Source organism: Coptis chinensis, chromosome 2, assembly GCF_015680905.1.
Source record: "Coptis chinensis isolate HL-2020 chromosome 2, ASM1568090v1, whole genome shotgun sequence".
NCBI classification, from domain to species: domain Eukaryota; kingdom Viridiplantae; phylum Streptophyta; class Magnoliopsida; order Ranunculales; family Ranunculaceae; genus Coptis; species Coptis chinensis.
The window spans coordinates 89,082,671-89,226,849 of NC_141457.1; the positions used below are offsets into that span (position 1 = coordinate 89,082,671).

The 144,179-nt window shown below is 37.0% G+C and overlaps 10 protein-coding genes, 2 long non-coding RNA genes and 4 pseudogenes across 20 annotated transcripts; 6 read left to right on the top strand and 10 right to left on the bottom strand.

Annotated features, from left to right (window-relative positions):
• Positions 1 to 40,655: 40,655 nt before the first annotated feature.
• On the bottom strand, positions 40,656 to 41,297 carry LOC147518723 (indole-3-pyruvate monooxygenase YUCCA2 pseudogene; annotated as a pseudogene).
• A 1,074-nt stretch (positions 41,298 to 42,371) lies between these two features.
• On the top strand, positions 42,372 to 44,186 carry LOC147518724 (uncharacterized). Its single transcript, XM_086590488.1, has 3 exons — positions 42,372 to 42,447; positions 42,858 to 43,348; positions 43,442 to 44,186. Exon 2 carries the CDS (start codon positions 42,860 to 42,862, stop codon positions 43,337 to 43,339), a length of 480 nt encoding a protein of 159 aa, XP_086446614.1. The 5' UTR covers positions 42,372 to 42,447; positions 42,858 to 42,859; the 3' UTR covers positions 43,340 to 43,348; positions 43,442 to 44,186.
• Positions 44,187 to 51,916: 7,730 nt separating this feature from the next.
• DOT4 (Pentatricopeptide repeat (PPR) superfamily protein) lies at positions 51,917 to 62,258 on the top strand. Its single transcript, XM_086590485.1, has 2 exons — positions 51,917 to 54,827; positions 58,437 to 62,258. Exon 1 carries the CDS (start codon positions 52,094 to 52,096, stop codon positions 54,704 to 54,706), a length of 2,613 nt encoding a protein of 870 aa, XP_086446611.1. The 5' UTR covers positions 51,917 to 52,093; the 3' UTR covers positions 54,707 to 54,827; positions 58,437 to 62,258.
• LOC147518726 (G-type lectin S-receptor-like serine/threonine-protein kinase SD2-5) lies at positions 55,320 to 55,778 on the bottom strand. Its single transcript, XM_086593993.1, has one exon. The coding sequence runs from the start codon at positions 55,776 to 55,778 to the stop codon at positions 55,320 to 55,322; it is 459 nt and encodes a 152-aa protein (XP_086450119.1).
• Positions 56,598 to 57,200, top strand: LOC147518727 (uncharacterized). Its single transcript, XM_086593994.1, has one exon. The coding sequence runs from the start codon at positions 56,598 to 56,600 to the stop codon at positions 57,198 to 57,200; it is 603 nt and encodes a 200-aa protein (XP_086450120.1).
• On the bottom strand, positions 59,489 to 62,125 carry LOC147518728 (G-type lectin S-receptor-like serine/threonine-protein kinase SD2-5). The gene has a single exon (XM_086590486.1). The coding sequence runs from the start codon at positions 62,123 to 62,125 to the stop codon at positions 59,630 to 59,632; it is 2,496 nt and encodes an 831-aa protein (XP_086446612.1). The 3' UTR covers positions 59,489 to 59,629.
• A 3,732-nt stretch (positions 62,259 to 65,990) lies between the features above and the next one.
• LOC147518729 (uncharacterized) lies at positions 65,991 to 70,735 on the bottom strand. The gene is made up of 11 exons (XM_086590487.1): positions 70,412 to 70,735; positions 69,454 to 69,597; positions 69,191 to 69,324; positions 68,552 to 68,757; positions 68,100 to 68,381; positions 67,954 to 68,012; positions 67,825 to 67,861; positions 67,605 to 67,676; positions 67,334 to 67,484; positions 67,039 to 67,182; positions 65,991 to 66,691 (listed from the first exon to the last, which is right to left on the bottom strand). The coding sequence occupies exons 2-11, from the start codon at positions 69,587 to 69,589 to the stop codon at positions 66,269 to 66,271; spliced, it is 1,644 nt and encodes a 547-aa protein (XP_086446613.1). The 5' UTR covers positions 69,590 to 69,597; positions 70,412 to 70,735; the 3' UTR covers positions 65,991 to 66,268.
• A 144-nt stretch (positions 70,736 to 70,879) lies between these two features.
• Positions 70,880 to 72,753, bottom strand: LOC147518730 (putative E3 ubiquitin-protein ligase ARI7 pseudogene; annotated as a pseudogene).
• A 355-nt stretch (positions 72,754 to 73,108) lies between these two features.
• LOC147518731 (uncharacterized) lies at positions 73,109 to 74,664 on the top strand. 2 transcript variants are annotated; one of them, XR_015214113.1, is made up of 4 exons: positions 73,109 to 73,186; positions 73,773 to 73,850; positions 74,280 to 74,326; positions 74,470 to 74,664. It is a non-coding gene; the product is annotated as an uncharacterized LOC147518731 (long non-coding RNA). The 2 variants fall into 2 exon arrangements; XR_015214112.1 differs by having other exon boundaries at positions 73,773 to 74,326.
• Positions 74,665 to 79,747: 5,083 nt separating this feature from the next.
• LOC147518732 (uncharacterized) lies at positions 79,748 to 82,119 on the top strand (annotated as a pseudogene). Its single transcript, XR_015211871.1, has one exon. The product of XR_015211871.1 is annotated as an uncharacterized LOC147518732 (transcript).
• A 16,666-nt stretch (positions 82,120 to 98,785) lies between these two features.
• LOC147518733 (subtilisin-like protease SBT1.4 pseudogene) lies at positions 98,786 to 101,351 on the bottom strand (annotated as a pseudogene). The gene has a single exon (XR_015211872.1). The product of XR_015211872.1 is annotated as a subtilisin-like protease SBT1.4 pseudogene (transcript).
• Positions 101,352 to 113,529: 12,178 nt separating this feature from the next.
• LOC147518734 (uncharacterized) lies at positions 113,530 to 114,254 on the top strand. The gene is made up of 2 exons (XR_015214114.1): positions 113,530 to 113,634; positions 113,702 to 114,254. It is a non-coding gene; the product is annotated as an uncharacterized LOC147518734 (long non-coding RNA).
• A 4,166-nt stretch (positions 114,255 to 118,420) lies between these two features.
• LOC147518735 (cellulose synthase A catalytic subunit 8 [UDP-forming]-like) lies at positions 118,421 to 133,921 on the bottom strand. Its single transcript, XM_086593995.1, has 24 exons — positions 133,759 to 133,921; positions 133,590 to 133,686; positions 133,452 to 133,513; positions 133,289 to 133,345; positions 132,826 to 132,885; positions 132,403 to 132,459; positions 132,169 to 132,211; positions 131,667 to 131,744; positions 131,015 to 131,345; positions 130,794 to 130,944; positions 130,108 to 130,188; positions 124,353 to 124,563; positions 123,892 to 123,968; positions 123,670 to 123,721; positions 123,428 to 123,572; positions 122,400 to 122,666; positions 121,853 to 122,198; positions 121,564 to 121,701; positions 121,165 to 121,290; positions 120,861 to 121,073; positions 120,526 to 120,775; positions 120,215 to 120,414; positions 119,535 to 119,888; positions 118,421 to 119,353 (listed from the first exon to the last, which is right to left on the bottom strand). Exons 1-24 carry the CDS (start codon positions 133,852 to 133,854, stop codon positions 118,766 to 118,768), a joined length of 4,080 nt encoding a protein of 1,359 aa, XP_086450121.1. The 5' UTR covers positions 133,855 to 133,921; the 3' UTR covers positions 118,421 to 118,765.
• Positions 124,932 to 129,330, bottom strand: LOC147518736 (Tetratricopeptide repeat (TPR)-like superfamily protein). The gene is made up of 4 exons (XM_086590490.1): positions 129,056 to 129,330; positions 128,676 to 128,770; positions 128,541 to 128,608; positions 124,932 to 128,060 (listed from the first exon to the last, which is right to left on the bottom strand). Exons 3-4 carry the CDS (start codon positions 128,563 to 128,565, stop codon positions 125,389 to 125,391), a joined length of 2,697 nt encoding a protein of 898 aa, XP_086446616.1. The 5' UTR covers positions 128,566 to 128,608; positions 128,676 to 128,770; positions 129,056 to 129,330; the 3' UTR covers positions 124,932 to 125,388.
• Positions 133,922 to 136,446: 2,525 nt separating the features above from the next.
• Positions 136,447 to 141,717, bottom strand: LOC147518737 (putative transcriptional regulator SLK3). 6 transcript variants are annotated; one of them, XM_086590496.1, is made up of 5 exons: positions 139,282 to 141,717; positions 138,764 to 138,826; positions 137,830 to 137,992; positions 137,601 to 137,680; positions 136,447 to 137,537 (listed from the first exon to the last, which is right to left on the bottom strand). In XM_086590496.1, the coding sequence occupies exon 5, from the start codon at positions 137,484 to 137,486 to the stop codon at positions 136,734 to 136,736; it is 753 nt and encodes a 250-aa protein (XP_086446622.1). In that variant the 5' UTR covers positions 137,487 to 137,537; positions 137,601 to 137,680; positions 137,830 to 137,992; positions 138,764 to 138,826; positions 139,282 to 141,717; the 3' UTR covers positions 136,447 to 136,733. The 6 variants fall into 6 exon arrangements, with proteins under 6 accessions (XP_086446622.1, XP_086446621.1, XP_086446617.1 ...); XM_086590495.1 differs by having other exon boundaries at positions 137,819 to 137,992; XM_086590491.1 differs by having other exon boundaries at positions 136,447 to 137,680; positions 137,819 to 137,992; positions 139,282 to 140,722; positions 141,297 to 141,716.
• Positions 141,718 to 142,805: 1,088 nt separating this feature from the next.
• LOC147518738 (uncharacterized) lies at positions 142,806 to 144,040 on the bottom strand. The gene is made up of 3 exons (XM_086594805.1): positions 143,661 to 144,040; positions 143,452 to 143,571; positions 142,806 to 143,202 (listed from the first exon to the last, which is right to left on the bottom strand). The coding sequence occupies exons 1-3, from the start codon at positions 143,910 to 143,912 to the stop codon at positions 143,122 to 143,124; spliced, it is 453 nt and encodes a 150-aa protein (XP_086450931.1). The 5' UTR covers positions 143,913 to 144,040; the 3' UTR covers positions 142,806 to 143,121.
• Positions 144,041 to 144,179: the final 139 nt, after the last annotated feature.

Here is a 144,179-nt window from a genome sequence, read left to right on the forward strand (position 1 = left end):
AGTGCCTAATCCTAAGTCAACAAACACCGCCTTTGAAATAAACAATATTCACTGTAATAGTAATATAAACCAAGGGGACCTACAGACAGTCACTACCTTTCGTTCAGGGAGAGTAGTTGATAACAAAGTGACTATGTTTATAGATCGCCTGCAAACGGAAGATGAAAATGAAACTATACCGAATACTGTCATAGAAACTGAAGACCCTACAACTGTAGAAGTTCCAGTCCAACCACAACCAAGAGGTACAACCTTACTAAATACCACCATAGAAATTGATGATCCTACACCTGTAAAAGTTCCAATATGGACACCTAGATGGAAAACGGCTAAAAATAACACAAAGACTAATAATACTTTTGAATCTTATGCTAAATATAGAGATAAACCACTGTATCCCCAGAGATTAGTTGTGTCTAAAAAGGACAAGAATTTTGATGAGATTAGAGAAGTATTTAAAAATCTGACTATAAACCTACCTTTTCTAGATGCTATAAAAAGTATACCTGGACTCGCTAAGTTTCTAAAAGAGTTGTGCACCAAGAAGAGGAAAACCAACATACCCAATGAAGCCTTCTTAACTGAACAATATCCCTCTTTATCTTAACATAACGGAATTGTTAAGTACAAGAACCACCGGTAGATCCTATCAGACAATGCACCTTAGGTGATACCTTCATAACAACTGCATTATTAGACCTGGGAGCGAGTGTTAACTTACTCCCTTTTTATTTATATAAACAACTAGGTCTAACAAAACTTCAACTAACCAAAATGACTTTGCAGTTAGCCGATCGTTCTATTAAGTATCCCAAGGGTATAGTTGAAAACATTCTCGTTAAAGTTCAGGATTTTTACTATCCAGCCGGCTTTGTTATTCTCGACACAGAAGTTGCTCATGATTCCATTCCCATCATCTTAGGGCGTCCTTTCTTGGCAACCGCCAATGTCCAACTAAATTGTCGGGATGGCTCAATGACTCTTTCTTTTGGAAATCATTCTGTGGAAGTTAACATGTTTAGACAAAAGCAAGGACAACTAGGTTTGCCTGTAGAAGGAGAAGTGATAAAAGCCCAAAACTGTAGTTTTAACCCCTTAATAATACTACGTTTAGACTAATTATGTGAGTAATAAATAAGAGTTAATGCTAATTACGTGCTTTTATGTATTTCAGGCAAGGAACTCAATTATGTACAGAAATGTGTCACTTTGGTGATATAAAGGAGCAAAGGGTTGGTTGCTAAGAAGTTCTGTGATAAAGGCCAAGATTCAAGGAGACAAAGCTTTTATGAAGCCCGGTCAAAAGCTGAAAAATCAACACGGGCAAAAACAATGCACAAGTCAGAAAAACTTCTGAAGACCATATCTTTGGACTCTGGCCTCAGATTTGGGCCTACCTTATGTCAAAATGACCGGATCGGAAAGAGCTTTCCAATGGTCCAAGCCTTGACCTAATCAGAGGAGCAGAAGTGAACGAAAAGTCTGCTGAATTCATAGCTAGCTGAAACAGGCTCTGTGGACTGAAAAAATTGGGCTTTGGGCTCGATTTTTCGGCCCAAAATATGAGACCTCAGCCCATGCACGAAATTGTGGATCTAGTCTCCTTCTTTACATAAAACAAAACTTAGCTCTGAAGAAAGAGATAGTTAGATAGCTTAGAATAGAAAGTAGCCATTAAAATAGCTTGTAGATCTAGTTTTTGAATTCAATTAGTTAAATTAATTAGTTTCATTCCTTGTTTTAGATTAATTCTTTGAATCATTGTTCTTCATTGATTAGATAAATAAAATAGTTTATTCTTGTTCATTTCGATTTTGTCATTTAAATTTGTAGATCTAATTTCAATTCTTGTTGTTATTCAATTCTTAGTTATTAATTAGATTTGAAGTATTGTTTAATCAAAATTAGTAAAGTTCAAATCTTTATATTATGTCTAGTGTTAATTCAATGGGAAATGATAGCTTGATGAATCAAGGCTAAACCTCCATTAGAGGGGTTGAAGAAGCCTTGATGAAACTTGATCTTTGTTAACTTAGAAATCATCGTGAAAGTTTATTCCATTCTAGAAGGTCGTTGATTCGTCATGAGAATAGGTGGATGACCTCACATGTTAGTTATTAATTGGTAGAGATATCATGTATAATTAGGGATTAGAATTACCATTTTGATATGCGAAGCATTGCAATTTGGATCACGATGAGTCTTTGTTAGTTGATTAAGTCGAGTTAAGGTGGATTCAATTTCCTTTAATTCTTTATCTAGATTCAAACCCTTAGCATCCTGTCATTTCGTTATTCGTATCTTGTTATTTGAATTCATATCGTAGTATAAATTCCCTCGTAAATCTCTCATTGACTTTGGATAGACCATCAATTATAGAAAATTTCAATGCTAAAGGACTAGGAGTGGAACGAATCTTCTATTCCAACTCTACGTCAATAGATTCGAGAGTAGAAAACAAATATCTTTGATAAGTCTAGTAACAGTTCATTTTATAGTTTTACTTGCGTTTAGAGTTTCATCGCTTTATTTGTGAGTAAAACTATCTTTTTACGTTTATCAAATGGTGTCGCTGCCATCTTAGTATTCTTTAGTATTGTTTTCTTTAGAATTGATAGTTTTTCAAAGTCTCATAACCCACCCACCCTTGTTTGGATTCTCACTGTGGTTGTCTGTTTCAGCTTTGCAAGTTTCCACAAAAATTACTTTCGAGGCGTGACCTAATACAGGGCAAACCAAAGTGGAGCGCACCACCTGCGCAAACGCTGGAACCCACCTTTGGCCGAAGCCACACCTGCGCTACTACCAAGGCCAACTTGGAGCCACACACCGCTCACGCTGGAATTCCAACTTTTACCTGAGTGCGACTTGCGCCCTACCAAGTCCAACGTGGAGTGCCACCTGCGCTTACACGCCTGGAATCCTAACTTTTGCCTGGAAGCGACTGCGCCCTGCTGGAAGCCTATTCTCGCTTGCGTACCATTCTATGCTGAAACGCTTTCGATTTCCACAAGTTTGTTTCGAACTTCTATTTCTTCAAAGTTTTCAGTGTTCTAACTTGTTATATACACTGAGCACGCGTAAACAAGACGCTATTCATAGGCGAAGCAAGGAGGCTTTCAGGTACTCTTTTCTTCCACACCTCGTATCTTCTGTTAGAGGTTCATACTAGCATATCAGGATTGTTTGGAGTGTTGTTGTGTTTCATTAAGATTGGTCTTAGCCTTGCATGAGATTAAGGTCAGGCCGAAGAAAAACACCTAACGTAATTAACCGACAACGGCAACAAACAAGCCTTTCTAGTATACCACTCACTACACCTCTAGCTAGCATACCACACACATCACCTGAAGTAATGGCTGAAGAAAGAGAGTCTCCTCTCTCTGACTTTTACAAAGCCTTGAACGATAGCCCCAAATCTTGTATCGTTCTATCAGACCCAGTAGGGGATTTCCGAATCCCCCCAAATATATTTAATTTGTTACCTATTTTTCATGGGTTAGACCATGAAAAGCCCTATCAGCACATGCGTAGGATTGACCAAGTCCTTACTACATTCCACCATCCTACGGTAGGTGCTGAACAAATTAAACAGAGGGTATTTTCCTTCACTTTAGCCGATAAGGCAGTGTCTTGGTTAACTGCCCAAGCGCCTAATTCTGTGGACTCGTGGGCTACACTTGTTCAACTATTCATGGAACATTTTTACCCACCACTAAAGACCGATGAAATGCTTTCCAAGATTCATTTCTTTCAACAAAATGCTCATGAATCATTTTCAAAGGCTTGGAATCGTTTCACCGATCTACTTATAGAGTGTCCACATCATAACCTCACGAAAGACACGTTAGTTCGTGCCTTTTTCAAGGGACTTCTACACCACCATAAAGAAGACCTTGACATAATGAATGTGGGTAGTTTCTTAAGTAAAAGAGCCTCAGAGGCTTATAAATTTTTAAAAGATCAGACTAAGCGTAATAATAACTTGGGGGATAGTGACGATATCTCCCTTGGCCGCTAGTTTTCTACAAATGCAAAAAAGTCGCCGGTATGTTTGAGATGAAACCCGATCCGGAACTTAAAAATTTAATCCAATCTCTAACTAAAAAGGTAGAGGCTATTTCTATTCAACAAATGCCTATCACCATTATGAATGTCAACTCTAATCCATGTAATTTCTGTTTGAGTCCAGAGCATCCCGACTCCTATTGTCCTTTCGCCTATGAGCAACAACAGTCACAACAAGATAATGTTTGCTCGATTAATAGTTTTCCTATTCCTAACGCCCCTTAGAGACAACATCCCAACTTCAGTTGGAGAAATAATCAACAAGTAACACCTCCAAGGTTTAATAATCAAAATGTTATGCAAGCAAAAAATTATAACAACCAAACTCAACCACGACAAGGACAAGGTCAGGGTAATTATAATTATAACAACCAAGCTCAACCATGACAAGGTCAAGCATAAGGTAAGGGTAATTATAATAATTATAATGCTAATAGAGGTATCCTTCTGGTAAATAATAACTACCAAAATCCACCCATTAATAATCAACGTGACATAGTTCCTGTCACACAACCTAAAGCTAACACTCTTCCACAACCGGATCGGTTCAATACCTTTATGCAATCTCAACAACAGATTTTAACAGCCATCCAACTTTTCTTACAACAGTTAGCTCAAGAGAAAGTGCAACCCAAAGGTGTGTTTCAAGGACAAGCAATAACTAATCCTAAAACAACAAACACCGCCTTTGAGGTAAATGGTAATACTAGTACGGGAAATGAAAACGCAGGTGAGCTAAATGTCATCTCCACTCTCCGTTCTGGGAGAGTGGTTGATAACAAAGTAACTATGCCTATAGTTACCACACTAGTTGTCCCTACACCGGAGATTGTACTAGATACTGTAATAGAAATTGAAGAGCCTACCCCTGTAGAGGTACCAGTTAAACCACAACCAAAGAAACAAAAAGCCAAGGTTAAACATCCTGTTGATCATTATGCTAAATATAGAGAAAAACCACCATTTCCCCAGAGATTAGCAATGTTAACTAAGGATATGAATTTTGATGAGATTAGGGAAGTCTTCAAAAATCTAACGATAAACCTTCCTTTTCTTGAAGCGATAAAAAAGTTACCTCACCACGCTAAATTTCTTAAAGAGTTGTGCACTACTAGGCGTAAGACAAATATTCCTAAAGATACCTTTTTAACTGAACAATTTCCAACTTTAATGGAACACAATGGAATCATTAAGTACAAGGACCCTGGTCGTCCTACTGTACAATGCACCTTAGGAGATTCCCACACGACGACCGCTTTACTAGACCTGGGGGCGAGTGTTAACTTACTCCCGTATTATCTATACAAATAAATAGGTCTACAAGAGATGCAACCTACTAAAATGACGTTGCAATTAGCGGATCGATCAATTAAATACCCTAAAGGTGTGGTTGAAAATATACTTGTTAAGGTCCAAGATTTCTACTATCCTGCTGATTTTGTTATCCTCGACGATACAGGAAATTAAGCTAACGACTCGTTCATCATTTTAGGCGTCCTTCTTAGCGACTGCCAACGCGCTTATAAACTGCCGCAATGGGTTGATGTCCTTGTCTTTTGGCCATCTTTCGGTTGAGATAAATGTTTTTAAACTAATGAAATAGTTACCAGATTCGTCTATAGATGGAGAGGTTAGCATGATCGAGAGCTTAGCTTAAAATTACTTTAATAACACGTTTCCAGAAAACCATATGCATAAATTCCTTTCTTTTGAAAGTTCAGATTTTGTCGATGACTCCTACATAAAGGAAGTCAACACCATCTTCGAGTCTACACAAATTGTAGACCCTTCGGTTGCTCCATATACAGAGTTTGAAGAGCTGCTGCCTACGCAAGTATTCATTACTCAAGATGAGGATCCTCCAGAAGCATTTATCAATATTCCTTCCACCCAGGTGCTTAAACTTCTTCCTCCTAACTTAAAGTATATTCAACTTGATCCAAATGGTAGTCATCCGGTAATTATATCTTCTCTGTTATCTAAGGAGGAAGAGACACGGTTAACCAGGCTGATTAGGGAACATCGTTCTACAATTGGTTGGTCCCTAGCCAACATTAAGGGAATTGACCCTAATGTGTGCACTCATCGTATCCATTTAGAGGATAACGCAAAGACTTTCTGCGAACCTCAACGTCGTTTAAACCCTGCCATGAAAGAAGTGGTCAGGGAAGAAGTCTTACAGTTACTTGATGCGGGTATCATATACCCAATCTCTGATAGCGAATGGGTTAGTCCCATTCATGTAGTTCCAAAGAAATCAGGGATTACCATGGTACGTAATGCCAAGGGTGAATATGTTGCCACGCATGGTCCTATAAAATGGAGGATTTGTATTGATTACAGACGCTTAAATGATATGACACGAAAGGGTCATTTTCCTTTACCCTTTATAGATCAGATGCTTGAACGTCTAGCTGGTCATGCTTTTTATTGCTTTTTGGATGGCTACTCTGGCTATTTTCAAATTATTATTGATATTGATGACCAAGAAAAGACTACCTTCACATGTCCCTTTAGAACATACGCCTATAAATGAATGCCATTTGGCCTTTGTAATGCTTCTGGTACCTTCCAGCGGTGTATGCTTCATATATTTAGTGACATGGTAGAGCGTTTCATGGAAGTGTTCATGGACGATTTTTCCATCTATGGAGACTCTTTCCTTTGAATGCCCGTCTAACCCGGCCTAAAGTTTTAACGCGATGTGAAGAGAAGAGTCTCGTTTTAAATTGGCAAAAATGTCACTTCATGGTGAAAAAAGGCATAGTACTAGGTCACATCGTATCTAGTGATGGCATCGAAGTAGATAAGGCCAAACTAGATAAGATAGCGACTCTACCTATACCACGGACTGTCCGTGATATTAGAGCCTTTCTAGGCCATGCAAGTTTTTATAAGCGTTTTATCAAATATATTTTGAAAATAGCTAGACCCTTAACTAATCTGCTTTTAATGGAGGTCATCTTTGATTTTAATTTTAACTGTAAACAAGCTTTTGAAACTTTGAAAGCCGCCTTAAGTTTTGCACCCATTATACAACCTCCCGATTGGTCTAAACCTTTCGAACTCATGTGTGATGCTAGTGATTATGTAGTTGGTGTTGTCTTGGGACAGAAACAAGATAATAAATCCACCGTTATTTATTATGCTAGTAAAACTCTAAACGATGCTCAAAGGAATTATACAACTACTGAAAAAGAATTCTTAGCTGTCGTTTATGCTTTAGATAAGTTTTGTCCTTATTTGGTTGGTTCTAAGACTCTAGTTTACACGGACCATGCAGCCCTTTAGTACCTTCGTAAAAGAAGGATGATAAGCGAGGGTTGATCCGATGGATTCTTCTCCTACAAGAATTCACATTAGAAATAAAGGACAAAGCGAGGGTCGAAAACGTGGTTGCCGACCACTTATATCTAGACTTACAAATGACGATGATAGTGATTATGACTCCATACTGGACTCTTTTCCGGATGAACATCTTTATGCTATATTTTCTGCACCATAGTATGCTGACATCGTGAATTATTTAGCATCTGATATTATTCCTTATGACTGGTCAAGAAATGAACATAAGAAGTTTTTGGCAGAGTTAAGTTATACTACTGGGATGAGCCCTACCTTTTTAAGTATTGTGCGGATCAGATTATTCGTCGTTGTATTCCCCAGTGGGAATATAATGAGGTACTCTCCTTCTACCATGAAAAAGAGTGTGGTGGCCATTTCAGTGGTATGAAAACAGCTGCTAAAATTCTACAATGTGGGTTTTATTGGCCTACTCTCTTTAAAGATGCCCAAGTGCATTGCAAGGCGTGCATTCGTTGCCAACAACTTGGGTAAATCACGAAGCATAATATGATTTCATTGAATCTAATCATGGTGGTAGAAATTTTTGACGTATGGGGTATTGATTTCATGGGTCCCTTTCCAGTTTCCCACAGTTTCATTTATATTCTAGTTGCCGTGGACTACGTGTCTAAATGGATAGAGGCCATAGCTTGTCGTAGCAATGACCATAAGAAAGTTGTGTTTTTCGTAAAAGAGTATATTTTCTATCGATTTGGCATTCCCAAGGCCATCATTATTGATGGAGGAACACATTTTTGCAACAAAGTTGTTGCATCACTAGTAAAGAAGTATGGAGTTACACATAAGGTAGCAACTCCGTATCATCCACAAACTAGCGGACAAGTAGAAGTTTCTAATAGGGAAGTCAAAAAGATCTTAGAAACAATTGTAAATCCTGATAGGAAAGACTGGTCGAAGCGTCTATCTGATGCCTTATGGGTGTATAGGACTGCTTTCAAAACTCCTATAGGTATGTCTCCCTTTAGACTTGTATTTGGGAAGCCTTGTCATTTGCCCATTGAATTGGAGCACTATGCTATGTGGGCTATAAAAAGCCTTAACTTCAATTTTGATGAGGCGGGTGTCAAGCGCAAGTTGCAATTGAATGAGCTTGAAGAAATCCATAGTGACTCTTATGATCTCGCAAAAGATTATAAAACTAACATGAAACATGTTCATGATAAGCAAATCTTGCGCAAAGAGTTTGTGGTAGGTCAAAAGGTCTTACTGTACAATTCTCGTCTACATATTTTTCCAGGGAAATTAAAAACCCGTTGGTCTGGTCCTTTTTTGGTTACTGAAGTCACCCCTTACGGGGCAATCACCTTGGTAAATCCCAAGGATAACAGTATATTTCAAGTTAATGGCCAACGGTTGAAACATTTTCACGAGCTATTGTCTCCTAATGTAGAGGAAGTCTTTTTACAGGACCCTGTCTATGAGGACTGACCTTTTTCATTGGTGTACTTTCTTTCATTTCCATATATTTGTAAGTGCACCATTCAGGTAATCAGGCCTTCCCTATGGAGTGTGTGGCTGTAAGTACCGGATCCTAAGTCCACGGTTAACATAATTCACCTTTTCCACTCTTGCATGTTTTCTCGGTTTTTTAGTCATGTTCCTATGTGATGTGAATTATGCATTTATTGCCTTCTTATTTTTCTTATATTAAATTTTATTCATAAAAAAATAACAATAAAAAATTGTTAAAATCACAAAAATAGTAAGTTAAGAAGTCTCGGGAATCTGACTTTAAAAGACCCACTTTTTAAAACAAATTTTCTAAACTCGTTGTCTAAAATTTGTTTGGGGGTGGGATGTTCGGTTTCCATCCTGGATTGTTCAACTGTCCATTTGTGTTGTTTAGGCCGTTTAATCGTATTCCGATCCAGGTTGACATTTTCTATTAAGTTAGATTTCATTCGTTCGCATAACTTACGTCATGCACGCACTTAGAGGCGTTTTCCATCTTCTTATATGTCACCCACGGTCAAAATAGAGTGTTTTATGGATCGTTAGATTGGAACCTCTCTCTTGATCATTTCCATACCTCATTCGCAAAAATTGGCCCGGTAACGAAGCGGCAATTTAAGTTTGAAGTTGCGCGAAATATCGAAAAACAAAAATTGGAAAATCAAGTGGGCTTGGGCCCAACCTCGCGCGCACGTGCAGCACACGTGCGTCTCCTTCTTCCACCAACAGTCGTGTTCCATTCTTAAAATCGCCATTACCAAACAACAAAGCTTCAAAAACCTAACCTAAATATAAAAAAAATAAGAAACCTAAATACACCCACGCCCAAAGTTAAAACCCACCCCAAATCTCCTCATAACTACAACCACCACCACCTCCACCAACTTAAACAACCAAAAACCACCAAAAATTCAAAAATTTCGACTGCCACCACCACCACCACCACCACCACCGCGCCTCCTGCCATTATTTTTAGTTATGGTGTTTCAAAACAAGTCCCCCTACCTTATTCAAACCCACACATCTTATAAAAACTCCAATGGCTCAAAGACGTCGGATATTGCCGGAGCACGCTTTTACTGCCGACCACTTCGCGCCGTTTTACGGTAACGAGATGGTTAGGAAAGACTGGAGTGGTTTGTGGTACTCGACAGATGATTTTTACCACAAAGATTTGGTCCGAAAGTTTTATAGGACGAGGGAGTTGAATGGGAATCGAATTTTTGTTAAGGTGGCTGAGAGGAGGAGAGAGGTTACTACTGGGTTGTTGGCTGAGATTTTAGGCATTCCACCTAGACACCATCTCGATGCCACATTACAGGATTCCCAGTTTACTGCTGTAGAACCTTTGATGAACGCGACTGTTACGAAAGGGAACTACAATGCGAGCTCGCATTGTGTTCGCCAGTCGTCTCCCCGAACCAACCAGTTGGTTGTAGCTTAGTGGATTGGTAGGAATGTCATAGGGAAGGAGAAAGTCAGCGATATCGGTCTAAACTGCCTTCACGTTCTATGGATACTCCAGGAGCAGAAGTATGAGTTATGTATTTTGGAGTTTTTGCATAACATGATTATGAGAGTTGGAAAGAGTATTGCACATCTCCCTGTTTTGATAACGAAGATCATGATAACCTTGAGAATGACTCCGAGGTCTGATAGGATTTTCCTGAAGGAGCACCAAAATCATCATATTTATACAGAGTGTATCCAGAGAGTTTGGTGGTTGCCTGAAGAGAGGGTAGTCGAGGAGACTGACTCGGAGGATGAGGATGACACGGCATGTTTTGATGTCGATGCCTTGGACGAGGTGTAGGTCGGATCACGAAACGCATGGCTGTGATTCACCGTGGCATCGTTCTCTCAATACTATTTGTGAAGACCTCTGAACTTCGGCGGGCTACCATGCATCATAACCGAGACTTCGTTCCCGCGAGGATGAGTGGGGAACAGGCGAGGGGGCGAGATGGAAGCCCGACTCGGTTCGAGAGCGACATGCTTGCACGCTTCCCACCCCAGGGGGTTCTTTTTTGAGGAGCAATCGTGAGGCACGAGCGTCGTCACCACAAGACGGATGGCTCTGGCCCATCGGAAGCCCAAGGGCCATCTGCTTCTCGAGCGCATTCTACTACTAGCAGCGAGTGGTTTAGGGATCTAATGAGTTGATTTGTTTTATTGTATTTGTTTTATTTAGAAATGCGGATGTAAAAAGATTAGTTCAGTAATTAAATTTGAATTTGGTTGTCGTATGTTATTTGAATTCAATTTTAATATAAGTTGGTTAATTTCGAATTATGCGTTGTTTTTATCATTAATCCCACCTTCCCGAATTGTTTGGGGGTGGTATTATTTAGCCTAGCATAATTCGTTATATGATCATCTATTTTAAGATGTTGTTTTGGAGTGAGGGTTGAGAATATTGCCAATATGGGCATTACTATAAATAGATATTGTGTTAGGATGAAATCTCGATAAATTAGGCAGTATCTAACCTAAATTCAACCTAAAAGATATTAGGTTTGTTTTGGAATAGAGAATATGGGTTGTTTCCGTTTTCGGTTTTGAAAATTTTATTATTTCCGGCAATTGCCTTAAAACTTTTTGTTAACTTCCCGATTCGTTTTAGCAACTTAAATCCTATAAAAACTGCATTCATTCTACACTCACAACCCCAACTACATCTCGCATTCATCTCTCACGTTTCATTCCCACTTTACCTTATTTTTCCTTCGCGACTTCGCCTCCATTAGCTCCCGAAGCGCATCTCGCTGGGAAGCCACCACCCCTCAAAGATCGAGAGAAATTCTACCACGAAAGCGACTGCGCCCTCTCCATCATAAACCTGAGCGCCAACTACGCCCAAAACACTGGAATTCCAGTTTTCATCCTGAGCACACCACGCGCCCATCCCAGGCTAAAAGTGAGCACACCCTGCGCCCAAGTGCCTGGAATTTGAAACTCAACATAGCTCACCCGCGCCCATCCCAGGCATACCTTGAGCGCACCTGCGCCCTGACCCCGATGGGCACCAAAAAATTCAAGTTTTCCAAGGGTTGTTCCAGGATAGTTGCAGCTGTTCTAGAGAGTAGTTTTGTGATGACTTCTCCTATAGTAATACCGGAGCAGTCTTTCAAACACTTGTTGGGGAGCGTGTCTTATGGACATTGGTTCTACGAGAGGATCATGCAGTTCGGATGGAGGCATCTTTTGGTAAGTGAAGATGACTCGTATTCACCTAAGCTTACATAATTTTTCTATAATAATGTTAAGTTCTATTGTAACCAGGATGGAGAACAAGAATTCTCTGTCACGGTTGATGACACACCCCTAGAATTCAATAAAGTATGTGGTAGCATTAGTTTCAGGAATACCAATACCTGATCCTATTCACACGTGGGGATATATGACCGATAATTCATACCTCTATGATTATACATATTTCCATAAGTATTATGGGGGAGGGGTATTTCGTATAATGGACCAAGGGTGTTACAACATAGCCCTTGGTAGCCTGTCCCTAAATGTAGGCACCACCATGTTATTCATCCTGATGAATATTCTAGAGGAGTGGCAGTTTACTTCTGCAAATAGTACCGCTGGTGACGTTTTCCTTGCTTTGGCTGAAGGATGTCACCGATATGACATTCCCCGAGTATTAGTGGCTAGTCTTAAGAGATCCCAAATCTTGCGACATAAGTATCTTCTTATGCCTATTTTGGTTTGCCGCATCATTCTCAGTTGTCTACCTGAATTATGTACCCAGTTCACGGATTGGAAAAGGGTTGAAGTCATGAGATCCACCAATTGGGTGGTTCGCTCATTTCGAGTAATGACTTGACCGGGATGGCAGGTGCAACCTCATTTGGTTGCTCCTTACACCCCATCAGACATAGTAACACTAGACAGGTTAGCACAAGTTGACGACACACGGCGGCAGGCTTGGCAAGTTATCATGGCATGGCAGGATGCGAAGGAACCTCAACTCTTTGAAAAGGGAAATGAGGAGGACAATGATTAAGTGGGAGTGCAGGTAAGTTTTATTTCAGTTAGTGTCTGCTTATGTCCCAAGCAAATTTGTTTCTCATTAACCCCATTACGGGTGGAACTCTTATAGAGTTGCGTCAGTTTTCTTTTCTATATTAGTATGTTATAACCTTGTTTTGCAGATGTTCCAGAATTTCATGTGTTTCAATACTATTTTCCTACCCTCTTTATTTAAAATACTTTGAGGACAAAGCATGCTTCTTGTTTTTGGATAGAAACACGCGTGTAATTAAGGCATCTATTAGGATATAGATATGTATAATATGCACTTGTTTTCTAGCTAAAAAAAATTCAAAATTTTTTAAAAATATAAATAAAAAGTATGTTATACACTTAGGAACATTGGTATTGTTTTCTTTCTCTATGCTCTCAATAATCTAGAAGTCTCACGTAGCTTTTGCATTAGAATAGTTTTTAGAAACTTAGGCTAATATGTAGGTAATAATCCTTGCATCTATCTATAAATATGTTACATGAGTATCTATGATTGTTGGCAGTAAGTTTCTGAAATCTATGCTAGAGTACTTATTCTACAAATCCTGTGGTATGAGTGAAACATTTGAGAAATGACACAAGGGAGAAGTAAAATCAGGATAGAGAAATCACACGTCCACTTGCTTGATCATTATACCATATCCTAAGCGAGAATTTAGGCCCTCTTTGGATCGATATAGCCAGAAATTCCAACCTATGAATTATTTTCCGCTAGTCGCCCCTCTGAACCTTTCTTTAGCCTTTCATAAACCACAAATCCTTTACCCTGTTACAAAACAAAACAAAAGAAAAAAAAAAATCAACCTACCCAATTCTTTGAATAAGTTTGAGAATAGAGATGAAGAATAGAAAAGAGAATAACCTTTGAAATCAAGAATTTGTTAGTCGCTTCAGAAGAGAAAAGTAAGTTTCCATCCAAATAAAAAAAAATAAAAATAAAATAAAGAGTTAGAACTCCAAAAATAGAATCAATGAGTCAAAAGCTAAAGAAAAAGAAATATATATATATATATATATATATGGCTAAGGATGGAAACAAAGTGTAGAAGCAACAGTAAATAATAAGGTTTTCTCTAATTACATAATATGAAGACTCTATTATCTCAGACTTGTTCTTTTTGAATATCCATTTTCTTCCTTCTTAAAACCATCTCCTAATCCCCGCAACACTTAATAAAGACCTCTAGCTAAAATTAGGAATAGGTTAGTGTGACAGTAAGTGGCAGATGTGTTTGATCGACTCCAGCTTTCTTGTGTGTCATTAACTTTGTAAGATAAAGTGTGCCCACTGCACACTGGAGTAGCGAAACTTGAGCGGAAAAATCAGAGTGGTTTTTGTCTTGACATTTATGTGAGGACCTACTTAAGGACGCTATTCCGAGTTTTCATAAACGGACCTGCTAGTTCATCTCATAGTATTACTCATTGTAAATATGTTTATTCATAGATGATAGATTATTATGCATATATTAGGTTAGGTCTCAACTTGATTATTCTGTATTCATTTGCTAAGTGAGATGTATAGATAATTGAGACATAGATAAGGAAACAATAGTTTTATTTATGAGTCATTGTAGTATAGATGAAGTTTGTGAGTACCTTCACTGGAAAACTCTCACGAGGCTATAACTCGTCCACTAGGGAATTCCTAGTGGTTTAAGGCCATGTTGCATATGGTCAATGCAATCGCACTCGTCGAAACGAGATTAGCTAGAACTCCATTTTTGGTCACTTATGCTAATTTCTCATATTTGCTTGAGGACAAGCAAAATGCTGTTTGGGGGTGGTTTGATAAGAGCCCAAAACTGTAGTTTTAACCCCTTAATAATACTACTTTTAGACCAATTATACGAGTAATAAATAAGAGTTAATGCTAATTACGTGCTTTTATGTATTTCAGGCATAGAACTCAATTATGTGTAGAAATGTGTCACTTTGGCAATATAAAGGAGCAAAGGGTTGGTTGCTAAGAAGTTCTGTGATAAAGGCGAAGATTCAAGGAGACAAAGCCTTTATGATGCCCGGTCAAAAGCTGAAAAGTCAACGACGCGCGAAAATTACAACAAGTCGTGAGAACTTCGAAGACCATATCTTTAGACTCAGGCCTCGGATTTGGGCCTACCTTACGTCAAAACGACCGGATTGGAAAGAGATTTTCAATGGTCCATGCCTTGGCCTAATCAGAGTAGCAGAAGTGGATGAAAAGTCTGCTGAAGTCAAAGCCAGCTGGAACGGGCTCTGTGGACTGAAGAAATTGGGCTTTGGGCTCGATTTTCCGGACCAAAACATGAGACCTCAACCCATGCACGAAATTGTGGATCTGGTCTCCTTCTTTACATAAAACAAAACTTAGCTCTGAAGAAAGAGATAGTTAGATAGCTTAGAATAGAAAGTAGCCATTAAAATAGCTTGTAGATCTAGTTTTTGAATTCAATTAGTTAAATTAATTAGTTTCATTCCTTGTTTTAGATTAATTCTTTGAATCATTGTTCTTCATTGATTAGATAAATAAAATAGTTTATTCTTGTTCATTTGGATTTTGTCATTTAAATTTGTAGATCTAATTTCAATTCTTGTTGTTATTTAATTCTTAGTTATTAATTAGATTTGAAGTATTGTTTAATCAAAATTAGTAAAGTTCAAATCTTTATATTATGTCTAGTGTTAATTCAATGGGAAATGATAGCTTGATGAATCAAGACTAAACCTCCATTAGAGGGGTTGAAGAAGCCTTGATGAAACTTGATCTTTGTTAACTTAGAAATTGTCGTGAGAATTTATTCCACTCTAGAAGGTCGTTGATTCGCCATGAGAATGGGTAGACGACCTCACATGCTAGTTATTAATTGGTAGAGATGTCATGTATAATTAGGGATTAGAATTACCATTTTGATATGCGAAGCATTGCAATTTGGATCACGACGAGTCTTTGTTAGTTGATTAAGTCGAGTTAAAGTGGATTCAATTCCCTTTAATTCTTTATCTAGATTCAAACCCTTAACATCCTGTCATTTCGTTATTCATATCTTGTTATTTGAATTCATATCGTAGTATAAATTCCCTAGTAAATCTCTCATTGACTTTGGATAGACCATCAATTGTAGAAAACTTGAATGCTAAAGGACTAGAAGTGGAACGAATCTTCTATTCCAACTCTACGTCAATAGATTCGAGAGTAGAAAACAAATATCTTTGATAAGTCTAGTAACAGTTCAGTTTATAGTTTTACTTGCGTTTAGAGTTTCATCGCTTTATTTGTGACTAAAACTATCTTTTTACGTTCATCAAGAAGTGAAGTCCATTTAGAGTTTTGTACCTCACATTAGTGCGGCTGACGCTTTAGTCCCCACACTAGTAGATACCCCTCTTATGGAAGAAGACAAGGATCACAATTTCTACTCCCTAGACGTAGATAATATCGAGAAAGATTTCCTTCGACTCTTTTGCAACCCTTCTTTTCCACCTCGCGAGTCCCCTCCTATTGACATCCATTCATCTATTGACGCCATGACGGAAGAAGAATTTTTCACCTTCTATCCCAGTGATTCTTCTTACCCACCTATTAAGGAATGTCTTGCATATCTCAAGGCCTCTGATGATATAAAACTAAGAACACTAGTTGAGCATCATTCACCAACCTCACATCCTAATGTCACTCATTCACCTTCCATCACGAATGTTCCTCGCCCTCTACCTTTTCAAAGAACCATTGAGTTTGTACTTGACCTTCTTGTTTCTCCTATTCTTCATGACTTTCTAAACCCATCTAGTGAAGAAGTAACACCCAAGGACAAGGCACCTGACACTTTTTCATTTTTTCCATTCGTTTATTCTCAAAATTATCCACATCCCACGTATCTACCACAACCATCCATTTTCTCAAGTTCATTCACTTGGCATCCCTTTCATAGGAGGATAAAGAAGAAACTGTATGCTCGATTAGGTTCTAGATCTATCAAGCTTCGCTCTCATTCCACTAAACCACGTCATAGAAAATCTTGGTACTTAATTTTGTTTGATGGTGCTTTCCATGTTAACTATTTATGAAAAGATCTACAATTATTTAGATTATTGATATATGGTAAACTGCATATTAATACATATATATTACATTAAGTTTAGGGAATCTGACTTTAAAATACCCAAGTTTTTATACAATACCACCTTTCTGGAGTATAGGCCAAACAAAAATTTTCAAACTTAAAAAGAGTTTTCCAATTTTGTTTGGGGGTGGCATATTTTGGTATTTCATTTCAAAACGTTTTGCCACCCATTGTCTGTTATGTTTACTCCAATTTAGTTAGTACGTAACAATTTAATTGTGTTTCATGTTATCATATCATCTTTTATAATATTTCTGTTACAGATACTGCCAATTTTTGCCACGTTTCTATGGTAAATTCTTTCCTTATCTCTTTACACTTTGAGGACAAAGCGTTCGATTGTTTGGGGGTGGGATAGAAACATTTGCAAAAATTAGGCTCTTTAAAGATATAAAGTACACACTTTTCTTTATAAAATATTAAAAATCATAGATATTGTTTATACTAGGCGCTTAGTGATAATAGTATTGTTCCTTTCTCTATGATGATATTAGTTAGGGGTGTGCAAAAATCCGATAAAACCGACAAAACCGACCAACCCGAACTGAAACGTGCCATTCGGTTCGGTTATCCACATAATAACGGTTCAATTCAGTTTCAAATATAGCAAAACCGAATATGTCGGTTCAGTCCTCGGTTAATATTTGTGATAACCGATAATAACTGACCCAACCCGCCACCTATTAATACATTAGAATATTTACACTCAATTTAAAGTAAAAGTAGATCTTGATTAGATTATTCTTTTTTTAAATCAAATGAGCTGGTGGTCCCTTCTCATTGACCAAAACGTCTCCAGTATTTTATAAAGAGTTCGTCTACCCCGAGGATATCCTCATAGGGACGACATCCGATACCGTTGGATCCGAGATCCAACGGTCCGAAAATCAAAAACAAATTCACATTCTCTCTCTTCCTTTTTGTTTTTGATTTTCGGACCGTTGGATCTCGGATCCAACGGTATTGGCACACTCATCCCTATAGGGATATCCTCGGGGTAGCCCAAATCAAAATAAATCAAGTGGTGGGCTGCTGGTCCCTTTGTCATTTTTATCCAAACCCATATTACTATTAAACCAACACCACACATGCACACCATTACAAACACAAACAAAGAAACAAACAATTGAAACAAAACAGACATTTAAACCATTTAATCTAAACAATCCCTAGGATCTGTACCCATTATCACTATCAATTTTCATCCCTAAAATTAAGCTTTCGTTACTTTCTTAGCAGTAGGAGATTTAATAAATTTGGGCTATTTTGGTTTCACAGCAACATCCTTCTTACTCGTCTTCACAGGTGTCCCAACTTTCTTCACCTTCTTCTCAGTAACAGCAGGAACATAAGCCATTGCCTTTGAAACAGCCCACTTTTTTGCAGGTTCTGCTGCTTTGACATTAAGCTTTGAAGCAACCTTGTATTTCTTACTTTCTTAGCAGCATCAGATAACTTGAATGAAGTTTTAACCTTGACTAGTAGCATCAGACAACTTCTTGAAATTTGCTAGTAGAACTTCTCTTGTTTCTCTTCCTCGGTTAAACTGTAAGATAGTCGGTTTGGATCGGGTATCGATTTGGTGGGAAATTGGTCGGGTCGATTTTAGTTCGGTTAAGTCATGGGCAATGGTTCGGTTCGGTTACTGCCATACATAAACCGACATGGTCGGTTTGGTGGTCGGTTTTTATCCAAACCCGACCCGAACTGACCCATGCACACCCCTAATATTAGTCTAGAAATCTCACGTAGTACTTGAATTAGGATTTAATTTTTGAAACTTAGATTAATATATAGGTAATAATCATTGCATCTTTTCACGAACATCTTGCATGAGCATCTTTGATTGTACTTGGCAGTATTTTTCTGAGACCTAGGTTAGAGTACTTAATCATATCCTGTCAGCATCTAGCCTAAAAGCCTCATAAGAGTGAAATATCTGAGTGATGACACAAGGGAGAAGTAAATTCCGAGTAGAGAAATCACACATCCACTTGCTTGACCACCATACCATATCCTAAGCGATAATTTAGGCCCTCTTTGGATCGATATAGCCAGAAATTCACACATATATGAAATTTATTATCCGTTAGTCGCCCCATTGAGCCTTTCATTAGCCTTTTCACAAACAAAAAATCATTTACCCAATAAAACAAAATAAAAAAATAAAATCAGTCTACCTATCTGGATAAGTATGAGAAATAGGATGAGTGAAGAAAAGAGAAGAGAAAAACCTGTGAAAACAAAAATTAGTTAGTTGCTTCAGAAAAGAAAAATGAAAGAAAGTTTCCATCCAAAGAAAAGAAAAATAAAATAAGATAAAAACTCCAAAAATATAATAAAATGAGTCAAAAAGACGAAATAAAAAGGACAAGCATGGAAACAAAGTGTAGAAGCAAAAGAATAAGATTTTCTCTAATTACATAATATGAAGACCCTATTTTCTCAGACTTGTCTTTTTGAATATCCATTTCCTTCCTTCTTTAACCAACACCTACGCCCCGTATCACCTAATAAAGACCTCTAGCTCAATTAGAAATAGGTTGGTGTGATAGTAAGTGGTAGATGTGTTTGATCGACCTCGGCTTTTTTGGATTGTCATTGAGATTGTGAGGAAACGTGTGCCCACTGTACACTGGAGTTAGCAAACTTGAGTGGAAAAATCAAAGTGTTATATGTTTTGACACATTCCTTGTGAGAACCTACTTGGGCACGCTACCCAAAAGTTTCATAAACGGACATGCCATTGCATTTCATATCATAGTTCATTGTATAGTTGTTTGTCTTAAGAGGATTTGATTATTGTGCATGTATTAGTTTAAGTTTTAGAATGATCATCCTTATTTAAATACTAGTGAGATGTATAGATTCTGAGATAAAATTAGGGAACAATTACTGTTATTTCTTAGTTGTTGTAGTATAAATGAAGTTTGTGAGTACTTTCTCTAGAAAACTCTCATGAGGCTATAACTCGTCCACTAGGAAATTCTTAGTGGTTTAAGGCCTTATTGCATATGGTCAATGCAGTCGCACTCAGCGAAACGAGACTAGTTAAAAATACATTTTTGGCCACTTATTTTAATTTCACATATTTGCTTGAGGCATAGCTAGTAATTCGCCGAATTATTCACGAATTATTCGCGAATTATAAGGTTTGGCGAATAAAACGAATAATTCGGCGAATTTTTGAATGATACGGTTTAATTAGCGAATTGGTTGGGTCGGGCTTATAATTGCGAATTATTATTCGCTAATTATTCACTTAATTATAAGGTTTGGCGAATAAAATGACATTTGTATTATTTTTTCATGAATAAAATTGTAAAAATAAAAATAAAAACGCGTTATATACTTATATATCAAAATTTTAAATGTAAAATATATAGCCAATTTTAAAGAAATATATTAAGATTATACCCGTTTAAAACACGTATATCGTATTTTTACTGTTAGCGTTTTATTGGACCGAATATTTAAAAGTATTATTGTTGAAAATTTCGAATCTTAGGCGAATAATTGACGTACCGAACTTTTGCCGTCCACGAATTTACTAGCTATGGCTTGAGGACAAGCAAAATGCTGGTTGGGGGTGGTTTGATAAGAGCCCAAAACTGTAGTTTAAACCCTTTAATAGTATTTCTATTTAACCAATTATATTATTAATAATATAGGTTTATCACTAATTACGTGCTTTTGAGTATTTCAGGCTTCGAAGTTAAACAAATGTAAATTCGTTACTAATTAGGCGCTAAAAAGAGCTAAAGTGATTGCTATGAAAGTTCTATGAAGAAAGCCCAAGTTTCATGAAAAAAAAAATCCTTAAAAAGCCCAAGTCAAAGTTGTTAAGTGAAAGTCAAACCGGATTAGAAAGCTGAAGAAAAGTCAACAGAACTTCAAAAGGCCATATCTTTAGACTCAGACCTCGGATTTGGGCCCATTTTATATCAAAATGACTGGCTCAGAAAGCTCTTTTCAGTGGTCCAAACTTTGACTCGATCATAGTAGTATAAATTGGTGAAAACTCGCGCTACAATAATATGACCAAAATTGGAAGTCTTGGATTCAACAAATTGGGTTTTGGACTTGATTTATGGGTCCATAACCTAGCCTAAAAGCCCATTCACGAAATTGTAAACCTAACCCTCTCCTATATAAAGAGGGTTAAGGTAAAACAAAACTTGACTACTCTCCTCTTTGTTTAATTAAATTAACTCTCTCTCTCTCTCTCTCTCTCTCTCTCTCTCTCTCTCTCTCTCTCTCTCTCTCTCTCTCCATTTTAGCCTAGCCACCATTACTTCAATCCAATTCAAGTTATTATTATGACTTTTTTTTTCTTGCTTTAGTTTAATTAATCCAATTATATTATGTTAATCCCTCCCATTAGAGTGAGTGATTATGAAGCCTAATGAGAAATAGATTGCTTAGTATAATTATTTAATTGTGTATGTATTTAAATGAGTTTAGGTTATTGTATGACTTTCAAAATAAGTATATAGTAAATTAAACTAGGGATTATTATAATTAAGTCGAGAGGCTTGGTTGTAATAATCCTACATGCTAGTAATAATAAATATAGAGATGTAGGTTGTTGCTAGGGATGATAGAGATTGAGGCTTTAGGTTGAATCAGTGCGTAAAAATCTAAATATGATCTCTTTTCAATGAATAATTTGATTCTTGCATGAAACTAGTTATTAGGTGGATTGATTACTCTTCTCTATAACTTTCTCTTCCATCAAAACCCTATTTTTATTAGTTTAGTTAATTTAGATTTATTTGAATCCATAGTATAATCGTAAAATAGAAATCTCTCAACATAACATTACTCTCACCATTGTTTCTTTGTGTTTAATTAATTGGATTCTATTTAGTCTTGATAGATTAAGAGTGGAACGAATCCTGACTCTCTATATTGTATAATGAATTGAGAGTATGAATATTGATCTAAGCACTTGTTTATGTGATTGATTATTTGTGTTTACGCATAGATAGTTAGTTTAAATATATTTGTCATTATCAGGACCCCACAAGTCAATATGCAACATATGTAGAGGAGTACAACTCTTGGAGAATGAAATAGAGAAAGGTAGTTTATGACTCTTCCCTAATTGACAATCATTACAAAAAGAAGTAGATTTGATGCTATGTTGTACAATCAACTTATTTCTACTTAGAACTTGATGTAGGACAGATGAAGAGGGATGTCCTAGTCTTTGATGCCATATGGAGAAGGATGCTTTATTGATGAAGATGACTGAAGGTGTGGATGATGAAGTAGATGAGTTGTAGTTAAATGAAAAAGGATAAAGACCCTTCTCACATTTCCCTTGGAAAATAATCATCTGGGTTGCATTGTCTTTTATAGTGAAACCATGAGAATGAAAGGTAAGAGAGCAATTATTATCAATGACAAATTTGTGTACATACAATAGATTGTGAGTCATTTGTGGTACATACAAGATGTTTTTCATAGTAAAGCTTGAAGATGAATTAGTAGGATAAAATATTGATGAACCAGTGTTAAGTATGTTCAAACCTTGGTCATTTCCCACTAGAACTTTGTCCTTTCCTTTGTAAGATGCATGAGATCCAATATTAGAGATATTATGAGTAATATGATGTGAAGCTCTTGTGTCTGCGTACCAACTTGGACTTGAAGCATTGAAGTGATGTTGAGAAGTAAAGTTGGCAGTTGGAAATCCAGAGTTCTGCTAACTTGAGAATGCTTCAGAAGGAAAGCTTGTGTTCTAATAACTTGAGGTTGTAGGAAAAGTTGAAAATTATGCAAATTTAGCAGTAAGAAATCCTGAGTTATAGTTGCTTGAGGAAGAAAATTTTGCATTTGAATATCCTTGATGTTGATTGTTGAAAAAGCCATAAGATGAACCAGCATAGTTGTTAAGGTCATGATTGAAACCATAGTGATTCATATCACCATTTCCAGTAGTAGTTTGATCATAACCAAAATTCTGATCATAGCCAGCAGTATTTTGATCAAAGACAGCAGTATTTTGATCAAAGCCACCAGTATTCTAATCATATCCACTCATATTTGGATCATAGTTTGAAGTATTTTGATCATAACCACAGTTAGCATCATCAGAAGTATATGAAAGTGTTGCATAATCATGAATATTAGCTAACATAGCTAATTTAGCTGGTGGGATCTTTCCTGTATATGCATGACTTATGCGATGATGACAATCTATGGCTAGATGTCCAATTTTTCCATATACTTGACAAACTGGCCTATTCCCTTGATTGTGATAGATTATTTGAGTAGGATTTCCTCTAAAATTGAAGTTTCTATTTGATCCCTTATAAGAGTTTGCATTGTTAAAGTTCCCTTTGTTATATTAAGAAGAGCTAACATTTGGATTTCCTCTATATTTCCCTCTATTCCCTCTGAAAGACCCATAGTTGTTTCTATTGAACTGATAATTACTTATAAGAACCATTCTGTGGCATGTAATCTCTTGTTGTAGCAAATGCATGAGAGTTAACATCAGAAGCTTGAGTATTGTGTGTTTATTCTACTGAAAGTTCTTCACTCAATAACAAACCATGTAGCTCATCTAAGTTAACTTGTTATTGCCTTACACGAATAGAAGTAACAAACGATTTGTATTCATTTGTAAGACCCTTGAGCATATGAAATACCAAATCTGTATCATTAACTGGTGAGCCAGCAACAGCTAATGAATCTGCAATTTGCTTGATGTTTTGCATATATGAAGCAATACTCAAATTTCCTTTCTTCTGACTTTGTAACTTTGTCTTGAGTTGCATAACTTGAGCAGTTGATATGGTTGCAAAACGTTTCTCTAATGTTGTCCATAACTTATAAGCAGATGAGATTCCAACAACATAAGGTAACACCTCTATTGACAATGTCGCATTCATCCAAATAAGTAATGTTTGGTCTCTTCTAATCCAATCAATATAATCAGGATTGACTTAATTTGTTAAATTTCCTCTTTGATCAATAAGAAATTTATCAGGACATCTTTCTCTACCAGTCACAAGATTCAAAAGATTGAAGTTTCTAAGTATTGGCTTAAACACAGATTTCCACAAGATATAATTCTCTCTATCTAATTTAATGGAAATAAGATTGCATATATTCTGAAATGAAAGGTTTCGAAACGAACCCACAATCAGATTCTGAAAAGATGACGACATCTAAGAAGTTTATGAATCAGCAGGCGCCATTAATGGATTCTGAAGATTGTTGAATTGATTGTTGGTTAGAATATTGGCTTGATTCTGATTGTTATTGAACTGATTTGTAGGATAAGGTTGATTGTGATTGTTATTTTGTTGAGTAGAAGGTGCTTGAATCTGGTTATTTCTCGCCATTAATGAAGAACTTGAAGAACAGTTCTTGATAATTTGTTAGGGTTTGATGATTTACGCCAAATTGAATCTAAGAAAACTGAAGAACTTCTTGATTACTTGCTTATATCAAGAATTGAATTGATTGATGATGAATGATTGAGCAGCGGAATGATTGAATTGAAATTTTTAGTAATTTGGGTTTTGAGGATCGATCTGAAATCTCTTTCGAGCATTTAGCTCTGATACCATGATAATAAATTGAAATGAAAGCAAAACTTTATTACAATGATTTGATAAAATGTTTCTCTGAATACAATGTTGTATATATATTAGTTTAGAGACAGTTGTAACTAACTGCTGACAAGGATCAGTTAGTTATTAATCATAACAGAATTTTAACTAATGAATCTAACTAGAAGTTAGTGCTAACTACACTTGTCAGTCTATCTTGTCTTCTCTCTTATTAGAAGTACCAATATAGAAAGAGATCTCACTCTAATTATTGTCTCCCCTCTCCTCAACAGTAGAAGTTTAGACTTTAGACTTTAGAGGCATACCAATGTTACGAAGGTTCATATAAAATATTGTTTATCCCAAGCTAAGTTGTATGAATAGAGTGCACAAATGTTATTGGAGATTCATATCAATCGTGTGTTTGAAATGTGAATACAATTCTAGTGATACACTCTCATGATTTTCAACAATAATAGTGTTATTCAATTTTGTATTACGAGTAAAACCTTACATTCATCTAAACACATTTCACATATAGGTATTCAATAATCGCCGTTATATCTAACACATACGAAAAACATAGATTTACAACATCATTTTTTGGCAAGCATGATATGAATTATTTTATTCTTAATTTTTAACATATTCAAGATTTGCAAATGAATACAAAAATAAGATTTTTCCTTTTTAGTGTGGGTCGCTTTTAACCTAGGGTTTAGGTAAGTTATGATTACTTGTTAGTTGGGTCGTCCTTAGTAAAATAAATAAGGTGTCAATATGAAGACCCTTTTTTAATTTAATATTATGAGTTATTTGTTCTTAGATAAAATTAGAATGGAGTTGTTTTAAAAATTCGTATGATTGGGATTGGTTCAAAAGTTTGTTTTTTAAAAGAGTTGTTATTCTTAAATAAAATTGGAGTGGTATGGAAATGGTTAGGGGTTAAGGCCTAGGGGTTCTACTTATTTTTGAAAAAAAAAGGTTGGACGGTGGTAATGGATGGATGGAGAATATAAATAACCATTGTGGAATCTCTTGGGACGGATTAAATGCTGACATTGTGATGTCTAAGAACACGTTCTTACTTATGTTCTAAGATCACACAACAAAATGAATGAACGAAACAGAATCAAAGAAGATGAAGTGAATACTTGTTTTATTAAAAATGGCGATAACAGTTAACAATTTCTCTCTTTTCTTCCTCTCTATTTCTCTCTCCTCTTTTCAATCATTTTTTGGATAATGAATGAATCCCTTTTCTGATGCTCTTCCAGTCTTTATATAGTGTCCTAATTTAGTTTGGACCCAGTCAATCTTTGACACGTGTCCCTTGTCTTTCTTTCTCATTTCCCGCTTTCTACTTGCCAATATCTCGAGTTTTAACATACCGAAACGAATATGTTTATAGGTACGATATTTTCCCACTACATCGCCCCCTCTTGAAATTTTGAAATTTTCTTTGAAATTTCAACTTTTCGAGAAGCAATTATACCAAAAAACGGATATGAAAACTATCGGGCCCAAACAAACACCCAGTTCAATATTTCAAAAAAATATAAACTTAAACCTCTTTAGCTTCTTCAATACACTTCCCAAACACATAATCTCTTTAGCTTCTTCAGTACGCCTCCAAACACCTTAAAAAAAACTCTGGTTTTCTTCTTCTTCCACTTTCCAGAACTCATCCCTCTTGCAATCCATAAGGTATGCTCTTTCATCCTGCACTTTATTAACCTTTCTAACACATGCATTGATATACTTGCTTTAGTAATAATAGATACGATATTTTATCTTAGCTTTAATTGTTTACATCTGAATCACTTAATTTTGCATGTCTGCGTGTACTAATGCTTATGTAATGACATATATTACTACCTTGAACTTCTAAACATATGAAAGTTTGAATCTTTTTATCCTACCTCAGTTTTTATCTTTTTGTTTGTTCTGGCTTTACTATCAGCATGTATCACAATATTTCCGACATTACTTTATTCCGATGTAACTCTATTCATATGTATCTCCAATGACTTATATCGACCTTGCCGATACTACAATATCATGCAGCTAATAACATTATAAATATTGAAGTGCCGATATTAAAAATACCTTTGTCCTTCCTTCTTTGTGTATAGTCATTTCAATGGCCAGTGAAGATATCATCTCTGATGCTAGTCTCCCTTCTGAGGATACCATATCGGATAGCATTCTTTCTGACGATATAATTTCTGACGATAGACCTTTCAGTCAAAACTTCGCTTCGACTTCGAACAATAACTCTCGGCCCCATATTACATGGGACCTATCTTATGTTGTAGAAGGTATTCCATGCCATCCTTTTGCAACCACTGATTCTAAATCTGAACGTGATACCATAGAAGATACCAGCCGATGGAGAACTGGTCTTTGCAATTTCTTTATTAAACGACCCAATCTATCATTAGTTCAAACCGCCTATCAACTTCCCTCTTCACTTTATCTACAACATTATGCTGGTAGTCGGGCTTTTACTCAATGTCAGAGTGGTACCAAGAATGGAATCATTATTACCGGCGCCAACTTCAACGGCTTTGTGCGAGATTTCCTCTATCCACCCTTTGATCGTGAAGTCTTGAACCATTTAGAAACTTGAAACTTGAAAAAATGAGATTTCCTCATATTCTAACACCATATATATATATATATATATATATATATATATATATATATATATATATATAATGAAATTTGAGACTTGAATCCCTTTATATTGAATTGAAAATTCATGCTACACATCTTAATTGCTCATGAAATTTGATAGAAATACCTTTACATTATTGATAGAATATCTTCAAATAACTGACATTCTGGGGTTTTGCTAACACTTCACCATCAGGTTTCTTTAGATAATATGCTCCATTTACTCCCACTTTGTGGACAATGTATGGACCTTCCCAATTCGCTGATAACTTCCCAGCTCCTTTTCCTTTTGTCGCCTGTGTAACCTCTTTCAGCACTAGGTCACCTTCCTGGAAACTTCTTTCTTTTACTTTCTTATTAAATGCTTTTCTGAGCTGCCTATGATAAGAATCAAGCCTCATTCTTGCTTGCTCCCTTCTTTCTTCTAAATTTAAGATCTCTACCTGCATCCCCTGATCATTCAATCCTTTTTCTACAAGCATTATCCTTGATGTCGACACTACCATCTCAGCTGGAGTTACAGCTTCCATCCCATAAGCTAACATAAATGGTGATTCTCCTGTTGCAACTCTAGGGGTTGTTCTGTATGCCCACAACACACTATTTAACTCATCAACCCACAAGCTTTTCTTATCTTCCAGCTTCTTTTTTATGTTGTCCATAATGGTCTTATTCGTTGCTTCTGCCTGCCCATTCCCTTGAGCATAATAAGGTGCCGATGTAAAGTGTTTGATCTGATACGATTCTAAAAAAATCTTTCACTTTTCCCCCAATGAATTGAGGTCCATTATCCGATATAATAGCATGCGGCAACCCATATCAGCAAACCACCCTTTCAAACAAAAACCCAATAATGTCCTGCTCCTTGACATGTTGCAAAGCTATCGCTTCTACCCACTTAGTGAAATAGTCAGTTACTGCTAAGATGAATCTCTTCTTTCCTCTTCCAAGTACGAGAGGCCCTACAATGTTCATCCCCCATAACGCGAACGGCCATGGGTTCGAAACACAGTGTAATTCCTCTACTGGCACATGAATGGCATGTCCATGTTTCTGACACTGACTACACTTTTTTGCATATCGCAGACAATCTCGCCTCATTTGTGGCCAAAAATACCCCTGCCTTGCAATCTTACAAGCCAACGATCTTCCTGCCGAATGATTGCCACATTCTCCTTCATGCATTTCTGCAATAATTTTCTAAGAATCTTCTGCCGATACACATTTTAAATGTGGTCCCCCTAGATTTTTTTCGATATAACTGATCATCTATTAGTAGATATCTTTCAGCTCCTCCTTTTATCCTTCTAGCCTCATTCTTATCTGCTGGCAACATTCCCTGTGATAGAAATAGCACATAGTTGCTCATCTATGCCGCCCCCAGTATATCTATTTCCATTATCTCTATGTGCCTTATATTAATACTCGGAATTTGCTTAACCCCTATATGCAACAATCTCCCTTCCTCATTTTCGAGCATTGCAGCCACATATGCCAATGCATCAGCATGTCGGTTCTCACCCCTATCGAGATGCTGAAAAACAATATTCCTGAAATCCTTGAACTTCATCCTCACCAAATTTAGATAATCTATCATGTTATCACATTTTGCTGCATACCCTCTATTGATCTGGCTTACCACCAACTGTGAATCACTGAAAACCGATAAGTCTTTGACATTCAATGATTTAGTCATCTCCAAACCTGTTATTAGAGCCTCGTACTCAGCTTCATTATTAGAAGCGTGAAAACCTAACGTAACTGCTGTCTCGAGTCTTTGGTTTTCTGGAATTACCAACACAGCGCCGATACCACATCCCTTTTGCCTTGATGACCCATCTACAAAAAGTCTCCATCCATTTGTTCCTACCCAAGGATCATCCTCATCCATTGCATTATCACTCTCTTGTACCAATAAAAGATTCTCTTCTTCAGCTTTCCATTCTTCTTCTTCAGCAGTTTGAATAAAGGTTTACATCTATCAGAAGTTAGAGATATAAACCTATTCAACGCTGCAATTCTACCTGTAAGCTTTTGAATCTACTTCCTTATGCTGGGTGAAGGCATCTGCTGGATAGCTCGAATCTGATCTGGGTTAACATCAATTCCTCACTTAGTGACAATATATCCGAGGAATTTTCCTGAACTTACCCCGAAAGTACATTTCTCAGGGTTAAGCTTCATATTAAACTGTCGAAATATCTGGAACACCATATTCAAATCTTGAACATGGTTAGATGCCTTCTTTGATTTGATGACCATATCATCTATATATACTTCCACAATATGTTTAATCATATGTTTGAACATCTTTTCGACCAACCACTGATATGTCGCCCCAGCATTCTTCAACCCGAATGGCATTCTAATGAAACAATAAAGACCCCCTTCAACAACGAATGTTGTTTTCAATTGACCTAATATTGACATAACAATCTGAAAGTACCCGGAATGACCATCGCAGAAACTCAACAATTTGAATCCAGCTATCATATCCACCAGTTCATCAATTCTAGGCAACGGATAGTAATCCTTCGGGCATTGCTTATTAACATCTATAAAATCCACACATATACGAACCTTGCCATTCTTTTTCGGAACAACCACAATGTTTGCAACCCATTCTTAATTATCGATCTCTTTAATGATTCCACATTCCAACATTTTCTGAATTTCATTTTGTACTGCTTGCACGTACATCGGCCTAACCCTTCTATGACGCTGATGAACTGGGATTGCTCCTTCTCGCATATTCAATCTATATGGGAACATATCTGAGGGTTAATACCAGGAAGATCAGCCATCGACCAAGCAAACACATCTTTATTCTCCTTTAGAAACTCAATTAAATCACTCTTAATTTCTGAACTCAACTCTATTCCAATGAAAGTGAAACAACTTTCATTGTTTTGTCCAATATTGATCTTCTACACTTCTTCCATTGTCTTACTTAGGATTATCTCAGGCTCTATCTTCGCTTCTGATGTAAACTGGACATCCTCCTGACGCCTTTTACTATCGGACCTTGGAACTGAACTTTCCATTAATTGCTATCTGGCGACTTCCGAGACGCCCCGAGTTTCTACTTGCTTTTCTTTCATCATACCCTTCACAGTAACAAAATTGCACTTCTCGGATTCCGACTGGTCCCCTCTTATCTTATGTGGCCCATATGCTGTCGGAAATCTAATAACTTGATAAAAAGTGCTCGGAACTGCTTTCACAGCATGTATCCATTTTCTTACTAAAATAGCATTGTGATCTGAATGATGCTTTATGACTATGAATTTAGTCATAATGGTCTGTGGGTCTGCCCTTACTGGCAATTTGATTTCTCCCGCTGGTCTTGTTGAGGTTCCATTAAAACCATACAAATTGAACTGTGGTTCTTTTAAATGGGATTCATCAAATCTGATACCAGTATATGCTTTCCAAAATAAAATATTGACAGAACTGCCACAGTCGACCAATATCTTTTGGACATCATACCCTGATATCCTTAAAGTGATTAGCAAAGCATTGTCATGAGGTAACATTACCTTCGATAGATCGTCAGGTACAAACATAATAGCTCCAGGTATACTTGTCGATATGAGAGCAAGATCTACTGGGATTGGTTCCACATTGACTTCCAACACCTCTTTGACCGTCGATATCTTTCGAATTTTGCCCCTTATGATCTTCATCTGTGGAATAACTCCCTTATATATCATGTTAATCACCCCTAAAGGCTTATCATTCATCACCGCCGCCACCTCTGGTCTGGCATCAGCTCTAAACTCCCTGAGCTTTCCATCTCTCATTAATCGATCCACTTCCCTGAGCAATTGAAGACATTTGTTTGTCTCATGATTCTTCACCTTATGAAAATTACAGAAAGGTTTATCTTCTATCTCCCGAGGTTTATAAGTCGGATGTTGGAAATAAGGCTCTTTCCCTACCCTTCTCAAAATGTCTTCTAATGTAGTATTAATAGCGATATAATTGGATGGGTCCAACTCCTCTCTTAATGACCTTTCGAACTTCTTATTTTGTGAAGATTGACCGTCAGCTTTTGAGTAAAAATCATTCACCTTTCGCTTTTCGGATTTATGATGGGTTTCTTCTTTCGCTGAATTGCTTGCCTCAGATACTTGAAACACAGGTTGAATTAAAGCTGATAAAATACCTTCTTCAACTTGCACGTCTTTCTCGGCTTTATCATATAGCTCTCTAGGAGTCTTAATCTCCTTTCGAAGCATATACTTGTGCATATCGGACGCAGGAATGAGTCATGTCTGAAAGGCCATTACTGCCGTCATTTCAGACTCATCCAAATGTTCTACTAGCTGCGCCCCTGCCTTGAATCGTGACAAAAATCCTTTTAGAGATTCCTTCTTTCCCTGCTTTAATTGGAACAAAGCCAATACCTGCTTCGGTTTCACTCACTGATACCCATAGTTGGTCAGAAATTTTTCTTCATATTGAACCCTCTTGTAAAGAACAGAACCACTTCAACGCCTTTCCCTTTAAACTTGAAGAAAAAGATTTGCATAACAATGAATCCAAAAATGTGGTTCCCTTATATATCGAAAACTGATGCCGATATGCGAAAAGATGGTCCATCGGATCCGACGATCCATCATATTGTGTGAACTTAGGTAACTTAAACTTCGGCGGAACAGGCATCAACTCAATACTTTGATGTATCGGATTTCTACTCACATCATCCGCTAACTTTCTTATTGATGCTGAAGTCTTCTCGATCCCTTGATTTCCCAGTTGTTTTATCATCATTTCTTGTATCATCTCCTTTGTGATAGGTTGTGGTATCGGAATTTCCGATATTGGAGATACTTCGGCAACTCTTTCCTTCCTTGTTGATTCCTTTCCAGTATAATGACTACCCGACTTCGAACTACATTCCTCCTCGTCTTCCTCATGAAGATCTCTTACTGCATTACTTAGACCTCCCTTCTTCATCTCTTGGTTCTCTTTAAGTAAAACAGGATTCAGTCTTTCCACCTCTTTCAATCTTTTCAATACTTCCTAAAGTGAAACTTCACCCTCAATATTTTCTTCCTGTAACCTCCGACTTACAGAAGTTCTTGTATTCTTTGTATGTGATTGATTATCATTATCCATTCGCTTGCTATTTGCTTTCTTCCTGGGAACCATTATAATCCACTTCTCACTCCTCTTTCACACTTCTTTCACTCAAATTCAAAGAAACACTTCGGATTCTTGATCGAAGAAAAAGAAAAGCAAAGTTTTTCTTATCTTTGATGCACAGACGGCGCCAATGTGATGTCTAAGAACACGTTCTTACTTATGTTCTAAGATCACACAACAAAATGAATGAAGGAAACATAATCAAAGAAGATGAAGTGAATACTTGTTTTATTAAAAATGGCGATAACAATTTACAATTTCTCTCTTTTCTTCCTCTCTATTTCTCTCTCCTCTTTTCAATCATTTTTTGGATAATGAATGAATCCCTTTTCTGATGCTCTTCCAGTCTTTATATATTGTCCTGATTTGGCTTGGACCTAGTCAATCTTTGACACGTGTCCCTTGTCTTTCTTTCTTGTTTCCCGCTTTTTACCTACAACACAATTTAAACACCCACGAGATTTACCGAGATACCGAAGCGAATATGTTTATAGGTACGATATTTGCCCACTACAGACATGTGTCCACTAACTTAATGGAGTAAAACTTAGAAGCAATTTATAATTAAAATACGTGTAGGCGTTTGGTCATACAAACTTTTTAATGTACTAACTTGTAATAGATTGGAAGTTTAGGGTACTATTAGGGCCGTTTGGCAACTGTTATGATAATCCATTTTATGACATATAATCAATTATGAGCCCCTGAATTGATTGTGTATATAACAAAAGTTGTTTGGTAAAAATTTAAAAAAACCATTATTTCATTCCCAAAATTAGGGGTGTGCATGGGTATCCGATTACTTGAAACCAAACCGGAACTGTTTATTGCGGTTCTGGGTCCTAAAATGTTATACCCATTAAAAGCGGGTCTTTAATAACCTAACCGATAAAGAACCAAACCCGTTAGAACCAAATAGTAAAAAACTGGTGGGTATCCGAACCAAAACCAGAACCGATTATTATTATGATTTTCATATATAAATTTTAGTATTATATTACACTAAATAAATGCAAACCCAAATATTATAATATATAGTTTGTTTGTTTTTTAGGTGTAAAAGTCTACTAAATATATAGGGATAGCATAATAGTGAATGTATGTTATTAAACACATATTTTGTAACATTACATTGCACATATATATTATAAATATTAACAATAATGTCAACAACTACACATACGTATACTATGAATTAATCAATACAATGTATATATTAACTAATGAATATGTACATGATAATATTTATATAAGTGCACGTGCTTGATATATTACACGAGTATATATATATTAATGCGTGCAATGCTAACAATTTAGTGTGTGATATATATTTATACACGTGTTCGAATTGAAATACAATTTATGAGATTTATTTAAAGTTTTTAGAAAACTTTCAAAGATGATTGAATTTAGGACCATTACAAATGTTATTGTCGCTCTAAAAACCAACTTTTATATTGGTTACGTAATTAAAAACGTAATTTTAGTAATAATAATGTATACCGAGAAGGAACTAAAACCCGAACCGGCACTGACTTAATTAATGGGTATGGTTCCAGGTTTTCTAAAAAAACAAAAACAAAAACGAACCCAATAAGAACCGTTAAAAATAGAACCGAACCTAAAACCGGTAAGAACCGAACCGAAACCGACCCATGAACACCCCTACCCAAAATGAGATAACAGAGATTGGGCTTAAAGCCCGTGCTTCTATATTAATTATGGATAAAAGACATAGACTTTTGTAATTATGGCAAAAGCCCACCCGGTTGACTTTTTGGTAATATTACAAATTTGTCCCTCACCCCATCTTCCCCAAATAGAAATCTAAATAGATCAAAAAAAAAAAAAAAACAAGCCCTAGTTCCCCCAAATTGAAATGAAAAGTGCAATATGGAAATTCAAAATGAAGAAATTAGTGAAGATTCCACTGATTTTGTGCAATAAAAACCGAGATCTACTCGAAAGAAAAGACAACCAACTACTACAAAGATGAGAAACTAAATTTAAAATCTTCATATCTATCTTTAATTTCAATTTTATTTTGTGCTTTGGTTGAATGATGAACATGAAACTTAATTGTACGTTGATGTTTGTTGTTTTCAACTGTCAACTCCCACTACAACATGGATGTTGCACTGTCAATTACCACTGCAACATGGATGTAGCACAGTCAATTACTATTCCATCAACCACTGCAACATGGATGTTGCATTGTCAATTACCACTGTAACATGGATGTAGCACAGTCAATTACCATTCCAACAACCACTGTCAATTACCACTATAACATGGATGTTGTACTGTCAATTGCCACTACAACATAGATGTTGCACAGTCAATTACCACTGCAACATGGATGTTGCACTGTTACATTGACATCAAATAATTGAGATTACATGTACTCATATACGAATGTTAAAAAACTTAATGGCTATACACAATAGAAAGTGCACTTATTACTTTTTATTCAAATGTACTCTAAATATTGTCGATCGTGATGAAGTTAACATAAAAAGAATGGATCTTTAGCTCAAAAAGGTAGAGCGCTTGGGAGAAGAATCCCAAGAGGATGGTGGTTTAAATCCACCAAGATTCTTTTATATATATATCTAGCATTAAGTCTCACGCATGGTTCTAGCATTAAGTCTCATGCATTACATCAAAAGTAAGTCTCACGCATGGTTCTAGCATTAAGTCTCATGCATGGTTCTTGTGCAATATCCCACTGCAACATAAATGTTGCACTCTCAATTACGATTATAACATGAATGTTACACTGTCAATTAGAATGTTGCACTCTCAATTACGATTGCAACATGAATGTTACACTGTTAATTAGAATGTTGCACTATCAATTACGATTGCAACAAGAATGTTGCACTCTCAATTACAATTGCAATATGAATGTTGCACTGTCAATTATGACAACAATATGAATGTTGCACTGTCAATTATGATTGCAACATGAATATTGCGCTCTTAATTACGACTGCAACATGAATCATTTCACAGGATATAAATTCCATTATAACAAATGATTTTTTTTTTTTAAACAACTAGCGAATAATCTCAAATGAGTATCAACATTCAATAAAAAGTATACAATGAGTATATTTTTCTCATTAATAAATGTCATAAGACCAAACTTAAAATCTCAATTAAAATAACAAAAAAAATATGGTTTGCTGAGAACATCAAAATTGATCACATACTAACGAATCACACCGGTGCTTTCAATTCTTTTCTTCTTAAGTCTACCATGACTAATCATCGGACTACACGAATAAATCACATGAGAATCAGGCATACGTCTTGGCATAGAACCATTCGGAACTGACTTGATAAAATGTGAGTAATATTGCATGAACGCGATCACCATAAATCCTTCATCAATATAGCCATAAAAGGAATCACCCTTACTACCAATACAAGCGATAACATGTATGCAAATGAAATTATCGATACGCTAATAGTTACAAGTACATGATCTATTCATCAAATCAACTGAATGAATAACGTCGCTATGAACTAGAAACTGATTTTCATTGGATCTAACCACCCTTAAAGTCCTTATAGCTTCAACTTTACTAACCAGTACTATCTCCATTTTTGGACATAAAACGGAATTCCATTTCATAGACTCCTCCAATATGTTCCAAGTCATTTTCATCATCTTTTCCATGATTCCAAAAAGCATAGGAGTAATAGGCAGGAAGCGCTCCTTAGATATCCATGCATTGAAACATTCAGCTAGTGTCGAGCACATCTCACTGTAGTTAGCACTGCAGAAATATGTATTTGCCTAATTTTCCAATCTAATATCTGTCAAAAACCTTTGCACAGGAAGACCACCATGTTTCTTCAACTTTTCAACACAAGTTAAAAATTCATTATGAGAAGCTACATAAGCACAATCAGAAAATAGCTTCACAACATATTTCCTAAACTTGTTATATTTATGTATAGTAGAACCAACATTGTTCTTCAAGTGCCAAAGACAATACAAGACGAGTTAAATGACCCCGAAAATACAATTGGAATATTACACAATGTATTCAGCGTGTAACTTTACAAAGTATGTAGTAACAATATCAATAATTCAAAAAATCGGATATCAAATTAAATAATCAATATATATATAGCAACCGTTTGAAAACAGAAGAGTATGCAATAAAACTTATCTACATAAAAAGGAAATGCTTCATTTGTAATGAAATCCAAAAGGTCATCAATACCAAATTTCAAAGGTTATTTTGAAACCCAAAATCATAAATAATAAAAATAATAATAAAAACACTCAATTTTTTGGAATGATTAGAGGAAAAAAAAAGAGTGGGGAGAAAAAAAAGATGGAGAGGCAAGGGGATTACCTTGATTGTGGGAGATATGAAGGTCGACAACTAGTGTATGTTGGAGTGCGGTGATGAAGATATATTTTGAGAAGGGAGGTGTTTGTGAGGAAAAACTTGAAAAAGGTAAAATGGGCATTCTGAAAAAATGAAACACAAAGAAAAGACTTAAACTCTAAATTTATCGAAACTGGAATATTTATTTCACATTTCAAAAAACTGGGTGGGCTTTAGCCGTAATTAATAAAGTCAATGGGTTTTAAGCTAATAAAGACCGGAATCAGGGTTTTAAACCTAGTTTTATGATGAGATAATCCATAAAAAAAAAAAAAAAAAAACCTTAAAGAATGAGAAACAAAAATTACGGAGCTTTATCCTCTTGAAATGACTTTAATTATTTTGATTTTTAGTAATTTCTATGACTTTAATTATTTTGATTTTTAGTAATTTCTTTTTCCATTTTTTGGCTTGGTCATGGATCAGCAAATCATTGATTTGTATTTGGTTGCATTGTTTGTTATCTTTTTTACCGTAAAAGGTTTATTTCAAAACTATTTAATTTAAGGTTATTCTACAGTTTGAAATTTTGAGGAAAGTTCACAATTACTTCCTCATATTTATATTTTTAGGAGATCATCACCAATTCAAAATAACAAATTTTTTCCTAAAAACACAATTTTATGTTGGGATGGTAAAACAGTCATAACAATCTCCTCATTTAGTAATAGAGCGATCCCCAACTTCTACTCCACCAAATACATTTAACCCATATATTTAAAGGTATTTTCAGATTTCACGCGCGTATCCACACATAAGTTAAATCTTCCAAAATAGCTCAAACCCAGAGTTGATAGCCGACCATTATGCTTCTCTCTCTCCAATGTGGCATTGGTTTCAAAATCTCAAGACACCATACAATTCAATTCACTCCCATATCTCAGTTCACAAGTGAAACTCCAATAAAAAAAATATATATTAATCAATCAGTTAATTTGATAAATCTTCTTTCACAAATAAAGTTTGTGGCTTCAGTGAAATATAACGCGAAGTACCAATGTAGAAAGAGGTCTCACTATACGATTTTTGTTGTGTGCTGTATTGGGCGCCATTGAAATTAGATCGGGCAGCCTCCAGCCCAGCCCAAACAACAAAGTCCAAACAAGAAAGCCGAGTACACCCCCCACCACCACCACCACCACCACCACCACCACCAAATCGCAAACCGGAAAAACCTATTCCTTCGGTCATCTCTCTCGCCAAAACCCTTCGACCAATTATCGCGAAACCTAACCAAAAAAATCCAAAATCCGAATTGAAGCAATCCAATCGCGAAATTGAAACAATCCAATTGAACCTTCAACGATCCAATTGAAACAATCCATAAACAATCCAATTGAAACAGTTCAGTTCCATAAACAATAGCAAAATTGAACCCGAAAGGTTTGTAGAAAGGGTGCTTGCTTTACTTTGAGAAATAAGTAGAAAGAAGCGGAAAGGGGAGCTCACGTTTTTGGCTCCAAACCGCCATACACACTTGAAAACCGATCGTCGAACACCCGACCGACAAGTCTCTCCTTATGGGAATGTGATGTTTTAATTAATTCAGGTTAGTTCTTCTTAATTTTAATTTGATGAGTTATGGGAATGTGATGTTTGTCTTGTTCATCTTTATATAGTATGAGAAAATGAGCTCGAATTTCCTATATATTTTCTTCGAGAGAAACTGAAAAAGAGAATCAATGCATTGAAAGTGAACAACAAAAGATTTTTTTTTAAGGGTTATCACACATTCCTTGATTTATTCCTTGGTCTTGTTTTAGTTCTAAAAGATTTCTTCCATAATAGCATAAAATAATAATAGTAAAAATAAAAGGAGTTTTGAAGACATGCAATCACAAACCAAGATGGTTGTTGTTAGTCAAGAACCAGTTTTAAGAAACAAAATGGTTCTCGATCATTAAAAGTTTTGATCCCGAAGGTTTGGTAATTGATATATTTTTAATGGTTTTGTAGTTATCAGAAGGTGTATGAGGTGGCGAGAAGGAGGTCTTGTTCAGCTTTAGGGAGGACGTAGTCGAGCTTTTTGAATATTTGGAGGTAGAAATTCTCAACATTTTTTTTTCCTATCCTTTGTTTGAGCAATGAGCATTTGCTTGGAACTTTTAGGTTTTTACCTCTAAACAGAGTAGCAGACTATAAGCGATAAACAATAAAACTATTGGTAGTGGTCTGGCATTTTTTATTTCTAGTGTGGATTTATACTTCTGTTTAGATTTCCATCCAATTTGTTGGTCTTCAGGTCTTGATCTTCGTACACTTTGAGTTGGTAGACAAGCACTTCATGTCTATCTCCTTTTGTCAAATTCTATTGACTTTATTGACAAGTTATAGCAACATTAGCTCGGTACATTTTTTTTTTTTTTTTTTTAGGGGTTGCCCAATCCAATTTGATGAGTGCCCGATCATTTCTTTGAACCTTATAAACAGAAAAAACTTGGTTATGCCATCAGTTAAAAAGAGGACAAAAAAGATGAATTGGCATACAATTCAACTAAAAATGATCATGTACTTGTTCTATAGTTTATACAACATTTGTAGAGCACAGAGTTTCTTTTGCGTCCTTCAATAATGGCATATAAACTATCAGATTTCTTACAAACAAAATAATCATAAAGGAATTGAAAGGTATACCAATGTTGCATCATCAACAGCTTCTTCCTCTGTAGGACAAGTAGCCTCTTCTTCTTTGCTAGAGCTTCCATTGTCAATCTCACCTCAGAAGATGCAGTTGCAACAAACAGAAAAAGAGAAGAAGTAGAATTTTCAAAAAAGGAATTATAACTAACCTCAATAGATTTAGGACAACAGAAACCCTCCAAAGATAAATAACCTTCCACCTGACGTGAAGCAGCCCCGAATGGCCTTGGACAAGGAACCCATGCCCATGGAGGAAACACAGGATAAATTACTTTCCATTTCTCACAGAGTGCTCTTGCACTGATGTTAAAGTCATTTGGCGAGAGTGTACCATCCCAACTAGAAGAGAAACCCATGTTTATTTGATATGTAATAACTTGAGCTAACTTAAAACAAGAAAAAAAATATATCAGTATATAATAGTCATCATCACTTACAGATTATTGCCTGGTCAAAAGCTTATGAAAACGACAAATAAATGTTAAAAATCATTAATTTAGAGAAAACTTACTTAATGAAAGAAGTCGATCGTTTTTGTAATTTTTAAGGAAAAAAATATTTGGACCATTTCTCGATTTGTGTGTGTCATCCTTGCCCGGGCAAGGATGACACACACATGTGTAAGTAATGAGAGTATTGAATGAGAGATCAAGTGTAGCATTTGAAAGTATTGAATGAGAGATCAAGAAACTTTCTTGGTGCAATACCAGGGCTAGGGTGCGTCATGGGTTCCCAACGACTTTAGGACAGGTCTTGGACATAGCTCAGTTGGAGCCTGACTACTTGGATCTGTTGGGGTAGCGAGGTTTCCTAAGACAAAGTTCTAGCGTTTCACACTATGCATATTGGCTTGGTCTTTGTGCCATCAATATATTGCTTGTCTGAACTCCTTATATAGGTGGAAAACTATATTTCCACTATAAACTTAAAGGGAACACTGGAAATTCTTCTCCAGAGACTGAGTATAGAAACTAGTCTTGGTCACATCCGTGACACCGTAGCTCAAATGACTGAAAAATTCATTGCTTTGAGTTTAACAGACTCTAGATTGCCTAAAGTATTCAAATTGCCCTAGCTGACTCTTGAAGCCTTTTTTTTCTTACCTTATAATTTCTCAAGGAATCATCATAGAACCATGTGATTGAGGAGTAATCAATTGAGCTTCCCTTTATAGCGCTGGAGGTTCATATCTCCATACACCTGCTTCCACATCCCACAACCAAAACATTCTTTCCAGAAAACTCTTCACCGTTTTTATACGAACTCGTATGTAGAACTGGACCTTCAAAGTCATTCATTCCTTCAATCACTGAAACCACAGCCTCTAAGTTCTCTCCAGTTGCTACAACTAACCACCGACTAAGGTAACTAATCTCCTCCAATCCCACAGTTTTCACTCTCCATGATCCAAGAGTGTGATCATAGGCAGCACTTTCTACTGTTTGGTTGAACTGTGGCTCTAAACCGAATTTACTCACATAATAAGCATCTAAATAGTCCACAAAGTGCTCTTTAGTTGGGTAAGTAGGGAACTTCGCCGGGAATGGCATGAAGGGTAGCTCATATAATTTTTTCGGAAGGTGAAGATGTAGTCGATCATAAGCCTTGCTCTTCCACAATGAAGCTATACAGTTAGCCCTCTCTACAATCACACTAGGAACTCCTCTTTCTTTAAGGCAGGCAGCTACAGCAAGACCTGATGGGCTAGCACCAACAATGATTGGACCTTGCACCAAAACACACCTTCCATTTTTCTTCATGGTCTCATCAAAAGGATCATGAACTCTTTTGCTTTCCACTTCTCTCAAGTAGTCCACAAATAGCATGAGAAGAACAGGTGTCAACTAACTACTTAACTAACTGTCTAGTTGGCCGTGGGTGCTATTATAAAAGGAGAGAATCCCTATGAGTAGCCCGCTTAAGGCCGGACTCATTCCTTTCTACCGTTTCAAGGACAGAGCCAAAGTTCAAGAGAAACTTCAACCGTAAGCTAAGCGAGATGGTTTCGATTGAGATGGTTTTATCAACTTGGAAATAAATGTATAGATATTTGGATGAAGGAAGAGTTGGAGGAGAGTTGCTTTGCGAACAGAAGGATCAAAGAATGAAGTTAAACTATAGAAAGGGAAGGGTAGTGTGATATGATATAATACCTAGCAAAAAAATGATGTGATAAATATAAATTCGTTAAGTATATATATATATATATATATATAGACACTTCAACTATATTATATAAATGGTATTAACCAATGGTTACCTCCCATATATTAAACCAACCAATAAAATAACGTCACTATATCTGTCATTATCCATATTAGCCAATTTGTTTAGCATATTAATAATCCTATCTCCAGCCATTATCCTACATATATATTTGTGATTTTACGACTTTTGTTGTAAGAACTACGCTAGGTTGCAGTACGACTCCGAGTATACTTTTAGTGCCATTACCGACATCTATCACTCATTTAGTCAAGTCAATTAACAGAATAAATAGAAGACCTAGCAATATGACTTGGACTGCATTTAATTTGCATAAGCTGAAGACTTGAGGCTACTTTTGTTAGAGATTATTTTACATTCTATAAAGTTCTCCATTTTAGTAATAATACGCTTAGAGAAATACTAGCGATGCTACCCCTTAGAGGGGGTAGCATGGTGATACCCCCAAACATGTGATTTAGGGCCCCGTTTGAAAATTAAAAAATGAGTTGCTTTACATCTTGTTGCTAAACTTTCATAGTGCTCATCTTTCATACCTAGTATTTTCCTTTAGGGCTTGATGTTATAAGAGAAGATACTTTTACCATTTTATGATTAGTGTCTCTGTACATTCTGTTACTCACCTTTCATATTGCTTATGTTCTTGAGTCTTAACTAATGAGTAATGACCTTGATCACATGCAGCTTTTACGAGTACTTGCTTAAGGTCTGGATACAGGGAAACAAAACTGAAGCGGTAAAGCATTATAGGTGAGAAGCTTTTTCTTTGGTTATCAAATTTACTGAATGTACAATCAAGGTGGTTTTTTTGGGTGGTTTCCCCTATGCTTGACGAGGGACAGAAATTGTATTGTGGGTTGAATATTTTATAGGGTGTTATGTACATATGGTTGTTGGAAGGATGTCATTATTGATTTCCAGGTTATGACAGGTTTAAGTATATGAAATGTTGACTAAACAAAGAAAACTCTGCCCAAAATTCGATAGAATTTGGATAGTGTAACTTCATTTCTATTTCTTCATATATACTTGGAGTTATCATAGCAAGCTTATAAGTATATTAGTTTTAATTTGGGATGATCTCTTTTTTCTAGTGGTTTTCTTTGTACATTGTTTATTTAAATATGGTTTACTAATACTTATTTTATTTTTCTTTGTAGCGATGGGTCCTCGATCAAAGAATGTGAAGAATGTAGCGAAAACTATATTCAAGGGTGTTAAGAAATTGTTTGGTGGCGGTTCCTCTAGCGGTGATGCAGTTGGAAGAAAAAGACATAGGGCAGACGACTTAACGGCATCAGCGCGTAGAGGGGACCATTTGGAAAAAGAGGTTCCTGAGGTTGATTCGTTTAGTGAAGATAGTGTAGATAGTGTAGATAGTGATACTAATGTAGGTTTAGACAAAGGGAAGAATATAGTAGAAGAGGAGAGTGAGGAGAGTGAGGAGGAGGATGAGCAGGATGATGATGTTGAAGAATATGTGGTAGAAGACGTACCACCAGTGGAAGAAGCACCTCCGGTATTGGATTTCGTAAGAAAATCCAATGATGATTTGGAGTTTCAAAGAGGTGTGTATGGGGGAGGCCCGTATAAGTCAGAGTTGTTGTATGACTATGCGGTGCATGTCGCTCGCGATGTTTAGGAGAGAAGGGTAATATTTTGTTTTTCTTGTGTACTTTGATTTTCTTTTACAAAATCTTTTGTTTCTGTTCATATATATCTAATGCGTGCTCGGTTGTTTCAGGAGGATCGCGGAGCGTTGAAGTGTGTTTCACACTTAGCGAAGTTATCCCAATAGAATTTCAAAAATGAATATGAAAGGTCTCCGAGATTTGCCGTGCAGTTGAGAAGGACTAGGTTGTTTGATCTCGTGGAAGGTTATCACGAGCATATGGATCCACCATTGATCATTGATCTCTGCGTTTGTGGAGAGATGGCATCCGGAGACCAACACCTTCCATATGCCAGTTGGGGAGATGAATGTGATTTTGGACGATGTTGTCCAAATCTGTGGAGTCACAGTTAGAGGAAGAGCGGTGCAAGGGGACAGTGAGCTGAACTTACAACAATCGATAAATCTCTTACATCTTGGTCTGGGGCTCCCTATTGATTTGATTAGGGCGGAGATGGAAGCTAGCGGGTTCACTTCAAAGTAAGGCTAGAATTCATCCGGAAGCATTTTGCGAACAAGGTTCATGATAGCCCTATATGTGACTATTTCTTTGCTGAATGTGGTAGAAGGCCTCGAAGTTTCCAATGATGTTCAACGGATTGTTAGAGCTTTTATTCTGTTTTTCTTTGGATGTGTCGCTTTTTCTTGACAAGTCCGGGACTGGAGTGCCTATATGTTATCCGAGGTCGTTGTTGAAATTCAGTGAGATAGAAGAGTATGCATGGGGTGCAAAGAATTTTGGCGTTTTATATATAGAGGTCTCGGGCTGCCACATGCGCGAGGTGAAAGGGGTTACAGGGCTATATGACTCTTCTACGTAAAACTTGAGTATTTTAGAGTTTATTTTTTTAATGTTAATTTTATTACTCTATCAATATGTTAACTATTTGTGTATATCTAGGCATGGATCTATGAGTATTTTCCACTATTCATGACAGTCCCAAACTTCAACTATATCTCGCCTCAGCCGCGTGCTCATAGACACATCCCGCCGCTCCCACACTATTACGACACAATAACGATGCATTGCAGTTTTATCGGCGATAATTGATGATTTGAATGAGTTCAATGTAAGTATTAAATTCAATGACAATTTGGTATTTAAGTTTGTTTATATTTATTTTTAGTAATTGATCATTAGAGTTGTTAATGACACATTTGATTTTGTTTCAGGTTGTTTGGCATCCCTACAAAAATATCGAGATACAAACCCGATCGATGACATTGCATTTTTGAGGGATTGCTATGTTTTTTCAACATTGTCGAGCTTTACTGCCGCCGCAAGGGTGGCGTCGGTTAGGTCACGCGTGCAACTTGTACCTAAAGATCCTCCAATGCCAAATTTGAGAACAAGAACCGTGGCGGGACGCGGGTATGAGGTGAGCTGGACCAATATTGGGCCACTTTATCGAGTCGTGGCGTAATCACGTGATCCAACTCTCGCAAATCGAGGACCTATTTCGCCTTATCCATGGGAGTGTCATCAAAACTACATGACTTGGTATGCGAGGAATTCTCATGTAGTTTTGGTGAACCCCGAGCTTCTTCCTATTCATCCCTCCCCGGAGACACCTAACCTACCTTCACCGATTGTAAGTATTGTGATTTTTAATTGAGTTTTCTCTAACTGTGATTTTTGCATTCGATTGGTAACTTATCTTGATTTTTCTTTTTTTGACGAACAACGCCATCGATGAAACCGATTCGTTTGCTAGAGAGAGGTCCTGCAATTGGTGGGAATGATATGCCGGAGGAAGCAAGGTCCTCCTCTTCGAACAGCGCATAACTTGACTAGGTGCAAGTACATTGGTGGCTTATAGTTGATTTGTTTCAGGTTTTAGGGTTTGTAACTTTGTAATTTAGTTTGATGGATGTAATTTGTTTCAGTTTAGGGTTTGTAATTTTGTTAACTTCGAATGAATTGATGGATATGATGTTTGCATGAATGTTGGATGTTTGAATGGATGAATGATGTTTAATGTTTGAATGGAATTTAATGAATATGTATGGATGAATTTGATGAATGAGAGTGTTTGATATCTGATGTTTGAATGGAAAAGTGGAATTTGATGAATATGAATGGATGAATTTGATGAATGAGAGTGTTTGATATTTGATATTTGAATGGAAAAGTGGAATTTGATGAATATGAAAGTGTCGTAAAAACAAAACGAATTTTGAAAAAAAAAATGTCCAAACGACCCAGCCGCATCGTTTGGCATAAAGGCCAAACGACCTCAGCAGATCGTTTTTCCTTTATACCAAACGACCACGGTAGATCGTTCTCTTTTAATCTCAAACGACCCACCCACATCGTTTGGTCTAAAGGCCAAACGACATGGTCACATCGTTTGGTTTGAAGCCCAACCCAAACGACATGACCACATCGTTTGGTCTAAAGGACAAACGACTTGTTCATGTCGTTTTTCTTTAATCCCAAACGATGTGGCTAGGTCGTTTGGGATTAAAGCCAAACGACTTGACCGTGTAGTTTCGGTCATTATTGACAACATACGAACATTATTTCAAATCACTCGATTGCCGTCCGAATCAACTAATCGATCACTCGATTGCTATCCGAATCAACTTAGTCGATCATTCGATTTCAAAATCACTCGATTGACGTCCGAATCAACTTAGTCGATCGCTCTATTTCCAAATCACTCGATTGCCGTCCGAATCAACTTAATCGATCACCCGATTTCCAAATCAAATCAAATAAAAGCCCTAACATTATTTCCAAATAACATAAAAATCAAATCAAATTACACTTGTTCCAAATTACATCAAAATATCAAATTACATCAATATATCACTTAGTCGATCGCTCGATTTCAAAATCACTCGATTGCCGTCCGAATCAACTTAGTCGATTACTCGATTTCCAAATCAAATCAAATAAAAGCCCTAATATTGATAACATAAAAATCAAATCAAATTACACTTGTTCCAAATTACATCAAAATACAAATTACATCAAAATATCATATCGACAACATACAAACAACTTAGTCGATAACATGTACTGTTGGGTCTTCAAGGAACTCATTTTCCCATATTAAATTGGGAATGTTCAATGCCATAAATTGCAATTGCCTTGCTGTCAAGGCCAAATTCCAACTGTCAGCAATATCATATCGAGCTCTAAGCCATTGGCGCATTACTGGAGGAACCGAACAATCTTCAATAAGTTCAACATTGACAAAATGATTTCCACCAACATGTGCGCTACCCAACACTTGGGTCACTCTCTCAGGATTTGCTTGGGTTCTCAGCGGCATGAGAAGGAAGCACTGACGAGCTCCTAAATGCATAAGGACAACATTAAATCTTGAAGCAAATAAGTATCCAGCAAAAGGCATGCTCATCCACTTATTTAAGGGTGCATAACCTTCTTCATGTAAGATTTCCTTCATCGAATAAAAAACCTCACTTTGATTGTACAAAGTACAATAAAGGGGGAGGTTGTTAGTAAGCTCTTCATACAACTCCCTTCTCATCTGTGGCCATTCTTCTTGACTTCTTCCTAATGCAATGCAGAAAGCTCTATAACCACAGTTGTCATCGCCAACAGGGTCATGGACTCTAACAATGTATTTATGCATTTCTTCAGGAATATCCAACCCGTAATCCTTAGGACCCCTCGTCTTTCCAAAGTCTAAGCCATCTCTCACATTTCGTGGTATGACTGTTTTTGGAGAAGGCTTATTTCGTGGTGTGGTTGTTTTTGGTGTTTTGGGAGAAGATTTATTTCTTGGGTGGTTGTTTTTGGTGTTTTTGGAGAAGGCTTATTTGTTGGTGTGGTGTGGATGTTTTGGGTTGGTAGTTTTGGAGAAGACTTCTTTCTTGGTGTAGTGTGGGTGTTTTGGGTGGGCGTAGTGTTTGGTTGTGACGAGACCCACTCTTCATGGTCACGTTGAGAATGTTCAAAATGAGATGGATCTCGCTTTGAAGAGTTATCATCTCCAGTTTGAAGCTTTCTGCTGCAGCTACCTTTCGGCCGACCTTTGGTTTTTGCTTCCTCACAAGGCGGTACTAGCCATGTACTTTCTGGTACGGCAATCTCCATAAGCTTCCTAATCATAACCCTCGCTTCTTCGAAACCATTGCAAACCTATTCATGAACAAGTCCATCGGTCTGCAACATCGGGACCAACACCCACTGACACATTGGGAGAAGCAGACAATGTTTTCCAAAAGGGGTCGATAGTAGACAAAGGGATGGACCGCTCTTGCTCTTCAAACTCAATTAATTCATGAGCACATGGCAGTCCATGGCTCGTACGCAAATAACACCAACACCTTATCTCTCCATCTTTAACACGCTTTACGCGGGTATCTATTTCTTCAAATAACAAGTCTAAACACTTGCGTGAGACAAGGCCTCTGAGTTCACGAAACAAAGGAATCCAGTGGTGGTGCTGAGTTACAATCATACTTCTCTCGAAGGTAGCTCTAATCTCGGACATCTGGATCTCTAGAATCGGGTGGATTAAGCTAAACATACTCAAAAAATCATGACAGTTTGCATTTCCTAGTACACGCTTCACCTGAGCATGAGACCCTTCAACTCTATTGGTCGTTGTACTCCCAAAGTGAATGTGTTGGTCAGTCCAACAACATATGAATCGATCCCTGTGAGGAAACCAAGTCTCTCGCAAATAACAAACAAAATTGGAGTACTCAACCCTGTAATATTTTTCCAAAGCATCCCATCTACGCTGGAAAATAACCTCTGTCTTCGATTTGACTACAGTGTTCCACGAGAACTGGGCCTTCTCTACAAGTTCTGTAGTTGGAAAAATATCGTAACATTTTGAAAGGACGCACGTAGCGATATGTCATCTACATAGATGCTTGTGTGCGTTAGGGAAAACTCTGTCAGCGGCACTCATCAGGGCTAAGTCCCTGTCAGACACGATCACAGATGGGCTTATGTCACCAAGCAAACCACTAAAATGATGCAGGGCCCACACATAGTCGACTGTTGTTTCAGACTGAAGCAGCACCTGACACACGGTGAAAGATTTCCACGTTGAAGTCACCCCTACAAACTGTACGAAAGGCCACCGATACCTGTTAGTTTTGTAGGTAGCGTCTAACATGAAAACTGTTGGAAAAGTCTGAGCCAACTTAACACCTTCTGGATGGGCCCATAACAATCCCGTTATCTCCTCGGTATTCTCATCCTGTCTCAACTCCTCAAAATAATGTTCTTTTGCTAACAACTCACGCAATCTCTGCAATTGTGTGAGACCGTTCATATCCAATTTCCTCACCTTCTGCCTTGCAGTGTAGCCTTGGGATATACTAGAGATGTTATCATGATACCTATTCTTGATGGAATCCAATATTTGTTTAGGTTTTATTCCACACTTACTCATCTCGACAAATACTTTCGAACTCGAACGGTTAGTCGAGTAGCAAATGCATGTCCTTCAAGGGTCTTCGCCAATGGATGGTTGTGAACACCATTAAGAACGACAATTTTCCAACTATCGACAGTGCCGCGTTGGAAAACACCTTTTAACTTAAATAGACATCCCGATTTCTTGGTTCCCGACCTTCTCTTATTAGCCCTCTCTTCGCCTTCCTTCTTGTGTGACCGATACACACCCAAGCACTCGCAAGCCAAATTCAATCTTGCTACTCGGTTTCCTTTGGCACATTCCGACTTTTCAATGACCACAACAACATTAACTTGTCTTCCTCTAACGGTTGCCCAACCGATTGCCTCGCTACGTGTATGAAAGACCTAAACACATAAAAACAACAACTATTATTAATACACTAATAAAATTATATTTAGAAATTTTTTTTAAAAAAATGAAATCAATGCCTACTCAATCATACCTCTTCCGTAGTAAAAATTTCTGTTGTATCACTTAAAATCGGTTGACAATCCACATCATTCGAGTTTGCAGAGGATCGGTTCCCGGATAGTGGCAAAGAATTCTACATATAGAAGAATAAAACAAGAGTCTCAAACAATTTGCATTTAGTTTCAAAGTTACAAAAAAAAAAAAAACTTTTAATTAAATTTAGTCCAAACGACCCAGCCATGCAGTTTCATAGAGGGTCCAAACGACCCGGCCATGTAGTTCTATAGTGTCCCCAAACGACCCAGCCATGTAGTCCTATAGTGTAATCAAACGACCCGGACATGTCGTTCTGTAGTGTTCTCAAACTACACCGCCATGTCGCTCTGTAGTGTTCTCAAACTACACGACCATGTCGTTTGATAGTGTTCCCAAACGACCCAGCCATGTCGTTTGGGCTCGGGTTTTGCATTCATTCATTTTGCATCCATTCATTCATTCATTCAATCAATCAAGTGTTTTGTATTTATTTTAATCAAGTGTTACCTCATTATTTAGGTTTGCACTTTGTCGTCGACGATTTCTCGGCATTTCATTTGCTCGACTTGTCGCATCTTCAAATTCTTCACCTTGACCTTCAACATTTTGTTCCACTTCTTCACTTTCAACATATCTTCTATTTTCTCCTTCTCTAATTTGTTGTTCTTCTCTAATTTGTTGTTGTACCTCAAACATTACCTCAAATACTTCTTCTTCATCTTCATGTTCCATTTAGAGAAACTTGAGTATGTAGAGAAACTTGAGTATTCTATGTAAACCCTAAACTCTAAACTGAGTGAATGAGTATTCTATATATATTTGAAATTTTGATATATTTCAAATAATTGAGTGAAATATATTTGTAAACCCCCTAAACTAGTTTATTATTTACAATTGAATAAAAAAAAATGGAAAATAACAAGTTTAGATATAAAACAAATTATTATTTTAGATTTGGATAATTGAGTGAAATATGTTTGAAATTATTTTTTTTTTTTATGTTTGCATTTAAAATTTGTAAACCCTAAACCCTAAACCCAAACCCCAAACCCCCAAACTAGTTTATGATTCAAAATTTGAAAAAGAAAATAATAAATAATAAGTTTATAAATAAAACAAATTATTATTTTGAATAATTAAGTAAAATATGTTAGCACGAAATTTGTAAACAACTCTAAACCCTAAACCCTAAATCTCAACCTAGTTTATGATTCACAATTTTAAAAATAAAATATAAAATAACAAGTTTAGATATAAAACAAATTATTATTTCAAATAATTAAGTGAAATATGTTGGTACGAAATTTCTAAACCCTGAACTCTGAACTCTAAACCCCAAACTAGTTTATGATTCATAATTGAAAAAATAATAATAATAACAAGTTTAGATATAAAACAAATTATTATTTTAGATTTTATAGCATGTTTGATTACATGTTTTAACTTGGTTATAAAGATACTATGTCACGAAATTTCTAAACCCTGAACTCTGAACTCCAAACCCCAAACTAGTTTATGATTAACAATTGAAAAAATAATAATAATAACAAGTTTAGATATAAAACAAATTATTATTTTAGATTTTAGCATGTTTGATTACATGTTTTAACTTGGTTATAAAGATACTATGTCATAACAGATAAAGAGTGCAGAGTGCATGTAGTTTTATTGATGTAATTGTGTTGTTTCTAACCCAATTTTTTAAATCGGATTTCAATTTTTCTAATTCAATTGAAATCGTTTGAGTGCGTTTATCGTTTGAGGCGTGTCCACGTCGTTTGAGTGCGTGTCCACGTCGTTTGAGTGTATACTCAAATTACATGTCCAAGTCGTTTGAGTGTATACTCAAAAACTACATAGACAAGTCGTTTGAGTGTTACTCACACTAACACACAAACTACGCGGCCATATCGTTCGCGGCCATATCATTTGAGTGTACACTCAAACTATGCGGCCATGTCGTTTGAGCGTACACTCAAACTACGCGGCCATGTCGTTTGAGTGTATACTCAAACTACATGGACCCGTCGTTTGAGTGTTACTCACACTAACAACACTCAAACTACGCGCGCCATGTAGTTTGAGTATACACTCAAACGCGACATGGCCGGCGTAAGTTTGAGTGTAAACTCAAACGACATGGCCGCGTAGTTTCATTGTTAGTGTGAGTAACACTGAAACGACTTGTCCATATCGTTTGAGTATACACTCAAACGACTTGGCCATGTAGTTTGAGTGTAACTCAAACTCAAACTAACACTCAAACGACATGGTCATGTCGTTTCTGTTTACACTCAAACGACATGGAAACGACTTGTCCAAGTCGTTTGAGTGTAAACAGAAACGACCCGGAAGGTTCGTTTTGGCGATACCGGTTGAATTGGTTGCTGGGCTTGGGCTTTGATGGCAAACTTATAATATGGCAAATTTGTAAAAAAAAATTTTTTTTTAGGAGTTGCCCAATCCAATTTGATGAGTGCCCAATGGAATCACCTTTTTGTTTCCCCTCTCATCCTAGCTATTTTAATACTCACTTGTTAAGAAGTTTCATAACTTCGTATGATTCTGTTTCTCCCAAGCTGAGTTGTATGATTAGGACTGAAAACGTATATGTTGTTGAAGATTCATATGAATTGCGATTTTAAATGTGAATACAATTCTAATGCTCATGATTTGCATATAACGAGTGAAAGTTTACCATCATCTAAAGTTCTAAACACCGTTTCACATAAAGGGTCTTCAATAATCGCCGTTATATCTGACAAATAAAACAACATAGATTTTCACGATATTTTCCAATTCCATGACACATTCCTCTGTCTAAAAACTAAAAAACTGACTTCCTCTCTCTCATAACCAACATGCAATGATGCAACTCAATCTTCTTACAACTCCACCCTTTAAATTCCAAACACTCAAATCTCCCAAACCTCAAAATGCATTCTTCTACTTCAAACCCACTTCCACACTCACTTTACCATCAACTTCCACTAAAGCTACTACTTCCACACTACTTGAAAAAGCAAACACCATTCATCCCAAAACTGGCCCCAACAAAGAAATATGCAGATTATGTGAACTGGGCAATCTTCAAAAAGCAGTCTTTACACTTTCCAACACCTGCACTTCAGAAATTGAGGTGAGTACTTACTGTTCACTTTTACAGCTTTGTGCTGAACAGAAATCTTTACAACATGGTAAGAAAGTGCATTCTGTTATAAATTCTTCTTGTAATGTTGTTGTTTTGGATAGTGTTTTGGGTTCAAAGCTAGTGTTTATGTACTTAAATTGTGGTGATTTAAGAGAAGGAAGACGGGTTTTCAATAGAATTAAGAAAGAAAAGGTATTTCTTTGGAATTTTATCATTAGTGAGTATGCTAAGATTGGGGATTATAAAGAAAGTGTGCTTTTGTTTAGAGAAATGAGAAAGTTGGGTGTTGAAGGAAACTATTATACATTTTCTTGTGTTTTGAAGTGTTTTGGTGGTTTAGGAAGTTTTGTTGAAGGGGAAGAAACTCATGGTTATGTATTGAGACTAGGGTATGGTTGTAGTAATAGAGTAGGGAATGCATTGATTGCTTTTTACTCAAAGTGTAAAAAGATGGAAAAGGCGAGGAGAGTCTTTGATGAGTTGAGTGATAGAGATGTTATTTCGTGGAATTCGATCATAAGTGGGTATTCGTTGAATGGTCTTTCAGAGAAGGCGCTTCAGATTTTTAGTATGATGAGGTTTTCGGGGTTTGAGGTGGATGTAGTTACTATGGTTGGTGTTTTACCTGCTTGTGCAGAGAGGGGTAGTCTTTTATTAGGCAAAGCACTTCATGGGCATGTAATAAAAGCTGAAAGTTTTGATGGGGAGATTATAGTTAACAATACTTTAGTTGATATGTATACAAAACGTGGTGATTTAAATTCAGCTATGCGGGTTTTTGGGAAGATAGATAATAGAAGTGTCGTGTCATGGACTTCAATGCTTGCAGGATACGCTCGACTAGGGGAATATGATAGGGCGATTGAGCTCTTCTGGGAGATGCAAGCTGAAGGAATTAAACCTGATATGTTTGCAATTACAAGTGCCCTTCATGCTTGTGCATGTAATGGGTCACTAGAAAACGGGAAAAATATTCACGATTACATCACGAAAAATGGCTTGCAGTTGAGCTTGTTTGTTGCTAATTCCCTTATGGACATGTATGCAAAATGTGGGAACATGGAAGATGCTCGATTAATTTTTGATCAGATGCGTGTCAGGGATGCCATATCGTGGAATACCATAATCGGAGGTTACTCAAAGAATTCCTCTTCTAATGAAGCTTTTTGTATTTTCTTGGAAATGCAAAAAGAGTTTAAACCCAATGGTGTAACCATGGCATGTATCCTTCCTGCATGTGCAAGCCTATCAGCTCTAGATAGAGGTAGAGAAATTCATGGATACATATTAAGAAATGGACTTCCCTTAGACAGTTATGTATATAATGCTCTCGTCGACATGTATGCAAAGTGCGGAGCACTATTGCTTGCACGACTCCTCTTCGATATGATGCCTGCAAAGGACTTGGTTTCATGGACAGTGATGATTGCCGGATATGGTATGCATGGTTGTGGGAAAGATGCTATCACTATTTTCGATCAGATGCGAAGTACAGGCCTTCAACCGGATGGGGTTTCCTTTGTTGCTATACTATATGCTTGCAGTCACTCTGGATTGCTAGTTGAAGGATGGAGATTCTATAATATTATGTGCAATGATTGTAAAATGCAGCCGAAGCTGGAGCACTATGCTTGTATGGTTGATCTTCTTGCTCGGGCTGGGCGTTTGGCCAAGGCCTACAAGTTCATTGAAGCAATGCCAATTAAGCCAGACTCTACTATTTGGGGGGCATTGCTATGTGGGTGCAGAACCCACCGAGATGTAAACCTTGCGGAGAAAGTTGCCGAAAAGGTCTTTGAGCTAGAACCAGATAATACAGGATACTACATACTTCTAGCCAATATATATGCCGAGGCAGAGAAGTGGGCGGAGGTGAAGAAATTAAGGGAGAGAATTGGTCGCCGCGGCCTCAGAAAGAAGCCAGGTTGCAGCTGGATAGAAGTAAGGAGCAAATTTCACGTGTTTGTTGCAAGTGACAGATCACACCAACAAGCTAAAAAGATGGAATCGTTGTTGGCGAGGGTGAGAATGAGAATGAAAGACGAAGGGTGTCTTCCCGACAACAGGTATGCTTTGATTATTGCAGGCGACACAGAGAAGGAAGAGGTGCTTTGTGGGCACAGTGAAAAACTTGCCATGGCTTATGGAATCTTGAACTTGCCTTACGGAAAGACTGTAAGGGTCACCAAGAATCTCAGAGTTTGTGGTGATTGTCATGAGATGGCCAAATTTATGTCCAAGATGTTTGCAAAGGAGATTGTTTTAAGGGATTCAAATCGTTTTCATCATTTCAACGATGGTAGATGCTCTTGCAGAGGTTACTGGTGAAAGAAATGAGTGACGATACACTGATGTTCGCTATTGCAAAAAATTTATACTCCATTGTCCTGGGTTGGTTCTCCAAGAACTGATTTGTCTTCCAGTTTAAGGTTCTGCAACAACCATGGAGGTATCTTTTCTCAAACTCTTCGACCATGGTTACGATATTGAACTGATAACATGGAATATCAAACTCCTCTTGAACACACTTTTATTGATTTAGTATGCTCAAGTAGACATCTCTCTCTCCCCTCTAAACTTATGGTTATTTTGTAGTCTAGAATTGTGTAGTATTGGTTGGTGTTTGAAACTTGATATGCCTTCCATTTTGAAGCTGTTTTGTGAAAGAGATTAAAGTTTGTATTCACTATCATTCTTTTCTGTATTAAACTTCTTGTTTCTCATGAATTTGTTTGTAAATAAAGCCCATATTTTTTTTCAATAGAAAAGCATCTTACTTTTCTTGGCTGTCCTGTTAGTATATAATTTCCTTTTGCATCTAAGTTTTAATATTGTTATGAAAAATATTTGAAATCCGAGTATACAATCGTAGAGCATGCCATGATAAAAAAAAATGTTGAGAACATTACATGCCATGCGAAAATGTCTTTGGACGGTTTCTTCATCTAGGACCTGATAGCACTGATGGTAATAATGGAGTTGAATCAAGTAATCCTCTCATCATTTTTGAGGATGGCACAATAAATGAGAAATTATAGTTCAAGACGGGTTCTATGTTCATTACACCTTCTAAGACCTCCACGACTGCTGACATAGAAGGCCTTCTAGAATGTTCACATTGTAAGCACCACACAGAAACCTTCATCATCTCTATTACTTCTTCTCTGTGTAACTGCAAATCATCACAATTGTTGTCGATCATAGTGTGAAGTTGATTCTCCTTGGCGTTCTCTTCCAATAAGCGAAGCAGATGTATACATTCCCCTGTTTGAGTGAAGTCTGCATTTTTTCGTCCACACAAAACTTCTATCACCACAATCCCAAAGTTAAACACATCTACTTTTTCTGTGATCACTAAGCTTAGCCATTCAGGAGCCAAGTATCCAAGGGTTCCGCTCATTGTTGTCATAATTTTGCTTTGATCTCTGTCTATCAGCTCAGATAGCTCAAAATCGAACACATTAGCATTAAAATTGTTGTCTAAGAGAAGACTTTGTAGCTTAATATCTAAGGTGTAGGAATACTAGATATATTTCCATCAAAATAATGCGGGAGGAACACAATTACAAAAACATTGCATATGTGCTTTGTTGTGCTTTGTTAAAGCCAGACAGCAAGTGCTATATCAATGAAACAACTGGTCCCAGAACTTCTTGGGTGATCAGACAGAAGCTAATGAGTTTTCAAGGAAATAAGATATATCAGATATGAGGACAGTATGCAGAAGGAGTCTAAGAGATCCGGGAAGGCAGTGCTATCGTTGGAGAAAGAAAGGGAACCAAGAAAGGCGGGCGTGACCGAAAAAGAAAGCGGTGAGTACCGCGGATACCCGTCAAGGGCTGAGAGAAGACGAGAGGTGATTCGAAGGGAAAACAGAGAAAGGAAGTCATACCGCGAGATTGAAGTGATGCCGCTGAATAGACCCCTGAGCGAAATATTACCGTTGATTAAGAACCTGCCGGGATATGAAGGTCCGCGGAACACCCCAGGAGAGCTACCTGATAAACTTTTCTGCGCCTATCATCAGATACGCAATCATGAGACCGACGACTGTTATGCATTAAAGTGGATGGTTCAACGATTGGTGGAAAAGGGGAGGATGAGAGAGTTTGTAAGGGGAGTCCAGAATGAGGAGCTTGTGCCGCGTTAGGATCGTAGTCTGGGAACTATTAATGTGATTTTCAGTGGAGAGGTACTAAGTCATAATGCTCATAGAAACATGGTGAGAAGAACCGCGAGCATTCAGCAGATCAATGATGGGACAGACAAGCCGGGAGCACGAGTAGGGGTAGCGGAGGACAGAGATAGGATCGTCTTTAGCAGTGCAGACTTACAGGCTGTGGATTCTCCCCATGAGGACGTGTTGGTCATCACAGTAGCAATGGGCAACTACATAGTGAAGAGGATGTTGATAGATTGTGGTAGTGCAATGGACTTGTTGTTTAAAGGAGCTTTGGAAGAAATGGGGATTGATCATAGGCAGTTGAGGTCTCCACGGACTAATTTATACGGGTTCAATGGGAGCATGACGGAGCCTATGGGAGAACTCTTGCTGCCTGTAACCACAGGTCCAGTGACTGTGTTTGTGCGGTTTATGGTGGTAGATTCTTCTTCTCAGTACAATGCCATTTTAGGGAGGTGGTGGATTCATGAGATGAAGGTCGTCCCGTCAGCCTACTATCAAGTGATACGGTTTCCCACTCCAACGGGTATGTATGAAGTTCGCGGAGATCAAGTGACGGCCAAGAACAGTCACAGGGGTACAGTGAAACGGTTGATCTGCGGACCGGAAGAAGAGAACTCGAATCCGAGAAAGAGGTAGGCATAGCAATTACAGTGCGCCTCAGTGGAGGAGAAGGTGGAGGCAACTACAGGTCCGAAGACACTGGACGAGATTGAAATAGTGAATATTGGAGGGGAGGATGAGAGGTTTACCGCTGTAGGATCCAACTTGCTGGAGGAATGGAAAAGTAAGTTAATACAATTCTTGTCAGAAAACAAAGACGTGTTTGCGTGGTCAATTGAGGAGGTTACGGGGTGGGTTAGACCCAGAGTTCGCGTGTCATCGGTTCCACATGAAAGAGGATGCTAAACCGGTGAGGCAAAGGATGCGGAGCATTAGACCAAAGTATGCGGAGGGCATTCGCGAGGAGATTGCGCGATTGAAAGGAGCCGGAATAATACGAGAAGTGGAGTTCACAGATTGGTTATCTAATGTAGTCGCAGTACCAAAAAAGAACGGTAAAGTGCGTATGTGCGTCGATTTTACAGATGTGAATTTAGAGTGCCCGAAAGATAGCTATCCCATGCCGCGGGTGGATGAATTGGTGGACAGGGCAGCAGGATTCAAAATATTTTCGTTCATGGATGCATCTATGGGGTACAATCAGGTCGCAATGTATGGACCGGATCAAGAGAAAACAGCATTTGTTGTAGAAGGCGGCACATATTGCTATAACAGGATGCCATTCAGATTGAAAAGTGCAGGAGCTACTTTTCAGCGGTTGGAGGAGAAAATGTTCGAGAGCAAGATTCGGAAGGGGATAGAAATATACATAGATGATATGGTGGAAAAAAGCATGTCTGAGGTGAAACACTTAGAGGGATTAAGGAAAATGTTCGGAATACTACGGAAGTACAATTTGAAGTTGAATCCAGAGAAATGCACATTTGGAGTGACCACGGAGAAGTTTTTATGCTACATTGTTACTCATCGGAGAATAGAGGCTAATCCATAACAGATAAGAGCGTTGGTGGAGATGCCGTCACCGCAGAATGTCACAGAGGTGCAGCGGCTTGCTGGAAGGGTCGCGGCATTGAATAGATTTTTTTCGTACTTGAGCAATGCTTTGCATTGAAACTTACTTTAATTGGATATCAGACAATAGTAGGGTGGACTCAGTTTTTATGAATTCTTAGAGCTACTGTGTACTCCTAACTGATCGTAACACGATCAGCAGACACCTTTTACCAACTATGATCATCGTTGTTCCTGTTCTATACTGCTGCTTGTAATAACACAGATTAGATTAAGTCACTAACCTTGGATATTTCCCAGCTTTTGTAAGTTGATAGTGTTTTTTTGTCGTAAATGCTTTCGGGAGAACGCAGAAGATAGATTGATGAATTCGTATGACTTGCTTGGTCTCAAATTGCTGGTACAAGCTCTTGACTTCATTCCTGGTACAAGCTCTCTACGTTCTTTAATTTTTTACTGAGTTTGCTTCAAATTATTCTAAGTTTGATAGATTAATCTTGCTGTTATTGCAATAGTTAAGTTCCTAATTGAGTCTCAGATTTTGGACTTGTAAACTCTAATTTCAACCGTAATCTCAGGGTTTTCTGTGTATCACATCAAGGTTTTGTATTCAGGTTGACATTGCATGTATTAGGGGAATAGGGGATGTTACATTGCTTTCTTAAGTTGGCCTTGCCTTTGTAGAGTGGAATTGCTTGTAGTCTTGTAGATCTAGAGCAGAAGATCACCTGCATCAGGGGACTTCAGACTTGTAGTAAATGGTTCAAATTAAGTGAATCCTAGCCCTGAAGATACTCAAGTATTTCAGTTATTCCAATAAAAGAAAAAAAAGTATTGCAGTTACAGAGTTATCGAAAAAAACAGATACAGTTCGTGTAGCCGTTGTTGTACACTACATTTCCTACATAAGAGTATGGTGTTGGAGTAGCCTTTGTTTGTAGGGTTAACGAGTATTCCCCCCTAGATGAACCAATTAGAATTCCCCCCGGGGGAATTAGGGACTCCCCCAATACACAAAAAAAACACGGTCAACCCAAGTTGACTTTTTTTTTGGTGTATACTTGGGGGAGACCCTAATTTCCCCATCTAATAGGGGGAAATCCTAATTGGCTCATCTGGGGTAATACTAGTTAAACCCTTGTTCGTATTTGTAATCATTTCCTACACCAGCTGCTTCAAGTTCAGCACTGATGTTTTCGTCAACTTGGCCTGATTTACATACCATAGAAAATGAAAATCAGTAACCTGCATTGTTTACTACAATACCCAAAAAAGTTACCAACTCCATTTGCTTGAAAATTAAACCTCTGATCTATCTGCATTTTATTGTCTTGAACCAAATACAGAATGTCTATCAATCAAAATATCAGTGTGAGAAGTTATGATATATAGGAGCCAATATAATGCCTGCACATGTCATGAAAAAAGAAAAGAAGTGGAAATTAAGTTACATCATGTACATGGGAAAGTGTCTAGCTATTAATGGGGGTTACTCATCTAGGAGCTGATAGAACGCATGGAGATAACAAAGTTGACGGAACCGGTCCCCATGATGTCTTTGACGGTGATAGAGGAGATGACAAGTAATCAATTTTGTTCGTTCTGATGTCCAGTACACCCTCCAAGATCTTCACCACAACTGACATGGAAGGCCTTTCAGAATAATCTCTTTGTAAGCACCATTCCGCGACCTTCAACATATCTACAACTTCTTCTCTGTGTAACTGCAAATCAACACACTTTTCGTTAATCATATCATGAAGTCTATCCTCCTTTGCCTTCCTTTCCAATAAATTAAGCAGCTGTCCACATCTCTCTGCCTCAGGTTGAGTGAAATCCAAATTTGGCCGTCCACACAAAATTTCCAGCACTACAATCCCAAAGCTAAAAACATCTACTTTCTCTGTGATCACCGAGCTTAGCCATTCAGGAGCCAAATATCCAAACGTTCCTCTCATTGTCGTCATAAATTTGCTTTCATCTCTGTTCATCAGCCTCGACAGTCCAAAATCTGAAACCTTAGCATTGAACTTGTTGTCTAAGAGAATGTTTTGTGGTTTAATATCTAAGTGGACTATTCTTTGTTTGCACTCTTCATGGAGATAACTCAGTCCCTTAGCTATGTCAAGAACAATTTTCTTTCTTGTTTTCCAATCAAGACCTGCATCTTGCTTTTCGCAAAAGATCCATTTGTCCAGGGATCCGTTGCACATGTACTCGTAAACTAAAAGTCGGTGTGATTTATCCGCGCAAAATCCTATAAGGCTTACCAAGTTGACATGATGAATGCTGCCTATTGTCTCAACTTCTGCTAAAAATGATTTCTTTATATTCCCTATTCCTTCTAGACGCTTCACTGCCACTTTGGTGCTGTTAGACAAAGCTCCTTCATATACAGACCCAAAACCACCTTGTCCAAGTTTTGTGCAAAAGTTTCCAGTTGCAGCTTTCAGGTCTTTGTAAGAGAACCGAGTTGGAATTCCTGGTAGTTGATCTAAGTACCTTTCGTCCTCCCCCAAAACACTCTTCTTCATTGTAATGTATGAGATAAAAACTAGACTAAAAATAGTAACACAGAGGGATGCTATTATGATGAATTTCCATGTTCTTCCAGGAGGAGTTACATCCACTGCAGGGGGAGGAACAAATGCATTTTGCTTGATATTTTGCACCTTAATAAAAGCATACCGTTTGTAATTATCCCCGTGCTTTCGTTGGTCGATCAATGAAAAGATATCGGACTGCATAAAACATTCCCCATGAGAATCATTCTGATGAATCTTAAAGAATGCGGCTTTACAAGAACAATTTGACAGACAAGTCTGCTTGCAACTCTCTATGTCTGTATCTTTGATCCCGCCTGTAAGGCTAAAGTAAGTAATTTCCTTAAGCTCAAGAAGGTCGTGACTGTCATGAGGTTCACAAGACAATGGAGTAATGCGACGGCACCCAAGATTTGGTTGCCTTTCGTCTACTGGGCTAAAATAGCTTGTTCCATTACTGGCTAGATCCGAACAGGAGCATTGACCGGATGAGCAAATACCGTAGCTCCCACAAAAGAGAGGATAACCACAATCACCGTAATACTGGATTGTCAAGAGATCAGCCACCACATTCAGTCTGTCATAAACTTTCAAATGCCCATCAGGACCAAACTTCAGGAATTGGATGGAAGATGATGCCAGTGGGACTGGTAACCTTCTATCTGGTGTGTCCGGTTTGGCATTTAATATGTAGAGTGCTAGGCTTCCATTCAAATATTTCATATAACTGGGTGTTTTGCTCTTTTTCTTTCCAGAAACTATACTTTCAAAGTAAGGCACTGGAGGATTGGATTGAATTGAAGCAACAAGACCACTAGCGTTAACAGAAACAGAATACAAACCTTCAGTCCAATCCAATGCCGACACACTAGCCCTGAGCATCTGTCCTTCAACCAATTTCTGCCCAAGAACTAGAGCGTCTGTCGGGTGATCAGAAGACTGCCAGATAGTACTGTTTCTTCGATCATAGAGTGCGAGGTTTCCCACCTCAGTCAGTTTCACCCCAACAACGGACCTTCCTGAAGTGCTTGTAGACCAAGCATATCTTCCGTCGACATTTCTCAAGACTAAATCTCCTTCTCGAGTGAATTCCAAGGTTGAATTCTCCCTAACTGGATTGTTCCTGTCGGAAGACCATATTACTTGTGGGGCTTTTGAATCACGACCTTGAGAGTACATAAAGACAGCAAGTAAGAAATAAGTGCAATTTCCATTACAGTAGAATCCGAAGCCCAAACGTGGAGCGTTAGAGCCTGTGGGTTGTGAATGGATTAACCTCACCATAGACCCATCTATAAACTTCAAAGAAGGACCAATGGCGAGGTTATTGGTCCATGAATTCGGATTTTCAGCAATTGGTTGAAAGAAGTATTCGGCTTGATTGGTTGAGCAGGACATGCAGATCAGAAGCATAACAACTTGAAGGAAAACCAAATGCATACCCATCAAAAATTACGCAGAAATGAAGGACGATGGTAAATAAATTATCAGTTAGTTGTCTAAGTAAGTACAACATCAATAAAAGATCATGTACCATTGGTAAAACTTCATGGGAACAGGTAGACAACTTAAGAGTGGTGACTGAGTTTTCAAGGGAATAAGTCTTTAATAAGAATGGTAAAATTAGACAACTTATAAGCTGGACATCAGATTCCTAAGATATAGATTATTCCTAAGCAGGAGTTTCACAGTTTTGCCATCATTATCCAAAGGACTAAATTTGTTTCTTTATCAATCTTTTCTCTATACTAAAATTCCACATTAAAAAAGTATACTACATTAGAAAACACGATACTGTATACGACATTAGAAAAATATGAATATAGTATAGTATAATACATAGAGATATTTCCAAGTTGCACTATACAGTACAGTATACGCTAAAAATGATGTTCAATCATACAATCATACGTGTTAACACATCCTATTTTGCAATTTGCATTAGGACAAACCCCATGAATCAAATCAATACATAAAAATTACCCAAAACATGGTCTAATTTTGCATATTATTTCAGATCATAACTGTTTTAGCACCTGCAACTTAACCGCGCTTAATAGTCCCCGGAAGCTCCAAAGGTCGATTTCCCATGACATGAGCAATACTAGAAAAATTCCTTGTCCTATTCAGTAGGATATTGATTCACGCTAATCCCATTTTTGTGTTTTAAAGGAAGGAGTCGAGGTTTGGAGGTCAGTTTGTATTTTTTAGAAGTGTCACTTAACTAAATCCAACGGAAGAGAAAAACCTCGGGCACTTTTCAGTGCCGGCCAACAAACTGTATCATTGCCTTTTGTAATCTATCCTTAATCGGCATTTCAGCTTATTCTTCGGATTCAAGCGTCAAACTAGTGTGAAACCCTCCAAAAAAAATTCTTATGCCTTATTGGTTCGGTAATCAGTATAGAGTTTGTCACTTTGTTTCATGTACACGACAATAAGTTGCGGCTCAGGATTTCCATCTTAAGATATTATTGCCAATACTTTTCTAGCTAGTGTACAAGTGGGCGATCGATCTAAGCTACTGACTACCTTGTTAGCAATTCGCCGAATTATTGAATCGAATTTTTGAAAGACAATACGTATAATATTTCTGAATGTTTCAAAAAGATTTGGAATAATTTGTAATTTTTTGCTTTGAAATGAATAATTCGGTTTTTGGCAAAACTTTTAAAAATTCGGCTAAAAAAAATGAAAATTCAGTTGCGCTTTTGTTATTTTTTATGTATTTTATATCCTAACTCTTAGTTTAAGTACCTCACTCTTATATTTTTAGTAATAAATTAATCCAAAAGTTTTATTTTAATATTTTTTGGGAAATATTTAAATTGTCATGTCATTGTGTGTGTATTTTGAAGTTTGAAATGTAATTTCAATCCAAAAACAAATAAATGAAAGTACATATGTAAACCGTTCAATTGGTTTCAATATTTTCGTAGCTAAATTATTTGGATATGTTTGTTATGTTGTAAAGAATGACAACTATTATTAATATTTATTAACATAATATCACGAATTTTTGACTTCTGAATTTTTACAACAAAACGTTTAAAACACATATTAATTAAATATTGCATAATTGCTGTATTTCGAATTTGTGACCGAATATTTGACCGTACCATTTTTTTTAGTCGCCGAATAATTCTTGAATTATTCCCGTACCAAATTTTTGCCGTATCCCAAATTACTAACAGGACTAACTACTAAATGATTTAGTAATTTAGTACTTTTAGAGTTTTGCCACCATCTTGAGATTCTCAGTAGATATCTACTAGTAATTAGTCTCTCTAATTCAAATATTCTATATGAACAAACAATTTTGAACAAACAATTGTGAACAAACTGACGTGGCAGTGCAATGGGAGTTGACAGTGCAATATTAATATTGCAGTGATATTTGATAGGACAACATGACTATTATTCTTAACAAACTGCTATGGCAGTGCAACATGTTGCAGTGAGATATGATAGTGCAACACCCATGCTGCAGAGATAAATAGTGGAATTTGATAGTGCAAAATTCATGTTGCAGAATTAGATTAGATAGTGCAACACTCATGTTGCAAAGGTAAATAGTGAGATTCGATAGTGTGCAATGAGATTTGATAGTACAACACCTATATTGCAGAAGTAAATAGTGCGATTTTACAGTACGATAGGACAATATGACTATTATTCTTAACAAACTACTATGGCAGTGCAACATGCTGCAGTGAGATATGATAGTGCAACACCCATGTTGCATAGATAGTGGGATTTGATAGTGTAAAATTCATATTGCAGAGTTAGATTAGATAGTGCAACACTCATGTTGCAAAGATAAACAGTGTGATTCGATAGTGTACAATAAAATTTGATAGTGCAACACCTATATTACAAAAGTAAATAGTGCGATTTTACAGTACAACATCTGAACTGTCTTAAAAATACACATCATATAAAACGGCGGAAACACGGAAATTTGTGTCTGCCTGAAAAACTTTATTGTTTCTACACTCTCATTTAGGCTAGATGCACTATCTTATTGTTTTCTTGTTTCTTTGTTCACTCACTTTTGTTACGTGACTGCATCACATTCAATTCACACATACTTTTAGCACCATCTAGTTGTTATAACATATATGTAGGTACTTCAATTCTGATTGTGGTGAGTTTCTTCAATTTTATAATATATTTGTAGTTACTTCAATTCTGATTGTGGTTTCTTCAATTCGGATTCGGAGAGAGAGGAGAGAGCGAGAAAAAAAATAGGTGTAGGTACTCTTTTTCTTGTTATTTTGTTTCCAGATTCACCATTGATTATGAGAGATTAGAGAAAACCAAAGACACTATACCTACAGAAACAACTCATAAGACTATATCATTAGCATTAAGTGGAAAGGGATTAACTAATAGAATTAAGACATATCAAATTGTAATTCAACTAAAGGACGAACTTCAAATTATGATTGTATTCAATTCAACTCCGCGCAAACACTTCTTATTCTTTCTATTGGTGGACACTCATTCTTGGTGGACACTCACTCTGTCACCTTCTTTCTGAAACATTCCAAATTGTTCTTATTTATTTCTATTAATATTTTTAATAAGAGAACCAAAAAGGATGCCTGTTGGGCGATAAGCGATACTTATATTCCAAGAAATTAATTTGGATTTCTTGTTGCCTCAAGCTGAAAATCAAACAGAACCCCAAACAAAACAAATTCATTCCCAGTCTCCTTCCTACTGGGGATTTGAATCCCTCTCCAGAGTGTAAGACTCACCACTACATTGTCAGGCAAACACGAAAAGTAAAAATATTTTTTTATCACGTTTCTTAAAGGTGAAAAAAAAATCGTGTAGCGAAGGAACGAATATGGAAAAATGCAATTTAATATGACGAAGCAACTTCACATATATATTTGATTAAGTGTGGTCAAAACACATTTATAATATTTCGAAATTTCTGAAATTCCGATAAATCCAAAAATCAGAATTCTGGTCTTATTCGGCTATATTTCGAGTACATTTCAAAATTTATATGTTTTTTGACTCTTGATCCGAAATTCCGAATTTCTCAAAAACCCCATCGATTGAAGCACATTTAGAAGATTGCTAAGGTAAAACAGTCCAATCCTCATTGGCCACTCCATTTCTTTGGAGTCAATTAGCGGCAAATCTAATATCGCTACTGCTAATTGTATGGGAATTTAAGTTAATTAAAAAAGCTTTGGATTGAATTTTTTTGAGTTGTTACTTAAATACATGTCAGTCAGTTTATACATAACTTAAGTTGGAGGCCCTGTGTTAGTAAAATGAATTACACCACTGCGAAATGAAAGTAAAATTTGTATACATTCTATTTCTGTGGCCTGTACATTGCTGATAATGATCATCTGAGAAATGAATGAAGGTATAATGAAATAATAAAAAATGAAACAAAGCTTTCCCAGCTCACCGTAAGACGTGGCCGCAAGTTGTATAGTTTGTCATTGTTTCCTATGAACTTTGAATCGTGATCATTCTTCTGATCTTCCGATTCGCTACTGTTTCGTATATCAATTCCTTTGTTTCTGCTTCCTTTCTTTCTTGGAAAAATGTTTCGTCTGATTATGGCTCTGACATATGATCGATTTGGTCAGCGACTGCCATCTTTTCGTTGAATCCAAAGGTATTAGCTGCCTCCAAGTGAGGTTTAATAGAGCCGTCAGAGAAATGGTTTGTTTGGTCATGAAAAACCTTTACTGCCCATATCAAAACTAGAACTACCATGATTGTAGAGAGAACCATCAATGATGCCCACACCATTGTAACATATCTTTTAACTGGCTTGCAATGTTTGGAGAGTATCTTTGCAAAAGCATCTTTTACTACTTGACAATCTACGAGGCTTTCCATACCAGGAAAGGCATTAAGTAGATTCTGAATTGAGCTTGTGGATGCCTCCACTGTCTTAAAATGACTGTAGGAAATGAACTGTCCTTCTCCACAGGTTCCAGCCCGTCCATCAGGACATGTAAACGTTCTCAAGACCTTGCAGAGGGGAAAAACAAAAACATAACAACAAAGATTAGCTAACCGTAAATATATTGAAATAAAAGTTATAATCAGATTTGTGGTTTGCATATACTACTGTGGCTGTCGATGGAATTGGAAAACAATAACAAAACAAGAAAGCATGATATTGATTTCCAATGGGTTGTTTTGTTCTGGTGCTGTTCCACATGTTATGGTTTGCATTTAAAACCAGAGACACTTTTAGTAGTATTATATCCACTTCTGGTTCTTGTTTCATTTTCTGGACCATGTTAACAGAGTATTTGATTCTGGTTAACTTTTTATTTTTTTAAACTAATAAAGAACATCAATGGCAAACTTACTTGGGGTATGTCTCCAATACGGACTGTATTTGGTGGACAATTCTCTGGGTGGTAATTGTACTCTGGTGGTGCTGAGAAAGGATTGCAGATTCGGATTTGATTTGCACCAAATGAACCTTGCAACACTGATATGTTTCGGTTGACCTGAAATTTTTGTGGAGCAAATGATAGTGAGTGATGAAAAAGAATCAAGGAACCGAAGAAAGAAAACAACAGATGAATTAAAATGTAGAATATGTTAACTGCATAGGCTGTATTTATAGGGGTAATGAGGAGATCCAAAATAGTTTCGTACCATGTTGATAAGATTGGATATTCCTACTCTAGTATCGAGCAACACTGACTTGGCGGAAATCAATTCATCGCATGGTACGATTGAGCTCAAACTGCTGTTACTGGGGTCTTGTTGAAAATCCTGAAGAGCTGTGCAAGTATCACCTGTAAACCTGGAATGTTTGAGAGGGAGAAAATGAAAAAGGAAAATCCCATTTAGCCTTGTACAATTTTAGTCAGACTACCAAAACTGAATGAAGTCTATTACAATTTACAAGTGAGAGGGGACTTACTTTTCTAGGAAGAAGTACAACCCAAAGAACACCCAACATAGGGCAGCCATTAACCAACATAGGATAATAAGCCTGCCATAAGATAAGAAAATCAATGAAAAATATTCAGTCAACTGTTTCATCTAATAACAAATCGACTTTTGTTTAATAATGTCTTTGTAAATTAGTGAAAGTTTGAAACATGCTTAATATAAGTATTTTGGCCCTTCTAATTACTCACATGTAAAATGCCTTGCGCAACTTTAAAACTCCACAAACTGCATTAAGAAAATTAGAAAAAATTCTAGTCAGGTTTGTGTTAATATAAACATATAGATTGAGAATAAACAAATATGCATGTAGTACTCACCAGACAAGGCAATAACGGCAGCCAAGTTTAATGTAATAGCAACTGTAGTTGTTATGTACCTGCATGCAAAACATATAGATGGCATATCAGAACATAGTTAATGCATTTTCATCTTAAGTTTTAAAGGAAGAATGAAGAAAACTTACACTATTTTAAGGCCCTTGTCAATCAGTCGCCTGTTCTTCTTAGCTTCTGTATTTAGTACTGCGGCGTCCTTATCGAGCCTTTGAGATGTAGAGGTGAGGAAATTGGCAGTCTTATTCCCTCTCTTCGACGTTGCAATGCTATCTCTTATGTCTCTCATTGCTCCTGTTACATTGTATATAGTATTTGAAGCCTCATCTGCTGTATCTATGATGATGTTCATCACTGTTTTCGCTCTTGAGTGAAATCTTGTGGTTCCACCAATAACAATTCCCGATACAATTCTACAAAAACATCGATTGATCGTAAGGTACAAATTGGTGAAAATTGTGCATTATTGACTCGATCATCTACGAAATGAAGTAGTCATTATAAAATATTTGTGATCACTTGGCCTAGGGACAATTCTTTTGCCATGATCATTCTTCAAAGTTAAGTACACCACACAACTTACATGGCTAGAAATGTGATGGAAACAGCAACTATAATAGGCCAAAGATAGCATTGTCTGGAACAGGGTACCCTTTTCTTCAGCTTTTTATTCTTCTTCTTTGTACAACATAAGGTGGTTCTTCCGAGTGCATACCCCCCAAACAGAATACCTAACAAAATCCAAAATACTCCAATGACGTACCCATAAATACCGGTAAATGCTGTAGACTGTAGAAAATAGGCCAAAAAACAAGAATCAATGACTTTCAGAAAAATAATGTATGTTAGATAATAGAATGTTCTACACAATCTCGTTCGTTGCAGCACTCCATTTACACAAAGTTTTGTTTATACACGTATTTGAAATTTTCATCGAATCCCAGACTGAACAAGTAGCCGTAACACATTTCATTAGTCACGTAAGCCTAACCCATCAGATCTCTATCAGTACGTCTTCGAATTCGATATCAGATATTCACATCTCGGAGTGTAGAGATCTGATGGTTCACCGTTAACGCATATTGACTTTCATTGAGTTTAGTTTTTAAGTATTGAGTTTCATTGACTCATTCTTTTTATTTGCCCCGACTACAAGACAAGGAAACTTATACTGAAAAACACGCAATGCATAGTGTATGGAAGAGAGGAGAGCAGTTCTTACACTCCAGTAATGCTTGTTTGTAATGTCAAAGCCGCCTCTGTACTTCTTGAATTTATTCAAAGGGTCAATTCTTATTGTATCAGCTAAATCTTTTCCCGGGTTTGAAGCGTTATTACTTTCAAGCAATATCCTGCCTACAGAAAAAGAAAATGACACAAAGGAAATAATAATAGATAAGATACATGATTAAATAAGCATAATTAAACAATAAAAATATATCTAAGAAAGAGAATTTGGTTTGCTTACAAATATCAAATTATTACCTTCTCCAGAATCAAGTGATGCAGTTGAACTTCTGTATAAGACTTCTCCGTGAGTATAACTTGTGAATTCTCCAATATTTAAGGCTATAAGTACTAACAAGTAGCTAAGGTATACAAGTAATCTTGTGCGGACCATTTTCTATCCTGTAAAAGAAATAGTGAACTAATTAAGACAATTCTCAATGTGCACAAAAAGGCACTCTCTATACTTGATCCATAAGTGATTAGTAATAGTAACGAACCAAGAAAATAATATATTTGGATACAAGTCATCAAACCTAACTAACCCACTCTTGTATGTACTTCAAAAATGAAATCTAACCAAAACTAGATGAATATAAATGTTTTTGCTCTACTCCACTAATCATATTGTTGTAGTAATTAAGGACAGTTAATATCAAGTCCATCTCAACATTACTTTTCTGGTAAGATTGCACTGGCCACTGCCCACAATTTCAATAACTCAACTATAATATTTTTCAATTATAGTCCCTGTTAGCCATCATTTTAGCTTTCATAACAACATAAAAAAAAAAAAAAAAAAACTTAAGCAAATTATCACCATATAATTTCAATTTTGTCCAACAAGGGGTAGACATTTTCAATTAAAATCTTGATGATTTCTGGAGAAACCTAGCTTAGGTCTTAGTTTTCGATTTCTCCTGTTCTTGAGCTCCTGTTCTTGAAAAGAACAAGAAAATGAAATATTTAGTGCCATGCACTAATAGGATGGACCACATTTCGATGTAGTTATTGCGCCATAAAAGGTTTACATGATATTCTTCAAGGCAGGCGGGAGAACTAATTAAAGAACTATACCATGCAGTGCAGATATAGAGAAACTATAATTTTGCTCTTCCTTTAAGAAGTGAAGAAAATGATCAAACTAACAAGTCGTCGATAGAAACTGATTGGGGGAGGGGAGTTTTTGATCGAATTACAATCAAGAAGAACTCACCTAGATAAGATATACAAGGCTCTTCAAAGTATGACCAAACCTTCACAAAAACCTTAGCTCCAACTAAATTAACCCTATTCCAGCTAGGTAGCCAACCTTCAATACTTCAATCTTTAGTACTATGTTAACTGAAACATTTGAACCTCAATCTTTATAAGCTTGAACAAACAAAACCTATATCTTATAACTTTCAGTACAAATCCTTGAAACTCAACCAGAGACTTTAACATGCGTTTCAACAAAAGCAAACTCACAGCGTGTTCTACGAAACACGCACAACCCAATAACTTCCACAAAAGTGACCCTTTTAAAGTCTTATAAATTAAATTTTAAATGTAATTAATATGACCGTGTCAAATACTCTTTTAAAAGTCTCTTTAAATGAATCCCATTTCTTACTTATTCCATAGCGCCTTAAAAGTTTTATAATATAAACATTCTTTCCTCGTGTGGAGGGAATTCGGTTAAGTGCTTCTGTTGTTTTAGTTTTCAACCAAATCATCTTTCCAGAAGTCAAAAGAAACGACAAAGTTAGTGTTCAAAGTTAACGACTCTTGCAGATTGCTGCATAATGGGATTGAATGCCACGTGGTTGACACTTGACAGTTTGGACGGTTGGACCCAATGGATTATAAATGGATCAGACCTCTCAAATTGGGCTTTGGCATTGGAAGAACCCAATCTTTTGTTTTCAACTCCAGCGCAAAACAATTTTTTTGTGTACTAGAACATCAAATTCTTATTCTAATGATACTGAAATGGAAAAATTGCTGGAAAGATGTTGGCATGTTACATGTGTGTGTAATGTGTAGAAGATGTCTATATAATCTCCTTTTCCTCCAAAACATTTCATTTTTCACCTAAAATTATTTTCCGTTTTTCAATCCTACCTATATTAATATCCGTTTCTCTCAATATGCTCACAGAGAGCCACATCAGCAATATTTTTAAAAAAGTCCCCACTTAAAAAATAATTACAATGTTAATTACCAAGCTAGCCTTATTATTGGTGTGTTTAGCAAATTATAAAAAAAACGTTTTGGTCTTTTCTCATGTGTAGGAAAACAAAAACCAAATACACGCTCATATTTGAGTTATACGCCGGGGTAATTGAGTAATTAACCACCGAAAACAGAAACAAAACCTCACTCTACTCCAAACTCTCTCAAAATATCAACATATCTCTAATCTCTATATACAATTTCTCTGAAGAAGAAGATCTGAAAAACCTCAAAGGGGAAGAGTGTTTTGTTATCGATTAAAGTTAGGTAGTGTTGGTCAGAAATTTTAGCTTTGCACGGAAGTTATTGAAACTCTTTCTCTGCACATAGATAAAGACGTTCTAACTCGAACTCAAATAACTCCCTCTTCTTATGTTCATGCTCAGGTACGTAATATCCATAGGCGTAGTAGGTTCACTCGAGAACACACCTGCATTCAATTATATGTAGCCAGGCCTCTGTTATGAACTTGAGCTATAATAGAGTTTGACATTGATTTTTTCCCAGCTTCTCCATATTCACATCTGACATCTTGCATTTGCTTCAAATCTCCAACCGCCTTTTGCCTTGACAACCAATCTTTCATAATAACGAGTATATCTATCTATCAAGTGTTTAGCCATCTTTCTTCTCTTCTCTGTCCCGTCTTGCTTTTCTTTCTCATTATAACGATTACACAGACCATCGTAGCCATGCTTAGTCCATGGAGCAAGACACCACCGACAAAAGCAGCGTGGCGACAAGGAGGAGGTCTGCAGGTCATCAAAGCATGCATCCGTCATTTTTCTGAATAGGTCTCTTGCATTCAGGACAAGCCTTCGGATTAGCTAATATCCAGTTGACGTTTTCAGACTCATCACTATTCTTCAAGATCCACTTGGTCACTATGAGCGTCCTCCGCACAAACATTGTAGCTCTCACTTCCAACTTCAAAATCTATAGCATTCTCATAGCCAAGTGCAGGGCACCACTTGATTTTATGATTGCTTTCAACAAAGGTTCTAAGAAGGTAACGGGAATACTTCTCCTTACTTTCATTAGAAACCAAAGAATTGATCATGTCATGACCAACAGCAGCGTGACATGAGGGATCAGGACAAAGATATATGGAGACCATCCCACACTAACTGAAACTTCTCTTTATAGGGCAAGGCGACATCTATTCAAAGAAGAAAGGTAATCCGACTTTTCTCTTGATCCTCGCTTTTCACTGTTTTGTGTAGGAATTTCAAACGATTGCTCTGTCAAGAACAAACGTCTAGCATAGGTATTAGACGTTGTACATATACAAGGTGCAGATACTTTAGGGAGATTTACTCTTCATTTTCAGATGCAGTTTTGTGTTTATTGGTATTTGATGTAGGAACCAATTTCTTTCAGGACCCAAGCCACTTTGTCTTCTCTCATTTCCTTAATTATAAATCATTTTCTTTGTCCATATTAAGTGACAAGAACATCTTTTATTTGGAATGGGGATCTTACAAACTGTTATCTTTTCTCTTAAAGCGCAGTGCTAGAAGTTTGAACACGATAGACTGGAAGGAATAGGTCCTTTGGCATACTATTCGAATGGGTTAAAGCATGGAAGAGAGACACTTCAAAGGAGGTCGTTCAAAAACATTTTGAAGAAACTGGTGAAGATGAAAATACCCAACTTATCCAGATGTTTCAAAGATCAAACCGACAGAGAATACCGGCGTCATGATGGGCAGCGACATCCGTATCCGCCGGGATCCTTTAGCAATGCGAATGCGCGAAGATCAAATAAAAGAAAGTATAGCTTCTTTCTTAGAGTTAGAGTTATGGCTTATGAGTCATTATATCTTTTATAATTTTCTTGATATAACCATTCGAAGGTGTGCCCTCCCCTGTATAATGCTAAATGCGTCGATATCAAATAAAACTAGATTTTACCATGTTATGGACATGTCACTTCCCTTTGAAGATGGGCCTTTATATTAATCTGGACAGCTAGTGCCTCATTTAGCTAGCCCTCTTTTTGTCTATTCAGCAAAAAACTACTCTCATTGTGAGCTCTCTATTTTTCAATTGTGAGCTCTTATCTAATTTTTGTTAATCTTGCAGTATGGGGTGGAGATCCCGTGTACCCAACTGTGAATTACATTCAAGATCCAAACGAAGTGATTGATTACAGGGGTCCAGATTTCCATGAGCCAACACCAAACATGTTGTCTTATCTTTTGACATGAGGGACATCATTAATTGTTGTGCCAACATAATCTTTCCAACATTTTTTACGAAAGGGATGACCACAAGCAGCGGCATGCATTTTACTTTAAGTCTTTTAGCTTCTAGCTATATAATTCCTTATTCGATACTTAGGTGTTTTTTTTTAGCAGGGCTCCTACGTACTTTGTCGCCTATTTCAAAATCGATCCCAGCAATCTTCGTTTTCTTGACAAAACGAGTGTAGAAAGGTAAGTCTATAGTAAAGATTACGATGTTGTGTAGCTTTTAGAATTTTTTCGTTTGTAGCTATAGAAGCCGTCTCACTTAGAAGCATATGTTAGCTGGTTCCACTCCATTGATGTTTGTTTTTATAGCAGCTATATCAAATGTCATTGCAATGATGGATTGGAGTTCTTCTTCAAAGTCAAAATGTACTATACAGCAAGTTTTACTCCTTTTATCGCACTTCTTTATTAAAAAAAACTCAAATTTCTTTAAAGGGAATGGATATATGGAATTCATAGTTACATAATCATTTGGTTTACATTCAAAACAGTATAGCAAAAAGCTTCAACAATTGATAGGTCATCTCTCTATCACTTCTACCTTCTGTTTCGATATGTACGTGTATTTTTCATTTGGGGTCTGATGGTAATAATTCTACATCTTAATTATAGGTTCTCAGTTAAATCTCGACTATCAGTATGTCATCGATACCCACCAGGTACATACTTCTTTGTGCTTCCCTATTTTTTTATTTTTTTTTCCGACTTTCAAATTTAATATATTATTAACATGTTAAATCTCTTATTGAATTCAATTTATGACTTCAACAAGTTTTTGTTGTTTTTCTTGCACATGTTAAAGCATATTGGATCAGGATGTTTGGAAAGCCAATACCAAAGGACAAGAGTTTCAAGATCAAACTTCGTACTGTTTGCTTGCAGGTTAAGAAACAATGTAACTAACTAATAGTGTGAAGTGTGAACACGCCTAACCATTAGATGTACACCTGTATAACTGGAAGTACGATAAATGTGATTATGGATTGCGTTATAAACATTGGAAACATTCTTAGTTACTAATTTTGGGTCGTTAAATTGTGTAACATGATTTTAGGTATGTCATTCACTGGGATGTGGGTCTGGGTCAGGCATGGGAACTCTACTCATATATAAATTATAAAGAGGAATATCCATATAGGGGGATGCTAACCTTCTCTGTGTTGCTTCACATTTTTTGTTGACATTGATTCTAATCTCTACAATAGTAAGCCTGGCCATAGGACAGGCAGATTAGCTAGTTTTACTAAGCAAAGTAATAATCGGCTTTCTGGTTAAAGGCATTCTCGGTTTCTCATAGCCTAGAAGTTCCTTGCCAAATGTGAAACCGTAATTACAAGGTCGTCGATTGACTGAAAATCCTCTCCTTGGTAATAATTTTCGTTTTATTTTTCGTATGATACAGATGACTGCACTTATGATTTTGACTTTTATGCGCTTAGATGACTTTAATTTATGCAATGATGATTGTATTGATTTGGCTATCTACTATCTAGTACATGACCGAACACAAATCTTGTAGATGACCAAGGGGGTGCGTGTGTACTGCTCCACAAAGTTTATAACCAAGGTACGAGGTGACTGCGCACCGCAGGCTCTTCCATAAGGCGAGTTAGGCAATTGCCTAAAGCCTCAAGTGAAAAAAGGCCTCAAATTTCCACAAAAATCGTACTATGCAACATAAAATTCCTACTAAATAGCCAATAAATCTTACTAAAAGATTTTTGGATATTACAAAACATAATACATATCCCATAAAAGTCTCCTAATAAAAGGTAATAACTCTCTTTCTCTTATGTTAAAAAGAATTTCCGAAAATACCTCAAATTTCAAATGGTTAAATTTTCAAATTTCCATCTCTATACTATATCTCCACAAATGATAAGTCTAACCAGACCTATGAGAAACAAATTAATCAAAATAAGCATAAATTTCAATCCTATTAGGCAACGAAAACTTGCTATGTAGTGTAGAATTGCAAACAAAAAAATGGAGTAACTGACTTAAAATTTGGTTTGGAAAAAAGCCTCAAGTTCTGAGTTTCGCTTAAGACCTCACTGAAACTAGGGCTGGCCCTGCATACATGCTGTGTACTCTAGCATTGTTATTGATTTAGTTTGGCATTACTGTTCTACACTGAATACATACAGATACACAACCAAGGATGAAACCAAAAGTAGTACACTTAATTTCTCCCTTCTTTGTATCTGATTTTCTAGGATGAGGTAACTACTGAGTGCGTGAAATGCTAGAGAGACTTTTTTTTACTGTACAATTTTATTCCAAAATTTGAGTTGTATGAGATTCAAGAGTTTGGAAAGAGTGAAAACATCTCACTACTATATATAAAGAGGATGGTTATATGAACAGTGACTTTTCTCTATAATACTCCTAGACAGTTACTATTATTATAATTATTATTAAAAGGTATATATCTAATAAGATATGTTATGGAAGGGTAAGACGTGCATTTTACCGGTAAAATTCGGATGCGTCTCTCTCATTTTAGCACATTATCCTCGGTTTTGCAAACATTTGCAATATTGCCACTAACCACACACGTGGACTTCTCTTTTTGAAATTGAGACATTGCCCTCATTTTTTGCAAACATTTACGGAATTGCCACTGCCCAAAACAACTGCCCCGCACACGTGGCGTAGTCAGGAAGCTAGTTGAAATAAATTGGAATGTTATCATTAGTAATAATTAGACCGCTGGTGATTAATTCTACCTTTGGTAATAATTAGAAAGTGATTCAATCGGGCACTCATCAAATTAGATTGGACAACCCAAAAAAAAATATTATAAGTTTGCCATATTACAAGTTTGCCATCAAAGCCCAGGCCCAACAACCAATCCAACCGGTCTCGCCATAACAAAACTCTCGCGTCGTTTGAGTGTACACTTAAACGGTCTGCCATGTAGTTTGAGTGTACACTCAAATGACCTCACCATGTAGTTTGAGTGTACACTTAAGTGGTCTGCGCATGTCGTTTGAGATAAAACTCTTGGTTTTTAGCTAGACGATATGGTGAGGTCGTTTAGGCAATCTCCATGACAACATGGTCGAGTCGTTTAGAGACTCTCTTGGGCGACATAGCCGGGTCGTTTGGACTAAAAAAAAATTGAGAAATTCATTTTGGTTTTTGGTCACTTTCATATCCCTTTTCAAACACAAATTCTACTTTCATGTCGGGATTGTCGCATGCTACATAAGTAGATTTGTTAATGCTAGAAATTTCAAAACGAGAAGATAAAATTTGTTCCAAATCGAATTCGGTGGTTGCCAATTCAATTGAATCACCAAACGAGAGAGATGATACCGGCTCGAAAGTATCATCTTGATTCCAGGCCGTGCACATGTGTGGAATGCAATTTGAAAACGAGAATATGCAATTTTTTTTTGGGGTTCAGACTCGCGAGGGAGATGATACCGGCTAAAACGGTTTGAAAAAATAGTAGCTAGTATGCATTAAGGGGGGGGAGGCGGGGGTTGTATTGGGCTAGTGTTGTTGGGCTTCGTTATTGGGCTTCGGCTGGAGGTTGCCCAATCCAATTCATGTGGCGCCCAATACAGGACTCTAATTAGAATTGTCTTATTCAATGTGTTGTGTAGATGTCATTTCTAACACAGGTACACTTAAATAACAACTTCCAGGAAACCTTAGGCTAAGTCCAATGGTTTGGTGCATGAAAACACCAAATCACAATAGTACAGTAGATAGGGTTAGTGGAATGGAGTTTACGAGTCCAATGGGTTTTAGCGTATAACAGTAAACAAATTATTTTTTTTAATTCTAGTCGCCATTGGCGAGGGCGGGTGCAAAACATTTATTTATTTTTTTCGATTCTAGCCGCCATTGGAGAGGGCGGGTGCAAAATAATTTTTATTTTCTTTGACCGCCATTGCCTTTAGCGTATGGAAGTTTCTCTTTACTCTTTTGCCCTTTCTCCCATCTATCGCTCTCTTTATCATCGAAATTCAACAAATAAATAAGAAAAACAGTAAATGAAAATTAACCAAAACTCTCGCTATTCAAATCTCTCATATTTTTTATTCCTCCCCAATTCTTCAATCTCTTGCCGATACAACACCCACTTCCACAAACAGGTATGATTTTTCTTCTATTTCTATATTTTTTATTTTAAATTTTAATTTCATTGAAACTTTGGAGTTGATAATTTCATATATTTAATTCATTGATTGAAAACACCGGGAGAGAGAGAATAGGAGTTAAAAACCAATAAGGTTCCACTCAGGTTATTATGGTATTGATAATTTAGCATCAGCATCTAACTGAGTCTCACGAAATGGCAGTATTAACAAAACCAATGAGGGAGGCATTAGATGTGACAGATTTATAGAAATTAGTTTCAACTCAGGTACTTGGTAAGGATGGATTCGATGACACCTTCAGCTATGGGGTGATAACTATCGTTGATGGCTTGCATTTTTTTGGTTGTGTCTACGGTTAGTAGCTTCAGCATCTAGGAGTCCTGCAGACTGCTCTGGTTTCCCTACCTCATTGTTTGTTAGTCACTGACTCACTGTTAGCAACTAAGAATGTTGAAAAGCATATCAAGTTGTTGTCTCCCATACTATAGTATGGTATAGTTTTGTACCATTCATCAGTAGAAAGAAAATGAAGATAAAGTCTAGGTAGTTTATTGCGACACTTAATTTTATTTGTCGTAATATCATCTAGTTTTGTGTCATATCATAACTCGCACTTAATTTTATTTATCGTAATGCAAGACCCATTTATTTAGTTTCATATTATAAATTATGTTTGATTTTGGTGTTAATTTATTTCTCACCAGTTACAATGTCTGGCATTTTACACAAATTCAGAGGTAAGAGTACAAAGTCGAAAAAGTCAGCTGGGACACCAAATGCCCCAAATCCATAAGATGTACGTGTATGGACTTCTTATTTTGAGTTTGATCATAGTTCATATCACCGTGTTGTTGTAGAGGAAAGTACACATATATCCTTTACTCTTCGTGAAGGTGGTAGAACGAAAGAAAAAGTCGGTAAAAAAGGGACTTTGGCCCCTGTTATGGAATGGTTGAGCCTAGTGAACTTTGGATAATTTCAATCGATGCTTCAGAATGTTGGTTTTGACGTCTTTGCTCAAATTGACATTGAAAAGTCCGATAGACAGTTAGTTGAATCAATTGTAGAGAGATGGTGGGACTCTACCCACACATTTCATTTTCCATATGGCGAGAGAGGCTTTACGCCACTTGATTTCTCAATGCTTACTGTTTCGACAAGATTTGTCTAAACACACCAATTGGGTCAGAACTCGAAAGTGATCTTTTTCGGAGGAGATTGCGAAGGAGATGGTTGTTGGGGAGAGTTGAGATTGGACTTCGGTTTTGAAGTTGCCTACGTACCCAAAGTTATTGCTTGGGATCAAGTCTCGATTGCATAGTTCTAGAAAAATGAGGAAGATTGGATTTTATAGGTAGGATTGGTGATAGTTACTTCCTCATTCTCCAATATTTCAATCGTGGGATGAAGTTGGAGAACTGGCAGAAGAACTGTTCAATCGCAGGATAAAGTTGGAGAACTGGCATGAGAACTGTCACATGATATGAAGTTGATAGAAGTGAATTTTGAATATGGACGAAGTTGTGGAAGTTGTGGACAAAGTTGTGGAAGTTGTTTGACTTACAAAATATGTGTGCAATTGATATTGATTTTACATGTAGGTATGTAGGCTTTGAGCATGGACTCTGAGTGTGGGTTTTATTGTAGATGGGTTCTAAGTGTAGGCTTTTTTGTAGATAAGCTCTGAGCGTGGGCTTTTTGGGCTTTGAGCATGGGCTTTATTATAGATAAGCTCTGAGCGTGGGCTTTTTATAGATAAGCTCTGAGTGTGAGATTTTTGGGCTCTGAGCATAGGCTTTAAGTGTGAGTTTGTATTGAATTGGACTTTTATTGGACCACATTTGTGGGGGTCCAAACATCGCCCAATCTTTGTTACATGGGCAAAGCCTGTGTGGCAAAGAAGTAATTTATTTTTTTTATTTTTTATTTTTTTTTATTATAGGCTGAGCAACAATGTAACAAACCCTGTGATGAACGGCAGTTAAATATTGGAAGTTATCTAGAACTTTGAAGTTGTGGTGAAGTCTGATGAAATCTGTGATTGAAGGGTTGTTAGAAGAGAGTAGTAAGGGTGGGAATTTGGTGGTGGTGAGGAATGAAGAAAGAGATTGTTGTAAAAGGATTGAGCATTTGGAACTTTGGGGAGCTGCTGTGAAGTGGGGTTCTGAATTTAAGTTTAATTCTTCATAAGAGTGTTGTAAAGCTTGTAAATCTATGTGTACTGGTAAAGATGGGCATTGTTTGTGTGATTCTTGGGTTTTTTGTGGGAATAAACAAGCTTGTGGATCCAAATTTGGTGAGTGTTGGTTGAAGAAACAGAAGGATACCTTGGCCCCTAACAAACAAGATTCGGGGGATCAGGTTATTTGGACATCTGGGCTTATCTTTGGGAAAGGAGAAGGTATCGTTGGCTTGGGAACAGAGTATGGAGTACTGCATGTAAAAGTGTAAAACTTTTGCCTGAATGTGCCCCAAATTCTGTAAACTACATTCTTGAGCTGTTGGGAATGCGCCATTGTGCCGGTTGCCAATTGTATCGTGCAGAAGGCCGTGGAAGCTCTTGGGATTCCGAGGGAAACCACATAAAAGATGCCCCCTTTGGTCCTCCTTTTGCACTGATTCAAGGAACCCTTGAAGCTGAAGGAACCACTATCAGTAAAAGCCCAACAAAAGGCTGCCCAACTATAACAAGAAGATCAGTTGCATGGGTTGATAACGGTCCAGAATTTTTATCAGCCTCACGAACCATAATGAGTGGAAAAAAGATTACACTGTGTCTGGTGTTGTACTTCCAGAAGACATGGAAATCACAAAGAAAATTGCGAAGCTCCCAACCACACCTGATGTGTGGAATAATATTAATGTGTCTGTACTGGAGAAACCCGGTCCATTGTGGTTCCATAGAATCAAGAATAATAATGTAAACATGAACCTCAAGACAAATTCAAATGCAAACTCCAATAGTGCTTAGTTGCCTGACTTGCATAATGTCATCAATACAAGTTTTATTGCTCCTGTTGTGGTGAAGCATTAAGCTTTTCATGTCATACTCACAGAATTAGGTAGGAACCTCTGCCATTGGTTTGGTTCTAGATCTAGAATAGCCACTTACATGTGTACTGAAACTACATGGAAAATTCAGAAGCAAATCACAATACTATTTGAACATGGTCCTTATATTTTTTTCGATGATCTTTTGAACACGGTCCTTAAGTTATGAGAATTGAGACTGCAAGATCATTTTGCCTGCTCGGCCTATCAATATGTTGTCCAGCATTTGGTAATTCTAAACGGTAGGGATCACAAATGTCCCTGGGTATATATATTCTAACCTATATGAATCACACGTGATTACTGGTATCTCATTTCATATTCAACCATGTATCGAACAGTTCGAATGGGCAACCATATATTTTGTCAGTGTTTGAGGTAAAGGCAAAAGAAAAGGAGAAATTCTTTTGCTTCAAACCCGCACGATGACAATAATGCAATTTTTTGGAGCTGACATTGGGGGTTACACTGAACATGGAGCAAGTAATCTTTTCATGGATCAAATCAAATTCGGAAACTCAAATTAACATAGAGTGAGATATGTTAGAAACACAGCGGCAATTCAATTAGCGGCAAATCAAGCAGCGACAAATCAAGTACAGCCAACGGCAAATTCAACTACAGCCAGCAGCAAATTAAGTAGCGGCAATTCAAGCAAATCTGAAGCTGGTAATTCAAGCAGCGGCAATTCAATTAGCGGCAAATCAAGCACAGCCAGCGACAAACTTTCTTCCTAAATATTGATCAACGGCATTTCAATTCGATTCGAATTCAAACTTTCTTCCTAAATTTTGATCAGCGGCAATTCAATTCTTCCTAAATATCATTTGGATCAGTGGCATTCCAGAAAACACACATCCAGTGGCAATCTCAAAGGATCGGCAACCTCAAAGGATCGGCAAAAACCAAAAGGTTTCTATTTATCAACTTGATCGGCACTTCTTCGAGCGGCTATAAATTGATTGACTAACCCATTTTCTATAAATTGGTGACTTGGATAAGGTTGAAAACGATTCCCGGTCGCTAGGAGAATAGCTGCCTGAACTGTAGTACGAAGAGAAACTGTCGACCCATATAAATTCACCAAGCTAACATATTTATTCTCGTATGAAGTAAGATGCAACCCAGCCTTCAATAAAGCAGAGTAGATAGCATTCCAAAATCTGACAACGAAAATCCCATTCCGAAAATATGGTAGAACAGTGTAGATACGATAATCTGATATAGCGGTGAAAATATGATATTTTTGTCAAGTTGTGTTATAAGAGTTTTATCTTTTGCAAAACACTTTGACGAAGCGAAACTAGAGTTGCATTTTTAGCAAAACACTTTGACAAAGCGAAACTATATAAAGTTATAAACCAGTACAAAAAAGAGATTTGATTGTTATCAGTCTTATTTGTGTTTTATTCTCTCTCTAATAAAAAGGTCAGTACATTGGAGATTCTAGTGCTTAACAAGGTGATTACGTGCTTGCGGGTTTGATCAATTGAATCGAGGTTTGTGAAAAGGTTAGATTTTTATTTTGTTTAGTTTTTGACAGTATTGAAAATATTTGTTTAATGGAGAGGAATTATAACTTGAAGAGGAGATGGGGTGATAAAGGGGATTTTAATATGAATAGGGTGGCGAAGGGTATTGAAGTAGATAGTTTGCGAGCAAAATATGATATTGGTGATGATATATCTATTGAGTATGTTGGTAGCAAAATTGACCAAAAGTGTGAAAAGGATGAGATAATTTTATTGTTTTCACATTTTTGGCTTGGTTGTAGTGTTCCATTCCGAAAATCTGTTTCCGAGTTATTAGCTAGATGGAGATTACATCCTTTACAATTATCTCCTGGCTATTGGGCTATCTTTGCCCGTGTAGCGAGGATTTGTAAGGTTTATCAAAGGAGTATTTCTTTAGACCTTTTGTTTGAGTTATTGAAGCCTATGCGGCAAAACAAGGCTTCTTTTAAAAGTTATGCGTTGGGATATCATACTCATCACAACCAGAATTATCGGTTTTATGGGATGCCTTCGAACTACAAGAATACGAAATTATATGGTTTTAAGATCAAAGGCAATTGGAGGTTCGAGAATATTGATTATCCTAACAATATATAAGGTAAGGATGTTAACTCAATATTTTTATAATTATTATTTTAATTAGTTAGCATCACATTTTGAATATCTTGTTCTTTTTTATAGGGGATATTCTGAAGTTTCCAAATATATCAATCTTTAGCAGCGAGAAGATAAAAAAGAAATTTGTTAGTTTGTTTAGTCATAATGCAGATGTCTATGATCTGTCATTTCCGGACGATATTGTAGATTATTATCATGATATAGAAACTAGACTGCTTAATAAGCCTAGGGAATTAGCACCTTACTGTGGCTCAAAGAAAAGAAAGAATGTTATTGTAGATGATAGCAGTGAAGATGACAAAGAAGTAGAAGGAGATGACTCTGAGGATAGCAGACAAGAAAATATTAGAAAGAAGAAAAGAAACGTACTTCCAAAAAAGAGGGAAAAGAAAACTGAGGATAACTCAAGTAAAATTGAGGAAGGGATTGAGGATCGAGAAATGGTATGTATATAATATTTCTTTTAAAATATCATATATGTAATACCTATAATATATTTTGGAATGACATTTTATTATGACAGGTTTTTTGTCTTCTTGCAAAAAAAAACTTCTGATGTGCATGATATTGATGATGATGATGATATTGGTGGGGAAGCGATGACTAACGGTATATTTGAACTTGATGTTAGTGTTGACCTTGTTTTTGTGATTTAGAATTATTTTCGTTATTGATTGTTTAATGGTTGTTTTGTTAATGTAGATGGAAAAAGTTGACTATGGTGGAGATACAATTGGTTCAACTTCTGTTGTTATGATCAATTTTAGAGTGCCAACTCCTTTTGGTAGAAGTAATTTTGGAGTTCCAATATACCTGTTGTTGGCACCAATGCTGGTGTAGCAACTTCTGCCGATGGCACCATTGCTGGTGTGTCGAGTTTAGTATCAACTGTTGTTTGCACTAATGCTGGATTGGTGACTTCTGCTGTTGACACTGATGCAGGTGTGTCAACAGAAGTGTTAACGATTGTTGGTACAAATCCTGAAGTGTCTACTATTGTTGACACTAATGCGGAAGAGTCGACTTTTGCTGATGGCACGAATGCTGGTGTGTCGACATAACTGTTAACTGTGGTCAGCACCAACACCATTGTTGGCCCAACTGTACCTTCTTCATTGCAGCCAGGGATGAGCGGCAATTCTGCACTGCCTGTGCTCATCACTCCAAACGTGCAAGCCTTGGCAATTGAAGGTTAGATGTTGAATAGTTATTTTTTGTTGTATTTACTTATTATTATATATTATTATTTTAAATTATTTTGTCTAATATTTCATATCCAGAGTTATTGTGTTTGGATTATCAACGAAGTGTAGATTTTGTAAAAGCCGTTAATATGTTGAATTCAAAGCTTACAAAGGTAAGTGTGTGTGTGTGTTTTTTTTTTTTTTTTTTTTTTTTTGCTAAAAAATTATAGTAACACATTATTTTTTATTTTCTTAGGCGTTGAAGCTTGGGGATTGTGTTAAAGAAATCTTAGAAGCAAAAGAAAATTATAAGATTAAAACTAGTGAATATACGAGATTGAGAAATATTTGGAATGAGAGAGAGCTCATCTTTCAGGAGAATGAACGTATAAGAGGAGTACTTATGAGAAATGAAGTAGTTTTGCACGACTATTTTTTATTTTTATTTTTTTTTATCAGCAAAAAAATTCTGTGGTTGCTGGGATTCGAGCCCAGGTCTCCTTGGCATTTTTTGCACGACTATGAGATGAAAATGAATATCATGAAAGCTGAATTGTCTAAACATAATCAAGAAATTGTTGTTCTTAGAGAGCAGAAAGTTTTGAGTGATGAAGTTGAGATAATAAAATGTGAGAAATTGGAATTGGCTAATCGAGTTTGCGAGGCTGAGGGGATTAGAGGAGACTACAATGTACTATTGGAAGAGAATGCATTTTTTGAAAGAGTTAGATGAATATCATGAGAAGGTGGAATATTTTAGGGTTGGGTGTGAAGAGAATGATGATATGATTGAGAAGCATGTAATTGAGACTAAGAAATCTGGGGCGTTGTTGCGTGAAACATTGGCAAGTGTTAGACTTTGGAAATCGAGAGATTCTGAGAAACGGGAAAAATTGCAACAACTGTCAGATTATTATATTATGTGTTATAGGAAGTTAGAAGATGTATCACCGTCGGATCTAAAAGGTGTTCAAGTTCTAGTGGAGGATAACATTATGCTGCAACTTCTTGAGTGAAGTTTTTGTTTTTTATTGTTAAGATGATGTGAGGTTAGGTTACGGTTTTTTCATTTTTGATTATGTTTATTTTTGCACGGTCTCATGATATTTGGATTGTATTTGTTTTTTATTAGATTGGTAATCAGAATAGATCGAAATATAAATGGTCGGTCAAAAATATATAAGAGTTGGGAAATTTGGCCTTAAGGTAGGTCGGCAAAATAGATATAAGAATTAAGGATAACGTAATTTGGGTGTCGTCGCCCCCATAATGTATTGATAACATAATTAAATTTGGGGTGTCGCCGCCCCCATAATATAATGATAACGTAATAAAGTTTGGGGTGTCGTCGCCCCCAAATTATAATGATAATATAATAAAATTTGGGGCCGGTGTCGCCGCCCCCATAGTGTAATGATAACATAATGAAATTTGGGGTGTCGCCGCCCCCATAGTGTAATGATAATGAAAGTTGAGGTGACGCCCCCAAATTATAATGATTATATATTGAAAGTTGGAGTGACGCTGCCCCCATAATGTAAAGATAACATAATGAAATTTAGGGTATCGCCGCCCCCATAGTGTAATGATAACATAATAAAATTTTGGAAGTTGCCGCCCTTATAGTGTAATGATAATGAAAGTTGAGGTGACGCCCCCAGATTGTAATTATTATATATTGAAAGTTGAGGTAACGCCATACCCATAGTGTAATGAAAATAAAATTTGGGATATTTGATCTCTATTAAAACGAAAGATGGATCGAATTTTATTGAATTATGAAATGATTACAATGAATGAAAAACAAACATTCAACGATAAAACTTTTTCAAATGAAAATCATTCCATGGCTTTTCAAATTTTTCTCCAGTGATTCGACGAAGGAAATAAGACCCTTTAGATGCTGGCCTATCAATGATGAACGGTCCTTCCCAATTATCTGACAGCTTCCCAGATTCAATGAGCTTATGTTTTCGGCTAAGTACCTAATCTTCTGGTTCAAAACTTTTGAGGCAAAGCTTTCTATCATATTTGCGTTTCATGTCTGCCTGATATTTTATTAGACATTGTAAAGCTTCTTCTCGAGTTTTATCAATTGAATTTGCCACCAAAGTTAGAGCAGCATCATTGTTTCCAGTTTGTACTATTTCTGTCCTTGTAGTTGGTGCAATTAATTCTGTTGGGAGGACAGCATCCATGCCATAAGTTAGGTTGAAAGGGGAAAGATTGGTAGAATGCTTTGGAGTGGTGCGATAAGCCCAAAGCACTGTTGGCAACTCTTTAACCCAATTTCATTTTGCTTCATGAAGCTTTTTCTTCAAAGTCGATAGAATCGTCTTATTGGTTGCTTCTGCTTGTCAATTTGCTTGTGGATAATATGGTGCGGAGAAATTATGCTGAATTTTTAGTGAGGCGCAAAATTTGTGAATTTCTTCTGCATCAAATTGTTTACCATTATCAGAGACGATGTTAGATGGAATTCCAAAGCGACAAACAATGTATTTCCATAAGAAACGTCGTACATCTGTTGCTAAGATGTTGACAAGTGGTTGAGCTTCTACCTATTTAGTGAAATAATCAGTCGCAACCAATAAGAATTGTACACTTCCAAGAGCCTTTGGTAGGGGTCCCACAATATCCAAACCCCATTTCGCAAAAGGCCAAGGGCTTAGAATTGGGTGGAGTTTCGTTGCTGGAAGTTTGCCCATATTTGCATGTTTTTAACACGGTATGCATTTTTGGGCAAATTCCACTGAGTGTCTTTGCATGCTAGGCCACCAGTATCCTTGAGTCATGGCTTTATCTGCAAGACTACGTCCCCCATAATGGTTTCCATAAAGTCCGGAGTATATCTCTTCGAGAACTAGATGACCTTGATCTTTAGAAAGACATTTGAGAAGAGGACTGAAATTGTTTGCCTTCCTATAAAGTAGGAGCTTGCCCTTAGAATTTGGAATTATGACAAATTTCCAGGCATCTCTCTTACTTTTGTAGGAAAGTGACGAATCCTCAGGTAGAGTCTCATATTACAGAAATTCTAAATAAGTAGGTCTCCAATCATCTGGTGAAGAATCACCGTCGATAGATTGGAGATCCAAATGTGATACTTCTGGAGAATTATCTGCTTCGTGGGACTCATCTTTCATATCATCATTGCTTTGGTCGGCATCATGTGTGAGTGACATTGTCACCAATTAAGTACGGTACGGGTTTAAAACGGTGTATTTGAAAAAAACTTAGTTCGTGTTTTAAACAGAACGTCTCGGGAAAAAAACGGAAAAAAAAACGTAAAAAACGTGGGGCATAAAAAAAGGGTTTAAAACGGTAAAACGGGTTTAAAACGTATAATACGTACAATACGTAAAAGAAACAGTAAAAACCGATGATAAAGAATATAATAGATAAAGAATTTGATTTTTTTATAATAGTGGAAAAAAGAATTGACACATAAAATAAACATAAAAATAATACAAATGGAAGAAAATTCAAATACATGAAAGTATCAAATTATCATTACTCATCCAAATACTAAAAGTTTTAGATTCAATTGCCAAAACACCACGACTCTAAATAAGATACTACTAATTACCAACCATAATGGCATAATCAAGTTCTACAAATAAGTTAATAACTTTAAAATTTATAATTAATTATTAATAGTCAAAAACAAAATAAAACTGTCTCAATAAGTCAATCTAACGCCCACTCTTCAAAAAGGTAAACTCCAAAACCCCTTTTTCTTCTTTGTGTTTTCTTTTAGATTAAAAAAAAAAAGAAAAAAAGTTTTAAACGGGAGATTTTCAAAATCTCGGGTTTTAAACGTTTTTTAAGTTTAAAATGGGTTTTTTTGAAAAACCCGGGTTTTAAACTGGAACCAGACGCCTTGCCAATATCTCGGGTTTTAAATGCGTTTTTTTCAAAAAAACGCCGAACTTGGTGACAATGGTGAGTGGAGAATCACTCTCAACACGATGATCGGCCAAATCTTGATGGTCGGCTAAATCTTCTTGAGCTGCTTCCTCTGAGTGAGATTCTGAACTTGTGCCGGCTGATTGAACTAGCTCTTCTCTTTTTCTTTTCCTTGTTGTTACGGCATTTACTTGCTCGAATTCAAAATTCCGAGATGTCATCTGGAAATAGCATATATGAGAAATATATAAGTTTTGGACATGTTCTTCTATAATAGTTATGCTTGGAAAAGGTTGGAAATCAATATAGATTTTTCTTTCATTGTTAACATCAACTGTGGCAGAGAGACGTTCAGGCATAAAAAACGTGCTGCCAAATAGATGTCAATTGTTTGTCCGGTGGTCAGACTAGCAAGAATTGGCAGCTATACTAGGTATTCTTTCATTTTCTGAAAAGCTACGTCACACTCATCTGTCCATTGTGGGGATCCCTTAATGGTTTGAAAAAAGGGGTGGAGCCGATCTGAATATTTTGAGATAAATCTACCCAAAACGGCTATCATACCTGTAAGTTGATGGATTTGCTTCTTGGTTTTTGGCGAGGGCATTTCGGTAATTGCACGGATTTTGATCAGGATTAGCTTCAATGCCTCATTTGGTTATAAGATATCCAAGAAATTTATCCGATGCTAACCCAAATGCGCATTTTAATAGATTTAGACGCATTCTAATATGCACTAGGCGATCAAATTTTTTTTGCAAGTGATGAAGGTGTGAAGACTCTTCATGCGACTTGATGATCATATCGTCAATATAAACTTCCATAAACTTGCCTAAGAAGTCTGAAAATGATGTATTTATGAATTTCTGATATCTCGTTGGTGCATTCTTTAGACCGAAAGGCATTATCTTATAGCAAAATAAGTGGTATGTTATGAAAGTTGTAAGTTCTTGTTCATCTTCGGCTAATGTAATTTGATAAAATCCCATTGAGGCATCCATAAAAGAAATTCGTTTAAACCCTGAAGTGGCATCAACCATTTCAGAAATACGAGGCAAGGGATACGGGTGAACAGGACATTTTTTATTGACATCAGTAAAATCAACACAGATTCTAAGTTTCCCATTTTTCTTAGGGACTGCTACTACATTGGATATCCATTTTGGATATAGTACAGGCCTAATAAAATTAATACTTAGAAGTTTGTTGATCTCTTCTTTCACTTTGAGCTTTCAATCGGGAACCATTCGGCGAGGCTTCTGACGCACTGGCTTTTGTGTTTTGTCGATATCTAGCCTGTGACATGCAAGTGAAGGATCAATTCCAGGCATTTGTTCAACCGTCCATGCAAACACTGTGCAATTTTTCTTCAAAAGCTCAACGAATTCATCCTGTTCCTTCTTGGAAATTTCCGCAGAAATAAAAGTGGTTTCTTTTTCCTTGTTCCCAATCTGTACTTCGAGGAGCCTATTGATTGTCGGGAGGCCACCTAAACGCTACTCCATAGCGTTTACCCAGCCAATGGAATTCTGTAATTGCTATTTTGTCCATCGACATTTAGGATGGTATTGCCTTTGACTTCCAATCTTTATAATCTTCGAGTACAGACTCATGGCACTTCAAAGTTGCTATCTGATCATTTCGAACTTTGCATACCATACCATCACACCAGAACTTGATAGCCTGATGGAAATTAGAAACGACAACTCCCATTGAGTGGATTCAATCTCTTCCCAGTATGACATTGTAGGATGAGTTACAATCCAAGAGAAGAAAATCAATTGTAACTTCCTTATTCATTAATGTCACCGGAAGAGAGCATCTACCAATTGATTTTGTTGTTGTCCATCGAAGCCAATGATAGGATTTGGATCGGGAACTATCATTTTCTCGGGGAGATTGAGTCCTTTGTAACAACGCTTGTAGATCACACTTGCCGAACTACCTGTATCAATCATGATTTTCTGCACACGATGAATTCCAACAAAAGCTTGTATTATAACAGCATCATAATGAGGATGGTGCACTCCTATCAGATCATTGTCAGTCCAACAGAGAGGTCCTTCCTCATAAGTCTCAGTACCCATACCGTGGAGAAAATCATATCCACTATAAACATAGTGGTGGCTGAGATCAGTGATCTTGGAGTGATTGAAATTCTTGCGCTGGGTGTTAGACATTGAATCAACTCTGGCATGACTGACTTTGATTACATTATGTGCGGTCACGACTAAAGCTTATTTCATTTTATCCAGCACGTAATCCTGGAGCATACCCTTCTCGATCAAACCTTGGATTCTACCCCTTAGAGATCGGCATTGTTCAGTTTCATGACCAAAATCATTGTAGAATTTGCACCACAGTGATTTATCACGTGTAGCCTTGGTATCTTCGGAGAGAGGAAAAGGTGGAGATAAGATATTCTTTCCCTTAATCTTCTCATAGATAACAACATACTTCTCGGTGAGGGTGGTAAGTTTTAACTCAGGAAGTTTCTTTTGTTCTTTGTCGTTCTATTGTTGTGGCCTACCATCACTCTTGGACTTTTGATCGGTTATTTGTTAAAACTTTGGTTTTTGACTTTGTTCTTGCGGCTTGCTTATTTGATCCCTATCTCTGTGAACTCGTGCCGATGCATCATCTTCAACTCGAATAAACTGTTAAGTTGGAGCAAAAAGTTCATAACGAGTTGTTGGGACGTCTTTTACTATAGAGTTGTAAACGCCTTCCCTATCATAATTAATGCCTTCCTTGAAAGCATAAATGACAAGAATATCAGATGCATCTGGAATTTCAACAGCCGCTTTCTGAAATCTCGCAACAAACTTACTGAGTTTTTCGTCCTTTTGTTGTTTAATACTAAATAGAGAATCAATATTTTTCGGTTCTTTCCAGTTGTGACGAAAATGCTCAGCAAACTTGTAAGCAAGATCAGTAAAATTATGGATGGATCTTTCTGGAAGCATGGTAAACCATCTCATCAACTCAATTCCAATGAGTGTAGATGGGAATAACTTACAAAGAAGAGCATCGTCGAAAGTCCATAAGATCATCTTGTTTCTGTAATTAACAAGATGCATCAAAGGATCTCCATCAATCTCATCATACTTTTCGAATTCTAACTGCTTGAAGTCCCTGTGATGAACGGTTGTTTGGATTCGGAGAGAGAAGGGAGAATCGACACCACTCTCTATAGCGAGATTTTGTATTTTGTTTTCTCGTGAGTCCTTATCATTAATAGTCTTCAGTATCATCTCATGGAGACGTCGTTCAGAAAATAGAACATTCTCTCGACGATGGTCACGACCGAACTGTAGATGTTTTGGCCAAGATTTCTTCGGAGGAGGTGGAGTGAGTTCTCGTCGACCCGTCCATGAAGGTGAAGGTGACCGAGCCAGTAATGGAGATCGGTTCCTTCGTCTCCTATGGTGAACATCGGGAGAATACGAACGGAGTGCTAGACTGTCACAACCATTTTCTTGACCTATTGCAAGTGAGTCTCCATCTCCATGGCTACCATTGTCAACATACTTTGGCCGACAATGAGCTCTTGGATTGGGACTGCAACTTGAGCGACCAGGTTGTGAATTGAAACTGCTTGGTGAATAGTGTTGTTGTCGAGATCAGCGTATACTGCTATTGCGATGAGAACTTGCAGTGGTTTGCCTACCCCTCTTAGAGCTTGGGGTAGGAACTTCATTGGTTTTTCGTTGGTTGGGTAGTCTACCTTGCCGACCTATATGGATATTTTGTCGATCTCCCTTGGTACGGTTCGAATCAGCTAAACCGGTTTTCGTCATGAGATCTTTTGTGAGTTGGTGATCCCTCACATGGTGGTCGACATCAAGGTCGGCAGCGGAGTTTGTGGATTCGCTTACGATTGCACTGGAAAGTGTTGGCTTTCGGTGTTGCACATTCTGTTTCTTATGAAAGCCTTTAAATAGTTTACTTCGACTTTTTTCTCTTGGTACGGGAGTTTGTACTTGGAGTCTTTGATAGAGATGCTTCAGTGTTCAAACGATCCCAAATACTTTTTGTCGTGGATCCTGAATCATCTTCGAGAAGTTGAAACAGCTGTTTCTTCATATTGTTATTCTTGCTCTCTAATTGTCAGAGACGACGGTCTACCTGAGTTGATGGATCGGATACATGAATACCCACTCTCTCAGTCGCAGATGGCCGAGGACCATCGGACTTGGAAAGTGAATTCCCAGTAGAAGGGGAGTGCTAAACTTGTCGGTAAAAGGGAAACTTTCACCGTTGTTTGTTTTTCGAGAAGCCATTGACGTAACTTTTGTTTTGTGGTTGAGGGTAGGAGCACAGACGACACCAAATATGTTTCGACAAGATTTGCCTAAACACACCAGTTGGGTCGGAAGTGATCTTTTTCGGAAGAGATTGTGAAGGAGATGGTTGTTGGGGAGAGTTGACTGGACTTCGGTTTTGAAGTTGCCTACGTACCCATAGTTATTGCTTGGGATCAAGTCTTGATTACGTAGTTCTAGAAAAATGACGAAGGTTGGATTTTATAGGTAGGATTGGTGATAGTTACTTCCTCGTTCTCCAATATTCCAATCGTAGGATAGAGTTGGAGAACTGGCGGGAGAACTGTCCAATCGTGGGATGAAGTTGGAGAACTGGCAGGAGAACTGTCACACGATATGAAGTTGATGAAAGTGAATCTTGAATGTGGACAAAGTTGTGGAAGTTGTTTGACTTGCAAAACATGTGCGCAATTGATATTGATTTTACGTGTAGGTATGTAGGCTTTGAGCATGGGCTCTGAGCGTGGGCTTTTTGGGCTCTGAGCATGGGCTTTATTATAGATAAGCTCTAAGCATGGGCTTTTTGTAGATAAGCTCTGAGCGTGAACTTTTTGGGCTCTAAGCATGGGCTTTAAGTGTGAGTTTGTATTGAATTGGGCTTTTATTGGGCCACATTTGTGGGGGCCGGAACACTTACGAGGTTGCGACGTTAGGGGTGGGCAATGGGCCGGGTCGGGCTAGCCCGGCCCTAAACATTTAAAGCCCTTCAAATTATTAGGGGCCGAATCCCGCCCTAAAATCGATATATATAGAGGGTCGGTTAGGGTCACAAAGTCTAAATCTCAAGTTTGACCACGACCCTAGCCCTCTTTAAGGGCTTTAGGGGTCGGGCTTTAGGGCGGCCTATATATTTTCTTTTTTTTACTACATCGGTTTTAAAACTCATTTATATTACAAAATGTACAATAATCTACAAACTCAAAGTCCAACCAATCTAGTAATAATCCCAGATAAGTCCAAAAATTTAAAATGCACATCCACAATCTAATGAATCAAGACATCGAGAGTTCGAAATTTGTTCTTCCTTGTACTCAAACCTCACTAAAATTACATTTAACATTGAAATACATAGACAAATAATTATATTATCATTTTAAAGGAAGAAGTAATAGATATAAAGAAAAACATAATAGTTTTGGTTAAGGGTCATGGAAGTTGTTAAACTATTTGTAATATCATAAATTATTTCTATAATAGATTCAAACAAATATAATATTACCTTTCTTCTAATTTAAAAGTGATTCAAGCTTTGTATATGGAAATGAAAATATTGGCTTTTGAACAAGTGATGGAGAAAGGTTTGAGATTACAAATGTCATTTTTCCTCGACAAAGGTTGTTTTGGTTTCTATGTTACAAATGTCTGCTCTGTATTTTGCTTTAATGGTGTGAAAGGAAACTTTTAGTTTTAGACTTGACTTGGATGTGAATAAAAATATAATTTATAAGAAATAAGTGAGAAAAGAAATTGAGAATAATAAGTTATAGACTATGACTTGATGATCAAAGGAATAAAGCCTTATTTTTTATTAGGCTAGTGCTCATTGTTCTTCATGGCTGCTAAGTTGACAAGTTTTTGTTATATAAGACAAGTTATTGGAAGTACCCTTGGGTGTAAGTGATAAATTACAAAGGACAATGTTATTTTAATTGAAAATATTTAACAAAGAGTTGGACAATTATGGTATGTGTATTTATAGTGAAAGTGTGAAACAGGGCCGATTAGGGCTTGGTTAGGGTCGGGTTAAGGTCGGGCTAATGAGGGCTGAATTAGGGTCGGGCCTATGTTTTAGAATCTTAGCCCTAGCCCTGCCCTAGAAGGCATTAGGGCCGGGCCGGCCCGGCCCTAAACTCTGTGAGGGCTTTAGTTGTGAGGGCTTTATAGGGCTTAGGGTCGGGTCGGTCAGGGCCGGGTTAGGGTCGTTAGGGCCAAATTCCCACCCCTAGGTTGCGTGTTGGAAAAGGAAAGATTGTAGCTTTTAATTCAAAATATGAGTTATTTGATGATGCTGTCAAATATTTACCATTTTTAACGGAGGATGAAATTTATAGCGGCAGCATCAAACTGAGTCATTTAGATATGTATACAACTTATGTAGTGCAAGATGGTGTTAATGAAAGAGAAATAGGATTTCATGCTCTCATGTTGTATGCTCTCATGTTCTAGCTAGTCTTACTCTGATAGATGAGATCAGTAGTTATGACTGGGTAGGAACTGCATATACGCATCTGATCGGGTCTTTGGACTTGGTATGTCGTTTTGGCATTGGCAATGGTAGTAAAGTTGTGGTGGGGATGTGGCAAGTCATTGAGGTAATTAAAGTTAATTATTTTTTAAATGGATTTGATTAGTTAGTTATATGCTAATATATTTGTTTTTGTTCAGTATTGGTATTATTCCTATTTTCGAAATGGCATGCACGTTCGGATACTTGAAGAGCCCAACCAATTTCCTCCTATAAATAATTGGGGTCCAACTTACCGTCATAAGGTTGCGGGTGAAGCTCATTGTAATCTAAGTCTAGCGCGACAGCAGGTAAAGTTTCGTACTCGGAGTTCTATTGTATGGCTACCATGGGTAGATTCCACATGCATATGCATAAATCATCCATATGTTCGGAAAGCATTAGAGTTGACTAGTCGACGATGCATCTTGTTTGGTATTTAGGAGAGCGTTGTCATCACCAAGTCACTGGCGTTCCTTCAGTTCCTTGTGATCCCCCTTCGTATATGAATCTTAACGGATGCCAGACTAATATATTGCTCCGATGGTACAACAGTGGCGGCATTTCTATTGATGCCTTGATTAGATAGGTTAGTGACTATTGGGCTCGTGTCTCAATGGGGATGCTTCTACCCCCAACTTATAGAGGTGTGAATGTGAACTTTGTTGGTGCATCTGGTCTTAAGGAGGATGTAGGTATCTCACAGTTGATGGGGGCAACCCTTAATCGCTCATCATATATAAAGATAGTTGGTTGAAATCCACGACTTTGATGTATTATAATTTTACACTTCTTAAAAAAGATTATGCCCTTGGTATACGACATAATTCTTACACAATTCTGTATCTTGCACACACCCCAATAAATCGATTACATGCATGATTCATTCCAATCTTGTCCACAACCCAATAAATATTGTTTGACATTATTCATTCCAATCTTGCCCACAACCCAATGACCCTAATCAATAGCGTACAGACCACAAGAAAATAAAATCCAATAATTCAATCTTATCAACCCAATGACCCTATAAAAAGACTGTCTTTTCCTCTCTCAAATGCCCATTCCCGCAAACATCAGTAATACTTTATTGTTGTATTATCAATAATATTGTCTCCATCTCTCTCTCTTTCAGTAACAATGTCAAGCAGGGGAGCATCATTTAGCGTTAATGAAGACACAATATTATGCCAAGCATGATTGGATAATTCAATTGATCCAATTACTGGAACAAATCAATCAGGCAACATATTGTGGGATAAAATTAAAGAACAATTTGAGAATCAGAGGATGATACGGGGTTTTACAGAGGCACGAATTATGAGAAGTGTTACAAGTCGTTGACAACTTATAAATAAAGCAGTTACTTTATTTCATAGATGTTTAAATCAAACCTAGGATATGAACAGATCAGGAACAAACGAAATGGACATTGTAAGCTATATATATATATATATATATATATATATATATATATATATATATATCAATTATTTAGCTAGAATATAATTGATTAAACTCAAACTATTTTTTTTTTTTTTTTAAAGATAGAGCAAGCAAGGAAATTATATGTCACCAGGTCTTCAGATAATAAACCTTTCAAATTTGATCATGCGTGGTTTATTTTGAAAGACTACGAAAAATGGGCGCGTCATTCAATTCCAACTATACCTGGTTTCCCTCAAACTAATTTTCATAACGGGTATCTAGCTCCATTAAACGAACAAGATGGCATGGGGGGAACACCTGATTCTAAAATGCAAGGACCTGGTTCATCAAAAAGACCGGATTGTGGAAGATACAAATCAAAATAAAAAAAAATAGTTGACAGTCAAAACGAAACTTCTCTCAAAGAATTAACGCGACAATCTCAACGAGCGATGGAGACCTTTGAGGCAGCAATTGACCGTGGGAAAAAATTCTATGAAAGTGAAGCGTCTAATCCTTCAAGGATTAAACTTGCAGAAAAAAAAGAATTACGTGAGACATTGGCATGGGAAAAAGAGATCATGAACACAAATACATCGACTATGACACCTCAAGGAAAAGAATGATACAAAAACGCAAAGAAACAAAATTTGAAATATCAAACTCTTCGCAATGCACAAACTACTTCAAGAAATTTGCACTTTGAAGAATATGGGGAAGAAAGCGATTGATTAATTTGATTAAATATTTTAAATGCTTCATATGTATTTGATGCATTTTTAATGTATTTCCTTTTAATTTGTTATTTTTTTTATTTTCAATAAATATTTTATTTCAATAATTAATTAAGTTGTTACAAATCGGAATAAATTTAATCTTAAAATTGAAATTAGAATAAAGAAATACAACTAAAGCAAAAAAATATAAAAGGGTAGAATAGAATGGTAATTGTATAAACTAATTTATTAAAAAAACTTAAAATAGATAATTCAATTCTAACCGTTATTGTGAGTGGCGGGTGGAAATATGAATTGAAATTCTAACCGCCACAGTGAGTGGCGTGTAGAGTTATTTCGAAATTCTAACCGCTATCCACAGATGCATATAGATTTATTTGGAATTTTTTCTCTAGCCGCCACTCGTTCTGGCGTACAGAGCATACGCCATATCATTAAAAATGACTGTATACATAGCAAAATTTATAACAATAGCGTTAGCGGGCTAACGTTTTAACGTACCATTGGATCACATTTTACGCGAAATTTAGTGTTTTTCCGCACCATTGGACTTAGCCTTATTCTTACTGCCTCCTATAACAATTGGAATTACTCAGAACACCGGTATATAGATGATACAGAACCCTTGCTCCAATTAAAAAATCAATTGGTTGCGATCCTTACGGAACCCATCATTGCATTCAATCGGACCAAATTGGAGCGATCCATTCAAATTGTCCCATAAAGCCCAGAATGTGCGAAGCTCTGATTTTCGGAACTAAACAGAAGTACTAAGCGAAAATGTGGTCTCAATGAACGAGGGGATGGACACCTTGAAGTTGTTGCTGTTGGATAATTCAAGCACCAGGAGTAGCTAATCCTATTATGATGCAATCAATAGTTTTATCCGGCACTATGACTTCCATCTGACCTTTTTCATATCTGATTAAGCAGACATCAGATCGACGAACTCAATATATTCATCGACATCAAGATCATAGACTAGACCCAGTCAAGGGCTATATTGGAATCCACATGTCGGGACGCCATGATCCAAAGGCCGTTGTCATGAGAGCGGATTTTATTGCTGCATGGTTCCGTATTGGGTGGTATATATTGCGGAGTAATGCTGCTAACTCGCTCACATGTGGGCAAGCCATAGATGGAGTAGTGCTACACGGACCTATTTTTTATATTTACTATTACAACTCGCTATTTGGATAACATTGGTTTGCATTGTAATATATATGGACATGTATTTCTATGTAAATCAATAATTATGATTTTTGACACATCAGTAGGTCAAATAAGTGGGTCGGTCTATCATTACTGCCATAGATGTCCCAGCTTCGTGGTTGAACTCAGCTCAGCTCGCTTTGAATCACTTATTATCCCAAATGCACTATTTGCTCCTGTCCAACCGGCTAAAATGTTGACACCATCACGCCAAGAACGACCAAATCTGGTTTTTGAATCTCTGGAGTAACACTGTTAGTTGGGACCTCTACTTGAAAATTGGCCAACTTGTGGAGCAGGATTTAAAGGATTTCCACCATTAACCATTCTTTCAACGATAATTGTGGCGTCTGCAGACGTTTGATTGGCGTAAATGCGGATCTTGTTTCCCGCAGTTGGATCAACCATAGTGGTAGGAAGAACATGAGCATCGGCCGGATCACCAGGCTCAGTTCTAATATTACATACTAGCAATTATCATGCCTGCCCCTCGGCCTCTACCTTGCCGTACTGCAATGCCCTTCTGAACATTGCTATTAAATTCACCATCACATAGAACAATTTTACCCTTAGAGCTGCCTAATGAATGTCAGTTTCAATGATTTGGCCATAACTTGGCACAGTGGCTTAGCAGTGAAGTTCACATTTTGTATGTACGAACCTAATGAAAAAATCGCTTATCAACAAAATAATTAATAAAATAAAAACAAAAATAAATAAATAAAAAGTCTAAAGTCAATAAGTGAGAGGTCACAGATTATGACAAAATCTCAACACGTGGGATATCTCAGTGGGCAGTTAGGCAGTGGCAATCTTGATCCTTGACCTTTTATTTATGCTGGTTATATCATCATAAAGTAATCTACAAGAACTCTTCAGGTACACAACACAAACATAGCTTACAATTACATTTTATTGCTCAACGAAACTCATGATTTGAATCCAAGATCCATTATCCCTGGAGGACAACTTGAAAGGAATTGCACTAGGGATTTTGGCTTGAATGTGTTGATCAAATTCACATAGATGTTACAGAATCCTCGCCAAAAGAAAAAGCAATTGGACTTCGTACATTATGGAACCCATCACTCCATTCAATCCAACCAAATTGGGGCAATCTATCTTCTATATCATCACCCAATGCAGAGAATGTAACCTCGTACGACAAGCTCTGGTTTTGTGGGTTAAACTCAAGTCTACTCGGCGAAGCAGTGGCCTCAATGAACGAGGGACTAGACACCTTCACGTCATAAACAACATTTGGTGATTGCCCCACATTTTTTACCACTCTTGTATGTGTGACTATGGTGCTAGAAGGCTTGAAGACAACAGAAAAGGATGGATAATTCAAGTCACCAGGACTAGTTAATGCCACCGCAGAACAATCAGCAGTTTGATCCTGAACTATGACTGCTATTCTGCTTGCATCATATCCAATTGAGCAGAGAAACCCAATATAATCATTAACACCAAGATCATAAACTAGACCTGGGTGAAGTGCTTTATTAGGGTCCACATGTCCAGAGCCATGATCGAAAGGAGTAGATTGATTTCCAGTAGCGAAATCTCTAATACCGTTCCCTGTGTTGTCTGCATTGTAGGCAGTTGTCATAAGAGCAGATTTTATTGCTGCAGGGCTCCATGAAGGGTGTGCCTTACGAAGCAATGCAGCCAATCCGCTCACATGTGGGCATGCCATAGATGTCCCAGAGTCAAAATTGAACTCAACTCGTCTCGAGTCAGCAGCCAAATCTGATGGACTATTCGCTCCGGTCCAACTTGCTAAAATGTTGACACCAGGAGCGATTAAGTCTGGTTTTAGAATCTCTGGAGTGACATCGTTAGGACCTCGACTAGAAAAATGAGCAACCTGAGGTGCCAAAATTCCACCATTTATCGTTCCTCTAAAGATAATTGTGGCATTTGCGGACGTTTGATTGGCATACCTGCGAATCGTAGTTGCAGCCCTTGGATCAACCATAGTAGATGGAAGAACATGTACATCAGCTGGACCACCTGGACCAGTATTGAAGGTACTACCAAGTATCATGCCCAACCCTCCAGCAAGCCTCACTGCACTGCCCTTTTGAACATTACTATTCACTCCACCATCGCAAAAGACAATCTTACCCCTCACAGTACTTCTGAGAGCATTTGGTACACACAACCTATGACCATGATTCCCTGCATACACAAGTTGTAAATAAGAAGATCCAAGTGGGGCCCCAGCGTAAAGAGAAATTCCACTATACACACTACCATCACCAAGAATCACATCAGCCTGAAAATCCCTATCGATCGATGAAGCCCCAACGGTCAAGATCCACGGTGCAGTATTTTCTAGACTTGATCGTTTAGGCCCATCATTTCCAGCAGCACAAGATACTAGTATTCCTTTTTGCATTGCCCCAAATGCCCCGATTGCAAACGGATCATCATCGTAATCAAGACCCGCTTGGATACCAACAGATATCGAGATCACATCTACACCATCATCAACGGCTGAATCTAATGCAGCTAAAATATCAGTTTCAGCACACCCATTACGCCAGCAAATCTTATAAACCGATATTCTAGCTTTACTAGCCATACCCCTAGCTTCACCCCTAGCCAGGTCATAAAAACTAGCATTCCTAACAACTGACCCAGCTGCCGTTGATGCAGTGTGGGTCCCATGTCCATCTGTATCTCGAGGCGATCTCGATTCAGTTGTCCTATTAACTACTCCTATTCCCGCTTCATACCCTTGAACAAAAAAATTCGCACCGATGAGCTTCTTATTACAAGCCGAAACCGTAAAGTTCTGACCCGATACACACCCACCTTTCCACTTTTCGGGTATGGCTGAAAACCCGACATCATTGAAACTCTCTCTTTCGGGCCAAATACCCGTATCCAGTAGCCCAATGATAACATCATCTGCGTAATTTGAGTTCGGCCAAAGCCCATGTGACTGATTAAGGCCCAAAAAAGAAGGTGTACGTGTTGTAAGAAGATGTCCGATACGTTCCGGTGTAACTTTCAATATACCGGGAATGTTTCGAAGAAATGAAGCTTGGGTTTCAGTTAAATGAGCTGAAAAGCCATGAAAAGTGTGTTGGTATGTGTAAAGATGTTTTTTGGTGTTATGAGGTGGTGGAAGAGAGGTGAGTGTTGAAGTGTACCAGTGGTGATGAGTTGTGAAGATGGAAGGCTTGTGGGATTTTGAGACATGGATGATGAAGTTCTGGTGTTGGGAGAAAGATAGAGGGAGAACGGAGAGAAAGAGAAGAAGGGATGTGATGCTGCGGATCAACATGGTTTCTCTGGGGCTTCTCTTTTTTCCTTTCTTGGTTTCAACTTTCAACTTTGAAGAGTAGTAGAAAGGTTTGAAGGGGTTAAAATGTTAAATAGACTTGACATTTATAATTTTATATTGTGTTCCACGTGCTGCTTATTTTAAATGCTGTTTTCAAGCGTAAGAGCCTAAAAATGTATATAATTTAATTTAATATATAAAATATGTGAAATGGTGAAGAGTCAAGACTCAAGAGAGATCTCAGATAAAGGTAATCTGTCTCCATTCCCGAGCCAGATGGCATCTCAGCCGTAAACCAGTTTTGCATTTGGTAACTGTAGGGTCAATTGTACTTGTACTTACTATAAGTTTATTTCCCACAATGTTGCATTATCCCAGGGAGAGTATTTTTATACGAGACCATGTGTGTCGTGACTCGTGAGTACTAAAGTATGAGCTATTTTATGATAATGGACATTATTTATGTACGTAACATGCACACCTTCAACAATGGCAATTAAATATTGTGAATACTTCATCAAAGTGTAAATTCACACTTCACTCATGAGAGCAATTGGTTCGGAAGGAGCAGAGTAACTGAGTAAGCACATGAATTACCAAAAAAAAACTGAGTAAGCACATGCATTGGCGTTCTATTCGATCTTAATGATGGATACAGCTCCATTATTGGTTTTAATTATTATACAATAGCTGTGGGGCTGTACAGTTAATATTGTCGCATATAATATAAGAGTTAGGTAATTTATTTTTTATTCTCTATTTATCAAATAAAGAGTTAATTAGTTAAAACCTCATACATTTATACATTTGTATTTACCCTCTAAATTTTGAATCATCATAAAAGACCTCACACTCCGTCCCGGCCTCATCCAGAAATCATCTATATTTGCTCTATTGCTTAAAATACCCTTCAGGGGTATACAGAAATGTATGTATCTCCACCAAACTCTCAAATCGAAGCAATGAGGGTGCTCCTAGTCATTGACCAATCATTATTCCACTAATGATTGGGAAACAGAATGCAACTGTCTTCCCATATCTAGTTTTAGCACAATGTGATGTCTAAGAACACCTTTTGAATGTTCTAAGATCACACAATCTTAATGAACAGAATAAATGAATGAATAGAATAAATGAATGAACAGCATAAAGGGAGAAGATAAATTGAATCTATGTTTTATTGATTTGCGATAACAGTTTACAATATCTCTCTCTCCTCTTTGTAATGGTTTTTTCTGATTATCAACTAATGAATCTTCTCTTGCTCTTCTAGTCTTTATATAGTATCCTAATTTAGCTTTGACACATCCAACCTCTGACACGTGTCCCTTGTCTTTTTCCTCCTCTTTCCCGCTCAATACCTGCAAATGTTTGAACATAACTACGAAATATACCGAAACATTGACTCTTATGTCAATATTTCAAGTTTTGAAATATCAGTTATAATATCTCTAGGCACGATATTTGCCCACTACATCGCCCCCTCTCGAAAATTTGAAATTTCACTCAAACATATCAATTTTTCGAGAAGCGGTTATATCAATTTGGGCCCAAATATCAGCCCAGTCCATATTATAAGACAAAAATTTAAAACCAACCGGTTAGCTTTCCAACAACTTCAAGCTTCTCCCACACGCTACATCTTCTCCATAAAGTGATTTTCTTTGTTGCATTCTTGCCTTCAAATTCTTAAAAAGAAATCCAACTCTTATAGGTACGTTTGTAACCTCCTGCATTTTGTTAGTTTTGTTATACCATATCTTGCTATGACTCACAACAGTATAAATCACACTTTTATAATTATCACTAGGGTTTTTTAGAGATTGTTAAAATTTGAATGTCGTAAGCTTGGGTATGTTCATATTTACACTACTGTAAACAACACTATAGCATGTTTTATATTGTTTAAAATTTTATATCTTTACCCTTTTAAGATTTTTGACTTAGATATTCTTCATCGTACTGTTTTGCCTATCAAATATATCCATTATTTATATCCGTTTATCGAACTTTCCGATATAACACTATTTATATCGCGATTTCCAATAACCTGATAATTGTATTACTGATAATATTATATATATATTAAATTGACTGTACTAAAAATATCTTTGTCCTCGCATCTTTGTTTATAGTCCTCCCAATGGCCAGTGAAGATACCTTCTCTGATGATAGCATTAGTAGTGAAGGAACCCCTTTTGACGATAGACTTCGTAGTCATAATCTCGCCTCTACTTCTTCGAGGCGCTATCGACCCCAAACTTCTTGGGATTTGTCTTATGTTGTAGAAGGGATCCCTTGTCATCCTTTTGAAACCACTGCCTCAGAATCTGAGCATGAAACTGTTGAAGATACAAGTCAATGGAAGCATGGACTTAGCCCTTTCTTCATCAAAAGACCCAATCTAATGTTAGTTCAGACTGCTTATCAAATTCCCACTTCCCTTTATTTGCAACACTATGCTGGTACTCAGACTTTTACCAAATGTCAAAGTGGCACAAGATGAGCGATCATTGTCACTGTTGGTCAACTCACTGCTATGCGCGTTGTATCTCTTTCACAACGCTTAACAACCTTCTGTGATGCTATGGAAAAGGTATTCATCCTCCTTTCTTGACTACATATCCTTTATTTTATTTCTCATTTCTATCTGCTTATCCATTTTCGTTACTTTTTTAGGCTAAAGTTGCTGCCCTAGCCCAATTTGACTCTCACTATCAGCAAGACCGTAACATTAGTTGCTTGAGAAAAACAGTTGAGAGTCAACAGCTGGAAGTTGACAAATTGAGCCAAGAAGTAACTCGCTTAAAACGAGAGAACAGCCAACTAACAAGCGACTTGAAACGGAATGCCAAGACTACTGAACAAACCCTTCAACAGAAGATTGCAGCACATACGGAAATTCTGAAGAAAGAACATGCAGAACAACTGAAGAAAATCACTGAAGACTTTGCTATCACATAAGCATAGTATAAAGAAGCTTCTGAAGCTACCAATAATGAATTTAACGATGTTATTACATCTTTGAACGTTCTTGCTGATCGGCTTGAAGCTTTCAGACCATATGTTCCTCTTGCTGTTCTTGCAGAACATGGGCTTCCTGCCGATAATGCTCCTATCGAGGAACTTCCAACTACAACTATGTCTACTCTTGTTGCTGCAACTACAACAACTACCTGCCCTGCTGCTGATGCCACCCCCCATCTTGCTACTGAATTCAGCGACATAGATGATCTGCTTAATACCCTCCTACTTGATTTTTATAACATCTGTGTAATACTCTGCAACATTGCTACTATTTTCTTTTATCCTTACGAACATTCTCTCTACTCAACCATTTTTGTACTATTTTTGCTTGTAATATCCTTTAATGCCTATGGAATTTGAATTTGAAACATTTTTGCAATGTACCATACATGGATACATACTGTAGCCAGAAAATCCAAAGTTTTCGCAACCCTCATCTCAAAAGAGAGTATCATCTATACTTCATTTAACACACTTAGAAAAATAATCATTTATATTTATATAACCAGAAAAATGAAATTTTCAATACCCTCCACAAAAAAGAGAGTATCGGCGATACTAAAACTTATATCACCAGAAAAATGAAATTTTCGATACCCTCCACAAAAAGAGAGTATCGGTGATAGTAAGACTTGTATCACCAGAAAAATAAAATTTTCGATACCCTCCACAAAAAAGAGAGTATCGGGGATACTAAGACTTGTATCACCATAAAAATGAAATTTTCGATACCCTCCACAAAATAAGAGAGTATCGGCGATACTAAGACTTGTATCACCAGAAAAATGAAATTTTCGATACCCTCCACAAAAAAGAGAGTATCGGCGATACTGTATCACCAGAAAAAAGAAATTTTCGATACCTTCCACAAAAAAAGAGAGTATCGGCGATACTAAGACTTGTATCACCAGAAAAATGAAATTTTCGATACCCTCCACAAAAAAGAGAGTATCGGCGATACTAAGACTTGTATCATCAGAAAAATGAAATTTTTGATACCCTCCACAAAAAAGAAAGTATCGGCGATATTAAGACTTGTATCACTAGAAAAATAAAATTTTCAATACCCTCCACAAAAAAGAGAGTATCGGCGATACTAAGACTTATATCACCAGAAAAATGAAATTTTCGATACCCTCCACAAAAAAGAGAGTATCGGCGATACTAAGACTTATATCACCAGAAAAATGAAATTTTCGATACCTTCCACAAAAAAGAGAGTATCGGCGATACTAAGACTTGTATCATCAGAAAAATGAAATTTTTTATACCCTCCAACAAAAAGAAAGTATCAGCGATACTAAGACTTGTATCACTAGAAAAATAAAATTTTCAATACCCTCCACAAAAAAGAGAGTATTGGCGATACTAAGACTTATATCACCAGAAAAATAAAATTTTTGATACCCTCCACAAAAAAGAGAGTATTTGCGATGCACTTTTAAGTATGAAAATATTCCAATAAGTACAATCATAGCAACTATTGCTAAAATAAAATTTTAACCAACGCACCTTTATTATTAATATGATATCTGATGCCTCCTCCTTGCTGGCAACTTTTGACAATATGTCTAATACCAATATTTCTGTTGATATCAGGACTTTATACGCTTGGTATCAGCCATTGTTTTTTATACCAGGACTTTTGACAATATGCCTAATACCAACATTTATGCTGATATCAGGACTTTATGTGCCTGGTATCGGCCATTATTTTTGATACCATGACTTTTGACAATATGCCTAATACCAACATTTCTGCTGATATCAGGACTTTATGTGTCTGGTATCGGCCATTATTTTTTATACCAGAACTTTTGACAATATGCCTAATACCAACATTTCTGTTGATATCATGACTTTATGTGCCTGGTATCAGCCATTGTTTTTTTTTATACCAGGACTTTTAACAATATGCCTAATACCAACATTTCTGCTGATACCAGGACTTTATGTGCCTGATAACAACATGTCTGTCGTTAACATGGCTTTTGGCGATATGCCTAATATCAATACGTCTATTGATACCAGGACTTTTTGATAATATGTCTGGTACCAACATTTCTGCCGATAATAGGACTTTATGTGCCTGGTATCTGCCATTGTTTCTAATACCAAGACTTTTTGACAATATGTCTGATACCAACATTTCTGCCGATAACAGGACTTTATGTGCCTGTTATCTGCCATTGTTTCTGATACCATAACTTTTTGACAATATGCTTGATACCAATATTTCTGCCGATAACAAAACTTTATGTGTCTGGTATCTGTCATTGTTTCTGATACCAAGACTTTTTGACAATATGCCTGATACCAACATTTCTGTCGATAACAAGACTTTCATACACAAAATTATAACATCATTGTATTATGAATCCAAAACTTTTATTATCATGAATATTCTTGCTACATAGCTCATTCCTTTAATAAAGTTGAAAAATACATTATTGATAAAATACCTTCAGATTATTGACATTTTGAGGTTTTGGAAGTAAATCGCCATCAACATTCTTCAAATAATATGCTCCATTTATTCCCACCTTGTGTACAATATAGGGCCCCTCCCAATTTGCTGATAATTTTCTAGCTCCTTTCTATTTTGTCGCTTGAGTAACTTCTTTCAGTCCTAAGTCGCCTTCTTGGAAACTTCTTCCTCTGACTTTCTTATTGAATGCTTTCCTTAGCTGTCTGTGGTAACAATCAAGCTGAATTCTTGCTTGCTCCCATTTTTCCTCTAAGTTTAAAATATCTGCATGCATCCCTTGTTCATTCAACCCTTTTTCCACAAGCAATGTTCTAGATGTAGATACTACCATCTCAACTGGAGTTACTCCTTTTATCCCATAGGCCAGAGTAAATAGCGACTCTCCTGTAGCAACTCTCTAAGTTGTTTAATATGTCCATAACACACTGTTTAGCTCATTAACCCATAAGCCTTTCTTGTCCTCTAACTTCTTTTTGATATTATCCATAATAGTTTTATTTGTCGCCTCAGCTTGCCCATTCCCCTGAGCATAATAAGGTGCCGATGTGAAATGTTTGATCTTATATGATTCTAGGAAATCTTGTACCTTGCTTCCAATGAACTGAGGACCATTATCTAATATGATAGCATATGGTAAACCATATCGACATACCACTCTCTCAAACAAAAATCCGATAATATCTTGTTCTTTGATATACTGTAAAGCTATAACCTATACCTATTTAGTAAAGTAATCAGTCACAGGAAGCATGAATCTTTTCTTGTCTCTCCCAGGTATTAAAGGTCCAATAATGTCCACCCCCCATAAAGCAAACAGCCATGGGTTTGACACACAATGCAATTCATGTAATGCAATTCCTCTGCTGGAACATGAATTGCATGACCATGTTTCTGACACTTAATGCACCTCTTTGCATATCGAAGGAAATTCCTTCGCATTTGTGGCCAGAAATATCCTTGCCTTGTTATCTTGTTAGCCAAGGATCTTCCTGCTGAATGATTTCCGCACTCTCCTTCATGTATCTCTGCAATAATTTAATTAGCATCGGCCGCCGATATACATTTCAAATGCGGTCCCTCAGGATTTTTCCAATATAAGTCATCCTCTATTAGCAGATATCTTTCAGCTCCAGATTTTACTCTTCTAGCCTCATTTTTATCCTTGGGTAACTCACCTTTGGACAAAAATAAAATATAACTGCTTAACCATGACGCCCCTAGCGTATCTATCTCTATAATCTCAGGGTGCTTTATATCGATACTTGAATTCTACTGGACACCCACTTGCAATATACGTCCTTCTGTATTTTCTAACATAGCAGCGACATATGCCAAAGCATCTGCATGTCGGTTTTCTCCTCGATCGAGGTGCTGAAATTTGATTATGCTGAAATTCTTAAGCTTCTTTCTAACGAAGTTCAAATAATCAATCATATTATCGCATTTAGCTAAATACCCCCCCCCCCCCCATTGATTTGGCTTACCACTAGCTGAGAATCACTGAATACAGATAATTCCTTGACATTTAACGATGTGGCCATTTCCAATCCTGTAATCAATGCCTTATATTTTGCTTCGTTATTAGACGTGTGGAATCCTAAGGTAACTGCTGATTCCAATCTCTGATTGTCTGGTATTATCAGAACTGCTCTGATACCACATCCCTTTTGACCTGATAACCCATCGACAAAAAGTCTTCACCCATTTGTACCAGCCCATGGATCATCCTCATCCATCACATCATCGGGTTCTTTCAACTGTAAACTACTATCTTCTTCAATATCCCAATTTTTATCTTCAGTGGGAAAATCTGCTAGAAAATTCGCTAATACTTGGCTTTTTTCTGAAACCCTATTCTGACACTCAATTCAAAATTCATCTATAAGAACTGACCACTTCGCCATTCTCCCTGACTTGGCTGTTTTGGCTAAAGTATGTTTTAATAGAAGATTTGTCATAACAATGACTGAATGGGTTTGAAAATAAGGCTTCAACCTTTGAGTGGAATAAAGAAGAGCTAATGCATATTTTTCCAACATCGAATATCGAAGTTTCAAAATTCTCCAAAGATGGTTTTAGATTGAAAATAAACGAATTCGCTCAAATTTCCATTTTCCACTTTTACTAATACTGAGCTAATAGCAAAATCCGATACTGCTAAATATAAAAATAAAGTATCACCTTACTCTGGCTTTATCAAAGTTGGCACTTCTTGGAGATACTTCTTTAAATCTGAGAAAACCTCTTCACACTCTTCCTCCCATATGAACTTTGTATTCATCTTCAACAATTTGAATAAAGGCTTGCATCGGTTAGAAGTTCTTGATATGAACCTATTTAAAGCCGCAATTCTTTCTGTTAGCTTATGTATCTGCTTCCTAGTACTCGGAGAAGGCATCTGCTGAATAGCTCGAATTTGGTCTGGATTCATATCTATTCCTCTTTTTGTGACTATATACTCCAGAAATTTCCCTGAACTGACCTCGAAAGTACATTTCTCTGGGTTGAGCTTCATATTAAATTGTCTGAATATCCGAAAGATTGTATCGAGGTCTTTAACATGATCTTCTACTTTTTCGATTTGATTAGCATATCATCGATATATACTTCCACACTTTGTTTAATCAAATGTCTAAACATTTTCTCTACCAATCGCTGATACGTTGCTCCAACATTTTTTAGCCCAAACGGCATTCGAACAAAACAGTAAAGACCTCCTTCCACAACGAACGCTGTTTTTAACTGATCTAACACTGCCATGACAACTTGAAAATATCCTGAATGCCCATCACAAAAACACAGCAACTCAAAACCCGTTGTTATATCGACCAATTCATCAATCCTGGGCATCGGATAATAATCTTTCAGACACTCTTTGTTAACATCAATAAAATCCACACAGATCCTAACCTTGCCATTCTTTTTTGGGACGACAACAATATTTGTCACCCACTCTAAGTTATCAATTTCCTTGATAATTCCACATTCCAACATCTTTTTTATCTCATTTTGCACCGCATTTGCATATATCGGCTGAACTTTCCTATGCTTCTGATGCACAGGAACTGCTCCTTCTCGCATATTCAACTTATGAGAACATATAAGAGGGTCAATACCCGGAAGATCTACCATCGATCAAGTGAATACATCTTTATTTGTCCTTAAGAAATCTACCAAATCTTGTCTGACCCCCGCACTCAGCTCTATTACGATAAAAGTGAAACAACTTTCATCATTCTGACCGATATTAACTTTTTGTACCTCCTCCATCATTTTGCTTGGAACTACTTCCATCTTTGTCTTCATCTCTGACGTAAATCTAAAATCCTGATGATGCTTCATGGTATCGGATTTTAGAAATAAATCTTCTGCTAATTGTTATTTGGTGTCTTTCAAGACGCCCCCAATATCTATCTTCTTCTCTTTCATCATACCCTTCACAGTAACAAAATTGTATTTTTCAGATTCTGACTGATCACCTCGTATCTCATGTGATCCAAAAACAGTCAGAAATCTGATAACCTGATAAAAAGTACTGGGAACCGCTCTCATAGCATGTATCCATTTTCTTCCCAATATAGCATTATGATTCGAGTGATGTTTGATGACTATAAACTTAGTAATTATTGTTTGTGGACCTGCCCTTACTGGCAATTTTATTTCTCTAGCTGGTCTAGTTAAAGTTCCATTAAAGCCATACGAATTAAACTGCAGTTCCTTCAGATGCGACTCATCAAATTCGATACCTGTTATGCTTTCCAAAACAGAATATTGACCGAACTTCTACAATCCACCAATACTTTCTGCACATCATAGCAAGATATCCTTAATGTAATTAACAATGCATTATCATGAGGTAACATTACTTTTGACAAATCATAGGAAACAAACATAATAGCTCCAGGTATGCTTGCCGCCACTAATGATGGGTTCACTGGTATCGGCTCTATGTTCACTTCTAGCACTTCCTTTACTGTCGATATCTTTCATATTTTATCCCTTATAATCTTCTTCTATGGGATAACTCCTTTGTATATCATATTGATCACTCCTAAAGGCTTATCATTCACCATAGCTGTTACTTCTGGCCGAGCATCTGCTCTGAACTCACGAAACTTCCCCTCTCGCATTAATCTGCCTACCTCTCTGAGCAACTGTAAACATTTATTGGTTTCATGATTTTTCACCTTATGGAAATTACAGAAAGGTTTATCTGCTATTTCTCTAAGCTTGTGAATCGGATGCTGGAAATAAGGTTCTTTTCCCACTCTCCTTAAGATATCCTCTACTGTTGTACTAATGGCGATATAATTGTTAGGGTCCAACTCTTCTTTCAGCAACCTTTCAAACCTCTTTTTCTGTGATGGTTGGTTCTCCACATTTGCATAAGAATCTACCGTCTTCCTCTTATCAGACTTATTGTAGTTATCCTATTTAGTAGACTTATTTGATTCCGATACCTGTAATACTGACTGATTCGATGCTGCCATAATTCCCTCTTCAACTTGCACATTTTTTTCAGTCTTATCATACAACTCTCTCAGAGTTTTGATCTCCTTCCGAAGCATATACTTGTGCATGTCAGAACCTGGAATAAGTCCTGTATGAAACGCCATTACTGCTGTCATTTCCGATTGATCTAAATGTTCCACTAACTGTGCCTCCGCCTTGAAGCAAGATAAGAAAGTTTTTAAAGATTCTTTTTTTCCTTGCTTAAGCTGGAACAATACTGACACCTGCTTCGGTTTTACTCGCTGATGACCATAATTTGACAAAAACTTCTCTTCAATCTCCCGATAACATGATATCGATCCTTCCGGTAAAGAACAGAACCACTTCAACGCTTTCCCTTTTAGGCTTGCAGAGAAAGATTTACATAATAATGAATCCAGATAAACCGTACCTTTGTATATCGAAAATTGATGCCGATATCTGAATAGATGGTCCATCGGATCTGACGTCCCATCATATTGAGTGAACTTCGGAAGTTCGAACTTTGGTGGAATGGGCATCATCTCGATGCTCTGGTGTATCGGATTTCTGCTGACATCATCCGCAAGTTTTCTTATCGAAGCAGAAGTCTTTTCAAGAAGCTAGTTTTACATCATCTCCTGTATCATCTCTTTAGTGATGGGTTGTGGTATCGACATTTCAAGTATCGGCGAAGCTTCTATAGTTCTTTCATGTTTTTCCGATGCTTTTTCTACAAAATGACTTCCTGACTTTGAACTACATTCCTCTTCCTCATCTCCCTGGATATCCTTTACAACCACACTCGGACTCCTCTTCTTCATCTCTTGGTTCTCCTCTAGTAATATCGCATTTTGCTTTTCCACTTCCCCCTTTCAAAATTTCTTGAATTGAAGTGTCACCTTCCATGTTCTCCTCCTGGTATCGCCGATTCCCGGAAACTCTTATATTTCTTGTTTGCGATTGATTATCGTTATCCACTCGTTTGCTTTTTGTTTTCTTCCTTTGAGCCATTATGATTCAAAGCTTATTGTATTACTCACCTCTTTTCACTCTTTTGTTCTTCAAACAAAGAACAAAACTATGGATTCTATATCGAAGAAGAAGAAAACTTCAAATTTTCTTGTTCTCAATCCACAGACGGCACCAATGTGATGTCTAAGAACACCTCTTGAATGTTCTAAGATCACACAATCTTAATGAACAGAATGAATGAACAGCATAAAGAGAGAAGATGAATTGAATTTATGTTTTATTGATTTGCAATAACAGTTTACAATATCTCTCTCTGTTTATCTTTCCTCTTTGTAATGGTTTTTTCTAATTATCAACTAATGAATCTTCTCTTGCTCTTCTAGTCTTTATATAGTATCCTGATTTAGCTTTTTGACCCATCCAATTTCTGACACGTGTCCCTTGTCTTTTTCCTCTTCTTTTCCGCTCAATACCTACAAATGTTTGAACATAACCACGAAATATACAAGTTTTGAAATATCAATTATAATATCTCTAGTAACAGTATTTGCCCACTACACACAAGCCATCAAGTCTCATCCCGCAAGAGAAATTGGAATGGAGTTTGTCTGCTACGAGGATATCCTCATAGGGACGCCAGCTGAGACCGTTGGATCTCGAAAATAAAAAACAAACCCATATTCTCTCTCTTCCTTTTTGTTTTCTTTTTGTTTTTGATTTTCAGACCATTGGATCTAGAATCCAACGGTCTCGGAACACTCATCTCTATAGGGATATCCTCGTGGGCTACCCAGATCATTGGAATGGCATGACGCTGCACAAGTGTTGGCTTCACATGCTTACACCCATGGCCCAAAATATCGCCGAGATATCCGATATCTCGCCGATATATCCGATATCTCGCCGATATATCTCGGTAAATTGGTACACCGAGATCGATATTTCCGAGATATATCCACCGAATATTAAACCCCTTTTTTTCCGAGATATATCGGAATTTCCGATATGAAAGTTTATATCGCCGATATAATCGATATTTCCGATATAATCGATATATATCGGTTGACTTTTTTACCAATTTTTAATAATTTAATATTGAAATTTCCGATATATCCGATATATCCGAGATATATCGGCGAGATATCCGAGATATATCGGTGAGATATCCGATATTTTAGAAACTTTGGACTGGTCACCAAAAAAACCGAGATATCCGATATATCCGATATATCTCGTTTTTTGGGTACACCGATATATTAAACGATATCGAAATTTTGGGCCTTGCTTACACCTCTTTATATTCTGATTAACTGCATCTCCTAAATCGATATCTGCAAAAATATTCACAAGAGGTGGCACATTGTCCCAACTGCCCACTGGTCTCCACAGGTATGTCTTCATAGTTCATAGGCATCAAAGTTAATGCCACTATTCTCAAAAACATTTGGTTCTGCAGGTTCACCATCATCGTCTCCAAAGGGATTCACCTCCCATTCTCTTCAACCCCATCCACCGCTTCTATTATTCCAACCACCACCACCGCCACCGAATCGGCCACCAGCTGAACCAGGATGGCCTACATCCTGCCTCGGTGCACCCCAACAAGAACCACCACCAACAGGTCCACCATAACCAGATCTATCATTACCAGGTCCTACTCCTGTAACAGCTGGAGCTGGTGGATCCGATGAAGGTGGTCGATTACGAAGGTGTGGTGGAGATCGAGCTGGTCATGAAGTGTTTCCAACGCCCTCATTCGCCGAAGAACCCACACCACCAAGATGAATAACATGGTTTTAGAAAATCGAGTTTCTTGAGCCAATTTTTTGCATAACATGTTGGAACAGGACTTGGGTCTCTATCAATTGGTATTGTTTCAAATCTTTAAACCCAATCCATCAAACGCAAGGAATATTTTTCTTATTGCTTTGATTTGAGAGTTTGGTGAGATACAGTGTTTACCTCAGGGGTATTTTAGTTAATAGAGTAAATATGGATGATTTCCGAGACGGACTAGGGGTATTTTGTGGTGATTTAAAATTTGGAGATAAACAATAAAATTGGGGGTTTCGGCCAATTAACCCAAAGAAAAATAGGAGCTAAACTAAACATGTTTTTTTATATTTGAAAACGAGCCAAGTTGGTTTATGCTTTTATGGTATCCTCATCCAAGGCCCAAAATATCGATATCGGTTAATATATCGGTGTACTCAAAAACTGAGATATATCGGATATATAAAAAATATCGGTTTTTTTAGTGACCAGTCCAAACTATTTAAAATATCGGAAATATTGGATATATCATAAATATAATATCGGAAATATATTGAAAATATCGGATTTATATTTAAAAATGGTCAAAAAGTCAATCGATATATATCGATTATATCGAAAATATCGATTATATCGACGATATAAAGTTTCATATCGGAAATTCCGATATATCTCGGAAAAAAAGAGGTACAATATTCGGTGGATATATATCGGAAATATCGATATCGGTGTACAAATTTACCGAGATATATCGGCGAGATATTCTATTTTTTTTGAAAAAAATAGCAAAAGTTGACTTTGAGGCATTTGAGCAAGCTTAAAGTCTTGAGTTCAAGAATATCAAGTAGAATTTTAGTCTTATTGCCAACTAAGCTACCTTATCTGTATGTCTATTTTTTACTAAGCTAATATACAATACATTACTATGGATTACTATGGAGGATGGGGCCCTGATTTTGAGCCAGTATTTGGAAGCCCCAACCGCTCACCTGTGTCAGTTGTCTTCAGGGCCACCCCTACAACCCAGTGTACTCAGTTATTTTAAAACAATATGTGTATGATTTGTTTTGAATTGTGCTAGTACTTCAATCCAACTCGTGTGATTTCAACACAAAAAACATATTTGTATTCGCCTAAGCTATTTTAAAGTCAATAGTTACATGGAAACAATGGCATCCTGTGTAGTCTAACGAGGTGTTTGTTTTTTTTTTGCTACTTAAAAGTTTTGTAAGTTAAATTTTGCTACTTACACTTTTGGTACTTATAAATAACAAAAATATACTATAAAAAGAGTCTACCATTTGTAAGTAACTGAAAAACAAATATCCAAAAAAAAAAATAGTCCACTACTTAATTGGGGGAAATTGCAAATAAGTAGTAAATACTTGCAAAAACCAAAAAACAAACACCCCTAACTTTTCTAATGTTCTCCATTTGTTTGCAATAGCATTTTAATTCGCTCTCCTCATAATCTTTTATCAGTTTTCATTGGTTTTGGTTTTGAACTTTTGATTCATTGTTGGTTTTTATTCTTTTTAATAAATAACATCAACCTGTGTTTTCAAAGATCTTTGGTGGATTTGATTTGGCTTTTTGAAACGATTTTATTGATTAAACTAGATTGTAAACCAATTAGTTTTACCGATTTTAAAAAAATTCTCACCGAATTGACCGATTAATTGGTTGAGATGACTAATTTCTCGCTAAACCGAGAAAAAAAATTACTGAAAATGTTGGTTTCCCACTAAAAAAAATACGTAAAATTAACCAATTGGATTCTTAAATCATATTAATAATATTAGAACCTAATCAATACACAAAGCTAAGAGTTTAATTATTTTTCCCTCTTTAACGAAAATTAAATATACAATTTATTATATTATCTATTTAATATATATTATCGCTTCTCTCTTCTTTATTCTTTTAAATATTTAACTTAATTTTTGTATTTAATATCTATGTAGCACTCCAAAATTGAGTTAGTTAGATGTGATGATGAGAATTTGATTTTTTTTGTTGTATCTCGGATAACTATTTAGAAATATTTGATATATGATTATACTATTATATATTTTGAAAGTGTCAAATATATACATATGATATAACTAATTAAACCACTGATTTGCAGATGACCTACTTGCATTCATGAAAGGTGAAGTGGACACAGCTAGGTGTCTAAGCCAAAATCTCCAGAAGTTCAAGCAATGTGCAGGACTAGAGGTAAACATAAACAAGAGTCAAGTATACTTCTCCGGAATGGACCAAGCTCAATGTAATGCTATCCAAGATGCACTACAATTTCCTGTGGGAACTCTGCCAGTGAAGTATCTGGGGCTGCCATTGATCACAACAAGACTGAGAGCTTCAGATTGCATGTCGTTGTATGAAAGAGTAGAGAAAAGAATACAGAGCTGGAAAGGAAAGTCACTCTCTTATGCAGGGAGGCTACAACTTGTGAAAGCAGTACTAAACAACGTGAGTATATACTGGACTGCCTCTTTTATACTTGCAATGAAGACTATTGAAGACATCAATAGCTTATGCAAAAAGTTCTTGTGGAAAGGCCCGACACAAGACAAATAATCGCTAATTAGTTGGGAGGACATGTGTTATCCTATGGATGAAGGAGGGCTGGGAATAAGAGACTTGAAAACAAAGAAACAAAGCAAAGAAATCTGAAGCAAGTATGGCGATAGCAAGTAATAAGGAAACTATTTGGGTTAAGTGGGTGAAGAAGAACTTAATAAAGCAAAAGAGGTTATGGGAAATGAAAATACCAACCGATTGTTCCCGGAGTTGGAGGAACGCATCTTGAAGTTAAGAACCGGGTCGTCGAATCTGATTTTGTATAAGATCGAGATGGAAGGAACACAAACCTGTGGGCACGACCCTTGGCATCCAAAGCCAGAATACTTAGAGACAAGTTCCCACAAGTATTACGATATGCTTCCATAGGTAACTTTAATACTAAAGTATCGAACTTAATAGAGAATGGAAATGGGCTGCTCCACAAAGACACGTAATACATATGAATGAGATAGTGACGATGATGGAAGAGGAGGTGGAGATTGAAGGGGGAGACGATAGTGTGGTATGGAAGGAGACATTCACAGGAGAGTTCACGCTAAAGGACACTTACGATAGCTTAAGGAATGTTAGGCAGACGCCAGCTTGGCAAGGCTTAATTTGGTTTCCAAACATAATTCCACGCCACTCATTCATTGGATGGATGTTCTTCAATGAAGGACTGAAAACAAGGGATAAAATGCGACAGCGAGACATTATACACGATGACATTTGTGTGTTATGCTGGAGGGAGACAGAGACCCATCAACACCTATTCTTCGAGTGCTCTTTAAAAAATATATGGTGTTCATCGATGTCATTAGCGTGTTACAGCAAAAAGATATGAGGAGGACGTGGCAAGACGAAATTGAGTGGTCGTGTCAAAATAGCAAGGGGAAAAGCAAAGAAGAAAGACGACTAAAAACTGGTCACAAAATCGCGCGTTTATCTACCGGATTTGGAGGAGAGGAACAATAGGATATTCGAGAAAAAACAAGATTCCTTAATGAAATGGTACGACTAATCATGCACGACGTCAAGACAAAGCTAAGCTCGATCACATACAAGATGAAGGAAGGGGCGGAAAGAGATGAGTTTATGCAGAGATGGAATGTCCACACCGAACCCATCTCATTAAAGCTTATAAGATGTAAGTGGGAGAAAGCCGGGATAGGAATAGTGAACTTAAACACCGATGGTACACTAACAGGCATGCAAGGAGGATGGGCGCTTACTTTTAAGAGATGATCAAGGACAAGTAATGGCAAAGAAAGAAAGGGAAGTCTCATTTCCATTCAATTGCTTTCATTGAGTTAGAAGGACTACATCAAGGATTGAAGTTAGCACACAAGTACAACATAAAAGAAGATTAAAGGCAAAACCGATTCAACAAATGTGCTGTCGCTCATCAAGAAAAGAAAGCAACCATGGAGAGCAAAGAAGATGATTGAAGACATAAAGAAGCAGATTGCTAGCCTAGAGTTATTTGATATTATTCACATTTTTAGAGAATGTAATAGGTTAGCAGATAAATTAGCAGAGAATGTACCAAATGTTTTCTTTATTGAACTCACCCCAAGCTCATTTTCTGAAGATATAAAGAAAATAGTGTTTGAAGATGCTAATGGGGTTAAGTACTTAAGGTTGTAATAATTCATTTTTTTCCCTATGGGAAGGGGTAGGGGACCTCTTAATTAAAAAACCCCGCTTGCCTATCAAAAAAAAATAAAAAAATAAAAAAATAAAAATAAAATAAAAATAAAAAAAAAATAAAATTAAACCACTGATTCCTCAACCGATTAGTTCGGAAAACCAATTTTAACTGTTTAGAGACTGCTAGATCAATTGTCAGTTCACTTATATTTATTTATAAGACAACTGAATTCTCACACTAAGTTTTCACGACTATTAAGCGGAGAAAATTTTTACACAGACACAAAACTCACCAGTGTACAAAACTACCAAACTCTCAACTTCTTGCTGCAAAGTACTCGCAGTTTTTGCTAGATAGTGCTGGAATTTTGCACAAATGAAAGATTTTTCGCAGTCCTAAATAATGTGGCCTTATGCCCCAGCTCGAGACAGAATATATCACGTCTTTGAGATGATCAGCATTGGCTCTGAGATCATCATCTCCAATCCAAACTTCACGTTGAATTCCTTTAGTAGCTAATAGATGAACTCAGCAATCAATAGAAATGCAGCTCTGAGCAATGGTTGTAGAGTCAACTTTTTTCAAGAAAGGATCCACTTTAACCCATAGAAGTGAGAAGACAGAGGCCAATAAAACTGACCATAGCACAACAATTGTTGGAGTCCGGTTTTGTCTCCCCATGAGACCTTTGAGGAATGGATAAAGATGAAGAATCACCCAGAAGGCAAAGAAGACTTTGCCGAATAGTGGCCCCCAAGCTTCGTATCCACTATTCAGCGCATCGGAGAATCCAGCGACGACACCCACTATATTGACTACTATAAGTGTAGTTGGAGGGATTAGAAGTGTTGTCCATTTGATCATGTAAAGTTCACCGAATTCTGCATCTTCAGCAGCTTTTGCTGTCACTGTAAAGTTGGTATCTAAGCCAGCCAACATCTTTAGGAATCCCTGGAAGACCGCAAAGAAATGAGCTGAAACACCTCCAATCACCCAAAACTGCTCATTACGCCACAAGTCTTCGATGCTGACTCCACTCCATCGTAGCTCAAGCACACTAGTTAAGATAATGGACGTGAAGAGGCCAAGAAACCAGACAGATGCAAGGTTTGAGAGCTGAAGTTAAAGAAAATGTACAAATAATAAGTGAATGTGAATATCTCACCTGAAACTTCCTTAAAAGACCTTAACTATACTGGTGAAGTCTCAAAAAAAGCTGAAGAGATGTTACCAAGCTTAAAGTAATGATTAAAGCAAGATAAAAACCATGCGTTAGGAAGTGGGTGAAAGTATTTACCGTTGGTATGATGAATTTTCCAGTCAGAAGGCAAATAGCAGGAAGCGAGCAGTATGCCAGAAGAGGAAGGGAAGTGAAGGGGTAGACAATGGTGTTTATATACGCCAATCTTTGGAGCCATTTGAGACGCCCCCCACCGAATCCATACCAAAGGGGACAGTGTCTGCTGAGGAAAATCTCCACAGACCCAAGGGCCCATCGGAGAACCTGGTGTAATCGATCAGAAAGATTTAAAGGAGCTGATCCTTTGAATGCAGGTCTCGCAGGCATGCAATAAATCGATCTCCACCCACGGCAGTGCATCTTGAAGCCTGTTAAAATATCCTCTGTGACTGATCCATATATCCAACCAATCTAGCAAAGGCCGGGAAAGCATTCAGTTATGAAGGTCAATATGTAATAAATGTTACAGTTGCACTATACAAAAAGAAAGTTGATCAGTATTCATACTAGAAATGCTTAATGATGAGAACGATGATGAACCGATGCAATAAACATGAGATACTTAAATCAGACTGGAAGGAGTAACCAGGAAAGGTCGAAAGGAGGGGAAAAAAATATGAAAGAGAAGAGCCAATAAATTTCATGTCAATTCGCATTATCAACAGTCTGGCATGAAATTTGCATGAATTGAAGATGTATTTTTTGAGAGCAATACAAAAAACAGCTAGGTGAGAGACCTCTTTTCCCCATGCAGTCTTCTCTTCGTAACCACAACTGATGACATGGATTGCCTCCTTGATCATCATTGATGGGTTAGCAGAGTCAGCAACACCACCATTTTCCATCATCGTAGACTCGATGAATACAGTAGACATGCCAAATGTCTTCTCGAAGCTCATTTGTGAGATGAGAAGTGACCTCTCGTAGTCATCGTAGTCTGTGAAATAACCAAACAGACTATTATCATATACGTGAGAACGCTAATTTTCTCATTTCTTTTTCTTTTTCTTTTTTTTTCTCCTCGGTTACATTTGGGACGAAAACTTACTCTCGATTTCCCTGAGGTTAAAGATGGCGGCATTTAGATCTTCTCGTTTTGAATCTCTATAGACCTCTGAGACATCTTTAGAAGGCTTCTTGGACCTTTTGCAGCAGCAACACCAAGAGCAAGATGAAGAAGGTTTAGGAAGGCTAGGCAAAGATGCAGGGCCATAGCCATAAAGTGCTTGCCTATTGAACATACAACCAGTACCCACATAAACTGGTCCCTGAATTCCATCCAAACCCTTCATGTTAACCTGAAAGCAAACAGATTTCTCAAAAACCCGACTATAATTATTCTGGGCATTGCATGAATAAAAGATGGTCATATTCGGAACATACGTCGAAGAAAACAATGTTTCGATTTGCGTATCTGTCGCTGCGGTCAATCCCATCGAATCTTTGAGGAAACTGAACATAGCAAACATCTCTACCAACTTGTGGATCCATCATGAAGCACATGCCTTCACGAACTGCTTGACTGTTGTTAACATAGTGATCGCAATCAAGGTTGAGAATGTAGGGAGCATTAGTGAGAATGGCAGATACTCTGACCTGTAAGTATCCAATATTTATCGCATCATTACAAATAATTATGAGAAATGAAATTCAAAATTTCTAAAAGGGTTGTGTGTGAACTATATACCAGAGCGTTCATTGCACCAGCTTTCTTATGGTGCTGGTACCCAGGTCTCTTCTCTCTTGACACATAAACTAGTCGAGGAAGTTCATTCCCGTCCATGTCATGAGCACCACTGTGCCCAAGAAATACCTAGAGAGAATAACATTAGGAGGCAACATCATACAAAAAACCACATCAAACTTTTTTTGGTTAGACCTGTATTATTCGTGAAGTCAGTCAAACACCCACATTATTTGCATGAAACACTGTACAAAACTTAAAATTTAGAGGAAAGTGGAAACAAGTCCATAGACTGAAAGTCAGAAACAAAACTAAATATTTATAGTTTTTTTTTTTTTTTTTTTTTTTTTTTTTTTTTTTTTGCAGCATATTTTTTAGAAAATGAAAAGAATCTCACATTACCTGAATCATGCCAGGATGATCACGAGTTTTATTTCCTGGCCAAGATGTCCCATCTTGCATTGTCCAACCTTCATCTGGAGTCTTCTGAGCCTTGGCTACTAAAGCATTTACCCTGACCTTGTACTCTTCATAGTCTCTCTGCAACCAGATGGAAGGAAATCATTAAGCTTTTTAATTTCTTTATAATAAAAATGTTATGTAACTTTAGCCTGTCATCTAACAAAAGTAGAACGGAAGATATTAGACAAGTCTACTTCCAATATCTGCTACTAAGATTAGGATTGCTTACTTTCATTGCTCTGCGTTCCTTCACAAAAGAAGGTTGTACTTTATCCTTCAAGTAGTCAATCTTCTGTGAGAAATAGAACTCTGGTGCTCGTGGTTCTATTGAATACTTTTTGCAGAATGGGACCCACTTCCTAGCAAACTCAGCAGTCTCAGCAAGAGATTCAAACGTAAGCATAGCAGCACCATCATCAGAGACATAACAAGATACTTTTTCGACAGGGTAGTCCACAGCAAGGATTGAGAGCACGGTATTGGCAGTGATTAAAGGAGGCTCCTTCAATGGATCAACAGTACTAACAAAGAAATCAACAGCAGACAGCTCAGAAACTCCACCCTCTCTTTCAAACCTGTAAGAGGCATGATAAGAATATCGTTATTTCAACAACATATTCAAGCAATGAGTTAATGTAATATTCATCTTCGCGAATTGAGGGCATTTTATTTTCTGTGATATCCATAAACTTCATTGGATTCAATAACATTTGCATATTTATGTTGCTAAAAACTATACAACATCCTTCACTGGCTTTGTTATTCTTCAGACATACCTTGACGATAGTATGTCAGTATATGTAACCCTATTTATAGGAGACCATTTAGGAAACTGATCCAACACCCAGGAGACAGCGAACCAAATCTCACAAATGATAGAAGTGAGCCATAGACCATATGCACTCTCGACTGGATTTGTTATTCTATAGTGGAAAAAAAGACCCAGGATTATCAATCTCGTAATAATCACAATCCTGTACGGAGTTATTTTGTTGGATGGAACTGGGACTATTGTAGAAAGAGGTTGAACACCTTCTGAAGACCTGTAAACACACCATCTTTATCAGTAACATGTAGATGTTTTCTCTTAAAAATGAGAATTTTCAAATGTAACTATCAGAAATCCCAAGAAATTAAAAGATAATATAGATAACATGCCACTCTCTTTGTTAAGATATAATGCACAAACGAATATGTATAGCAGAAAATCAGATAAGTTCTTCGACCAGCGATGGTATGGTTTAACACAAATGCGAACTAAGAATAATAAACTTCTTTAGCTTTAAACAGATTAGCAGGTTAATACATGTCTACATTGATAATAATAAAAAAACCACTATAGCTTTAAACAGATTAGCAGTTTTGTACATGTCAACATTGATAAAAAGATCCGACAGACATTGACAATATCTGAGAGAAGTCAAGCCCAGTTTTTTACTATAAGAAAACCTTTTTTAATGATTATTTAACCTAAGTTCCAAAGGATATGAAGAAAACTCATCTTTAAGAAAAGAGGAAATCTAAGAAAAAACATTAAAAAAACAACAAACACATTAGGACGAGATTCTTCTCCCTTGCACGGATAGTAATAGAGGAGAAAGTTAAGTTTGAATGATTATATAGGAAATGGTACTCAGCAAATACAAATATTGAAGAAGTTATCATCTGCAAGTAAAACAGGAATGTTTCTATTCAGTCTTGATAAATTCCTACTTCGGGAGATTTCTTCGTTTGTCCACAGTTCAGCTTGGTGCTTTTGCATAAGGACCAATGCAATTTCTTCTGATACAGCATATATACTTACTGTTTTTCTTCTATCTGCTGCTGAGATGGAATTTCAGGTTCTTGGCCACCTTTATTTGCAGGCTTCTTTTTCTTTTTATCTGATTTCTCCTTCCAACTTTCCACCCTGTTCTTCCATATTGGATTCCCAGATTCCGCATATGACTCTTCAGAACAAAATCAATAGCCAACTTAATGCCTTTCGAATTTTTAAATCTAAAAAATAGATACCCATCACTGATAGAGATAGACAACAAAACTCACCACTATCAGCTGCTGAGAAATTACTTAAATGTCTCGAATGAATTCCAACATCCTGTGGACATAGATAAAACAATGAAGAAATCAGTTTCCCTAACAAAGTGAAAGTCTGTGCTGAAACATCAAATCAATTCGAACCTCACACTGAAAACACATAAGAGTACAACACATTGTTCTGCCCTAGTACTCAACACAAGCATTTTGTAAGGCACCAAAAGAGCTTACTTGACTATCATGTAGATGAGATGCCATTGTTGTGCGGTTTCCTGCTTCCATGTCAACATCCTCCATTGATGGATTCTCTGAAGAACCAGTATCAATATATTTATCAAGAAATTTAAATACCAATCCACAAATTCGTGCATGATACAAAAGAACTTGAAATGACACATGGTAAGATGGGCATTCCGAAAGGCAAGGAACTACATCAAAGATGTGTTAGGAGTATTGTCCTGGTCAGATCCAACTCAACGATCGAGTTCTGATAACTTAAGACCAATATATATTTGACTTGTCCCTCAACAGTCTAGTAATATGGCAAACAAACATACATATTCAGTATTTATACTATTTTCATGAAACAAACATAGTGTACAATTGGAGAATATATGCAAACAATTTATCTGCATGAGTTTCAAATAACTAAATCGCTATAAAAACAGGAAAGAGAAAAATAATGAACTAACCCAAGCTATCAGCAGGAAAAGGAGCACCACATCTCAAACACCCAGTTTTCCCTTCTTTCACCTCATAATCAAGACAAGTTTTACAAAGGGGAAAGTTACATTCATGGCAAGCAACAAAAACTTCACCATTCGAAGCAAACCCAAGTGTTTCTCCACAAGAGTTGCACAAAGGAACTCCAGATGACATCATTTTGAATAAAATCCAGCTCAACTAGAGTTCCTCATTTTGTACCTTTTAATACTAGCAAGTTTGGGTTTGGGTTGTTGGTGTTTATTAGAAAGTGTTGTTGGCATGTTTGGTGAAGAAGGAAGAGAAGTTGAGGTGTTGGTTTCAGTTGTTTTTTGCAGAAAGGGAAAATATGAAGCAACGTCTCTTTTTCTTTTAAATTTTTTTCTTGGCGGGTTTTCTAAGGAACGTTTTTAGGTGGGGTCTAATATCTGGACATTTTAGCTAACTTTCTTAGTTCGCAATTGTGGGCCTGAAATTGGGCTTGGGCTTTTTGTTTGAATTCTACATAACCGTACCGTATGTATGTCCACCACAAAAGAGGAGAGAATTACAGTTGCATTCATTGGATATCGTTAATAATAAATTAAACAATTTGCTCCCCTTTCAGTGTTCTTGTGCTTGCTAGTATACAGTATACACAACTCTCAAGTCCATTGTACAACTCTTTGTAATTATTCATCCGAGTTCTGTTCTAAAATAACACCCCACAAGTAATGAATACACAAAATTCATTTGATAAAGCATACGTTTCTGACTAGTGACTACCTTGTATGATCAATCATCCGTATAGGTTTCTCTTTCAGACTTCCTTTAGACTCATCTGCATTCTCAGAGGCACCTTCGGCGTCCTAAGGTGTGGAAAGCTCAGGAAGCTTGCACTGAAGTCCCGGAGATATAGAGCTTTTGGCTACATCGGTAGGATGAAGAGAAACCATGGTATGCTGGATTACCCTGGATATGAATGAAGCAACAGCAACAACCATCCACCATTGACCATTGTCTTAATCTCATTACACCTTTATACTATTAAAGAAGTCGTGATGCATGCTGAGAGTTGGCCATTTCCCTCAAGACAGCACCAACAATTGCAGCTTGTTCCAGACATTCAGCCTTATGCAATGCATCCAAAAGGGTGATACAAGTCTTTGTATTTATTCTACAACCTTTGAATCTGGTTTCCTCGAACAGTGTAAATGCATCCATTGCTTTATTACAATTGCTTAATCCTTCAATTAAAGCATTATAACAAGCAGAATCAGGAATATTACCACCTGCTCTGAACCTCTCAAATAACTCATTTGCCACTGCTATGTTCCCAGCCTTTGCAAGCCCAGTGATCATGGTAGTGTAGGTAATAACATTAGGCTGTAACCCTTGTTTTTGCATCTCTTGCCAAAAGACAAAAGCCTTGTTGAACTTTCGAACTCGGCACAGACCATTAATGAGGATGCTGTAAGTGAACGTATTGGGGGTGCATTTTAAATCTTTCATGGACTGAAAGCAGACAAGAGTCTCATCAACCTCCTCAGCCTTAACTAAGGCATCAAGAAGACAGTTCCATGTATAGACATTAGGTGTCAAACCCTTCTGCATCAACTCCTCCAGAATAAGATATGCCTCATCAATTCTACCCACCTTCCCAAACCCATCAATAAGACTGCTATACACTACGACATTCAACTCTATTCCCCTTGACTTGGCTTCTTCAAAGAGCATGTATGCCTCATCAAGCCTGTCAATTTTAGCAAGCCCATCCACGACAGATCCATAGGTAACCACAGTAGGTGGAAGGCCCTTGACCTTCATTTCCTCCAATAGCTGGTAAGCTTTGTTTACATTACCAGACTTGCAAAACCCGTCTATGACAGTGTTATAAGCAAGAGTATCCAGGACATATCCTTGTTCTTTCATTGCATAAAATAACTTGTAAGTTTCTCGTGCATAGCCACCTTTTATCAGGCCATTAATCAAGATACAATAGCTCCGTACATCAGGGGTAAATCCTCGAGCTCGGATCTCTTCAAATAAAGCCCTGCCCTTCTCAGTATCACCAGACTTGAAAACACAATCCATGTATGTATTAAGAAAGGTCAAATCCAAAGCACATCCTCTGCGTACCATCTCTTTGTAGATTTTATGCCCATCCTCCTTTCTGCCATACCTGAAAAAATTTCTAATGAGGGACGTGTAGGCGACAGCATCAGGGTTATGACCTGCATCCAACATTCTCTCAAATAAACTGTAAGCCTCATCAACCCTGCCAAATCTGCCCAGACCGTCTATCAAAGAACAAAATGTGATCTTGTCGGGGGTACAACTCTTTTGAGCCATATCTTTAAAGATACGGCAAGCTTCGTCAACCTTTTGTGCCTTGCACAAGCGGTCAACCATTATATTCACAGTCAAGACATTGGGAAACAAGCCAGCTCTTTCCATGGTATCTCGAGTCTCGTAAACAGACTCAATTTTTCCTGCTCTGCAAAGCATGTCTATAAGAATGTTGTAGGTTGAAAGATTGGGTTTTGCGTCCTTCTTCATCTCCTCAATAATCCTCAGAGCCTCATCTACTCTACCCTTCCTCCCAAGGCAAGTCAGTATACAATTGTAAGCAATCACGCTGGGTATGCAACCTTTTTCTTTTTGCCTCTCAAGTAGCTTGTAAGCTTCATCAAACTTCCCAGCAGATCCATAACCCATGATCATGGTGTTATAAGCATAAGCACATGGAACTCTCCTATTAAGTTCCATCGTCTCAAATAGATCCACAGCTTCATCCAGCCTTTTTGCTTTGCAAAGAACCCCTATCATGCTAGTATAAGTCACATCATCAGGTGCAAGGCCTTGTGCGTTCATCTCATGGAAAAATTTCCAGGCCATATCCACCTTACCCACCTTGCCAAAGCAATCAATACAAACATTATACAGGACGGTATCTGCTTCAAAAGCATGGCTCTTCACTTTGTCCAGCAAAGCAAGAGCAGCATCAACCTGGCCTTCCTTGGCAAACACCCGAATAAGAGTTGTGAATAACTGCATGTTCACTTCGTAGCCCAGCTCTTGCATCTGCTGAAACAGGGTAAGCGCGAGACCAGGCTCGTGGACCACAGCAAAGGCACCAATTAGAGTTGTATAAGCTGAAAAAGCAGGGCGGAACTTGAATTTACGGATGCTTTGTATCAGATTAAAAGCGTCTTTAAGCCTTTGAGAGTTTACACAGATGGTGACTAATTCGATGCAGGTATTGTTTGAGAAGTCATACCCAGCAAGACTCATTTCTTCCAGAACCAGTTCCAAATTATCAAAACATTTACATCTAGCCATCAACTTCAAGAGCATATCATAGGCTCCAGGACTGTGCAATTTGCCAGTTTTTTGCTCTACCCATCGGAAATAGCTTGTTGCTAAATTGACATCTTTCAACCTCTTTAAGACTCCAATAACCAGTTCCGGTTGAGGTTCTTTGTCCAGTGAATATAATTCTTCCTCCATGGCTGGTCCCCAAGGACAACTTAAAATGCGGCAAACATCACCTACTCCTGCTACTGTATCGTCCCTCCTCCTAGGGACATTTTGATTACCCCTATCTACAATGGCAGTGGCTTCCCCATCTGGATCAGTAGAAGACCCATTATGCAAGGAGGATAACTCCTTGTATCCAGTGTAGATAACAGAACACTTCAGATCAAAATGCCAGATTCCTGCAATGCAACAACTCAACAAGAATATCGTTTAACAACTATAGTCTTGAACCTTTTGACTTAATGCAGTGGAAAAGAAGACAATCAGACTTAACAAAATTTTGGGGGTTTGAAACCATCTGTCAAAAATTGGCATCAAGGAAAACGTTGATATTTATGAAATATGGATATTATCATGGATGAACTCAACATTCTGGATTTTTCGCACTTTTAAATTCAATTTACAATTTTAAGCACACATTTCTATATATTTGAAACCGAAATGTGTAAATTAAACACTTCCTCACATGAACGAACCATAGTGATAACATTTTTCTCCTTAATGTAAAAACTACAAAAATCTAATAAGAAATAGGTGATCAGAAATACACAAACAGGACTTGGGTAAGCAAAAGACTCAGTCTTCCTGTAAAGGCCAGTTTTCAAGAAACTCTACAGTATAATACAGTATGAACATAATTTGTAAGATAAATGCATTACCTCGTTTGTTCAAGAGTCTCTTCATTCTTATGTGACTGTATAGCTCACATGCGTCTCTATCTCTTCACCTAGATTAAAATATAAGCAATGTCACAAATAAAGAGGATGTAATGAAACTCAAACCCAAAAACTAACCTTTGCAACAATAAACAATCTATCAAAGTTAACCGGCATTGGCTAAATGACAATGAATCATATATCTGATAAGTACAGAGCCTCCACCGCAAATCCTGAAATGACAAGAAAAGCATAAATAAATGTGTCACATTGTTTCCTAGTTAACCAACATTATCAAACAAGTATTGAAGACGACATTTCCTCGAACAATGTATGAGCAAAAGAAAAATATGTAAAAACAAGTTATACACTCTTTCATTTTGTTTACAATGGGTACACGTGCACTCCAAAATACTCATAACTCATAACTGAATTCCAATAAAAAAAAAAAAAACAAACTTTATGTACGGCACTAGCTAAAAATTGAGAATAATAGAGAGGAGAAGGTGGAAATGTACCCAACAGGAAGATAGGTCCCGAACAATGTTTCCACATGTTCAAGTGTTCAACTACACTTTACGCTATTTTTTGCTCAACATTTTTGCTAACTCCAGTTGCACAAAAATGTTAACTCACGTGTCGAAATCTGAGGAATCGATGCGATATTTCAAGTTAGAATCGAGATTTTGATTTATGTGTTTCTCTTTATGTGTTTTTGGGAATTAGAGGCTCAACAAATAATTGCAGATAGTACTTCAGTTTAGAGTTTAGAGTTTAGAGTGGGTTTGTTATTAGGCTAAATCTATGGTGCGCAGGCCGTATGGTATGCTATCAAATCTGCAAGGGGTGCGTGTGTATTGCATGACAAAAGTACTGATCCAAAGGCCCACATTATCTGCGCACCATACATCTCGCGCACTGAAGACATACTCTTGTTATTATGGAAACAATGTGGAAAGAAAAGGAAAATAAGAGTGGTCCGCCTTTTACATAGTTTTTCATAGTGGACTACCCATTTTATTTCTTTTCTTTTCCATTAGCTAAAATTTAACAAACACACCAGTCTATTCTGCTTCTATGGATTCCGAAGCAAAGCATAGAAACGTGGTAGCTGACCATAGTGAGAACTGAGAAGTGATAACAATAACGAAAATGTGTAGCAGCAGTCCTGTTTATTTTCAATTCCACTCCCCCCGCAAACAAATTTCTTAGTCAACAATCACCATTCATCATTTGAATTTTTTTACTGATGAAGTACACCTACAAATTGGTTTATCACACAGATAAGTTGGAAAAATGCACAAGTCCTAAGAACAGTCCATAGCCAAAAAGAGATAAAAGGAAGAAAGGTAGACACTCATGACATCGGCGCATTGCTTCTACACTTCACAGGAGATTCTCTTTAATGAAACCCCAGGCCTATGCTGCTGCTGACCATGATCGAAAAGATATGTCAGAACATAACTGCAGTGCTACCACAAAAGGTATGCCTTTTTCCTCCAGGAATCTCATTTTGCAGGTTTCCGGTACATTAACAAGCTTGAAAGCATCAACAAGAATCTTATGTAACCGTGTAGACCTTAACTACCTTGGATGTGTCACATACAACAAGGTTTTCGGAATCAGAAGGTGTAGTACATAACCAATTGACCTGTCAAAAATGAATTTCCGAATCAGACTTTTGGTAAAATATATTTAGACTGGGATGAAGATTCTACGAGACCAGTGCAGAGCAACTTGGCATAGCAAGAGCGATATTGTAAAGAACAGTAAAGAAGAGTTGCAACAAGATGATGACCATGCTAATGTTTCAAACCCTAATCACGCTGTGATCTCTACATACTCTGATAATCTCATCTTGAAGAGATTAAAACAAAAATTAAATCAATACTACTATATTCCACCTAATTAGGGACCATACGATATCTAATATATGACTGTGTCAACACTTTGGTTTCCTCCTACTAGGTGGAAGCATAAGTTTTCAGCCTATGCATGACCAAAGTATACGATCTTAAGATTACTAGCATACTAAGGGCATACTATATATGAGAACTTGAAATTGACTTGAAACTCCCCCGTGAGAACTAGGTGAATTCAATTCAATTGGAACAGAAAAACATTTGCTTGATAGAGAAGAAATTTTGCATTATCAGATATTGTAAAACTGTCCCCTTCTTTTCATTGTACGTAGAGAAAACCGGCTTTAATAAAGAGGAAAGAATCTGTTTTATGTAAAGATGAAGAGAAACTTACTTTCTTGCTCAAACTAATGTTCTGAACCAGGAGATTAGTTCTACTGGTTTCCACAGCATCCCTATGCTTGGACCAATCCCATACCTTCACGGATGCATCATTTCCACCTGATATTATATACCTCCCTCTCTCCGCAAATAATGAAAATGACCTGGAAAAAATTGCATGAGCTATTTTTATGCATACACAAAGAATCTGGTCTGAGAAAAAAGGCCACTTACACACAAGATACAGCAGCAGTATGTCCTCCCAAAGAATTGTCTAAATGTAACCTTTTTCCACTTTCTTGAATGAGAGTTGTTGTAGTTGCAGCTGGCTTGACGTTTCCAGAACTTGATTGTGATCCTGTTCGGGGCCTAATGGAACTTTTCAACTTTGAAGAAGCAATCTCAGATTCAATATCTATTACATCAACCACGCCATCACCCCTAGCCACTGCACAAACCTTGCCAGATTTATCCAGCATATCCACCTCAGGAATTGCAACTGCATGAATGAAAGCAGGATTGAAGCATTGTCCTCCACTACCATGACTCTCCATGTCAGGCAACCCTGCAATAAAGTAAAATATCATAAAACAGATCTGTATAAACTTTAGTTTCCAAATTATGTGCGGAATAGAGAGTGCGCTAGGAACTGAGGAACACGAACATGTACCAATGGTGTGAAGTGTGTCAAAGGGAAGTCAACCTGTGCCAAAAAATTTTTTTTTTTTGCCTAGGTGAAAAGTAAGCGGGTGTGTGTGTGTTGGGAGGGGGGGGCAGGTGTCACAGGAGTTTTTTCTGAGAAGTACCAACAGGCACAAGCAATTTTACGTGCATAGAAGAAGGAAGATGAATCAACAAGAAATAAGCAGTTAGGTCATGTACAAACCAAAATCCATGATTTTGCACGGCCTGCCTTTGGAGAAGTCCCACATTACAAGTTTTGCATCGAGACCACCAGTAATGACTGCAGTAATATGTACATCGAGTTAATGACCCTTAAAAAGGATAATAATCAGGAAACAAGATGTATATTTTACAAATTGCACTTCAAATAAACATAAATATTAATCTAGGGGACTCTTTCCATAAAAGAATTTAACTCCAAATCGCATAGTGTTCTTATTAAGGGAGGGGTTTCGATTTAATCTGTTTAGTAGAAGTAATGGGTTAATAGAGTAGGTCAGACTGAGGGTTATACTCTCTATAAATATATCAACCTTTACTTGTCAAAAAGGATATTATTGTTTGCAATCTTAGAATACTTTGAAGAGCAAATATAAAGGTGTGTACCTTACTTCATTTAAAAATTAACTGTACAATATGACATTATTAGCCCGGAAAAAAACAGAGCTTAAATTTCATGGGAAGGACTAGACATTAAACAGTACCTTCCCAAGGTCTCCAAGGAAGAAATTGCACACTGCTACAAATCTAAGCAGATGGTCAAGGATAATAGTTCGAGTTACGATACGAAATATTCCAAGACAAAAAAATTGTATTGGGGGGGGGGAGCGATATAACACAATGCGGGGACTTATTGTGATTACTTATAATGTCAATCACACCATACATATCAAAATGCCCATTCCAAAAATTGCTTCTACGAAAATGTGAAAGGATACACTTGTGTGTCCTGATCTTAATGTTTTGTAAAGACAATGCTGACGAATGTCAATGATCTGTAAAAGACACCGAAGTCAACATTCCACCAAACGAAGTAAAAACATCATAATATATTTGTAAGTACGGTGCATTCTTTATTTACATTATTAATTTATAAAATTATGTAAGAATCTAAAAGTGACCATTTTATTCATGATTTGGAAAAAGATGACACCAAAGTAACAAAAAGATGCCAATAGACGCTCGTGCACATTATTCCAAGATGCTTTTCCCTTAACATGCATGGCATGTAGAATAACAAAGGCTATAATACACTCAGCCACTCAGGATATACATTAGTCACAAGTACACATCTCTTTTTGTGAAGCAACTAAAGTTAGAACGAAGGCAAATCAATAAGTTATTTCGTGACAAATAAAAACCTTTATGCCGCCACTATCATCTGCCGCAGCAAGGAAAGATGACTTAGAGTTGCAGGATATCTGCAGAGACGCAAGACAATATTCAATTTTCATAAAGCGTTACTATGTAGAATACAGCAACAAAGCAAATCAGCATCATAATAGATGTACTCCATAAAAATTCAAATGCTAAGTATACCAATATAGGTAGCAATTTTAACAATGAATAGAAGAACATCAAAATGTAGATATAGTTGAAGCAAATAAGCGAATTGTTCTTAAAAAAAAACAAAAGAACATTGAAGGCAGACAGGATGACTGGTTTGGACTTCCGTAATTAACATGTTGAAGGCATAAAACGAGCAAGACTCTACAATACTAGTCAGTGGTCATGTCACAGCTAGTATAACTGTATAAGCATCCAACGCCAAGTGCATATCCTTCAAATTTAAGAGTTTATGTCTATTGATGAACTTATATATACCTGATTTATCTCCTCCTTGTTGTGGTTGTAAGTTTCCAAAGGCTTCCATGACGACGCCTCCAAGGTATAATAGCTGGACCATTTTAGTTATAACTTCCAGAAAATGTTGATAAAACATTAAAAAACAAACGAACAATTGAACTATTAATTTACTAACAATTACCATATTCACATCAAAAGAAATGACTTCTGTCCCAGAACAAGCATAGAGAATATCTTCATTTCCTGCTCAATTAAAAAAAATAATAATATTTTGCTTCTATCTTAAAACAAAGTAAAATGAAGAAAGAAAAAAAGTTACCTTGATTAAAACATATAGATGAAATGGGTTTCTTGTCTAGGTCCATGGTAAATACTACATCTTTACACCTCATATCAAACCAGCAAATGCATCCATCCTATGAATCAGAATATTAAACGCAGTGGACTAAACAAAAAAAAATTGTAAGAGGAAATGAAGAAGTGGGTACCTCGGATGAAGTGGCAATGAGTCCAGGCCTAGTGCGTGAAGCTATACAGCAGGTTACGGTTTTCTTGTGTCCTTTCAGTCGTCTTGGCTTCATCATTCTCTCACACTCTCTCTCTCTCTCTCCGAGCTTTCTATATTTCCCTCGAAACTCTCTGCGGTCTGTGCTACTACTACCGTGCTTTTAAGTCCCGCCCCCTTTACTTTGGATTTGGGCTTAAAAACTTTGACTGCAAAGTGCAAATCAGCAATGCAATAATGGGTCCACAAAAGCCCAAAGATTGTTGTTTTTAAGATAGGCTGGCTCCTAGAAAGACCTTAAATAAGAACCAAATCTAAAACAACCACAACTTCACCTACAAAATGATTTAAAGTCTAATCTTTTGTCCCTACTAGCCATTTGGCCCGGCCTATGGCCGGACTTGCTACATAAATAGCTAATGACTCAAAAGCCTAAAATCTACTTGAATAAATAATATATGTATATTGATAGCTAATGATTCATTGTATACTTTATTTGAAGGGTTTATGTTTTTCTAATTTTTTTAGAAGGGTTTTGACAAAAGGTTTTATTTCTATTTTTGGGTTATTATTATCCTAAATAACAATTCTTATCATCCACCTATATAAACTATATCAAAATATAGCGCAACAATCAAGAAATATAACACGTACTCAAAACATACCATATGTTGGAATATAACACGTACTCAAAACATACCATATGTTTAAGCGATAACCGAATTATATTCATTACGCACAATGCTTCATTCTGCATTTGAAGTTCTTCTACTTGAATATTTGGCTTCGTAGAGCTCTTCACGTCTAGTCATGAGTTCGTTGTAGTTCACATCTAGTACTTCAAACTTGTATATCGATCTGTTGTAGATAGCGTATGACATTTCCTGCAACAACATTTTTTGAGTCAACTTTCTTGGTTTGGTATGTTCCAAATGATGTTTGTATGCTAGGATAATTTGGATCTTGATGGTATTCTCTTAGTATAGGCACATTGATTGCGACATCCGCTACGTACTGATAGTTCTCAAATATTGAACTGTAAACTGGTTCTTCATAAATTTTTTCTTTTTTGAAAATTTCTCTAAGTGCACTCTTCAGTGAAACATTGTGTTTTGTTTTGTACTCCACGATCTTCTTGTTGTATGTTTGATTCTTGTTGTATGTTTGATTATCTTATTTTTTTTTTATTATAGTAGTTTAATAAAAAAAAAACATATATTGTCATGGAATAAATTGTGTTTAGCATGTATGTGGTTGGTATATATATATTTCATAGGGTGAATAGTCCATTTTGTTTTGTAATTTGACTGTAATTAGAAGTTTTTTTAATTACATCTGGAAAAGGACGACTATGAGATAATGATACTATCCTAAAATATATAGTTATATGAATCTTATACGATTTTATTGCAACATTACTTTTTCCACGCTGATTAATAACTATTTTAAGCATAAAAGGGTCATATCTGGCGAGCTTCTCCATTTGGACTTGCAAATGGCACTATTGTAACCGGCTTTACAAAGACCGTTAGAAATGTCGCTCGTCAAACATTTGCGGCATTCCTGTGCCATCGGTCTCTGTCAAATGCATATTGTTCCAGCTAATTTTGTTGTCTTGAGTGCTTTTTTTCCAGAGAATTAGTCCTACTTAAGGTCTCCTGTAAGAATTATCACCAAGTAGAATAGGAGTCAGTCATGTCGCCTTATTAAATTCCTGGTCCTAGACCATGGGCGATGTGTCCATTATATATATAGTAATGAACCGTGAACGAATGTTCTGTATAGAAGACATGAAACTTACATGGAGAACTTCTTGTTATCTCCCAGAAAACTTTTCTTTCTTCCACATGTTTGATGATATTACCATAATTAATGCTGTTACAGACTAAGAAACTGATGGTCTGAACTGATCGGCCTACAGGCCCACTTCATGAGCCTATGAATCTTTTATATGATTAAATAACGAACTAAGATAGTAAGTTATAATCGAGTGAGCGCACGTCCAGTTTTAATTGCTGATCCTTGATCCTTCCCATTTTATGTTATCTTTTTCTTTCTTTGGAAAATCTCACCACGAAATAGCAAAGTTCACTTATCATATCTTCGTTGCCTATAAAATCAAGCTGGATTTTTATAGCAAATATATATTTCATGTTTTAATTTTTAGAAAATAATCATTGCAGCAGTTAATTTCTATATTTGTATCAATTAATGTTGAAAAGGAAAGTAAATAATTTTTTGCAAAAATTCTGAACTGGACGTCTGGAACTGGAAAAGGGACATAAATGGTGTTACACATGACATGAAAATGAAATGGAGCGAGATCTTATTCCATAAAAATGGCTGAACCCGGTCATCCAATGAGATTCCAAATTATACTCTTGGGTGGAACAACTGGTAGAATTCATAATATGATCTTGTTAGTATTCTTAACTGACTTCGGAGATAACTGCAATCATCTAATAACATGGCTGCAATGAAACTCCAACAGCCTGATGTTTAGTCAAAATTGTTTCACAAAAAATAGTAGTCAACAAATAAACGTTTTCAAAACAGTAAGATCTTGGGGAAGAAATGAAAGAGCATTTTTGAAGTGTTGTGTGAGCACCTGGACTTTTTTTAACAGCTAAACAGTTGAAACCGACAATCAGCTGAATACAGAAAACACAACTTAAAAAGTAGACAGGTTTGCAATATCATATCAAGATATTAATGGAGTCACATCAACCGTCTGATTATAGATTACACTTGATGAATTAGAAATGGCAAACCTGCAAAACTGCCAAACCCCTAATTTAGAAATCCCAGATTATCCAGGTTATATAATCCCCACAATCATTTACTGATTTGCCTAATGGTCTTGTACAAACACGGTGCATCTTGCAACAAATGCAGATGCACCCACAACAACAATGACATCAGCTTTGTCCTCCAGCCATAAGCCATGGCCGGGAGCCTTTATACGTCCCACTCAGGGAATTCGTTAGTTATATCCTGTTCCAATTCAGGCAAGTGAAGATTCTTCGTGTCATCTGAAGATTTCAGACTAAAACTGTCGTTACCACCAAACATGGGGTTGATATTAGCCGAGGTCTTAAAGCTGTTGTTCCTATTCTGCATCTCATTGATAATACCGCCCGGAGCATTACTGCTGTTCCTATTCTGCATCCCAACCATGCCTGTAGCACCCGCCCTCATTGGCAGACCTCCATTTGTGGCCCCATTTAATACATTAAAGGTTGCCTCACCTACAGGTCCATTTGCATTATGCCCACCAGGTGATTGTTGTTGCACCCTTCCTCCACTGTTATTCATCATCTCATGAAGCAACTGCTGGATCATGTGCTGCTGCAAATTCTGGCTGCCTTGAGAAGACTGTGAATGGTTCTGCTGTAGTGCACCGTTTATTGGGTGCTGCTGCTGTTGAGGCTGGCGTGGGGTTGACAATCCATTAACTGGTATGTTTTGCATTGATCCCTGAATCGAAGATTCATGACCTTGAAATGGAGAAGTTTGTGTCTGAATTGGAGTATTGAAGGGAGAAGCCTCTTGTTGAAGTGCATTAGGATTCGAATTCATGGAGTTCTGCCTACGCAAGTTCTGATAATTGCTGAGAGCCAATGCAGTTTGTGCTGAAGTATTCAAGACTCCACTTCCAACCATGTGGTTGTTATTGTTCATATGACTACTAAGACCAGGATGAATTGACATAACATTACTCAGTGTGTTGCGATCATTTGGTAGACCATGAGCACCACCAACCTGCTGCCCAATTTCTCAGGTGTGGAATCCAGTAAAAAACCAAAAGTTGAGACTCTCTCTTACCTTCCCCCACTTTCAGCCGAGTCTTTGGCGGAATAGCACTGTTAAATCTCGCTCATCATCCATATAAACAAAAGCAAATCCTATAACATAAACAAAAGGAAATAAAATCTGGTAGATACCACACAACTACCAAAGAGGAATAATACAAAATCCAGGATCTCTATGTAACATACGGAATTAAACAACAACAACAACATGAAAATGATAAAATAGTATACCTTTTATATACCTGACCAAAGGTACCACCCATTACGAAACAATCCATCAGCACACTGATGACCTTCCCAAAGTTCAAGTCCACCAGTAACAATTTCAATCCACGAAAACAACTGGATGGTTCGCTCTCAAACCTTCTTTCTGCAATTTAACACCAGGTGTATCTGGTAATGGACCTGTAATTGCTTCAGTTACATATTGAGGAAACGAAGCAGACTTCAAAGTTCAAACTGATGGCATGTAAATATATAATATCAGTAATGGTACTTTACAAAATGTTAATTTCTACATTTATAATCTATGCAATTATCAGAATAAAAGGAAAGTTACATAAGGCAACCTAATTCACGTATAATAGACTAATAAACATGCAACATGCATCATAGATTTCTCACTCATACCTACAACAAATAAAAAGGAGTGAGCGGCCACCGATAAATGAAATAAAAGGAGATGAATATTAAGAGTGGATTATTAATGACATGTGCAAATTAGTTATCAATGGCTCGCAATTTCATCATAATTATAACAACTTGTAGTGGTCCAACACTCCAACCATTATTTTAGGAGACTATGGTTTGTCTATCAGACGAAATAAAAAATTCTAAACTAAACATTGAAGATGTAAAACATGATCTCCGTTGTCAGGTGAACATGGAAATGTTCCTCTGTTTTCAGCAAAAATCAGTAATAAGGACAAAAGTGCATCTCCTGAACATTATTACACTTTGCTGGATTTCGCCAAATCAGATGAATATAACTAAAAGTGATAGGAGAGGGCAAGAAAACTCCAAAGTTTCACGTAGTGTTCCACTGCTGGAAGAAGATTCAAGAACTGATTTTCTGTCTAAATAAAATCAGTTCTTTACCAATACATAATCCTAATTCCAAAATACTCTATAAAATTATACTACCTTAAAGAGAAAAGCTTCAGAAAACCATATAACCTGATGAGCAAAGCGAGAGTTCTGATAACCAGTCTTCATGAGCTGTCCCCAAACCTTGTGAAACTGAAAAGGAAAAGCAGAAATTGTAAATCCGAGTATGAGTGACTGCTCCAGGTGTCGTTTTCATGCAGAGACTCAAGGACAAACGATGTTTAAATAGATCAAGGAGAGAAAAGCTTTGTATTTCATGGTTCGAACCCTACAAATTTACCACCTCAACAGACGTGTACATCCTAACGTAGCATGTTCATTAGACGTACTCATGAGATTGTAGTTCTTTGGTACCAATTACTTTTGAATTATTTACCTCAACACACTCACAAATTTGCTTACAGCAGCAACAACGTATACAGAATGGTAAATGCATCCAATGCCTGACTATCTCAAACATGCATGATGTCAACACAGCGTGCAAAAGCACATGGAATTTCTTTCTTCCAATTAAATGTAATTCGTGTAAACGATGTTAATGACTTAATGACCTTTAAATCAGATAATCATAAACAATAACCACACACCTGTTTAGCGACGAATTCAGGATAATTGTCTTGAAGAATAGAGAGAGCTTGATTAGTAGCATGACGAAGTTCCGTCTTCAAAGGTCCAGGTGAGTTCTTCAAGTCATTAACCTGAACAATCTGGACTAAAATCAAGCTTCTAAATACTCTTCTCCAAAAACTGAATCCTCCACCTCAAACAGTTTTTACTCTTCTCTTCATCAGAGAAAGTCTTCTGATACAATTCCTTGTTCTGGAACTCCCCATAAACATTATAACAAACTGGGTGTCCTTCTTTATCAAAACCATTCATGAAAACAACTTTTTCAAGATCAGTACCAAGATCTTCATCAAGAATCCTTCGATACCAAACTCCTTTCTCCACAGCACAGTGTTCTTCACCATAGTGAATGCATCCTTGACCTTGAAATCGCGACCTCACAAGAACTTCAAGAGAATAGTATCACTCTTCTCCCCAAGTGAAGACTTCTTCTGGTGGTACTTGTTCTTCTTCAACAATTGGCGTTGGCGTTGGCGTAGTCTCTTCTTCCTTGGTTTCTTCAACAACAGTTTCAGTTTTTGGTTCTTCTTCTTCTTTGGCGACAGCCATACTTATTGTTATTTTGTTTCTAGGCAAATTATTTGTAACGAAGAGCTCAACAATAAAAAATGTAACCTAGTTATTTCAATAGAAGCTAAACTTCAAAATAAGACCAACAGTAGTAAAACAAAGCCTCTACGGGATACGGGAGCAGTGGGCTACTAACAGTTTAGTAGCCTAAATGCAACATATGAACTACCTTAATTTCCAACCTGATTATCAAGTGGCTAGAAACTGTCAAAGACACCAAAAGCAAATGACAATGGCAGCAAAATACTTGGCTCATCAAGTTAGTACTGCCACATTAAATTGAATTTCCGTAAAGCTTAACAGTGTAGATGCTTTTCTCTAAACAGTCAAAACCGATGAGAGCATCTTTAATAAGATTAATACAAACCATTCTAGTGTTATGAGACACTTTCCAGGATGACATTTGCAAATACAAAGTAACACCATCAATATATTGTACGAATCCGCATCAGGAACCTCACTACTCCGAATCATCATACAAATGGCATTCCATGTGCTTCCACAACCCTCCCTTCTTTGCAAAGAGCATGCATCAACGTGTTATATGTTATCACGTTTGGCGGAACTCTGTGCTCCATCATTTCACGGAAAATTCTAATAGCATCATTCATATAGCCTCCGATAAAATACCCATGAATAATAGAACTGTAAGTGGTGACATTAGGGAATACATTTTTATCCCTCATTTCTCCAAACAACTTAAGTGCCTCACCCATAACTCCCTCCTTAACAAACCCATTAATAACTATATTATACGCAACCACATTAGGCTTACAATTCTTCTCCTCCATTTTCCTAAGCAAACCATTAGCATCCATTACCTTACCCGTCCTACAAAACCCATTAATAACAAAACCATAAGTAGGCTTCAGGCGGGCATTTCAACATTCTCATCTTCTCAAGTAACGTTACAGCATCCGATAACCTATTCTCCACACAAAGACCCTTAATCAAAGAACCAAAAATAATCGTATCCGGATTATGCCCTCTTTTAATCCTCTCCCCCAAAACCGCAAAAACCAAGAATCAACAAAATTCAAATGACAATAACAATGTATCAATATAGTCAATGTATAGTTATCCAGGACGACGCCAATCAAACCTATCTTCCTATACAAGTTAATAACTTCCAAAAACCTCTTCAGTCTATACGTTACATTGCTTTTAATAACATATTAAAAGTGTAAACAGAAGGTGTGGGGCATATTTCGATTGCGCGATTAAAGTAACCCAATGCATGTTCATATGTCTTTAGATAAACATTGGTCAGTTATGAAGTGTTCTAATTGGGCTTTAGTGTTTGGTGTGTTTAAGGTGATGAGTGATATGGTTTGTGAATCTGTTAATGAGTGTTTTGAGAATGAAGAAAAAGAAGAAATATAACGTGATGAGAAAGTACCACTACCCTTTGGAGATAAACAACAACGACATGAAGTTATGGCTGCTCTTATTGCTGCTGCTGCTGCCATTTGTACAGCCAATTTTTGAGAAGGCAGAGATGGGTGTAAACACTTTTTGCTTCTCACATGTAATGGTGTTATGGGCGTATGAGATATGGGTGTTGTGATATTTGCACCCATTGAATTAGGAATGGTTATATTTTTTGCGGATGGATTGATTGGTCTGGGGTTTTGACGAAGAGTCTTTTGCTCTCTTCTTTCTCTCTCTCTATTTTTTTTTTTTTTTTAAGGTTCGGTGAGAAGAAGAAGTATGGGTTTATTTGTTTTGTTTTGTTTTTATTTATTTGGCATTGGATCCAATCTGAAATATAGACGATGGTTCCATTAATGAAAAAAAACTTGTTTTGTTTGGAGATAAGATTTAAGAACGGAGTAAGAATGGAGATAAAATTTAAGAATGAGATAAGATTTAAGAAAGAGGTTTTTATCTACTTATCTATTTTGGGTTTATGTATTTTGGAATTTCTTAACAATTGAAATCGCAAAAAAAGGGCGTAGAATTCATTTTTTTAAGTAAAATCTGATGTGTCAGTCCTAGAGAAAAAAAGGGGGCTGACGTGGGTGCCTGGGATCATTCTCAACTACTGAGTATTAATGGTCTTTGATATGATCTACTAACCATAAAGAATATATGTACAAAAATTCAACTCGTTTGATATTCTCTAACTTAGATAAAAATTATTGTCCACTTTTAAAAAATATCTAACGGTTCAGAAATGTCTAGTTTTTGCAATCATTTTTTGCCAATGTTAAAAATTATCAAATGAATTGAATTTTTGTAGATCATATGCACAAAAGATTAGGTTTTAAATCATTTTGTAGGTGAAGTTGTGGTTGTTTTAAATTTAGTCCTTATTTAAAATCCTTCTAGGAGCTGGGTTGTATATATATATATATCCTATTGATACAACAGGTCAAATACGGATATTCTCTCCCAAGATTTCAGAGGTCGAAGAAAATTTATTTTTTTCTTTTTTCTTTTTTACGGTTCTCACAGGCACCTAAATCATTCATTCATTACTTAATAACTGGTTTAAGAACCTATTACATACCTCCTGCTCAGTTAGAAGTCTCCTGCTCAGACGAAAAGTTCTACATTCTACAGTATGTTCTATACTTCCATGGCAGTGAGCGAATCAATAAGTCACTATGGACGGCAGTTGTTGTTGTTCATCTGTTTTAAGTTAACGGTCGGGGGTTAATGGTTTCTGGATTACTAATTTGAGGGTCTAAAGCGAGGCCGGTGAGACAAAGGGGGTTGATTGAAAAGGAGTAATTAACATTTCACGGTTATTCTATGGTTGGACATTTCTAACAGCATGCTACTAGTAAAAATGGTAAAGGAGCCGATGCCATTCTGTTCCCACCAAGTTGCCTCTTGCCAAGGGTGGACAACAAATGAGAAAATTCGCCTTGGGAATTTGATCTAAACAACATAAACGCGCAATAACAAATGAAGAAAGACCGTCTTTGCAGTAAACATTTCATACATTCATGCCCTTGTAACCTTGTTCTCTACTCAACTTTCAGTTGCCTATGTATTTGCAGTTGCCTAAAAATCATACTGTTTCATGTTCGACTTGTAACTAAAACTTAACTCAACTACATACTACATACGGTACATAGTGATCGGAGAAGAAAAAATGTTTCATTAGACAGCAGGACTACCAGGAGCCCAGGACATTTTTAAGTACTTAATTGCTAATACCCTTCGAAATGGCTAACCCCTTTAAACCCATAGTACAAAAATGAAGAATCATGAGGTCATCCTCATGGAATAACAAGCTTCTTCCCAGCATAGATGGTGTTCCCTTGAAGCCCATTAGCCTCCTTTATTGCATCAATGGTAACCTAATATACAAATATCACAATCAGATTCTTTATACCTCACAAGCACAATATATGGTCACAACTCACAACTACACAAACAAGAGAAAGGAGTCCAGAATCCAAACAACTATTTGAGGAGTTGCATATGGACACGCCCCAACAGAATGAAAATGAATTCCAACACAAACCTTTGTCTTTAAACAACTTTTGAAAGAAAACCTTCTCAAAAAAAGAGAAAAAAATAAACTAGAAAGAGAGAAAGCAATGCACCCCATGTTTCCTTGAGAGACCCCAAAGTGTATCTCCCTTTACAATCTCTACAGTTCTCAATGAAGTTGTTGTGGAAGTTGAACTTGACAATGATGACGTTTCAGAAGCAACAATTGGTTTCTGCCATAAATCAAATCAAACCAAATTATAAACTAATACAATAATTTCAAAGCTAGTAAGTTTGGGGGTTTTGTTACAAGTGAAGTAACCTTTATAATGGGTTCTGGAATAGAAGGGGGTTCGACTGATTCTTCAATAGTTGGAGTAGATTCTTGAAATGAGTTGTTGTTACTGGTGAGGCTGTTGTCGGTCTTGTTGTAAGGGTTGAGGGCTTTGAGAATGCTCATAGCAATACCTGAAAACACAACGAATCCAGCTGTCCTAGCTATTGTTGCACTCTGGTCATTGTCTTTGCCGCTGTTGTTGTTTGCATTACTCCCTGTGGGCTTTGGTGTGGACATTGCGTATATTGCTAGAGGGAGATCGATCAGTAGTGAGAAGAGGAAAGGGGATGTATGCTGCTGCTCAGGTCAAAACAATTAACACTCATCAGAGCTCGCATACCGTTTGTTTCATTTCTAATGCGGCTTCATTAACACTCTAGAATTTGGACTTTTGAGTTGGACTTTGCTAAGCCTTTCCAAAGGGCTAAAGTAATTGGATATAGTCATCATGGGTAGATCCTCCCTTTGGGCTATTTTGATGTGGGCTGCATGTACGAAAAAGTA

Coding starts and splice junctions, on each gene's coding strand:
- LOC147518724 (XM_086590488.1), top strand. CDS start 42,860: ATGGGTCCTCGATCAAAGAATGTGAAGAATGTAGCGAAAACTATATTC.
- DOT4 (XM_086590485.1), top strand. CDS start 52,094: ATGATGCAACTCAATCTTCTTACAACTCCACCCTTTAAATTCCAAACA.
- LOC147518726 (XM_086593993.1), bottom strand. CDS start 55,778: ATGAGCGGAACCCTTGGATACTTGGCTCCTGAATGGCTAAGCTTAGTG.
- LOC147518727 (XM_086593994.1), top strand. CDS start 56,598: ATGGTGAGAAGAACCGCGAGCATTCAGCAGATCAATGATGGGACAGAC.
- LOC147518728 (XM_086590486.1), bottom strand. CDS start 62,125: ATGGGTATGCATTTGGTTTTCCTTCAAGTTGTTATGCTTCTGATCTGC.
- LOC147518729 (XM_086590487.1), bottom strand. CDS start 69,589: ATGGTCCGCACAAGATTACTTGTATACCTTAGCTACTTGTTAGTACTT. Junction 68,382..68,551: donor TCCATCACATTTCTAGCCAT/GTAAGTTGTGTG, acceptor ATGTTTTTGTAG/AATTGTATCGGGAATTGTTA. Junction 67,485..67,604: donor TTGTACTTCTTCCTAGAAAA/GTAAGTCCCCTC, acceptor CAAACATTCCAG/GTTTACAGGTGATACTTGCA.
- LOC147518736 (XM_086590490.1), bottom strand. CDS start 128,565: ATGAAGAGACTCTTGAACAAACGAG. Junction 128,061..128,540: donor GAGACTCTTGAACAAACGAG/GTAATGCATTTA, acceptor GTTGCATTGCAG/GAATCTGGCATTTTGATCTG.
- LOC147518735 (XM_086593995.1), bottom strand. CDS start 133,854: ATGATGAAGCCAAGACGACTGAAAGGACACAAGAAAACCGTAACCTGC. Junction 133,687..133,758: donor TCATTGCCACTTCATCCGAG/GTACCCACTTCT, acceptor TCTGATTCATAG/GATGGATGCATTTGCTGGTT. Junction 130,945..131,014: donor ACTGCTGCTGTATCTTGTGT/GTAAGTGGCCTT, acceptor AATTTTTTCCAG/GTCATTTTCATTATTTGCGG.
- LOC147518737 (XM_086590496.1), bottom strand. CDS start 137,486: ATGTCAATTCATCCTGGTCTTAGTAGTCATATGAACAATAACAACCAC.
- LOC147518738 (XM_086594805.1), bottom strand. CDS start 143,912: ATGTCCACACCAAAGCCCACAGGGAGTAATGCAAACAACAACAGCGGC. Junction 143,572..143,660: donor TTCCAGAACCCATTATAAAG/GTTACTTCACTT, acceptor GATTTATGGCAG/AAACCAATTGTTGCTTCTGA. Junction 143,203..143,451: donor GTCTCTCAAGGAAACATGGG/GTGCATTGCTTT, acceptor TTTGTATATTAG/GTTACCATTGATGCAATAAA.